We start from the raw sequence: 144,179 nt of genomic DNA, 5'->3' as shown, positions 1-144,179 counted from the left end.
CTTAAGTGAATCTCCAAAACTTTCATTTCATGGGAGTGGCAAACAAAATTTACCAGAAACTCTGCGGCTGTGCCAGAAGCTGCAGGGTGCCTGGGAGTCAGGTTAAAATGTAACAAGAAGCCCTGAAACAGCAGCAGAAGACAGTGGGGCTCAGCAGCGGCAGCTGGGCTTCTGCAAGCAGCTACCATATACAGCTGGAAGACATGCTCTCCAGGAAGAGGGAGGGGTTTGGGGTTCCAGGTTTTCCCCTGAGGCACCCAAGTAGATGGTGAGGGTCCTTTCTGGTGTCATCGGGTTTTAAGGTCCCAGTTCAACAGCCACTCTTACAAGCAAAGGGTCACCCACAGTAAGAAAGAAACAATGAAGGGCTGGACTCCACGATGGCAGCAAATTCTCCCCACGGAAGCAGGAACTCCACTGTTCCCCTCCAATCCAAGAGCGAGAGAGTGAGTGAGAAGCAGAGCCCAGCTCCTCACTCCCCAGCCAAAAATCTCGAAGTATCTCTGCACTTCCCAAGAGAAAAACCCCACAACTAAGAGAGTAGCCAGCTGTACCCTTCTCCTCCTCCTTAGATGCTTCTTTTGTCTCCTAAGTGAAATAAACAGGCCAGGAGATTTTTTCTTTTTTTAATGCCTTTATTAAAAGTGATCAGCTCAAGGTTGGGAAGCTCGATGGATCTGCAGTCTCCGATGGATCTGCAGTCTCCATCGTCTCTCCCAGGGTGACTCGGAGGAGGAGCAATGTGCAGCTTTGTCCACTAGGGGCAGAGCTGGGGGTCTCGTCCTCACAAAGGCTGTGGGTGTAACCCCGTCTTTTGCAACCTTGAGTGGCTTCTGGCTCAGGGTCTTGGTTCCAGATGAGTTCTTTGCTCAGGGTGAGGGGCAACAAAGGTTCTCAGCATCTCTGCAGGCTCAGTATGCTGTTCCTCACATCCAGACATCACTCTAATCTCTTAATTCTGTATTGGTTCATTGTTTTTGGGGTCTTTTTGGTAAGTTTGATGATGTTCCTTCCCTTGACATGCTGGTCTCGAAGCTGTTTTGCATCTTCTCTTCTTCTCTGATGCCCCCCCCCCCCCCCCCATTACCCTTCCACCCACTGTCTGGGGAGAAGAGCCATTAACTTAGCCCCAGGCAAGGCCTTAGCGATACAGAAGGAACAATTAGCTAAAACGACCTGTGATTGCAATAACAAACAGGTAGAACTCCACCTTGGCAACAGCTAGTCCAACTTGTTTTGCAATTCTTTTTCTTCCCAAAAAAATTTGGCAGATTTTTTATTTATAACACTAAGTACTGGTCATTATCATCTCTTAGGCAACAAATTGGACAAATATCCCTGAGAGAAAGAAAAAAAAAAGGAAAAATCCTAACCTCCAACACTGTGAGTCTTTGTTTCTTTGGATATTCTCGGCAAATAAATACCTATATGTTCCCAACTGCTGGCCAGAGCTGTTATTAGGAATGTTCACCCCACAGACTATAGTTGTGGAGTCTTAAACCCCTTGTTTCAGCCCTTTGTTTCACCTCTACAACAAGTTGCAGAAACTGCTGAAGGAGAAAGTGAATCAGTTTGCAGAAGTGAAAGCCATCCAGCTGTCTTAAGCCCTTGCTGAACGACAGAAATGGCCTATACTTTGTACTGATTCATGGATGGTGGCAAATGCCCTTTGAGGGTGGTTGCAGCAATGGAAGCAGAATAACTGGCAGTATAGGGATGTTATAAATGAGTAATGAGATGGTTTGCTCTCACAATTAAGGGGTGATCATTATAAGCATGTTAAAAGAAGTTTTGTAGGTGTATAGTTATGTTACTGTAATGTGTCCTCCCCCCCCTTGCATTGTTATCACTGGATGGCCTTGGTAGTACAGGCATTTGGGGAGGGTTGGCTTGTTACTGTAGCAATACCTGATCTCCAATCAAGATATAAAAAAGTGATCTCCACCACTAGACGGCAAGGAAGGAGTCAACTGACAAGACTTTAGGAGAGGCTAGAGGTATAAAAGGCAGAGCATCCACTTTAAAGACCAGCAGGTGGCTGATAGTCGTGGGGGCTCCCAGTGCTGTAATTTTTCCTTATTTAGTCCTTTTGTTGTATTTTTTGTTAAGGTTTAATAAGCCTTTAAAATTTTAAAAAGTGAACAGTCATTTCTCACAGGGGTAAACCCATCTGGCCTGTTGAATTGTGGCAAGATATTACTTCCCAGGTGGAGAACCTGGTTGTGCAGACACTTCACTGTTGTGCTTTGAGACTGGCCAAACGCCAGGCACCCACAAAAGCTGCTTATTCATCCTCCCCTGCTACAGATGGGTAGAGGAGAGAAAAAATTTAACTAAAGGTTCATGAGGTGAGATAAGGACCAGGAGAAAACACTCTGTGGTGGGTTCAGTGCTGGCCAAACAGCAGTGCACTCCCTAGAATGTGCTTACTCATTTCCTGCTGTGAGATAGGATTAGGAGGAAGGCAAAGCAGGCTCAAAACTTTAAAAGGGTATTAACAAAAGTTCATTAACAGTAACTAAAAGAAAAAGTAATAAAAATCAGAACTAAACCTTCAGGACACTTCTCCCCCTACAACCTTTTCTTTCCCACTGACAATGTAAAGAAGCAAAACCTAAAATTTTCAGTCAGTTTGCCACCTCTAGAATAGACTGTCTTCAGTTCACTTAGGGAGAGAAGTCCCTCTTGTTAATGTTATGGAGATTTCTCCACGAGGAAACAGTTCTCTTGTGGCTTTAAATTCTCATGAATAGCAGCCACCAGGGGAAATCTGCAATCATTAAATCCCTCCTATTTCCACAACTTTTCCCACAACTGTGTTCATGGGCCATGTCGACTTATGGGGTACTGTTTTAAAGATGAGCTGTTCAAAAGCAAAGGTTCTCTTTATCTATCTCTAAAATCATCTTCATCTCTGGGAACAGAGGTCATCTTCTCTCCCTGAGGGCACAGGGTCTTCATCACTCTTGTCTCTTTGTCTGTTCAAACTTCTCATAAGATCAGCTAATTCAACATCTGCTTACTTTAGCATAGAGACCTTTGTTCAATATCTACAATTTGAACACTTTCATCTCCCCATACCTTCATGCATTATAAAAACAAACAAAAAAAAAAGTCTGATGTATCAATTACATCCTTCTCCATAGCTTTACAAGAGGATTTCAGCCTAAAACTAAAGGCATCTCCTCATCCCTCCCATCTGGGACTTGACTTCTTCACTGACTTCAGTGTTTTCATGTTGTTTCTTTATGCATGGTTCCAAATCTCATAAGCAGAGTCTTCCCAATACTGCTGCCGAGTCCCTCTCACGGGCACACAGTCCTCCTAAAACTGCTGTGGCATGGGTCACTCTTCCATGGGATGCAGTCTTCCAAGGACAAGCTTGTCCAGCCTGGAAGCAGGGGATTCCTCTTTCCACTGGGTCTCCCACTGGATCACAGCCTCTTCCAGGCATCCACCCACTCTGGCATGATCTCCTCCCCCACTGGCTGTGGGTGGATCTCTGCATTCCCCGTGAATCCCCATGGGCTCCAGAAGGACAGCCTGCTTCACCATGGTCCCCACCATGGCCTGCAGAGGAATCTTGGCTCTGATGCTGTCCTGGGGTGATGTTATGATGCTTGTATATCCCCATTCATCTGTTCTGTGCCTTTAAGACCGGCTCTGAAGAGTGGAAGTTTTGTTTGGGTTTCTCTTATTAGGGACACAGAGAAAAGCAGTACATAAGGCTGTTTTTTCACTTCCAGCTTCAGCTTGCTGCTTTTGCTTGCTCTCTTCTTCTGCTCTTGCTTCTGCTCTGCTTTCTGCCTCTGCTTATTAGCTAGTTCTAGCTAAACAGTCCACATTGCTTCCTGGACTGTTTCTCCTCTCCTGTTTCTGTGACCATCTCGAACCTGCTCTGGACTGGGACCCGGGAACACCGAAGGTTCGGCTGCAGCAGCTGGCCCAGCGCCGGAGGGACTGAGAACAGAGCAATCACCCCCCCGAAAGAGACTTTCTGATTTTGCCATCTTTCTCAGAGCGGTGTCATCGGGTATTGTTCATTTTGTGTGCTGGGGGGTGCGGGGCCAGTCAAATAAACAGGTTCTTTCCACCTCTCTCCGAGGAATTTTTTCCCTAACCGGTTGGGGGGAGGGGCCGTGTGGGTTTCGCTTTCTGGAGGGGCCCTCCTTTGCAGATTCTTTAACAAATTTGCCCTAAACCAGGACAGATGCCTGGATCACCTCCTCCCCCTCCTTCTCCACTGACCTTGGTGTCTCCATGTTGTTTTCTCTCACATGTTCTCACCTCTTCCTCTTTTCTGGTTAGAAAAAACTGTGTCCACTTTGTTTTTATTTTCTTCCTAAATATGTTATCACAGAGGCGTTACCAATCTCTCCAATTGGCCCAGACTTGGCCAGTGGTTTGTCCATCTTCAGAGCCAGCAGGGATTGGCTCTGCTGGACATAGTGGAAGATTCTAGCAGCTTGTCACAGAAGACACCTTTGTGCCCCCCCTCTCCCCCCGCTACCAAAAACCAGGCCATGGAAAACCAACACAGTCACACAGATGTTCATGTACCCAATAATTGGGCCACGGAAGAACATCAGAACAGGGGGATCAGGATGCTAGAACTGAAGTAGCTCAGGGGGATTTAGATTGGCAACATAAGGGTGAATTATTTCTAGTTCATTGGGCCCATGCCACCTCGGGGCATCAAGGAAGAGATGCAACATATAGGTAGGCTTGTGGTAGAGGGGTGGGCTTAACCATACACACTAAAACCCAGATTATCCATGGATGTGAAACATGTGCTGCAATTAAGCAAGCCAAGGGGTTAAAGCCTCTGTGGTATGGATGATGATGGCTGAAATATAAATATGGGGAGTGATGTCTCAGGTTTTAGCTTTTATATTTTTCAGATTCTATTCTGCTTTACTGTGTAAGTCTAGGCTTCATATTAGGGGATAGTAAGCTCTTTCCACAGAATAGTTAGAGCAAGCAATTCCTTCTCTAGCTGGGGACCCAAGGACAGCAGATCTAGATCTCAGGCCCAAGAGCATAAACAATGGTGGACCAAAGAGAGAAAACAAGAAGGATGGGACTTCATGGGCTAAAGCTGTAATTGGACAATTAGTTCCAATATGCTAATGAACCAAAACTTATAAAAATGTGAGACCTCGTGACCTGTTGTCCATTTTTTTGGCCATTTTGGGTTGTGCTGCCCAAGGTGGATCTATTTGAGACCTCTTAATAAATACCTACTTTACTCTTTAGCCCCATCTAGTCTCTGTTCTAGGTCAGCCTTCACAAGGCATCAGGAGGCTTGGAAGATTGACTATATCACTCCCACAAATCTGCCAAGGCAAGCGCCAACAGTGGTTGAAGCAACCACTTAATGCTAGAAACATATTCCATGCTCCAAGCCACTGCTCAGAATACTATCCTGGACCTTGAAAAGAACGTCTTACGTAGCCTTGCACCCCAGAAATAATTGAATCAGACAATAGGACTCATTTCTGAAACAACCTCATAGACTCTTAGGCAAAAGAGTATGGCATTGAGTAGGTATATCACATTCTTATCATGTACCAGCCTCCAGAAAAATTGAATGATTCAATGCCTTGTTAAGGTCTACAATGAGAGCAATGGGTGGTAGGACCTTAACACATTGGGATACACATTTAGCAAAACCCACCTGGTTAGTTAACACCAGGGAATCTGCTAATCGGGCTGGCTCTGCCCAATCAAAATTTTTATATCATGTAGAAGAGTGTTAAATGCGGTCGTAGGAGGGAAACAGAAATCACAACTCAAATCCTCTTGATCATGAGACAAACAGCCTATTTTATTGTTCAGACCTTTTTTTTTACAGGGGGTTTGGATCTCCCATGCCCAGACAGCTGATTGGATGGGTTCTCTCTCTGCCCAGGTCTCTGGACAGTGGTGTACCTGCATCTAAGTTTGAACAGGCTTGGCTGAGATCTTTGCTTGCGTTTGAATCCAACATATATTCACGCTATCTGGGGACTTGTTTTCTTCTAGGTTGGTTGAATTTAGGGGCCAGCTTCAGATCAGCTGCAATGTGACAATTCACCCTTTTGGTTATATTAAAAAATGCAAAAGTGTTCTTTGTTATCTTCTGCAGGCACCTTGCAGATAAGACAACAAAGGCAGCATGATGACACAATTGATGAGACTAGTTGAATAAGGCTTTTTCACCCAACTCAACATGTCTAGTCTCTCACAGCTAGTGATGTACCTCACAGAATCACAGAATCACAAGGTTGGAAGAGATCTTCAAGATCATCAAGTCCAACCCATGCCCTAAACACCTTAACTGAACCTTGGCACCAAGTGACATATCCAGTCTTTTTTTGAATACATCCAGGGATGGTTGACTCCACCACCTCCCCAGGCAGGCCATTCCAATATTTTATTACTCTTTCTGTGAAAAACTTTTTCCTAATATCCAATCCATATTTCCTCTGACACAGCTGGAGACTGTGTCCTCTCGTTCTGACAGTTGTTGACTGGAGAAAGAGACCAACGCCCACCTGACTACAACCACTTTTCAGGAAGTTGTAGAGAGTGATAGGGTCACCTCTGGGTCTCCTTTTCTCCAGCCTAAACAACCCCAGCTCCCTCAGTCGTTCTTCATAGGACTTGTGTTCCAAGCCCCTCACCAGCCTTGTCGCTCGCTCCTCTCTGGACGCGCTCAAGCATCTCAGTGTCCTTCCTAAACTGAGAGGCCCAGAACTGGACGCAATACTCAAGGTGCGGTCTCACCAGTGCTGAGTACGGGGGAAGAATGACCTCCCTGTTCCTGCTGGCCACACTATTCCTGATACAGGCCAGGATGCCGTTGGCCTTCTTGGCCACCAGGGCACACGGCTGGCTCATGCTCAGTCTGTTGTCGACCAGTACCCTCAGGTCCTTTTCTGCTTGGGCACTGTCCAGCCACACCGTCCCCAGCCTACAACGTTGCAGGGGGTTATTGTGGCCAAAATGCAGGACTTGGCACTTGGACTTATTGAACTTCATCCCACTGGGCTCTGCCCATCCATCCAACCATTCTAGGTCTTTCTGCAGAGCCCTTCTCCCTTTCAACAGATCAACACATGCCCCCAACTTGGTGTCATCTGCAAACTTACTAATGAAGGACTCAATACTCTCATCCACGTTGTCAGTAAAAATATTAAACAAAACTGGCCCCAGCACAGACCCCTGAGGGACACCACTGGTGACTGGTTGCCGGCTGGATGCAGCACCATTCATCACCACTCTGTGCCCAGCCATCCAGGCAGTTCTTAACCCAGCAAAGACCGCTCCTGTCCAAGCCATGGGCTGCCAGCTTATCTAGGAGTATGCTGTGGGAGACAGTGTCAAAGGCCTTGCTGAAGTCCAAATAGGCAACATCAACAGTCTTTCCTTCATCCACCAGGCAGGTCACTTGGTCATAAAAGGAGACCAGGTTCGTCAAACATGACCTACCCCTCCTAAACCCATGCTGGCTGGGTCTGATACCCCGACCATCCTGTACGTGCTGCATGATGGCACTTAATAGAAATTGCTCCATTGTCTTACCTGGTACTGAGGTCAGGCTGACTGGTCTATAATTACTAGGATCCTGCTTTCTACCCTTTTTGTGAATGGTTGTCACACTGGCCAGCTTCCAGTCATCTGGAACCTCACCAATGAGCCAGGACTGTTGGTAAATAATGGAGAACAGTTTCACAAGCTCATCTGCCAGCTCCCTCATCACCCTGGGATGGATCCCATCTGGTCCCATAGATTTATGAACATTCAAGTGGCTCAGCAGTTCTCTGCGTCCCCCTGAATAACAGGGGGACCATTCTGCTCCCTGATACCATCAACCAACCCAAGAGGGCAGTTTTCCTGAAGGCAAGTCATCTTCCCACTAAAAACTGAGGCAAAAAAGGCATTAAGCACCTCTACCTTCTCCTCATCTGCAGGTACCAAGTTCCCTCCTGTATCTAATAAAGAGCAAAGACTGATCTTACCCTTCCTTTTATCGTTCATATATTTACAAAATCAGTTTTTATTATCCTTTACCGAAGTTGCCATTCTAAGTTCAAACTGAGCTTTGGCTTCCCTAATTTTCCTTCTACATGCTCTAGTAGTCCCCTTAAATATTTCCCGAGAGATCTGACCCTCCTTCCAAAGATGGTACATCCTCTTTTTATTCTTAAGTTTCTCCAAAACCTCCTTGCCCAGCCAGGCTGGATGTTTGCCTCATTGCCTCGTCTTTCAGCACGCAGAGACAGTCTGTTCCTGTACCCTCAAGATCTCTGTTTTGAATCACATCCACTTTTCCTGAACTCCTTTGCTTTTAAGGACTGCTTCCCAAAAAACTTTGAATGAGCCTCCTAAATAGGCCAAAGTCTGCCCTCCGAAAGTCCAGTGTAAAAGTCTTATTAATGTTCCTCCTGACTTCACCAAATATTGACAATTTTATAATCTCATGAATACTCTGCCTCAAGAGACCTCCAACCACCACATCTCCCACCAGTTCATCTCTATTTACAAACAACAGATCTAACATAGTCCCTCCCCTGGTGGGCTTACTCACCATCTGCAACAAAAAATTGTCCTCCACACACTCTAAAAATTTCCTGGACTGCCTTTTTTCTGCTGTATTAAGTAAGTTCCCAGCATATGTCCATCAGGTTGAAGTCGCCTACAAGAACACGAGCTGATGATCCTGAAACATTCTCTAACAGCTTGTAGAATAAGTTGTCCACCTCTTCTTCCTGGTTGGGTGGACAATAACAGACTCCCAGGAGGATATCAGCCTTGTTGGCCTTCCCCTTAAGTCTTACCCATAGACTTTCAATTTCATCATCATTAGTTTCAACATCCATAGCATCAAACCCCTCCCTAATATAAAGAGCCACACCACCACCTCTTCTCCCTTTCCTATCTCTTCTGAAGAGCTTGTAGCCATCTAATGCAGCGCATCAGCTATGTGAGTTGTTCCACCATGTTTCTGTGATGGCGACTACATCATAGCTCTGCTGTTGCACTATGGCTTCCAGCTCTTCCTGTATCATTGGAGCCATGACGCTCACATCCAGAAGGTGTCAGTCATAACCACCAACATTACAATCTTTTTAGGTTAGTATGTCACAGGCTTAATCTTTATAAGTTATAAAATTACAACTTAACATTACAAACAATAAACAATTCAACTCAAACCCATTTCAATTAAAACTACACATTTTTGTACACATTTTTTATGGTCAGAGATGTAGAAAGGCTTGGAGAGGCTGTGACAGGGTCCAGGACCGGGACTGGGGTTCGGCACTGTTGTGCTAGGATTTCCTGGTTGTGGTCTATTTCCGGGTGTGACGTAGGCTTGACATCTGGCCACCTGTAGTGACATCTCATTGGGGCCTGCCCCCATGCGGCAACAGCAAGCAGGCGTGGCCATCAGAGGCTGGATCCAGAGCAGAACCATGCTCTCTGGAGGTGCGGCCATGCTCTATGGAGGCATAACTTTGGAGCTGGCCCACTCGGTCTCAGAGGGGGCATTCCTGGCATTTCCATGGTGATGAGAGGTGTGGGCTGCTCCAGCATGCCGCATGCCTGTTCCCAGTGCTTCTTGCTTGGTGGGCCCCTCGCAGGGGCTTTTCCCATGCTCTGATCTTTGGTTTTGGCATAGAGGCAGGGTGCCCAGGAGCCTCCCCCCCCCCCCCCCCTCGCCCCCCTCAGGGTGGCGATTTTCAGTGCAGTTGGGGTTTGTTCAGAAGACTGTATGGGGCTCTAAAGCTTTTGGGTCACTGTTGGGGGTGCCGGCACCGGGGCTGCTGGCATCCCACTGGACTCACTGAGTGGGTGGCCTGCCCTTTGCTGCTGTGAGACAACTGTGCCATGCAGTCGGTGCCATCTTTTTGGGACAACTTGATTGTTCCTGCCACCACAGTACCATGCCCCCACCTGCCTCTCTCTGCCATTTCCATGTAGGGTTTTTCCCATGTTTTGATTTTTTGTCTTGGCATAGGAGTGGGAGCCTGGTGCCCCCCTCCCCCCAGGGTGGTGGCTTTTTGGACGGCTGGGGCTGGCTCAATGCCCCAAGTGATTGCAGGTGTCTCCTCAATACGAGGGTCTTGCCACTGCAGCACTGTGTCTCCGCTGATCCCCAGACCCTGCTCCCCCTTCCCCCCAGCTATTTCTGTCACTGCTGCTCCACTTTAGTAGAGGATGGGCCAAGAGGGGACACACCACCAGGAAGGGCTCCACCCGCCCCAGCCACTTGCTGCGGCTTGGCTCCAGCTTAGGCTGCATAGTGCCGGGTGGCACGAATTATTTTGTGATACTGAGTCCCCTCTAGGGCCAAACGGATTGGGGCACTAGGGGTTATTTTTTTGTTTTCTTCCCCCACTCCCAGCTGACTTACACTTGTTGGCTAGAGGCATGGAAAGGCTCGGAGGGGCTGTTGTCGTGCCACAAACATCTTTCTTTGTCTGGTCTGAGGGTGCCGCGTGGCACCTCTGATTCAACTGCAAATGCAATGAGTCACGGTGTTCCACAGCTGCAGGCTCTGGTGGTGGCTCAGGGGCTTACGGCACGGGCGAAGCTGTGCGCGATGCAGGGGAAGCTGACATTGAGGGTGTCAGCTCGGCAGCCACCGCGCAGAGGTATTTGGTGCTTGCTGCTGCCACTAGGCAGTGCAGCTGTTGGTGGCCACAAGTGGTCCCATCTTACCCCGCTGGAGTCTGAGACTGCTGGCAGCCACCATGATGTGATGTCCCACGGTCCTGTGCACTGCCTGTGCCAGCTGGATTTCTCAGTTTCTCCGGCATGGATCGCTGCCATAGCTGCCTCAGTGCCTCCCAGGTTTCTTGAGTCCTGACTGCAGATGTGGCTACATGCAGCAGTCCACAGTCTCGGGCGCCGGACCTGCCAACTTCTCCGCAATCTTGGGTGTTTTCTGTGCCATGTGCTCATCGCCATTTTGAGCGACTGGCACTGGCGTTTTAGTAGCTGCTTTTGCATTTTTCTTGGCTTCTAACTACTCCAGTCAGTCCGAAGGGAGTATCCATGATTTTTTAATGTTCATAGAGGCTTTTAAAGCTTGTTCTATAAGCTTCCGCAGTTTTATAACATAAAAACGTCCATACTTGGAGGAAAGCCCACACTCCCATGTTCCCAGCGGCATTTCCAATCCACAAAAGGAGGGTTTGAAACTACCCGGCATACTCTGCTGTCTTCCGCAGCACTCTTCGCTGCTCCACGGGGATCCTGCAGCAATTCCGCTGCCCACGGCAATATCTGCTGTCCTCCACAGCTTAAATGGAGGCCCACAGCAAATTTTTCACTGCTCGCAGCAAAATTCCACCTCACTCTGTAGTCACATGGGCTGTCCACAGCAAATATTCCACTGCTCACAGTTGTATTTTGCCGCTGTTCTGCCGTTCCACCAGCTATCAGGCTGTCTGAGTTTCTAGCCTTTACTGGCTTTTTTCTGGCTATCATGTCATTCAGTCTTCCCTGCTTTGTGCGCAGAAAATGGCTGTGTCGAATCACATCGAGGTCACCACGTGTAATGTGGAGGGGGTTGGGTCTGAGACAGAGACAACACGCACTCAATGGTCCTTGTGACAGCCTTGAGATTATATTATATTATATTATAGTCTTTTAGGCTTCTTGAGCCCTGGCTTTGTTATGATACGACATTCCGCACTTCTCGGTTTTGGTGTTCACAGTTGTGCACTGGTGCTTCCTGGATCTGGTGGGCTCACTAAAGGAAGTATCAGGTGCCAATACTAGGGCAATTTTGGCTGCTGCCTCCATGTATTTGACACAGCATCTCTTCCCCCACTGACTGCCGTCTGCACTCTGCCATCTTGAGCGGGTAGCTCCTGCACCATGTGGCGACCGCCATCTTGGGTGACTGTTACCGGGCTTGCAAGGGTTCCTCAGGAGTGAAGAGATAGACGAGAATCTTGACTCCATGATCAGAAGGCTAGATTTATTAATTTAAGATATATAATACATTAAGACTATACTAAAAGGAATAGAGAGAAAGGTTCAGAAGCTTGCTATGCTAAGAATAGAAAAAGGAATGAATCAACAAAGGAGCTCTCCCTGATTCTCTCAGAGAGAGCTTAGTCTTTGATTGGCCCTTAATTGTAAACATGCAACATGGGCCAATCACAGGTGCACCTGTTGCATTCCACAGCAGCAGATAACCATTGTTTACATTCTTTCTCTGGGGCCTCAGCTTCCCAGAAGAGGGAAAAATCCTAAAGAAAGGATTTTTCACAAAAGATGCCTGTGACAGGTGACCTGTGTCCAAAGTGCATGGTGTCCACTAGTGAAATCTACTTGGATACTCTGAAAGGGTCATAAGGCTAATTCTTGCCCTCCTCAGCAGGCTCCCCTCATGACCTTTTTGTTCACTTTTTGGCATATTGCACACTTTTCAATTATTTGCTTAGCTCTTTCAGAAATTCCTATACAACCCTAATTTCTCAGAAACAGATCACTCAGTGCTTGGGTACCCTTGTGAGGTTTACCATGCATGCTTTTTAATATTTTCCTGGCCAGTGGTTTATTTAGTAACTGTCTCCCATCACCCACTTCCCTTCATCATCTTTTTTTGCTCCTATTTGAAGGAGGTTCTTTTCCTCTGTTTTACTGAATACTGGTAGATCCTGATTTTCTCCTGTACAGGAGCCACTTCTCAGCTTTCTGGTTCAAAATATTTTTAACTGCATGTGGGGTGTGCACTTTTAATTTCCCCCCAAAAGTTAGTTTTCTTCTTTCTTCTACTAATAAGGCAGTGGAGACTACAGCCTCGATACAGGTTGGCCACCCCCTACTAACACGGTTTAACAATTTTGACAGATAAGTCACTGGTTTCTTGGATCCCTCCCATTCTTGGGCTAGGATTCTATGGGCTACCCCATTTTCCACATCTACAAATAGGTACAAAAGGTTTATCTAAAGCAGGAAGACTTAGAACAGGGGCACTAAATTTTTGTTTTAAACATCTTTTCCCCATATAATCTCTTCTTATACTAATTTTTCATACAGGAATTAAACAGATTTGGTGTACTCTTCTATCCATATTCTACAATAGTCCAACAAACCCAAAAGTTCTCTGATTTCCTTTTTAGATTTATGGCTGGGACAATGAGGTTGTTCCTGCAATCTTTACAGGATTTAATTGCTGGCTTCCTTGGCTTATTAGATGGTCTGAGTATTTTATTTCATTCTCTACAAATTGGAGCTTTTCTTTCGATACCCAAAGACTCTGGTTTCCCAAAACCTTTTGTAATGATTTGGTGGATTCTCAGACTTTTTCCTCATCTATTGGAATATGAAACCCAATATAACCAGTTAGATGGTGCCTGGGCCAGTTCTGACTCTCGCTGCTGGGCCAAAGGCAGCACTGTGGTGTTTTACTCCAGAGATACCTTGGCTGCTGGAGAGTGCAGCGGGGCACAGACGCAAGTCCAGGCTTGTCAGGACTCCGTTTACTTCAGGAGAGAGAGCTTCTGGCGATGGTGAAGAGAAAATAGGAGTGGATTCTGCTGGAGGGTTGCCAGATGTTTATTCCATGGTTACAGAGATGTCTGCACCGGGGCAACTGCTGCTAACAGAATGGAGGCCGCATGGTCTGATTAGCCTTTTAAGCTCCGGGCAGGGGAAGGGGAGGGGACAGGTGAGCCACCAACTAGGTGAAGGGGCAGGGTCTCAAGGGACTAGGGACACCTATACGGACCAATGTCCCCCAGGCCTGAGGGACCAATCACACGACGCCTTGCTGTTATGTTAGCCTGATTGACAGGGCACACTCAGCGAGGGGTGAGAGGGAAGGGAAAAGGTATAGGCACACCTGGGAAGGGACCCGGAAGTTTAAAACAGGACATTGCAACACACCGCAACACTCCCCCTAGTTTTGTTTAAAAAGAAGAGGACTGTGTTTATGGTGCAGAATGATTGCCAAACCATGGTTGGTAAATCGGTTCTTGTTGTGGTGTGTTGCAATATCCTGTTTTACCTTCTCCCTTCCCCCTCGCCCCTCGCTGAGTGTGCCCTGTCAATCAGGCTAACATACCAGCAAGGCGTCGTGTGATAGGTGTCCCTTGTCCCTTGAGACCCTGCCCCTTCACCTGGTTGGTGGCTCACCTGTCCCCTCCCCTTCCCCTGTCTTGAGCTTAAAATGTTAATGAGACCATGCGGCCACCATTCTGTTAGCAGCAGTGGCCCGGTGCAGACATCTCTGTGACCATAGAATAAACATCTGGCAACCTTCTAGCAGAATCCACTCCCTTTCTCTCCACCATCGCCAGAAGCTCTCTCTCCTGAGGTAAACGGAGTCCTGACAGCCTGGATTTGCCCCGCTGCACTCTCCAGCAGCCAAGGTATCTCTGGGGTAAAACACCGCAGTGCTGCCTTTGGCCCAGCAGCGAAGGTCAGAACTGGCTCAGGCACCATCTAACTGGTTATATTGGGATTCATATTCCAATAGGTTCTTCTTCTACAGGAGGGTCAGTGTTTTCTATTGAGGCTTCCAGGTCATCCACTGGAGCACTGAGGGCTTCCAAATGGTAGACCTCAGGAGGGGGAGATGAGCTTGAGATTAACTTGAGAACCATGTGTTTGATTAGTCCAAAAACCAATGCTAACAACTACAATAACTATAACTAAAATAAACAGCACGAAAAACACAGTTTTCAGAATAGATCCCAACCAGCCCGCGAGTCCCCAACCTTTGAACAGTCCATTCAGCCAGTTGTCAGTTTCTCTGATGATGTCCGAGAGCCTTTGTGAAGGTAGTCCATATGTGGTTTGGGCTGCGGTACTATGTAGGAGATCGCAGGCGGGATGATCACGAGTAGGACGAGAAGCAGGCTCGGTCTCATGGCGTCTCGAGGCTATACACGAACAGTGGGATCTAAACTGGTACAAGGAACTTGAGACAGACATATATTACAAACTATTCGAGATAGGAGGCTTAAATGGAATTTCCTCCAGAGAACGCGCGCGGCGTTTTCTTCTCCAGGCAGCGTGAGCAACCTGGGGTGCTTCTGTAGATTTCTCTGAGACTTTGGGAACATAGGGCTTTACCCATTTGGAAGGAACCCACCTTAAACCAGAGGGGGTGGACACACAGGCGTATCCACGTCCCTAAGTAACCAATTTGTAAGGTCCCACCATTTTCCAAGTCTCAGGGTCCTTTACTAAAACCGGAGGTTTTTCTTTTATCAACCTGTGACTGCTCCCCCCAAAGTGGCGTAGGATGGGTGGGTTCAGGCTGTCAAAAGAACAATTCAGAAAATTGATTGTGAATAGTGCTCTGGATAACCGGATGTGGGGAGGTTCTACCTTCAGAACCTGTTGTTGCTGGTCCAGGACCCTTTTAATATCACGGTGAGTTCTTTCTACAATGGCTTGACCTGTAGGGGAGTAGGGGATGCCAGTTTTGTGCTCTACTCCCCATTGCTGCAGGAAGCTCCCGAATTCCTTGGATTTATAAACAGGCCCATTATCAGTTTTCAGCTCCTTGGGGATGCCCATGAAAGAAAAAGCCTGTAAGAGGTGCTTAATAGCATCAATAGATGATTCTCCTGTGTGGGCAGAAGCATAGACTGCTCCAGAAAAGGTATCTACACTAACATGAACATATTTCTGCCGTCCAAAAGACTGTATGTGTGTTACATTTGTTTGCCACAGTTCACAACTGTTCAGTCCCCTTGGGTTTGCTCCCGTACTCACTGTAGGGAGTGCATGTTGTTGGCAATTTGGGCATGTGGCCACAATAGCTTTGGCCTGTTCTCGAGTGATGTTAAACTGACGAACCAGGCCAGGTGCATTTTGGTGGAAAAGCTGGTGGCTGATTTTTGCCTGTTCAAAAACATTTGGGAGAGTGGCCATCACTGCCGGTGCAGCAAGAGCATCTGCCCTTCTGTTGCCTTCAGCGATAAACCCTGGCAAGTCAGTGTGTGACCTGACATGCATCACATAAAAGGGTTGCTCTCGGTGAGTGACTAACTTTACCAGTTTGGAAAGCAATTCAAAAAGTGCAATGTTAGATACATCTTGCAGTATTGCTTGATCTGCCCTGGATACTACTCCTGCCACGTATGCAGAGTCTGTAATCAGATTAAATGGTTCTGAGAACCTTTCAAAAGCCCTAACAACCGCAGCCAATTCAGCAACCTGAGGTGAACCTTCTACCTCAGCAATGTCCGTCTCCCACTGCTGGGTTTGAGGATCCTTCCAAGTCATAACGGACTTGTGGGACCTCCCGGATGCATCTGTAAAGACAGTTAGAGCCCTTTTTAAAGGTCTCGTACTTAGAGCAGTTCTTAATTTTAAAGTAAATTGAACATCTTGTTCAAACAATTTGCAAGCGGGCCGTGCTACCGAAAATTGTCCTGAGTAGGAATCCAGAGCAAACTGCAACACTTCATTTTCTTGAAACAATTGTTCCAGTATTTTCATAGTATTTTGACCTGATTTTAACTCAACTGGAATGTGAATGCACTTAAAATCACATCCTGCTAACTCCCTGATCTGGGTCCTTGCTTTCCGGATCAGTTCTGCTACCAGCTCCTGAGGCTTTTTCAGTCTCTTGGACCTTTTGTGACTGAGGAAAACCCATTCTATGATCAAGAGAGAGTCCCTCTGGTCCCGGTCCTTTTTTGGTGTGTCCTTTGCCTTAGGTGTTTGTTTTTCCTCCCACTGGAAAATAATTCCATGGAGGTGTGGCAACTTACCTAGGATGATAAATTTGAATGGCAGGTCAGGCCGGCATCGGTGGGCCTGTCTTGTGGACATTGCAATCTGAACCTTTTCTAGAGCTTTCCGTGCCTCTGGGGTAATAGACCTAGGAGCACCTGGGTCCTCTCCCCCTTTCAATAAATTGAAAAGAGGGGCAAGGTCTTCATTAGTCAGACCAAGCCATGGTCTTACCCAATTCAAAGACTCACACAACTTGTGGACATCCGCAAGGGTCTTGATCCTTGGATTGATTTCTAGTTTTTGAGGAACAATGGTCCTATTTCTAATTTCTAAGCTCAAATACTTCTAAGGTGGCATCTTTTGAATTTTCTTTTCCTGGAGCTCGAACCCTGCAACAATCAATGCATCGATCGTTAGGTCAAGCGCATGTGTTAGTAAATCATCATTGGGGGCACACACAAGGATATCATCCATATAATGATAGATGATGGCCTTCTCTGCGGCTGCACGCACTGGGGAAAGCAGGGAAGAGACATACCACTGGCAGATAGCTGGAGATACCTTTAATCCCTGAGGAAGAACGGTCCAATGGTACCTTTTCGTAGGAGCTTCTAAATTGATAGAAGGAACTGAGAATGCCAAACGCGGTGCATCGTCAGGGTGCAATGGGATTTGGAAACAACAATCTTTAATATCAATAACAGCTAATTTCCAATCTTGGGGAAGCATTGTTGGGGATGGCATACCAGGTTGGGGAGAACTCATATCTTCAATTACATTATTAATTTGTCGGAGGACACAGAGGAGTCGCCACCTCTTTTTGTCAGCTTTTTGGATGACAAACACTGGAGAGTTCCATGGGGACATGGTCTCCACAATGTGGCTCTTTCTTAGTTGCTCTTGTACTAGTTCCTCAAGCACTTTTATTTTTTTATACTAAGTGGCCACTGTTTCACATCAACTTGTTCGTCTGTTTTCCACTTCAGTTTTTGGGTGGGGCGCTGTTGTTCAATGACTGCTGCACAAAAATGCTGTGGAGAGTCTGGAATATCAATTGTGACACCCCACTGGGCCATTAAATCTCTCCCTAACAAAGGTTCCGAATAATCTAACACAAATGGACGGATATTTGCCAATTGTCCGTTTGGACCCTCAAATTGAATAATGCTTTTGGATTGCCTTGCCAATTGCAGACCTCTTACACCTCGAAGGTGACCAGCAACATTTTGTAAAGGCCAGTGTGCTGGCCAGTCTTGTACTGGAATCACTGTGCAGTCTGCACCTGTGTCTACAAGCATCTCAATGCGTTTAGACTCCCCACCCCCACTGACATTGCACCACAATTTGGGTTTATCTGTCCCAATAACTTGGACCCGGGCGACTGTGGGCCCTTGTTTTTCGATATTTTCAGGTAAAGATGGCACAGGGATAGCTTGAGCAACAATTTGTCCCTTGGGAAGAAACAGGGGTGGGTGGAAACAGTGCAGGCTGAGAACAAATTGCTTGGGATCTGATGTTGTCATTCCCGGAGCAATTTCGATCTCTTGTGGTGTGTTTTTGTCCCCAGTGATGATGTACTTACAACGAATTTGGTTCCAAGTACCCTTCTGTTCAGGATTTACAGAGACAAAATGCCAGTCAGTGTCCTTCAGGTGGAGTGACTCTGTCAGCTGCAACCTGTAAGGCTCATTGACAGAAGATGCGGTTAATACAGAATCACTTAAATCATAACAAAGGTTTTTTTGTTTCACTTTCAACAGTGGACTAGCAGACTTGGTCTTTGAAGCACCTGCTTCACTTACACAAATGTTAATATTATCGCGCGCTTGATTTGTTTTGCTACCCTTATTCCCTTGGCCTGCTCTTTTTGTGTCTGCACGCCTGGCAGGCTGGCGCTTTATTTTTGGTTTTTTTGTTGTTGACCCCCAGGGAGGGCTTGTAGTTCTCCTCCCCTGCCATTTCTAAATTCATCAAATTCCTTTTTCAGGGGGCACTGGTTACTCCAGTGTCCTAGGTTATTACAAAGCAGGCATGGTTTAGTGGGCTCAACCATTGCTGGTCTCCGCTGCTGCCCAGGGTACTGCTGTGCTGAGGGAAAAGGCGCGGGGCTGGCAACAGTGACACGCTGAAGTGGTCTTGGCAGCAGCCTTGGTCTGGTGTCTTCAGCCACAGTCATCAGAGGCACTTTCCTGTTACAGACTAGAAGCATATCTTTTAATGTAGGGGAAGGTTCCATAGGAAGGCTCAGGATTGCCGCTCGACACTGTTCATTTGCATTTGTAAACGCTATTTCTTCTAAAATTGCTTCCCTAGCATTTTCTTTTTTAACCTGTATTTCAATGGCTCTAGTTAGCCTTTCTACAAATTTCAAAAAAGGCTCTGATGGTAGTTGTTTGATTTTACTATAGGGCTCAAAAGGCCCCTCAGGTTGGAGGGAAAAGAATGCTTTTTCAGCTGCTTCTTTTACTTTCTCAAGTGTTTCTGCAGGAATTGCAGCAGCTTGGACTGAGGGAGAAGACTACTGGCCTTCACCACAGAGGTGCTCCAAAGTGATAGGGTTACCACTGTTGTCTTTCGCTGTGTTCGGATCAGCCTGTAAGCCTGGGTGTCATGGTTTGAGCCTGGCACAGAGCCAGTGCCCCCATGAAAATGCCTCACCCTGGTGTCTGCTGTGAGATGTGACCAGGAATAAGCAAAACAGGCTCCAACTTAAACATAAAGAACACTTTATTACCTAAAACTACAGGAAAAAAAAATAGGGAAAGACTATAAGGAAAAGGAAAAAAAAAAAAAATTGAAAACCTTACAAAAACCACTTTTCCTCCTCCCCACTCCCTGACTTTCCCAATCCAATACATTCTCTCAGAAACACCAACTGTCCAGCCCAGCACGACACTTTAGTATACTCAAACTGCAGTTCATGAAGAGGAAAGGAGTCCTTCTCGTTCCATAGGCTTCTCGTGGAGACACACTGAGAACCTTGTGTGCTTCCCTGTCACTTCGGCACCGCCCGGGGAAAAAAAGTCCTTTTGCCGCTTGTGACATGTTCCTTCCATGCTCAGTGCTCTCACCACCGAGACATGGCCAGAGCTGCTTTTAGGGTGGTCTTTCAAGGATGCCTTGTCTCACTCCAAAAAGGCACAGTCTCTGCTTTTGGGACAACTGTCCCCCCCATATTTTTCCAACCCCCTGGGGCCGGGGGGTCCTCACAAATGAACCCTCCTGGTTTTGAGGCACTGCCTCCCCCTAAATGCAGTCTGTGTCACAGGAACAACTGAGTCCATGGCTACAAGAAAAAGTCCAGCCAAAAGGCCACTCCAAATCATCTCTCCCCATCCAATCATCTCCACAATCTCCGGGCCAAGTCATCTCATCTCTCATCTCCCTTCTTATTCAGCTTCGAGGAGGATTAGCATTTTTGTAAGGCCCCAATCATGCAAGAAAGGGTTAAAAGTTTTCAGTCTCTGCTGTCGGTCCCGGAGCGACTCCCACGCACGCTGCCCACACGCTGCCGCTCCGGCCGGGCAGTCTTCCTCCTTCTCCTCCTGGCTGGCTGCTCTCCTGGGGGGGGGAGGGGGGGCTGGCTGCCCGAGGGCTGACTCTCTGGGACCTTCCACCCTTCCATCCTCGAAGCCCCCCCGAAGCCCCCTCAACCCCATTTCTGTCCAGGCCCCAGGCCTATCACATGGCTGGCCCCTCCCCCGCCCAGCAGCAGCGGGCCGGACGGGGGAGAGATCTGACCTCTTCGCCCGACGATGTCCAAAAGAGGAAGTGCCAGGGCAGTGCCTTGCTTTTAACCCCTGTGTATTCTCGGAGGTGTGTCCAAACCCCACTGGCTACACCAGGTGTCAGTATGAAACCCAAAACCTTCATTGGTTTGACCACAGCTTCCCAGAATTCCCACTCCTTCCTGGTCAAACCATGACACTGGGAGAGCATCTTTTAGCAGTTGTTTCAATGCTGATTCCCATATTTTGAATTCCGTGGATGTCATGAGACATGAAAAAAGCTGTTTTAAATCATGTGGAATTACAACAGTCCTACTTAATTCAGAATTTAAAAGGCCACGGAAATATGGACTGTGTGGACCATATTCCTTATGAGATTTACAGATCTCTTTAATCAATTGTCGTCCAAAGGAGCTCCAATTAGCAGTTGGAGCTGCTCCGGCTTGAACTGCAGGCTGAAACATAACAGGAGCTAGCGACAACATGGGACTATGCATTGGGTCTGCCGTCCCCTGCTCTGTATCCCTTGAATCAGAAGCATTGGGATCACAGCTACCGGTTTGGGGACAGGCAGTGGGTGTGTCCCCACCGTGGGAACTCGGGGAGGGGGCGGGGACAGGGAGCCGGCAAGGGGCGGGGAAACCGTGGGAACAAGGGGCGGGGTCAAGGAGCTGGCAGGGGGCGGGGCAACCGTGGGAACAAGGGGCGGGGTCAAGGGGCTGGCAGGGGGCGGGAACGCCTGGTGACATAACGTCAGCAGCCGCCCCCTGGGAGGAGTAGAGGGGCGGAGCCGAGGGTACTGCAGGAAAGGCAGGGGGAGGGGGGAAGGTGTCACGAGGAACAGGAGGAGAGGGGGATGGGGATGGAATTTTGGAATGCTTAAGAGGATTTTGGGAAGAAGAAGACCAGGTTTGGGAAGATGCCACGTGGCATCCACCATTTTGCGGACCCCCTAGGGACTGGGGGCCATTTTGGACATCACTGCTCTCTGGAAAGCTGAAACTTGCTCTGGGTTTTAGAGGAGGGGATACAGGGGGTTGGGAAAGCCACGCAGCCTTGCCAGGGCTTTGTGAACAAGATGACTCAGGTATTCTTGCACACTCTGGGAGCCGACTTCCCAATGAGTGTGCTCTCTTTAAAATACCAAGTTTTGGGGAAAGAGGTTTAGGGATTTTAGAGCTGGGAGAAACAGGGAGAGCAGAGGGACATGGCTTTACATTTGGCTTTTTCTCCATTTCCTTTTGTTTGAGCAATGCTGTTCGAATTTGTAAACTCCAGAACACAAATTTAGCTGAGGGTGATTTGCCAGATTGTCCTAAGGTTATCAATTAATTCCCAACTTTATCCCGGAATTGAATATTGTGGATTTCTTCAGGGAAAATGTTTGGGAACTGCAGAAAAAGCCATCTTATAAACTGTTTCAATTTTCCTTTAGAGAATTTCACATTACCATTGACTAAAATGCTAACAATATTATAATACACTCCCCTTTGTACAATGCTAAGTTTAGAACCCATGTTAGATGTAAAAAGCAAAGTACTTAATCTCGCTTGACCAAAAACAAAGCTAAAATCAGCTACCAATTTCTAAAAAAACCCACAGATAGAAAGCGATAACGAGCAGACAAAAGCTTCACAATGCAGCTGTATATACTGCTTTTAAAATTCCCAGGAAGCAGCCGCAGGGCACGCCCTGCCGAGCCGAGGCAGACACAAAGCCTACCCCGCCGTGGAATGCAGCCCCCCCGTGGAGCAGAGAGAGCAGCCACTCCACGTGGCAAGGCAAAACTGGGACGCCCCCCCCCCCCACTGCGTGTGTAGAGAACACTCCCGACTCCGCAGATCCCCCGACCACGTGGAAAGAGAGCTCCCCCCCTCCCCCGGCTACGTGTAAAGAGAGCTCCCCCCCTCCCCCGCTCAGAGAAAGAAAGAGAGTCTCGTAACACGTGTAGGGAACTGAGCATGCTGCAGAGCCAGGGGGGAAAGAGCAGAGAGCGATCTCGCTCCGGCGCGAATTCTAAAAGACAATGAAACACGCGGCAGAAAACTAAAGCTAGAACCCTATGAATTCCCGTCTGTGGGGCTGCGCAGCCAAAAATGCAAAGGCAAAAAGGAACAGAACTCGCGGCAGAGTCTGTTTTTGAGCTTCTGCTCTACCGAAAGCAGAGATACTCACGTGAAATGGAAGCTGTAGGCCGGGTCTAGGCAGGCAGGTCTTCACCGGAAAGGACTTCTCTCTGGGTGCAAAAGAGGCTACCCTTTTCTTCTTCTGGAAAATCTGGTCACCAAACAGAAGCTGGGCTTTCCAGAGGCGCCGAACCGTCTACGAAACTTTTTCTGGGAATATTCCCAAAGTCTCTAGTTGGGAGTCTTGAAGTTAGGCTCCTTTCAGCTGGGTGCATGGCTGGCAGAAACTTCTCTGAGGTACTGCGAGTCCGTTCTCGGGCTGCAGAGTCACTTTGCCCACCCAGGGACGCCAATATATTGGAATATGAATCCCAATATAACCAGTTAGATGGTGCCTGGGCCAGTTCTGACCCTCGCTGCTGGGCCAAAGGCAGCACTGTGGTGTTTTACTCCAGAGATACCTTGGCTGCTGGAGAGTGCAGCGGGGCACAGACGCAAGTCCAGACTTGTCAGGACTCCGGTTACTTCAGGAGAGAGAGCTTCTGGCGATGGTGAAGAGAAAATAGGAGTGGATTCTGCTGGAGGGTTGCCAGATGTTTATTCCATGGTTACAGAGATGTCTGCACCGGGGCAACTGCTGCTAACAGAATGGAGGCCGCATGGTCTGATTAGCCTTTTAAGCTCCGGGCAGGGGAAGGGGAGGGGACAGGTGAGCCACCAACTAGGTGAAGGGGCAGGGTCTCAAGGGACTAGGGACACCTATACGGGCCAATGTCCCCCAGGCCTGAGGGACCAATCACACGACGCCTTGCTGGTATGTTAGCCTGATTGACAGGGCACACTCAGCGAGGGGTGAGAGGGAAGGGAAAAGGTATAGGCACACCTGGGAAGGGACCCGGAAGTTTAAAACAGGACATTGCAACACACCGCAACACTCATCCTCCCCTGAGGGAAGTAAGTCATCAATATATTGAATAAGGTTTACCGCTGGTACTATGTTGGAGCCCTGGATGCTGAGAATTTTGGACTTTCTGTGTGGAGGCATGTGGACCCTCAGGAGAACACTGCATTTGACCTGGGGCAGTGGAGAGGGCTTCTAAGGTTGAATAGTAGCACTGGGATTGTGGGTATGCAGTTTGAAGAGAAGTGTGTGATTTCACATGGTGCAGAGTGTTGCCTTCTGATACAAGGCAGGCGACCTGGTTTCAAGAGACAGCACAGTGACCCATTCTCCAGGGCCGCTCGGGCCTAAGAAACACGCAGACACCAACGTGGTGGACGGTCAAAGGCCATTATTATCTCTTCTCATGGAGTTTTATAGTCTAAGGGGCTTCTACGTCAGGCGAGGGTCTGTCTTTACCATCTATGGTTAGTAGGGAATGGAAACTTACAGGGAAAATGGAAAAGTACTGGCATGTGGTTTAGGGGGCTGCATTCCTATGTTAATTTTCTTATCTAAGGGAACAGGGGCCCTGTCTTCCCGTAACATCGCGAGATCTTCTGAACGCCTGGCCCTATCTGCTACATCTCCCCCCCTTTTTCACAAATGAATGAGGTAGTCATATACTGAAATGAGGTATAAGGTTGTAGTTTGATAAGGAAAAGGGGGTTTGGTAAATCTGAGTAAGTTTTTGCCAGTCAAGTTTAGGACTTGTGGCTGGCAGTGTTCCCTGGTTGGATTCGCCGGCCGATGAACAGGATGTTGGCCCATTCCAGGCGGGTCTGAACGAATGAGACCAGCTTGTTCAGCAGGCATGGTCCGAAGGTAACCGCTAGAAGCAGCAATGCCAATGAAACTATTAGGGTAGAAATCAGAGTGGTTAGCCATGGTGATTGATTGAACCAGGACTCGAACCAGCCCTGTTGGGCTTCCCTGTCCTTCTGCCTCTGAGCCAGTCTGTTTCGGAGTTCTGCCATGGAGTCTCTTACGACTCCTGTTGTCTGCATAGAAGCGGCACTCCTCTCTCAAGGAGGCACACAGGCCCCCTTGCTGCATGAACAGGAGGTCCAGACATCGCCTGTTCTGCAGGACCACCTCCGAGAGAGAGGAGACTGACTTCTCTAGGAAGGAAATGGATTTCTCGATCCTTTGCAAGTCCTCATCGATTGTCATCTGCAGCTGGGACAGTCTTTTGTGCTGTGTCGCTAGGGCTGAGACACCCGTTGCCGTTCCTGCTGCTCCTAAACCGAGCAACATCGCAATGGTTACACCTGTTATTATTTCTCTTTTGTGGAGCCGGCTGGGTTCCTCAAAAAGGTGGTACACTTCTTCGTCTGAGTGGTACAGGACCCTAGGAACAATCAGAACTTGGACACAAATGTCGTTCGAGTCATCGAATTTGGCAAGGAACACACAGGGACTCACTCCAGATCGCTGGCAAACCCACATCCCAGGTGCGGATGGGACTACCCACTTATTGTTTTTCCTGTTAGGCTTGACAACTTTGGTGCAGACGTTGCCTCTCCGCCTAGCTAGGGTTGCATTGCCAAAGCATCTGCCCTGGCCTGTGACTTGACTCAGGGTGATTCCTTTGCGAGGGGTTTCCTATCTGCACTGGTGAGGGGCATCGGCTGGGGAGTAGCTGAAGGGAGTGTTTAAAGCGACTCCTTCATAAAAGGGGGGCTTGACATCATAACAAAGCCAGCAGGATTCGGTTAGGTTAGGGTTGGATTCATTCAGGGATATAAAGGTAGCTTCTAACATACGAAGGATTGGGTCTGAGTCCGACCCGGCTGAGCGGTCTGTCTGAAAGGCTTCCGCATGGCGGGTTGGGACTTTGCTGACACCAGTTGGTAAGGTTTTAGGGTAGTTTGTGTTTCTCCCTTTCGGCACGCTTTGAATCACTTTGTTTGGTCCGACCGCTCGGGGCGCCCATGGTTGGAGCCTGATTATTCGCACATTTACTCTTTCTTTTGACCCTTGAAGGACTACAGTCCACGTTTGGCCTATGGCCCAACTGGGGTGATGTGGCTGTGAGACTGTCATGTTATAGCTAGTGCATTTCCGAATTTTTGGGATTTTATGGTGATTGCGATAAAAGCTTCCCTGGCGGAAGACGGGTGTTTTGCAGCCGCTGGGTGCCCAGGCGAACTGTAAGAATTTGTCAGGCTCTTGTGGATCCCACCCAGGCCCCGACGGTCTGGCATCGGTAACAATGGTTTTGCAGCCCCAGTGCCCACAATATCCCCACCCTGGGTGATTGCAGTAGCTTTTTCCTGGGTTTGAGGCTGGGCACCAGTAGGATAGGTACATGTGTGTGGCGTGTGGGGAATTGGGGTCTACCTTTGGTTGTCCTGGAAACAGGTCGGTAACGTGGAGCACGAAGGATGGGGTGTTGGTGTGGTGATTTCTCTGAGCACCTTGTCGCTACTAAGGTGTCCCATGAACCACCTGAATGGCTGATGGGGGTAGTGGTCTGGGCTGGCTTGCCCTCTGGCAACAAGCCCCAACAGCAAAATCACAGAGACACTCTTGATGCTTGGGTCTCACCCGTGCGGATCTCTCGGGTGCTGTCTGGCGGCTTGTTGGTCTGTCACTTTCCTCTGGGATGGGCATGGACACGTCACGAGGACGTCCTATGAGCATGTCCTGTAAACAGAAACTCACAATTCTCGTCAGTCTAAGTGGACACCACCTGACTTTGCCGTCCTTTTTGACAGCTGCATACCCTTTCCCCGTGAGCCTCAGCCTCCAGCCCCGTTCCCATTTGCCCAGCTCGTTTCTAATTACCACCTGTGGGCCCTCCTCTAGCGTTCGGTTGGCCCAGTGCTTTTGAATGGGACTGTTTGTTTCGTCTCCCCTAGGGAACTGATTACGTGCTAGCAAAATGGTTGCCAGCATACGCGCTTGATCTCTTGGGTGAATGGCATTGGCAAAGCCCTCTGCCTTTGCCAATACTTCTAGCTTGGTTTTTAGGGTCTGGTTTGCTCTCTCTACTATGGCCTGCCCGGTACTGTTATACGGGATACCTTGCACTAATGAGATGTCCCATTTTGAGGTGAATTCCTGTACTGGTTTGGAGGTGAAATTGGACCCGTTGTCCGTTTTGATCTGCTTGGGGATACCAAGCCAAGCCATGGCTGTCAGCCAGTGCTGAATTGTGGCCTTGGCGTTTGTTTTGGGGTGCTGTGTGGCTATGATCATTCCGCTATAAGTGTCCACTGTCACTGCAAGCCACGCTCAGGGCTTCAGTAGTTCACACCAGGTGAAGTCCGATTGCCAGATCTCTGAAGGTTTGAGACCACTCGGGTCGACCCCACAGGTCCATAGGGGTGACTTCTGGCAATGAGGACAAGTGGCTACCACGTGTTTTGTGTCTGCCGTCAGGATCCCGCATCTCTTTGCCAGTGCTTTGGCTCCGATGTGGAGAGACTCATGCAGCTGACGAGCTTCCCGCAATGTCCATATGCCTTTTGCTGTGGCGTCCGCTTTGTCGTTGCCGGTCTGGAAGCAACCTTTGACTGGGTCATGGCTGTTGATGTGGGTGATTGACATGGTGCCCTGTCGTGAGGAGAGTGCTTCTTCCAGCATTAGGGCTGCTGCTGATGTAGACACTCCTGGTCCTGCCATGGCTAGGCAAAGCCTTGCCACAAATATAGAGTCCGTTACTATGTTAAGGTGTTCCTCTTGAAAGAGTCCACACGCCAAGACGACTGCCGTCGCCTCCAGCTGTTGCACTGACAGTGTGGGGTCACACGCTTTGACGCAATGCCATTGTTCTCCTGCCTGCCACACTGCTGCTGCGGTTGAAGTCATGGAGGAAGCGTCTGTGAAGACCGTTGGTCCTGGCCGCGGTCGGTCCTTGACCTTTGGAGGCATGTCCATGTCGACTACGGTCAGCAGCTGAGTCCAGGGTGGTTTGGAGCAGTAGGAGATTTCTCCTCCAAAGTTGGTGATGGCGAGGGCTAGGTACTCCGATATTGTGGCTGACTCCGTAGTCGGGTGCTTGCAAAACGGAAGGTGGATGCTTGTCAGCTCGGTTCCTAGGTGTTTCAAAGTGAGTTTCCTGCCTTTCATGATGAGGTTAGAGATGCATTCAATTCCCGGGGAGAAAGCATGGGCAGGTCTTCCGAGAACCACCCATTGAATCGGTTGGGCCTTTTCAGAAGGTCCTTGAGCCAGTGCTCCCACTCCCCCCCTCGGTGTAAAGTGAACATATAAGTCCAGTGGCATGGCTGGGTTCCACCTGGCGAGTGTGCCCGTGGACATCTGGCTTTCGATGAAGTCGAGGGAGCTCGTTGCTTGCGGTGTCAGCTCCTTGGGTTCCCAGCGGTGCTTTCCTTTCAGGAGGTCATATAGGGGGTCCATGACCTCAGGAGGAATCAAGACGATGTTGCGAAGCCACTGCAGCGATCCCACCAGGCGTTGCACGTCGTGTAGTGTTTTGACGTCTCGACTGACCTTCGCCTCGGGGGGTGTCACGTAGGAGCTTGTGATCCCCACTCCCAGGAAGGTCACACGGGGTCCTTTCTTGATCTTTGCGCTCGCGATCTTGAAACCGTTGGCCTGAAGTGTTTCCGTGATTGTGGACACCAGGTGATCTACTTGGCTTGCCGATGGTGCTGCGACTAGGGTGTGGGGAAAAATCCTGCAGTCTGGTCCCGTGTCCGCCCAGAACTGAAACCCTACTGTGTGTGGATCCTGACTGCCGTAAAGGCGGCATGTCCCTCACACTTTTAGGGGTTCCTTCCCTATTCTCATGGCCAAGGCTACCCAGCGGTCCCGCTCTGGGGCGTCTCCTGCTGGTCTTGTGGCAACAGCGCGGCTTGTGGCGGTGGGGGGTGCGAGGGTGTTACTGGCGGTGCTGCCCCGCTCTGCCACTGCACTGTAGGCAGGGATGCAAAATTGACTGCTCCCTGTGAGGGCAAAGGGCATGAGGGTCTCCTGCCCCCCTGGGGGTTGCTGTGGCTGGGCCGCTGCATCGGGGTGTCTTCCCGCAGCTCCTACAGATCCCTCTCGGGCATGCTCGGAGTGAGGGTGCTGCCAGGGAACGCTGTGCCGGCTGGGGACAGCTCGCTGAGTTGCTGCCCTTCCCCAGAAGCCTGGGCTGACGCGGTCGTCCTGCCACCCCTGCTTAAATACAATCGGCCCTGCCCCATCAAAAAGCATGCGGCTTATTTGCGTAATATCAAAAGTGAGCAGATCGTTATTGCTAGAAAGGTCGTCCACAAGCGTGGGTACTACAGCTGAATTGACCCCTTTTTCTGAAATTGCTTTGACTTCTTTTGGGTTAACTGGGGTATATGCCCTTTGTTGGTTTCCCTGCGCTCCAGCAACCCCCACCAGGAAAGCGTGCATGGAGGCTGCCGGTGCTCGGTCCCTACAAGCTGTCTTTGTTTTTCCCCAATCGGTGAGTTTGTTTTGCAGTTGTTTCCCGATATTGTTTAAAGCTTTCTTCGGTTTCACTCGAAACCATATTAATTCTGCTCTCTCGGTTTCCGAGTCCGAGCCGGGCTCGGTCAGCTCTCCCGAGCTGTCTGAGCAGCTGTTACTTGACTCTGAGGCGGAAGCTAAATGCCGGCGCATTTCCAGCGCTCCATGCCGTTTTGTGCGGCTCCGACCCCGCTCCTCCCTTCGGGGGTGGTGCCGTTCCCTCCCCCTGGGCTCCCCCTGCCTCCTGCTGGGGGAGGTCCTTGCCCTATAAGGACCTAATTTGAATGATTGGTCCCACGCTCCACCGCGGGGGCCGCCCCCCTCCCCGCTCGCCCGCGCACGCGCTGTTAAGCAGGCTGACTGCATTTCCGCCCCCCGCCTTCAGCCTTCCGCCCTTGCCATGCGGTTGGGAGCCATTTTCAAACGCACACGGCGGGGTCGAGTTTCCACCGATCCCGGCGGGGTCTGACAATCTGGCCGCGCCCCGGGCCCCCTCTGCCTGTCCCCCCCAGAAGGACCGCTCGCGCCGCTCTGCCTCCCGCGCTGGGCTGGCGACCGGTGGGGAAGGGACGGATAGAGAAACCACTGATTTTTCAGACGGTTCCACGGGGGGGCTGGGACCCGGCGGGCTCCACGAGAGGGTTGGGGGGTCCCCTGGGGGCTCCGGGGGGGTCTCCTGGGGGCTCCAGGGGGTCTGGACTCGGGCTCGGGAAGGGGTGGAACGTGCCCAGCCCCCGCATATTCCCGCAATCAATCCGATCGCTCTCAGACGCTGTGTGCGTCGCGGCCCCCACCCCCCGCTTTACTGCAACAAATAAACGTATACACTCGGCTTTCCACGTCTCCTGTTCTTCTAATGCCTTGCGTAGGGCCTCTTCTACTTTCCCCTACGCTTTGAGGCTTTTACCACTGCCTGAGGACGTAGTATCCCATGCTAGGGCGGCAGTGCGCTTCTCCCACACTTCCGAATATAACATATTTACCGGACGTTCGATCGTCCCCAGCTCTAGGAGCCTTGCGATAGCAAGATTAGAATTCCTGAGCTCACATTTAATTCCCCATTGCTCATGAGCCTGACTTACGACCCTCGCTGCGGATCCCATGGTCCGTGCTGGTCCAGAGGTAACCTCCTGCTGCACAAGGCCAGCTGTGCAGCTGCCGCTCTGTGTCCAGGCGAATTCCCGTTCCCCGGGCGCTTCCCCGAGTTTCGGCACCATAAAGTTGCCTTCTGATACAAGGCAAGCGACCTGGTTTCAAGAGACAGCACGGCGACCCATTCTCCAGGGCCGCTCGGGCCTAAGAAACACGCAGACACCAATGTGGTGGATGGTCAAAGGCCATTATTATCTCTTCTCGTGGGGTTTTATAGTCTAAGGGGCTTCTATGTCAGGCGAGGGTCTGTCTTTACCATCTATGGTTAGTAGGGAATGGAAACTTACAGGGAAAATGGAAAATTACTGGCATCTGGTTTAGGGGGCTGCATTCCTATGTTAATTTTCTTATCTAAGGGAACAGGGGCCCTGTCTTCCCGTAACATCGCGAGATCTTCCGAACGCCTGGCCCTATCTGCCACAGGAGAGCTTGGAGTTAGAGGTTTTGGAATGGGGTAATATATATAAAGCTAAGATGGAGGTTTTAGGGCGGTGGCTAGTCCTTCTTCTTCATGGGTTTGGGTGGTATTGTGTAATTGGACAGAAAAGTCTGCATTGCGGAACACGGGTGATTAGTTATTGGGTTAAAAGTAAAAATAATTCTGGTGTCATTTCTTAACTGGATAGTCTTTCCCTAAAAGACCTTTTAGAGATAGATACAGGGCCAATTTTGCAGCTTGTTAGTGAAATATTGTAGGACTCACGACTTGTAAGACTGTAATACAGATAAGAATTAATAAACATCTGAGTCCAAACACGAAATACCGTCTCAAGCGCTTTCAATCCCGACCCTGACCAAGGAAGAAAAAGATAAAATGCAACAGTACTATGGTAAAACGTTGCAGTATCTCTTCTAAGGCTTGTCCAAATAAGTTAGGGGATTCGGTAAATCCTTGGGATAATTTCGTATGGGAGATAAGACAGAGAGGACAATTGAACTGATAAAGCAGCCTGATATCTTAGGCCTGATCAAGCAGAAATCATGGGAGAGACACACAGATAACAGCTCCCTGGTGTAGAAGTGACCAAGAAACATGTTGTGAAACTTTGTAATGATTACCAAGTAACTGATGTCATGAAGAATGTATAACCAATGAGAAATTGTTACCAAAAAGAGAATCTTATATTGAAGTGTCATACAAGTATACCCTATATAAACCCTTTGTATTCTCAATAAAAATTGGCTTCTGATCCAGCTCAGTCATTCCCATCTCTCCATCGCTGATAATTTGGTCCATCTGAATTGTTGCTTTCTCCCTGTATCAGTATCTTCTCATTCAAAAGCAAATATATCTGTTTTCTTCTGTTAGGGGACAGGCCCAAAAGGCATCTTTGAGGTCTATCACACTAAACCACCAATGCAATAGGGGATTTTACTTAATAGTGTGTAGAGATCAGGTACCACTGGATATCAATCTATAGTTAGTTTATTTACTTTTCTCAGATCTTGGGAAAACCTGTATGTCCCATTTGATTTCCCCACTGGTAATATGAGGGTATTGTGGGGAGACATGTTCGGTTCTAAAGTTCCATCTTTAATCAATTCTTGAATTACTGTTTGTAACCCTCTTCTCCCTTCTAAAGAGAGTTGGTATTGCCATACTCGAATCAGGCAATCTGCATTAGTTATTTTGATTACTTGATTGTTATTGATTATTATGTTCAATTTACCCCTATTTCCAGGTTTGGCCCAGACTACTTCTTCAATTTGCTTTTTATCTTCCTCTTTTAACTGGAGGAGTTTGACTACCATTTTATCCCCTTCTGGAAGCACCCTGATGCCTAACTGTAATTGTAAATCACTCCCCAGAAAATTACATCTTGCCCCTGGTACAAATAAAACATCCTCCATTCCTATTTTGTTTTTTCTTTTAAATACTACATGTTTTATGAGTGGTGCTCTAGATCCTTCCCCTTTTGCCCCTACTAATTGAATGGTATTTTGGCTTTTCTCACATCCTGTTGGAATTTTACAAACATGTCTTCTCCACCCCTGTATCTACCAAAATTTCAAATTCCTCCTCCTGGGGATCTACTTTTAAAGTTATCAAGGGCTCCTGCTGATATTTTGCCCCCAGGTGATAGAGCCCCTGACACCACTATTTGTCTGTTTCTCGAACCTCCCTAAAAACGTTCAGATCTTTTGGTCTCTGTCGGCAGCTTTGCCTTAAGTGTCCAATTTTGTTGCAATAGTGACAGATTGAGCCTCAGTTGTTAAATGCTCCTTTTTCTTCTTTAGAGCCTCTTTCCCAGGGAGTTCTATTTCCCTTAACCCCCTCCTGCTGCCCCTTGTTTTGGCCTAACTGGGGCCTCACTTCCTTGTAGGAGTGGGTCTTTGCACGGTGGTTTCCTTTGGCAATAGCAGCTGCCATTACTTTAGCTTCTGCCTTTGCTTTCTCCTCACCTCTAAATACATATACTTTTTGGGCTTCTTTTAACAGGTCATTCAACCCTCTGTCTTGCCAATCTTCTGGTATTTCTAGCTTGTTTTTTATATCTGGCCAAGCATGAGTGATGAAGGTTGTTTTTAATAAAACTTGTCCTGGTACTGTTTCAGGATCAATACCAGAGTATTTTCTCATATTTTCTCTTATCCTCTCTGTGAAAAATGCATATTATATGATTGGCTCTTCACAAATATTATACTATATGTGTTATGTTGGAAAGTTATGTTGTATTAATTTGTAGTACTGTATTAATCCTTTTAATGTAGTGTGGTAAATATAGTTTTAGGCTATAACATAAGATTAAAATAGAAAACATGCAATGTAAGATATGTTTTCTAAATAGCTCAAGGAAGATAATCAAGAAATTCTTTGCACAGAGATAACAGCAACACGACACCAAAATCCCAAGAGAATTATTGCCTCCTCATTGGGAAGAACCAGACTTTGAGGAGCCAAACCACTGATTTACAAGATGGGGGGGGGGGAAGTTGACAATAACCAGAAAACACCCTTTGTTTGAAAAGAATATTTGCATCATGTATGAGATATATGAATATATATGTGGGTCCATATTGCAAATTTTAAACTAATTTAAAGCATGTGTGTGTGCTTAAAGGGCTTCAGCCTTTGGCACTAAGCTCATATGAGAGTTTTGGGATTGGCCTTTTCAGCATGACTGGCTCAATGGTGTCTATCTTTTTCCAACTGGCTTTTTGGACCACCACAGTCCCCAGTTTTAGGCTATGGCACCGACTCCTGCTCCCTCTCTCAGAGACAGGGAATAACCTGGAGTCCCCCAGACTCCAGGCAGGTTTGCAGCCTCAGATTCTCACTCTATGATCTGAGCTTTACCGCTGCTTTCACCTTCCAACCAGTTTAACCCAGAAGATCCCCAGTTTTAGGTTGTTAAAAGAAAAACAAAAAGAAAAAAAAGAAATTTGGTTTCAGCTACTACCTATACTCAGGGAGCATTCACCACAAAAACCATCAAAATACTTTCCCAGACACCATTTTAGGTTATCAGTCACCCTCAGAACCTACTGAGGACAGCATAAACCCAACAGCAATTTTGATTCAGCAGTCTAATACTATCTCAGCACTCGCTATTAAAGAAACAATCGTGTGAAAAACGCCAATCACCTGTTTTTAAAATTTTTAAAAGTTTAATAGTAATAAAATGGTTAAAAAAATAGTAACACAATTAGAGTAATAAAAATTTGGACAAATTGAATTAAGACAATATGAGACAATAAAAACAAAGAGTTATGGACCTCTGGGTGCCTTTTACTGGGCATCACGAGCCCGAAAAAGGATCCCCATTAACAAAGGATTAATGCTTAAGAACAACAGCCCGTTGCATATTCATACACTTCATACATGATGCATAAATTCCATTCAAACACAGGATTCCGTCCGGTCTTCATCAACTTCTTCCCTCTAATCCTAATAGCGCCTTCAAGGCGGGAAGAAGTTAGTTTATTCTGATAAGAAGGCAATAAACTCTTTTTCTCTGAAAGATTTAGGTGTCCTGTGGCTGCTGTCTCGCTGCAAGTCCTTTCTTTTAAACAAAGCATCTTACATAGCATAGTTTCTATTTTAACAATTTTTATAACCTAAAACTATATTTAACACAGTACTTAAGAAAATTGATACAGCATTACTTTCTGACACAACACATATAATATTCATTTTAATATTTGTGAAAAGCCAATCATAAAATACATGCATTTTTCACAAATTGGAAACTGCTTCTCGTTGGATCTACCCTTTTGACCTGACAGGCCCCTGCTTTCTAAAACTGAAAACAGGACAATCTTCGGTATGAACTCACATTTAAACTAGAAAAGCATAATTGTAAAAACTACTTCATGGGGACAGGAGGGAAATGGAGAGAAGACAGGTATTGGATAAGAATGATAAAAAGGTTAGAGGGTTTTAGGATAAAAGTTCTAGCTGACGAGCTCTTTTCAACTAGAACGAATGGATAGGGATTGGGAATTGGGGAGGTTACGGGGAGCCAGGGTACACTGCCCCTTCGAGATGCTTGCTCTCAGTGAATGTTATAAATGATCAATTGAAAAGCTAAATTATCAAAATGCGAAAGATTTTATTTTTCTGAGACCAAAATACAGTCCTCAAAAACCCACAGCCAAAGAGACAGCATCGAGCCCAGGATCGGCGCTGGGTGAACCTAGATCTGACCTCTATTGCATCAGATCTCCCTCTGTTCACAAATGCCCTTTCCAGCGAGGCTATTTTATACAGTTTTTTATGCCTGAGGCAGAGGTGCCCCTATTTCTTTTGTAACCCTGCATATGCATAAAAGTTTCTTTCACTGTGCAGGGCTAGACAACCGCTGTTTCCTGAGTAGTGGCAGGTGCTGGCACTGGCCACATCTATTCATGGGTAAATGGGGGTATTGTTCTCCTGCTGCCTTCAGGAATTTCGACATTCTGAAGTAGACATCTCCCTCTGGGCTGCTTGTGGTCAGACTCGTTTGGATTTTACAATCTTATAAAATACATTCTCTCTTTAAGCATGAATTATTTCGTAACATATATTACAGTGAACTACCCAAAATAAGGAAAAAAGGGGTATGGATTACAGAGAAGGATATTATCCTGCTCTTGGAATAACAGGGGAAGGAGATCATAAAGTAGAATTTTCAATTCAACTAAATATACAAGGCTGTTAAAACTGGTATTAGAAAATTACTTTAGCTTTGGGTTTTAGTTTCTTAGCTTCTTCAATTCCAGCTCCCACCTTGTGGGATTTGGAAGGTGGAAGGTGGAAGCTAGGCGTTGGAGGGGGGGTTGGTTTATGAGACAGAGAAGGGGTGGAGCATGGGGGAGAAAAAGCGGGAGGAAAAATATTTTGGGGAGGAGAAGTAGAAGATGGTGCCATGCCATGTGGCTGGAGCAATTTTGGCGGACACGTGGTCCCGGCTATGTTGGATCTCTAGGCCATGCGGGCACAGCACACATTGCGGTAGCCATGTTGAACCCTAGCCGTGTGGCTGCTGTGCCAGGCTTAGCAGGACAGAGTGGACTCTCGGGGGTTTGTTTAGGGGAAGGCGGGTTAGGGATGGAGTTAGGGAGAAGGAGCAGCGAGGGGGGGAGAAAGTAAGACTGAAGAAGGAGGTCACAGAACTGACGAAAGCAGTTTTGGGGGGTGCGGGGCTCGGGCAAAGCTGAAAACCGCTTCTTGCTCGTCTGGTGGCTCTCCCGCGCAAACTGGTGGGCTTTGGTTCCTTCTTTCGCCACTGCTGTGGTCCAGGGCATCGGCTGCTCAGGCTCGGCGATCCGCACGGCCCGCCTGCTCTGTGGGACGCCCCTTCACTGCCGCCGGGCAGGGGACGGCGGGCTCGGCCCCGCCGCCACGGCGACGGCACTGTGAGTGGCGGGCCGGGTGCACTGTGCGCGGCTTCTCTGGGTGCTGGGGTGTGTGCGCGCGGCGGGCCGGGGCCGAGGTGCGCGGGCTGGTGGTGGTGGGATGGCGGCGCGGTGTCTGGAGGGGCCTCTGCGCGGTGGTGGCGGGGCCGCAGCTGCGGCTCGGCGAGGCTGCCCTGCCGTGCCGAAGGCGATGCTGAAGCGGTATTCCATGAGCAAGCCTGGTCTCCTTCGCACAGTTTAGCAAGGAGATTCAAGGTGGGTGTGGAATAAGACTTGGGCCAATGAGATTACAGATACATGATACTTCAGGGGAGGACCACCGGCTTGGAATAAACCGTGCATTTTCGAGGGGTGAGACAGAGCATACCATTTAACTAAAATGTAACACCACACGTTTGCATGTTCCTTTTCCCATATTTGTATCCCTGCTGCTCGGATCATCTGTCTTTCTTCGAGTGTAAACAAAAGGTTTAGTATGGACAGCATTTCGTCCAAGTATAAACATTAGGTCCCAAAAATTGCTCCACTTGTTCGCTTAGTCCAATTGGATCGTCTAGGAGACCTTTTAAGTCCTTTTTAAATGCTCTTATTTTGGAGGAATGAAGTGGCGCACTCACAAACCCGATTCCCCCGTTTGCCCTTCCCAATGGCACTTCCTGGAGGGGATATAATGATACTGCTTGGTCCTCATTTTTCAATTCCTCTAGTTGGACCGTTCTTCCCCTGGTGTTCTGGCTAGGTCCATCAGGGTGTGGAGAGGGGGCATTAGGTGCTGGCAGATATGGAGGGGGCAGATAATCAAAGGGGTCCCAGTTTTTTTCTTCTAATTTAAACACATTCACTTCCCCCAGAGAGGCTCCCCTACCCCAGCAAGCAGCATAATCTTTCTTTTCTTTGCTGGCTGCTTCTTTGGCATTCACATAAGTATTCAAAGCTTGGCACATCCCCTTCTCAAAGGAACCATGTATAGGCCAGAATAAATGGCCTGATCTTATCTCCTCTTTGGTCCATTCTATCATACAATAATGTATCATTTTGATCTTATTTTTATTCTTCATGCCAGGGTTATGTTCCTACTGTGCCAATTTTATTCCCAGGGGGCTGTTGGGAGGTATATTCATTGATACTTTCTTGCTTCCCTTTCTCCTTTCTCCTTGCTTACTTTCTGTCCCACTTTTACCAGTTTATCCCAACACCTCCCACACAACCCCTTTTGTCTCTTTTTCTTAGCTTCCATGTGAATCTAACTCTGCACTCTTCACAGGTATTTTCCCAATTCTCCTCAGATACAGTCCAAATTCTGGAAACCATATACCATCTTCCACACACAAATTATTTCTGCCTGTTGTGACTCAGCTTCTGCTTGCCTCCAGGCTTTTCCTATCCTCGGGCTGTCTACTGCCTTGTGTCCTACAGAAATTCAGTGCCCGATATCTGGTTCTTACTTCTGCTCATCCACACTCCCAGCATTATGCACTCCTGTGAGTAGCAGAGCAATACTACCTCTTATGACAGTTTTTGCACTCACACAAGACCCAAGGCTCACACTCGGGTCCACAACTCAAACACAAAATTACATTGACACAAGCAGCACAAAATCTTTATTGTAAAATGACAAGTGCATCGCCTTTCTCTGGCCGTTCCAGTCACCTGAACACAGAGCTGCAGATCCAAACCCCCCACTCACCTCTTACTAATAGTATATCTCATTCACTCAGCAGCTACACTTGTCAGTCACACAAGAGAGGAGAGACGCACACATACATCTCACACACATTTACACAATAATGACGTACCCTTTTTGTTGAGTTAGGTATTAATATTCCTTTACAGGTGCTTATTAGTTACACAGTGACCTACCTCCCAAAAATAGTCCTAAACTGAGGAAGAGGTTTTACAGCAATTTCTGTGAGCCAGAGAGAAGTTTGATAAGAGGATCCATGTTTACCTCTGAAAGAATTTTCTACCAAGGTCATTGACATAGAAACCAAAAAAGAAAGAAGGATAAATAAGAGAAACCTGCAACTGCCTATTCCAATAAGCTTGTCTCTCGTGACCAATAAGTGCAAACTTATGAATTTTGTAAGAATGTTTAAAAAGCATGCATGCTATAATAAAAATTAGAGTTTAAAGCCTTCTGAAAATGGAGTGTGTTGCTTTCTATTGTCTCTGTGTAAACTATGACACTAAACCCCTCTAAGATTTCCCAAACTTAAAATCTTTCTTTCGTCACCCAAATACTTCTAAAACCCCAGCTGTATAACAACACATAAACAAACTTCAAAGGCCCTAGTACAAGTTTTTTATTTTTTGCCCTGTTATCAAGCAGACCTAATCAGTTTCCTCAGATCTCTCAGGCAGCGTTTTCAGCTCAGCAGCTTAACACTCCTATCAGACTATCCATTCATGCCTCAAGGGTATTTTGGGGTTTCAGATTCTCCTCATCTCGCCTTTTGCAGACTCTGCACCAATTTTTAACTGTCCCAACCCTCAATAATGAGACAGAGTAAAAATCCATTTTGAATGCGTCCAGTGCTGTAATAAACATACCAAACTTTGCAACTTTTACAAAGTTGTGGGGTTTCTTTTTCTCTCCGCAAAACATTATGGCAAGCCAGGCAGGGAGTTCTCTGTCCCTGCAGGGGCAGGGGGGATAGACGGACCTCCAATGTGCGCCCTAGGAATTTTTTTTCCTGGTGGGGCTCCGCTTGTCTCGACTTGCCTCCTGCGAGGACAGACAAGGACCTGCTGGCTGCGGAGGAAGATATGGTATGTACTGAGGGGCCCCCATGGGGGGAAAAAGAGAGCTAGGGAGTAAATCACCCAGAGACATCTGGGTGTAGCTGGTGGAGCAGCTGGAGTAGAGACGGGGGTTCATTGCTCTTATAGGGCAGACCGCTAGCGACCCTGGGAGTGGGTCGAATGAATCTCTATATGCGTGTGTGTGTCAAACACTGTGTCGCTGTATGGTTAATGCATTGTGTGGTCAGTGCACTGAGTTTCTAATTGTACAATTGTATAAGTGTATGGTGTATAAAACAGAGTAGATCTACAGTGCTATACAGTGCGGGGGGGGGGGGGGGGGGGGTGAGTACTACCCGTGTTTGAAGCAGCCGAGTGAGGCCTGAGGTGACAGCTGCAGCAGACCGTGGGGGCAGGGAGAGAAGTGCCCCGCGGACAAGCGAGTGGAGGAACGTCAGTGATGGTATTTATTGTGTTTAAATGTAGTGATTTGCGTAGATTTGGTACATTTTAACGGTATGTATGAGCTCAGAGAGTTCCTTTGCCCTGGATGTTTGGATTTGATCTCTAAACTGTGTGCTGTTATTTTGATTGTGTCCAGGAAAAACTGATGTAAGTAAATGCTGAATTATGGTATGCTGTGTTGTGTTGTGTTGAGAAGAGTGGGTACTTTGAGAGATATGCCCTTTCCCAGTGATTTTGTGTGGTGATTTTCTTCCAATGCATTGTGATAATTTGATTATCCGATTGTATAGTGGTGTTTGGGGAGATTTTAAGATTTTGTTTGCAACAAGAGTAGCATTTTACACAGAAGAACTATAGTATGGTGATTTATGCTTAACTACGATAAAGCGAATTAAAGGAATTCCAAGAATTCTGCCCCCCACAGCAATTCAAGCCTTGGCTCTAGTGAATTTGAGATAAGGAGGGGGGGGGGTGCGTGTGTGTCCGTTGGAGAATTTTGCTCAGACATGGCTTGAAGGAAAAAAAAGGCCATGAAAATATACAGCTGATGGAAAAGTAAAAGGCAGCTGTAAGCAGCAAATTCTCAAGCCTGATCCTGTAAACAACAAAATTCTCAGGCACGTTTCTGTAAACAGCAGCGTTCTCAGGCTTGGTTTTTAATAACAAGTAAATACCTTGTCCTTGGATAGTTATGGGAAAGCAAAGTGACAAACATGGAGGCCTTGAGAACCGTTCATAACAGGATGAGAAAAACAAGTCTTGGTCTCAATAACAAACCACAGGTATTGAAAACAAAAGGAGGGGTTGGTGTGTATTCTGTAGCCAACGATGAGCTCGGGTTTTGCAATATGTATGAACTTAATTAACACGGTTATAAAGTGTGCATGTTGGATCAATAAATCGGAGTTTGATGCTGATCAAAGGATGGGTCTTCTCCCTTCGTTTCTACATGTGTCTGTGGGCATATCAGAGTTTCGGCTGGGACAAGCACAGCCTTTTTGCAAGGCAGTAAAACAAGTGTAAGTAGACACAGTGCTTAATTAGATTGTGCAAGAAGAGAACTAGAAAAGACTGATATTTTGTAAAACAGAGTTTAGATAGAAGAGATGAATGAGTTTATGAGACTTCAGCTGGTACGATAGTAGGTCTGGACTGGGAACGGCCTGCTGTAGGGATTTAGAGTTCTCTGTAATAAACGGAATAGCCTGCCTTTGCGGGCAATTCCTCAGAGCCTTTGGTGCATCAAGAGGTTGGCACGCTGCATTAAGTATTATTGCAGTGCAGAGTTTGTGAGAAACGCTGGTATTGCTCTTCTAATAAGCGTCAGGGCACATGCCCCGAGTGTAAATCAAAGGTTTCTGATCAAGCTGATTCAGAACCTAAGATCTTAAGGCTCGTGTGTGGGAATCACATCTGATACCTGCTACCTGGAGCTGTGTGTGTGTAGGAGGAAGACTGAGAAACTACTCTGAAGCTTTATAAAGAGAAGTTTGGGTGGAAGCGAGATAGGGCAAGGAGAAAGAGATAATGAGAACTGACCAGAGCAAAGAGGTTCCTAAATTAGCCCCTTTTAGGAGGGGCTCACTGGGAGAAGGTTGCCATTAAGAGCAGCTCAGAAAATAAAAAGATTTATAATACTTCATTGCAGTTAGTACTGTTTTAAAATAGGAAGATAAATGGGATGGGGTTTTTGTATGCTGATATGTCTTTTTGTTTTAAGAAACCACCCAGAATGGCAAAGAGATTGTGAGATCAGACCGCCCTCTGGTCTTGGCCCTTGAAAAAGAAAACAAGGCAAAGAGAAACCAAATCAAAATGTGTTGTTCAGCATGCAGCATAAGATAGCAACGTATGAAGTCAAGCAAAGATTATGAAGCTGAAACGCAAAGCGATTACAGTTCGCAAAATGAGTACATATGATTTGTTAAAGGCTCCTCCTAAGGTAAGGGAGGAAGGATAAAGATGACCTCCCCAAAAGGGAAGAATTTTTGTCGGCACAAGGGCCATATATTCAGGTTTAAATAAAGCTTTAGTACCTGTGGAGAATGTTTATGTTGTAGTGTGGGGAACAACTGAACAACTGGCCAGTCTGAGAAGGCATACTTTTGCAAACCTTTAAAGTAACGTGTACTATGTGTACTTCGAAGCTTTTGTACAATTCACTCAATTCGCTAAACATTCTCAAATGAGAAAGGTTACTCTGGAGGCAAATGAAGATTTTAGGCTTAATATTAACATACACTGAAATTAAGAAAGACATTAGTAAGGAGATATTAGAATAAGTAAATAAGTGTTTTCAAGGATATGGGCCTCTGCTGTACCAGGGAGAGTGAAAAATGCCCCCCCATGGTAATCAAGCTTAATGAAAGAACACAACCAGTGAGAACTGAGTAGTACCCTCAAAAGGAAGATAGGGAAGGAATCAGCCCAATAATTGATAGTACTGGTTTGAGGGCTGTCAATAAGATAACACAGAATTTATACCGTGTGGTAGCAAAACTATATACTTTACTAACTTGTTTAACACCTGAGCTAACCTGGTTCACTGTTTTAGGCCTAAGAGATGCCTTCTTTTGCCTCCCTATCCACAAAGCCAGCCAGAAAATTTTTGCATTCAAACTCAAGCTCACATAGTCCATGTGTCTGAAGGCTTCAAAATTCCCCACTTCGACTGGAGAACAGCTTGCAAAGATCCAGAGTCCCGGGAAGCTCCACAAGAGGAAAGGAGGCTGTTGCAGTATGTGGATGATCTTCTAGTAGCTACTCAGACAAGGGAAGCCGGGATGGTAAGCCTTTGAATTTCCTAGGACTCCAAGGATGCAGAGTCTCAAAGAAAAAGGCACAGGTAGTGAAACAGAAGGTAATCTACCTGGGGTAAGAAGTGAATGCTGAGCAGCAGACTTTAGGGCAGGGAAGTCATATGCCAAACCCCAAAACCCCAGACAAAAGAACTCCGAACCTTCTTAGGCATGGCAAGGTAGTGCCAGCTGTGGGTTTATAATTATGGACTGCTCGTCAGACCCCTCTATGCTCTTATTGCCAATGGGAACTGAGATCACCAGTGGACAAACGACGCCACACAGGCCTTTCACCTACTAGAGAGTGCCCTCATGTCAGCTCCAACTTCGAGACTTCCAGATGTAAGTAAACCATTCTTTCTATTTTTCCATGCAAGGAATTGCCCTGGGAATATTGGCTCAAGACTTAGGTCCATACCGGAGGGCAGTTGCTTACTTCTCTAAGCAACTAGATGCAACAGCCGAAAGATGGCCAGGTTGCCTCAGAGGTGTAGCAGCAGTTGTGCTGAATATTCAAGAGGCACACAAGTTTACCCTGGGACAAAAATGACTGTGCTAGTGTCCCACACAGTGTCCGCAGTACTGGAAGTAAAGGGTGGCCACTGGCTTTTCACCAGAGAGGTTTCTGAAATACCAGGCCATCATGGTAGAGCAAGATGATGTAGAGATAGTGGTGACTAATATTGTCAACCCAGCTTCTTTTCTCAGTGGAATCAAGGAGAAGCAGTACACCATGATTGCCTGGACACCATTGAAGCTACCTACTCCAGCTGCCCAGACTTAAAGGACACTCCTTTAGATGATGCAAAGACCTGGTTCACTGACGGGAGCAGCTACATTGCCAGTGGAAAGCGACATTGCAAAGTTCACAGTGACTACCTGCAGAGAGGTAATAGAGTCTGGACCCTTACCAACAGGTACCTCTGCACATAAAGCTGAGATAAATGCATTGATCCATGCCTTAGAAACAGCAAAAGGCATTCAGAATCGTGCATGCACATGGAGCCATCTGGAAGGAGAGGGGACTGCTGACCTCACAAGGGAAGAAGAGACAATCCGGCTGCTGGAAGCAGTTCAGCTACCTGAAAAAGCATATTAAGGCACACCAGAGAGTGAGCTTAAAATTCGAGGAAAGAAATGAGCTGGCGGATGGAGAGGCAAAGAAAGCAGCAAAGGGTGAGGTACACATTTTCCTCGAAGGTAAGCCATAATACAGTAATACTAATCTAAAGAGACGTACAACTGCAAGGGGTGGGCTACCATTGAAAGAGAGCTAGTAATCCCTTCCCATTTTCGTGGTTACTAGTGAAAGAAGAGCACTAGAAAACACACTAGGGCCTAACTACTTAAAAGCTTTTTATAGAGTGTGGCTCCTTTCTCAAAATGACCAAGGCTGCGAGTGATACAAAGTGCATTGAAAGGAAGTGTTGACTTTGAAGTAGTAATTTCCACAGGCTTTCTAGAACATACATCTGATTGAAAGAATCGTTGTCAGGAATTTACATGCCACTATCACTCAGGTAAGTTGACAATGTGATCCTTGCCTCCAGACTAACCCCAAAAATACCCCCCAGCCGAAACTCTGTCAGACTGGGAGAGGCCATGGGCCTGTACAGCAGTGGCAAATTAACTTTTCAGAACTCCCAAGGAAAGGGGGGTATCAGTATTTACTGGTATTAATAGATATGTTTTCAGGGTGGCCAGAAACATTCCCCACCAGAACTGTCAAAGCTCAAGAGGTGACCAGAGTATTATTACAAGAAATAATACCACGCTTCAGAGTTCCAGCCACAATATCCTTAGATAGAGAATCATATTTCATTTCCAGAGCAGTGCAACAGATCAGTAGCCACCTGGGCATAGATTAGGAACTTCACACTCCATACCTCCCCAATCAAACAGCCAGGTAGAGAAAATGAATCATTTGATTAAGCAGCAGTTTGCAAGATTGGGGCAATAAGTTAATCTACCCTAGCCCCAAGCTCTTCCGCTAGCACTATTGCGAATTCAAACTAAACCTTGAGCCAACGGAATGCTGAACCCTTTTGGAATGCCTTATAGAAGACCATATGGAATACAAAGGGAATGTCCACTCACATTAGGGTGATAACAGTGGCCACCTACATGGTGGCTTTAAGCAAACAGCTCAGAGAAATTGAGAAACGTGGCTGGAACTCGGAGCAAGGAGTTAGATAACCTGGGGATGATGTATATGTTAAGTCTTTTACGGAGAAGACTTCAGAACCACAGTGGGAGAGACCACTGCAAGTACTTCTCACCACCTTCACTGCAATCAAAATCAAGGAGCAGAATGCCTGGATCCATCACTCTCGAGTGAACAAAGCCCTAGAAGTCCCTTGGAGAGTGACACCAGAAGACAATGAACTGAGACTAAAACTTACTCGGGCAAAATGATTATATTGCCATCGGGGGTGGTTCATACTTTAGTTTACAGAATTGTTTTGCATGTAATAATAACTGAAGTTTTACAACTAAAGAGTACCTCTATCCAAAGCAATGCTGAATGGCCTTGGTCCCAGGCTTTTAATCAGTATACTGGATCCATGGGAGAACCTTCTGAGATAAAAGATTTAAACGTATCTACTGTAGTAATCCATGAGAATCAGGTATATGAGGAGCAGGAATGGCAGGAACGGGAACTGTGGACACTTCAAGGAATCAGAGGAGAAGAAATCAAAGTAGAGTGCCAGGTCATCAATAGGACGGCTTATGAGAGACCAGATGTAATTAGTGTCTCAACCTCCCCTGGTGCATATGAACACCAAGAAGTTTGTGATAGCCTAAATGAATCAGACTGTTGGTGTAATTTCACCTTGATACAGCCTGTAGAAGTGACCTGCCTTTGAGCTCGAGTTGCTATCAGACTTTCATTTAAATTCAAAGTAGACACTGCACTTTTTACAACAGCAGGGCCTTATACCACTCATACTAGTTGAGACTCTACCCAAACTTGAACCTAAAGTATATGAAATAGGCCCCTACGTAGTAAAGAATGTGGGCGAACAACAACTATTATTCAATCCAGAATGGTCTCTCTAACGCGTGGAGTTGATAATGCAAATTAACATCTCAAAAATCCAACCAGCCTGCTCCTCCTTCCTAAAAACATCCTTTGAGGGCTGGAAAACTGTTGCAGAAATGATCCATTTGTCGGGGATGAGCCATTTGTTGGGTGCAGGGAAAACTCGGGGCTCAGTATGAGACATCAGCAAGTTCCGTTTATTGAAGAGAGCATCAGACACTTATACAGCAAGTAATAAGCTCATGAATATTCTGTAATTTACACCGTCCATTGGCCAAACCACAACATCAGCTCTTCCCCATTCCTTAGGGGTTACATCTCTCTTTTCTCATGTCTCTTTCACTATTTGTTATCATACTACAGCTAGGCCCAAGGACACGTTATCTTGCAGGTGCAGGACTTGGAATTAGACACGGCCTTGTACTTTTCCAATCTCTAGTCAGCTAAAATCCCAACAGACAACGTGGTTACAAAGAAAGGCATATCTCAGGAGCAGAATAAGAAAGGATCTAACTGGCATATTAGAGACAGGATTAGGAGTTTTAAATGGAATTGATTCAGAAATACTGATGAATAAACTGGCCACTGCAGCAGGTAGCCTAACAAAATTGAAGCAGCCTTTACAGTCATCTCTATTGGCATTAGGAACTAGCCAGTGGCAGATTTCAAAAGTACTGCCAAAGTAAAGAAGCATGAAAAGGCCGGGGACCAAAACCACAAATTGATAGTAAAAGCACTTAGTACAGTTCAAGATAATGTGTCTTTAGCTTTCAGTTGTATACAAGCACAATTATGGATGCAAGCAACAGCAGCTCTGATCATATAGAAAAGGGGTGAAAGTAATTTTCCAGCTGAAATTTGGAAAATTGTTTGGGATAATGCCATTGATTTTGAAAGGAAGTTTCAATCCTGGTGGACTATGGTGAATTTCACCTATGATCCTGTTTCTAATGTGGCCACTGCCTTTGTGCTTACCATACGTAATGCCACTGTTTATGTTATCCATCCCATCATTGCCCTAGGATTAAACCATGAAAAAACAATACTCTACCCTTCAGAACACAGAGTGTGGGCACGAAAGGTGAATGAAAAGTGGCAGACAGTAAACTTAGAATCCTGCATTAGTAGAGAACAGATGGGATTCATTTGTGAAAGCAATACTATTAATGCCCAGGATGTGTGTTTAGACACTGAACAGAGTATTTGCCACTTTGAAATTCATCCAGTCACTGACCAGAAAACTGTGCTCGTATATACTGGAAAAGGGTGTGTATGCCTGAGAACTGCCTGTGCTGCTGTAAAAATTGATAGCGATGATGTTATTCCGACTAGCAGAAATCATTTGAATTTCTGTATTTGTAATTTTGTTAAGATTATTGGGTGTGATTTTTCGCACTCGGCACCAGTGACATCCCACCAGCTGATTAAAACCAATTACACAATATATTACAGACTATCACCTACCCCTGTTGGGATGAACCTTACATTAGTAAAACAATTAATTAAGCACCAAGACCTACTAAAGATCTTGAAGAAAAACTCAAGGAAGCAGAGAGAACTGTCCAACATGATACAAAAAGAAATAACTAGAATTCTGAAAAGAACAGAACAAAATGCAGATCATCACTGGTGAGATGTGATCTTTGGGTGGTCACCAACTGCAAATGGAATCTTTACTAAGTTGTGTCATCCCATTGTAGTTTTGTTAATATTAGTTGGGATAAGCTTAGGATTATCTATTAGATTGCTAATTTGGAATTGGAAAATACTACAACGAATAGCTGTATTAACCTCTTTATCAAACGTACATGGTAAAGCACTAAGAGACACTTATTGTCGTAAGGGTTTGCATTAAGTAAAAGAATTTACTTATTTCCTAGGAAAGGGGGGAATGAGACAGAGTAAAAATCCATTTTGAATTAAGTGAAGTGTCTAGGAGAGGTAAAAAGTCTGTAAGGCCAAAGCTGAAGGGAAAAACTGCAGGGCAGAGATAGTGAGGAGACAGAAAAAAAAAACCAGAAAGGGCCACAAGGCCGATCTGCCCTGATCTAGGAATTCTTTTCATAAAGAGGAACTGGCGATAAATGTCACGTAGAATGAATATGTATGAACCTATTGTGAAACTGTATGCATATGTATTTGGAAGGGGAGATAAAAGGAGATGTGAAGTCCTCAGAGGTGCGCATGCCTTTTTTGAGTAGAGCAATCTCCGCATGCATCCAGCGCTGTAATAAACATACCAAGCTTTACAACTTTTACAAAGTTGTGGGGTTTCTTCTTTTCTCCACAAAACAATATAGCCAAGATTCCTACAGGCAGTCAGACATGGGTCAAAAGCAGTATTACCTCGGAATCAGGATTTCTGTAGTCGAAATTACAGGCAATTCCTTTCCTCTTAATTTTCTTAATTCCTTGTTTCACATTCCCTGATAACAAGTAGATAATAAATCCTCTCTAGGGCTCTGGTTTCTCTCACCATTATCTTATCTCTTGCAGAGGCCGGTCTGTGGATGTGAGAAACAGCATAATTGTTTTACACCATTCTTTGAGTTTGTTATATAAAAACATTTTTAACATTACATAGTCTCGATTTTAACATTTTGCTAAAGTCTAAAATATAGTATTATCACACTACTATTTATATAAACGATATGGTGCATACATAAACTAACAGATTATACTATACACAAAAGCAGTTAAAATGTAAGTATAAATTGTACCATATCAAAAATACTTGTGATTAATAAACACCATGCAAAAGCTAGTACATGAATGCGAAAGCCAATATTGTCATTTTTCACATAACGGCTGCCCTCCCCCTTGGTTTCTCACCTGTCTTCTTTGCCTGTGCGCCTGAAATGGCATCTGCTCCCCCGGTGGCTCTTCCCCACTTTCCCCACTTTCTGTGCTTGCTGGGTGTTCCAGCAGGTCGGTGCTCATGGCATCTTTACTGTCGTCCCTGCATCCTGCTCGGCTTTCAACCATGCCTGTTTGAGACTAGATTCCAGGGCTCTATAATGTTCATAGCATCCATGGCGGCATCTAAAGCCTGTTTTACAAGCCTCTGGGGTTTTATAATGTCCATAGCCGCTTCTAGAGTCTGTTGCTTATACTTTATCTCCTGTTGAAGTAAAAAGGTTCATACCTTAACTACTGGGTTTTTCTCGGCTGAAATCCATCTTGCCATGCTTCCAGTGTGGTTTTTCTTCTATTTACAAGGGGTATTTACAAAGGAACCCAGATTTGGGCAGCTTTCCACTGCAAACAGCTCTCCATGCTGCACTGTTGCAGCTTTTTGCTGCTGGTTTGGCGGCTCTCCACGCTCGCTTTGATTTTTTTCACTGCTTTGCTGGTTTGCCGCTCTTTACGCACACTTTGTCTTTCTTCCCCCGTTCTACTCACAGAATGGCTGCTGTCTTCACGTCGGGAATCACCAGATATTACACTGGGGGGTTGTTGGTTGGAGACAGAGACGACACGGACTCACTGAGGGTCCTCAACAAACAGCCCAGAGGTTATTATGTCTGTCTTTCTTATAGGGGGTTTGAATTTCCCAGGTTCAGATAGCTGATTGGTTGAGATTTCTCACTGCCCAGATCTCTGGCCAGTGGTGTATCTGCATCTAGGCTTGAACAGGGTTGGCTGAGGTCTCTGTTTGAATCCAGCCTATCCCCGCCTTATCCGGGGACCTGGTTTTGTTTCTAGTTTGGTCGAGTTTAAGGGGGCAACTTCAGACTAGCTGCACTGGGACAGCACACAATCCTGGTGGAGCAAGCAGGAACTTCATTACTGTGCTATGCTACTGGTTTAAAAATTAGCTACCTTCTGCAGAGGCAGGCATTTTACAGAATAGCCCTCTAGTGGTGGCTTTTTAGGAAAAGGGGAACCAAAAATCACCTAATAGGAATAGATATAACTTAACTACATCACAGAGGTACATAGTATTTACAAAACAAAATCAAAAATATAGAATTTGTAAGAAAATATGACCTGGGGTGGGGTGGGAATTTATGTGCTTGATGGATTTGTTTTTGTTAGTTTGCCTTTTTTATAAAAAAAACCCAAAACTTTTTGTAAGTGAACCATTAATTCACATATAACAATGTGCTACATATTGACTTACACATGTCATGCATTAGCTAGTAAAGCTTCCATCCTTAACTAATAATTTTCAAAGGCATGTTTCTTTGCTAACTGTACACAATCCTTTGCATATTCTGTAACTGCTATATAATAGAGCTATGCCATTTCAGGATAACAAAACTCAGGAAATCCGACTAATCTCAGCTGAAATGTGATACACTGCAAGAATTCTAATTTCTCCCAAAGAAGAAACTTAGCTTTTCAAAGATATTATTTTAATTTGTATGCCCATTTCAAATCAAAGAAGCTACCTGAATGTAGTGGCCAAGTGTGAGGACGACGGGTGGTTTCTGTGACAGGTTGCCAGAAGCTTCCTCCATGTCCAACAGAGGCAATCCTTGGTAGCTCCGAAGACAGATGTGACGCTGGCCGAGGCTGGGCCAATTAGAAATGGCAGTAACGCTTCCGTGATAACATATTTAAAAAGAAGAAAAAAACCAAAACATTGTGGTGCAGTTGTAATTGTGGCTAGAGAAGAGTAGGGTGAGAATATGTGAAAGGAAAAACTGCAGACACCAAGGTCAGTGAACAAGGACAGGGAGGAGGTGCTCCAGGCACCAAAGCTGAGACTCTGCAGCCTGTGGTGAAGACCATGGTGAAGCAGGCTGTTCCCCTGCAGCCCATGGAGATCCATGGGGATGCCTAGATCTACCTGCAGCCTGTGGAGGATACCCACACTGGAACAGGTGGATGCCTGGGAAGAGGCTGTGACCTTGCAGGAGGCCTGTGGAGAGAGGACCCCATGCCTGAGCAGCCTGTTCTTGAAGGACTGCACCTCGTGGGAAAGTGACCGACATTGCAGCAGTATGGGGAGGATCGCTGCCCATGGAATGGACTCACATTGCAGCGGTTCACAGAGATCTGTTGCTTGTGAGATGGACTTAGGTTGGAGAAATTAATGAACTGTCTCCCATTGGAAGGACTCCACGCTGGAGCAGGGGAAGGACTCTTCTCCCTGATCAGTGGGAGAAACAATGTGTGATGGACTGACCATAACCCCCATTCCCTATCTCTCTGCACCATTGTGGTAGGAGGTAGAACTGGAAGGAGAGAGAGGTGGAGGGAAGGTCTTTTTAAGGTTTTCTTTTACTTCTCATTATCCTTCTCTGATTTTGTAAGCAATAGATTCAACATCTCTAATTTGAGGCTGTTTTGCCCATGATGGTTTTGATGAGTGATCTCTCCTAGTCCTTATGTCAACCCATGAACCCTTCATTATATTTTCTCTCCCCTGTCCAGCTGTGGAGGGGAAGCATCCAGCCAGCATCAGATCAACTGAAAGCATGTAAAAGCAAACTTCCCTCTAAAATATTTAATTTTATTAGTGAAATGGTAGCAAGGACAAGTATGCAAAGAATTTCTTTTCTCTATGCTACTTACACGTCATAAATAAGACAGTTGTTGTAAGACACAGTCCTTCACAGTCTTTCTATAAGCATACAAATTTGTCATTCTTTGATCAAAATAAGCTGCTTACCAATCAACAGCATGTGGCTTAAACATCACAAAAATGAGTATCTATACTTTACATGGTAAAGCATTTTCTATAGTCTTAAATGTACACAGTCTCAAGAACATAAAGTCCTATTAAAAAAGTGATTACCATCTTACAATCAAACTGGGTTATTTTACATTCCCTGTAATATGCTTTTCTTTTTCATTTTTGTGATAAGAATTACTTATGCAAAGGAAAATGAGAACAAACTGAAAGCAAATAGTCAATATGGTATTATTTTGTTTTAATTGAAGGAAATAACTTCCCATGAAGTAAGGCAAGTAATTTGATTGTATAAAGTTGTAAAAATAATCTACTTGATTTTAGGTATAAATTTTAAAGGTATGACTCTTAAGAAATCTCACAATGATGAAACTGATTAAATTAATTCAGAGGGTACAAGCCATGTTACAGAATCATAGAATGCACTAGGTTGGAAAAGACCTTTGAGATCATCAAGTCCAACCTATGACCTAACCCCACAGCTCCTCATCAACAAAACCATGGCAGTGAGTGCCATGTCCTGTCTTTTTTTTAAACATGTCCAGGGATAGTGACTCCACCACCTCCCTGGGCAGATGACTCCAGTGTGCAATCACTCTTTCAGTGAAGAATTTTTTTCTAATGTCTAACTTAAACTTCCCTTGGCACAGCTTAAGACTGTGTCCTCTTGTTCTGTCAGTGGTTGCCTGGGAGAAGAGACTGACTTCCACCTGACTACAGCCACCTTTCAGGTACTTGTAGAGTGTGATAAGGTCTCCCCTGAGCCTCCTTTTTTGACAGGCTAAACAACCCCAGCTCCCTTAGCCGTTCTTCATAGGGCTTGTGTTCCAAGCCCTTCACCAGCCTCATTGCCCTCCTCTGGACGTGTTCAAGAGTCTCAGCATCCTTCCTAAACTGAGGGGCCCAGAACTGGACACAATACTCAAAGTACTCAAGTACTTAGTTGACAAAAATATTTGGTTTGTCATTCTCTTCTTACATGCTTTTTCTTTCAAGAATTAAAAAAGAATCTCTACTGTATAACTCCTGTGTAAATTAGAACATTTTCCAAAATTATTTATCCCCTCAGCTTTGCATATGATTTCTTGTTGATCACCCAACAGGTATCAGAGATGACGATGGAGAGGTAACAATTAAGGCAATCCAAATATACATTAAATGTCTAAAGGACTGTCTTTGATGCAGGTGATCAGAAAAGGCTTTGTATTCAGCTACTGCTTTTGTACAGCGGTGGTACCCAAAATGCATCTTTGCTTTCACCTATAAATCTCTTCTAGTAATTAAAAAAAAAAAATAAATTGAGTTTTAGTACTTTAACAAGTGAATCAAAAAATCCTTCTGAGAAATTGCTTGCTTTCTTGTCTACAGTATTGTGGTGGCAAATAGCAATAGAAATAATGTAAGATTTAGATGAAAATGAGTAATAGCACAAACATTTCTTGAAAATACCACATTATTTTTTAAGAAGGCACTAAAGCTTCTGCGTGTGGTCCCATAGTTTTTTAAACAAGTAAGAAAAAAATATTTCATAATGGCACCAGTACTATTTGCAGCTGAACAGACACACTGCCGTACAACTCAAAACAAAGCTGTAAGTTATCATAATATCATATAAATGTGCTTACATCTGGAAGGACAAAAATAAACAAAAAACCAAAACAACCCCAAAATAACCCAGTAAGCTAACTTATTGTCTATAACATAGCCATGTTCCTTTTTGGAACAGAAATTATCATGCATTGTTCAAGTACTTTAAAAGAAATAATTATTTTAAGCATAACAGTAAGAAATTGTTTTAAATAAAATCCAAGAATTGCAAGAAGTAAGCAAATGAAAAACAATCTAGTCAGTGGGCATTTAACATAAGAACCATAAAACTGTGTTTATGTTTAAAAATAATTTTCATTTATAACAGAAGAAAATGTGTACATTTATGCACCATTTAGAAGCACATCAAACAGTACACATTGAAGGTTTTGTAGATTTTTAACCTGAAAAGCAAGTCAATACAAAATTCATGAACAATCAGAACTTTAAACAATCTTCGATGCATACATTCAGCTTTTTTTGATAGTACAGGTTTACATCTTTCAGTTTCTACTTATTTGTAACAGAAAATGGCAAAACTTAACATACATCATTTTACAAGTAAGTACAGCCATCATGGAGACCCATGGATTTTCAGACATGAATAGTTCTGATGTCATCTGCCTTTTCAGGGTATAACTACTGGTCTGTGCTCTCTTGCTTTACAGCAAGAAATAGACAAAACTGTCACTAGAATTGGAAGAGCTACTAGTACTATCACCATGTTCAGATTGATTAGGTTGATATTTTCTTCCTTGTTCTGGGAAATAAAAAGTTTCAGATTTCATCCCTTAGTTCAGTCAGTGGTCCATTTTTTGCTTTAAACCTCTTCCATTTTAATTGAATGGTTTTCGTCATTTGGTTGATAGTTCCCATTCTGTTGTAGCTGGACTTCACCAATCCTTTCTGTATCTCTATTGCCTACTTCCTTGTCAGTTTCTGAATTCTGATCCTCTTCAGTGTGATCTTTATCCTACCAAAGATAAAATTATTAAAAAACCCAAATTGTCTTAGCATTACAAGATATGACTTCCAACCAATTACTGATATTTTGAATGCCTCAATTTTTACACACCGTGTTTCAGCAATTTTCAGAATAGAGGTATCAGGGGTGTTAAAAATTTTTAAATTAAAACATTCTTTTAAAGTCTTTTTTTGTTTGTGTAATTGTATGAAGTTAGGCATTCGTAATAACCTGTCACCCAATAAATCATTGCCATAAAGTGATCTGTCATTATGATCAATATTCGGGTAATACAGAACAAGCAGTATCATGGCACCTATGAGAAAAAGGTCCCGAAATCAAGACTTTAACATATGTTAAAAGTAAAACAGAATTGCAATTTTTCTTTTATATTTTTTGTCAGGTTAATTTTAAGAGAGTCCTTGGGTAAGGCAATTACTTAAGCATGTGGACAGAGTCACCTAAATCAGCTCTTTTATAACAGTTGAATAATTCCGAGTACCACAAATTACTCTTTAGAAGCATGCTGGGTTTTAAATTATAAATTAAACATTTGAAGATATTTCTTTTCTTAATCACATCACCTTCTATTTTGTAAGGGGAAAATCCCATACTACTCTTTTCTTAAATCTTCAGTTTTATTCCTGCAGAGTCAAATATGCAGTCCAGGACCAAAGCAACCAGGGAGAGGCTGAACTGCAGAATTGAAGTTTATTAAAAATCTTTTCAGATCAAAAGCCTGTGCTGGTTTTGGCTGTAATAGAGCTCATTTTCTTCATAGGAATTAAAAGATGGGGGAAGGAGGGGGGGGGCATTCTGAGCAATGGTGTTTGTCTTCCTAAGTAACTGCTACACGTAATGGGGCCCTGATCTCCTGGAGATGGCTGAATACCTACCTGCCCATGGGAATGAGTGAATGAATTCCTTGTTTTGCTTTGCTTGTGTGAACAGCATTTGCTTTCCCTATTAAACTGCCTTAATCTCAACCCACAAGTTGTCTCCCTTTTAGTCTTCTGATTTTCTCCCCGATCCCATCAAGGAGGAGTGGGTGAGAGCAACTGTGTGGTGCTTAGTTGTTGGTCAGGGTTAAACCACAACAGGAAAACTAACCCTGAACCCTGCTGCTTAGTTATACAATCTCCTTTATGCCTGCCCATACAGATAGGCAGCCAGTCAACTCCTAACATATGGCACAGAACAGAAAGAGAAAGAAACCAAAACAAAGTGTTTCAGTAACCTATTCACACAAGCTCCATCAAGTGGCAATACTTTGATAAAGAAAATGGGGGAAAAGAAGGGTGGGGAAAAGAAGGGTGAGAGAAAGAAAGATGAAGAAGGGAGGAAATTCCAAGAATTGTTCCACTTGTAGCACTCCACTGTTTATCACCTGGTCACACAGCTTACCTTCAAAGTAGTGGTGCTTTTGTCAGATTTCTCTTTTCCCTCTTTTACTTTATTAATTTTTTTCTTGAAGTGTTCCCTTTCTTTTCTTTCATTATTTCTATCTCTTTCTCTTTTTTTCTCCTTCTTGTTTCTGTTTAGGAAAATTTTTACTCAAATCAGAATTTGATCCCACAGCAACAAATGTACTACCAATGCATACTCTGTACTGTGCAGTAAATTGTACAATAACTATTAATGTTGGTATTCTGGTTTGCTTTCTTTCAGAAAGGTTCAGTCACTTTCAAACATAACACAAATGCCTTCACAAAGACAAGGAAAAAGAGCTAAAGGATGCACATGTTCAGTATACATATTTGCAAAGAGCTAACAGATAAAAAACTCTCCAGTTGAAAGCATACCAAAGATCAAATCCATATAGGGCTTTTTGGCCTGTTTTAACTTAGAACTGAATCATACTGACCAATTGAAATTATCTGAGATAACTAATGAAAAGGCAGTAAATCAATGAAAATACTTCACAAATTGTTTTCAATATATTTATCTGCATCCACTTTTGAGTGTTCTGCTTGTTGAAAAATAGACCTTTTCCTTAGAAATGAAAATTACAAAAGAGCTTTTTCCAAACTAAAAAACCAAAAGCCAGAAGAAACACAAATTGAGTTAGCTTATTTCATAACAGTGATCTCTATATTGCATTTCAGTTTTAAAAAAATACTACAACTTTTTCCTCCTTTACTGCTCATTAACTTTTATGTTTATAGCAAACTAACCTTCTCGGAGAAGGAGTTTGTGAAGACTTCTTTTTGGTCGTTTTAGGAGACTTGGAGAGACTTCTACTCTTCCTTTTACGTCTTTCTCTGGAGGACCAAGAAATTCAAGATCACCAAAGAAGAAAAATAATAAACTCAGCAATTGAATAAAACCAGAAAGCTCTTAAAATGATCTGACAGAACTAAATAAATATTCCTGAATATAACATTATCTATGACCAATAGTATATGAACCATATAAACAACAACAACCAAAAAAAAAATCATGTTTCAGTTTGATGGGAAAGGACAGAAAGGAAGTGAGAAGTAGGAAAAAAAAGTTGTGTCCTTCCTTTCAGATTTTAGTTTTATGCTTATCCTTACATGCTTGTACTTATATGTGATAACAATGGAAACACACTGTATTCACTAATCCTGTACTAAGTTTCTTCAGTCACGAAAATAATACAATTGAATGAAAAGACAAATTAGGACAAAAGGCATAAACTTGAGCAATATAGACTTCAAAAATTAACATTGCAAGATTAAGGTCACTAGAATTCCAGTTCAGTATGACTGATATTTAGTTCTTGAATACATAAGCTAGCATTCATATTGGTTTAGTAGCAAGCAGTGCAAAATGAATCTCAAGCTGTTGTCAAAATCAAAATGAAAATGTTAATATAAATTGTTTTCCTAGCAGTCCATGCTCAGCAAACCTATGCATTATTCTATAACACACTGAAGAGCTCTTAGTATTTTACAAAACAGCTGTTTTATACAGATGTATGAAATTTGATGAAGTTGCTGTTATGGAGTCTGATCTCAAATAGAGCAGAACATTAAATAACTGGTTGCAAACATACTGAGGCACATGTTAAAATAAAGTAAAAATTGATCAAGTAAAAGCTTCATTTAACATAAACATACTACCTATCTGTCAAAGATGACTCTTTCCTATCACCTCTTCATAGGGCAGGAAAAGCAGACAGGAAGAACCAACAAAGACAACAGGGAAGTTAAAAACTAATTGTCAGAGCATTTGAAGACACAAGACAAAAGTTACACTTATGCATACCAGCTTTTGCAATTCCCACTTGTGAGAGTCTGTCCGAATTTTCCCTCATCTGCCTCACGATCATCATTTGGGGACAACTGAAGAGAAGACCCCCCCCCTGTGTTCTCTGTAGGAGAAAGTTACACACGCCACAGGCCCGAGACCTGAGAGCACAGTGCTAAGCTATTGTTCACAGGTGTTGTTTGCTGTATGCTACACTGAGCCCAAAGAAGGGGGCACCATGCCCTTTTTGCAACAATAGCCTTGGAAGCTGTCCTGCCTCTCGGCCTGACTGGACTTCTCTTGAGTTCTGGGTGGTCCCCTGCAGAAGACCCCTCTCACTCGTTTGCAACCACCCTGACAGACAAACTTGAGATGTAAGAAGCTTCTCCATCAAGGACTGAGACATGAAACCCCTATGTGAAAAGGCCTCTCTCCTCCTTCCAAGGACTGGGACTGAAACCCCTGACCCGGGGAAGGTGTGTGGGGGGAGGCAAGCTGACCAAAGCGAGATGTTTGCCTGCAGGTTGTGACCACTGGAGCAAGAAAACAATGGCTCTCCTTTACTGCTGAGAACATGGACTATCTGTTACATCTATTCCTTATTGTATCTGTTCCCCCTCTCCTCACAATTTCCAACAGAGATATCATAATAAAAACCTTTGAGTTAGCTAGAGATTTCGAGATCTCCCTGACCTAACAGGTGGATCCTCGACTGGACTGGACCACAGGACTTCGTCTCTATGTTTGGTAGCTATATCTCCCTCTTTCTCTTTCTCTTTCTCTTTCTCTTTCTCTTTCTCTTTCTCTTTCTCTTTCTCTTTCTCTTTCTCTTTCTCTCTCTCTCTCTCTCTCTTTCTCTATCTTTTTCTCTCCCTTAATCTCTCTATCGCATTTTGCTGTGATCATTCAATAAAGGTGCATTTGTTTTGATTATCACTGCAAATCCCCTTGTACCGTGTCGGTTCTTTTTGCACCCTGAGATCAATCCACAAACCATCACGAACCCCGTTCATACAGACGGATTGTGACACCACTGATTTTCTTTAATATTTAGGAAGGCCAAGAAAACAACAGCTATTAGATAAATTACAAAAGCATAAATTAAGATATACCTAGTATCACTATTTGGATTCATACTCTGACAGTATCATCTAGCTTGATCTCCTGATGCTGCACAGGACAAAAGTTCATAACTGTTTTTTTCAGCAAGTTCTTAAGTTTGATTAAATTTTTGGTAAACAAAGATATAAAGTGGCCTCAAAATCATGGAAAGAACCTCCACAATCATTGATCAGCTGTTCACTGGTTAACATGCACCTCATTTTGAACATCCTTACATTTATGACCACCTTTTTTCAAATGGGGGCATTGGAAATTAATATATTGTTCTGACAGTGTTCCCACTTGGTCTATATTGAGTACATACCCTTTATTTTGTTTTCCTGCATACATATCTGTGAGCAACCAAGTAAGCACCCTACTAATTATGTTTCAACTAGAAACTGTTTATTCATTGAATCTAATTTTCAGTTTCTGCTTTTCATATTTCAAGTTGAAGAACTACAGCTGTGTATGACACCATTCCTACCTCTATGCTACATTTGTCTGTAAAAAGATTTTTGTGTACCTGTTTTTATTCACACTCTTAAGGAACACTAATACAGCAAAATTTAAGGAAAAATAGTTTGAAAAATTTGATACTGATTTTGTGACTCTAAATCATACACAGAACTAACATTCTTGTCTCAAAGGAAAAATTCCACAGGGTAATGGCAGGAGCCAACTTCCTGTTGATTTAAATAAAGTTCACTAGAAATCACTCCAAGATTTGCCTTAGACCAACATTAGGTCTAGCGGTGCTAGAATTTTTTGAATTCTGAGACAGACAGAAGCTGAGACAGAGACATTTCACAACACCTGTCTCCAACTAGTAGTACTTGGAAGAATGATGGTAGTGTGGAATAAGACCCCCTCTACTCCACTCTCATGAGTGTTGAGTAATACATTCTGTGCAGGTAGCTCAGTGTGTAGATGCAGTGCGAGCTGCAGATTAAACTCTGGGTGGTGGGAAATAGCATGAGCCCCAAGAAGAGGCTGTGAACTGGCACTGACCTTTTGCACAACAAAGGGCACAGGGACCTGTAGCACCAGCCATGTGATCGGACACTCAGAGACACAGCAGGAGCTGAGGACTCAGGAGGAAGACCCCAGAATATTGTGCAGATAGACTGGAAGGATATAAAAGCCCAGGGATTCAGTTGTTCAGAGTTCCTTCTTGAAGGCACCAGCTTGAGCTGTTTGTGTGTTACTGCACCATGAATAAATTAAGGAATCAGATGTCTGAGACTGCTATGGGAAACCTGGGGTTGAGCCGGTAACAAAGTCATATGAGAGTGGGGTGTGTAAAAAACACAAAAAAATTGCTTATCAGCAACCTGGACAAAGGGATAGAATGTACCCTCAGTAAGTTTGCTGATAATACTAAACTGAGGGGAGTGGCTGATACACCTGAAGGCTGTGTTGCCATTCATCAGGACCTTGACAGGCTGGAGAGTTGGGCAGACAGAAACCTAATGAGGTTCAACAAGAGTAAGTGTAGGGTCCTGCACCTGGGGAGGAATAACCCCAAGGACCAGTATAGGCTGGGGCTGACCTACTAGAGAGCAGCTCTGTGGAGAAGGACCTGGAAGTCTTGGTGCATGACAAGTTGACCATGAGCCAGCAGTGTACCCTTGAGGCCAGGAGGGCCAATGATATGCTGGGGTGCATTGGGAAGAGTGTGATCAGCAGGTTGAGGGAGGTGATCCTCCCCCTCTATTTGGCCCTACTGAGGCCACATCTGGAGTTGTGTGTCCAGTTCTGGGCTCCTCAGTACAAGAAAGACAAAGAGTTACTGGAGAGGGTTCAGTGGAGGGACACTAAGATGATGGGGGGGTCTGGAGCATCTCTCTTATGTGGAAACACTGTGGGAGATGGGCCTCTTTAGTCTAGAGAAGGCTCAGAGAGGATATCATCACTACATATAAATATCTCAAAGGTAGGTGCCAAGAGAATGGTGCCAGAGTCTTTTCAGTGGTGCCCAGTGACAGAACCAGGAGCAATGGCCATAAACTAAAACACAAATAGTTCCATCTCAACATGAGGAAGAACTTCTTTATGTTGTGGGTGGCAGAGTACTGGAACAGGTTGCCCAGGGAGGTTGTGGATTCTCCCTCTCAGGAGACATTCAAAACTCACCTGGACACATTTCTGTGTAACCTGCTCTAGGTGACACTGTGTTCCAGTGCAGTCTATATCAATTCACAGCAGATTGTGGGGCTGTGTTTCCACCCCTGGGGCAGTTGGTTCCAGGTGTATTGGATTCCCCTCCAAGTGAAAGCAAACTGTGGCCTGCACTCTGCTGCCAAAGGGATTGAGAAAAATGCATTAGTGATATCAGTTGTGGCACCATCTGGCTGCTTTTGATTCCAGATCATATTGAAGTTCAAACATGTCTGGAACGGCAGCACTCAGAGGTGGTGTGACTTCACTGAGGCCACAATACTCCACTATCAGCCTCCATTCCACATTAAACTTTCACACTGGCCAGATGGGGCTGTTAATGGGTGAGTGGGTCCTGCTGATCACTCCTTGGCTCTGGGTGAGAGTTTAAGAGTCTCGGTTGGTGCAATATTGTCGTCGATGCACTGTCCTGGTAGCAATTGGTATTTGCTCATCTTCAACCTGCAGCAATCCCATGATGAAGGGATCTTCAGAGAGGTCAGGCAGGGTGGATAACTGTTTGATTTTTCTGTATTCACAGCTATACCAAAAGCCCATTTATACTCTTTGGATCCTTGAAGTACCTTCTCCTGAGGTAATCAATGTCAACGATACAAGGAGCCTCTGGGCCAGTCACAATGGTATGCTTTTCCCATTTGTCCCATTAAACTCACCTCAGCCTCTAATGCAGACAACTCCTGGCCTCTCCCCGTCACTCCAGAGATGCAGATGGATTCTACACTGTTCTGCCTTGATGGCATCAGTGTGCACTGTGCACCGGTATCTACTAAAGCTTTATACTTCTGGGGATCTGATGTGCCAGGCCATTAAATACACACAGTACAGTATACCCGGTCATCCCTTTCTTCCTCCTGGCTGAAGGCAGGGACCCTCTGTTCCTGGTCAGAGTATTCACTGTTTGACCTTTGGGATACCAGATCAGAAGTGTCCTCACCAGGGTTAATGGAAGTGATTTCAGTTCTTTTATGTCTGGGAGATTGCTGATTGCTTTCTTGTGTCTCTGCAGTAACGACATGGAGTCAATTTGGATGACCCTTTCTTAACAGCTCTCTTCCCTCTCTGTTCACAGACATGGCCTTCCAGCTCAAAGGTGGGCTCACCATCCCACTTCCTCATGCTCTCTCTCTGGTCACACAGAAAGAACCAGAGTTCGCCACATTGCTTGAGCTTGGGACTTCCCTCTGACCAGAGCAGGAGAGGACCAATCTCTTGAGCTGCCCCTACAAGCTGGGGTGATGGCTTGTAGGGATGAGGAAGTATCCAGTGTTTCTTCTACATTTCAGAGCCAGGAAGATGCCATCTCTACAGCTGGTGTATCCATTTGTGGATAATACAATGATACCAAGCTGCTGGAATATGATGCAGGGGTGCTTTGAACCACCTTCCTCCACATGGACATTGTGCAAGGGACATCCTCTGGATCTTTAGGGACTCTGTCACTTTTTAGATCACTAGAGATGATTTCCAGCACTGCTACTTCTCTTAAGTACTGGATACCTTTGTCTGTAGTGGTCCACTTGTCTGGGGAGCTCACAAGATCTTCCTTAAATGGATATCTTGCCCTCATGCTTGAGACAAGCCATTTCCAGAGTCTGCAAATTGCTCCTTCCTTTCCAGTTCCTCTTTCAGTTTCCTGATCCTTAGGAAGGCATCTCAGCTATTGGGCTTCATGACCTTCTAACTACTGACTGTTGGCCCCATTATCTCAGCACAAAAGCAGCCAGGCAGAAATCCGCTCACCTTGCTGGCAACTGTAATCTTTTTGCAAGTCTCAAAGTTCTGATGAGGCCAGGGACCAAGTTGTGGAGACCCTGGGGGGCATCCCCTGGGTTGGAGGGACACAAGACGCTTCCCTCAAAGCTGTTCAGCCCCACTGGCTCCTTTCCCTGTTCCTATGTCCCTGAGTCACTCTCTCCCTATTCCCTGATTGGCCCGCATCTTTGTACTGCCCCGAGACCAGGTTCAACCCCTACCCCCTGGGGATTGAGTAACCTAGACCATATACACGTGTGGGCTTTGAGAACTCTGAACATCTCACTGCGCGGCTGAATTAAACATCTGTGAATATTATGCAATGGCCTTTTTACTTCTTTACCCTGGACTTAACTAGCAGCAATTCAGGCTGCAATACCGAGGAACTTCAGTTTCCCATTTGATTTGCCTCACTCCTTTCAATTTATTTGTTGAAGGGCCTGCCTCTTGATCTAATCCCTCCTTTCCTACTGTTACTTCCTCTTCTTCTTCCTCCCTTACTAATTGGTAGTATGGGCCTGCAACTTGCCTTGTCCATTTTTTTGTTTTCACTACAGGGCCAATTACTGTAGTTGCTGTAGTTTGAGTCCCTGTCTCAGCCATAGTGTCCTCAAATGCAGTTTGGATTCCTGTGTCAACTATAGTCCTGTGAGAGTATTGAGCAGTGGATCAGTTGGCACAGGCCAGGCTCTAGTACAGGGCAAGAAGCTGCTGGTTTTCATGGGGGTAAACGAGGCACCCTTCTATCAGTTGACAGGTCAGTTTACTAGGGTTGTTTACCTGTTTGGGTGTAAAGTCCCAGGCAATGGGAGGTGATAACTACCCTAGGAACCTGACCAAATTTTCCACAGGGCAGATTTTCAATAGCTCTTCACATAAAGGTTGTTTTCTCTTATACCGGGATGATGACAGATTGTATGAATTCCATAGTGAACCAACAGTATTAGCTAATATTATTAATAATATTAAACAGCTTACATAAGGATGAGCAAAGACCATGAAAGTCTGCAGTACAAAATCATTCACATCCACCCTGGGCAGGGAGAAGGAGCTGTATTCACTCATCATTGTTTGTCTTAACATGTTCCCAAACTCAGCAAAACAGAGTGATAAGCAGCACAGCTGACAAACACTGTGTCCCGCATAGGAGCTTACTACTTGAAAACTGCTATTTACCATTTACTATAGCATGCAATATATATATGTATAACTGCCTTTATCTTATCCCACATTTGGGCGCTGAAAGGACTGTAGTGGTTTGACCTTGGCCGGGTGTCAGGTGTCCAGTAAGCTGCTCTATCACTCCCCAGTGGAACAGGGGAGAGAATAAGATGGAAAACAACTAGTAAGTTAAGATAAGGCAGTTTACTAAAGCAAAGGAAAAAAACAAGCAAAAGTTTGTGCATGCATAGGCAAAGGGGAAAGTTAATCTCTACTTCTCATCAGCGAGTGATGTTCAGACACTTCCTGGGAAGCAGGGCTTCAGCATGTGTAGTGGTTGCTCTGGAAGGCAAACAGAGAATAACAAATCCCCCCTGTTCCTCCTCTCTCCCTTAGCTTTTATATCTGAGCTGACATCATATGGTATGTAATATCCCTTTGGTTAATTTGGGTCAGCTGGCCTGGTTGTGTCCCCTCCCAGGATCTTGGCCGCTCCCAGCCCCTTGATGGGGGGAAGGAATGTTAGAGGGACAGTGCTTCTCAGCAGTAGCCAAAACACTGGTGTGTTATCAATACACTTCCAGCTACCAATGCTAAGCACATCACTGTGAGGGCTGTTAAGGAAAAAGGAACTCTATCTCAGTCAGATCCAATACAACCTGCTTTGGCAGAAGGGTTGGACTACATAATCTCCAGAGATCCCTTCTAACCCTAACAAGTCTGTGATTTTGTGTAGGGAGTCAAGCGGGGCATCCACAAGCATTTGTTATATTAGATATGGAGCCACTGGTCACAATGTTGCTTGGTCTGTTCATGTGGTTGTGGTACCTCAGCTGTGGAAAGACTGTCCAAGATAGCAGACAAATTTGAAAGACTCGAGACAGCTAGAGAGGAAATGTCCCATGCCCCACCAGTATGGACCAGAGTCTGCTATTGGGAGCAAGCACCTCCCTGCTTGAGAGAGAGAGTACACACCACAAGGTAACCTGTGGTTTTATCTGTGTGCCCATGGAGAGGACATGAGGAAATGGGATGGAAAACTCACCTCTGTCCTAGCAACACATGTACGTGAGTTGAGAGGAAGGACAACCACTGCAGGAAATTCTTTAAGGATAAATGTCGCTCTAGTTTCCAGTGAGCAAGTCCTCAGACAGAATAGAAGGGATGATGTTACTTCTGATACTCTTGAAGGGACCTCCAAGTCATCTTTGCCATAAGTGAGCAATGAGTACTATGACCAGAACTAGAGGGGCCTTGCCTCCAGCCAGGTGGAGGAAAGGGACAATCGGATCTATTAGACTGTGAACATCCGATGGCCTGGCACATCAGACCCACAGGAGTATAAGGCATTAGTTGACATTGGTGCACAGTGTACCCTGATGCCATCAAAATATTTAAGGGCAGAATCCATCTCTATTTCTAGGGTGACAGGGGGATCCCAATAGCTGACTGTACTGGAAGCTAAAGTGAGCTTGACACAGAGCAAATGGCAAAAATACCCCATTGTGACTGGTGCAGAGGCCCCATGCATCCCTCACACAGATTACCTGAGGAGAGAGTATTTCAAGGACCCAAAAGGGCATCACTATGATTTTGGGATAGATGCTGTGGAGACAATGGAAATTAAACAGCTGAATACCTTGCCTAGTCTCTCATAGAACCCTTCTGCTATGGAACTGATGAGGGTTGAAGAACAGCTGGTACTGATCCCTACCACAACAGTGCACTGTCAGCAATACCGCACTAACTGGGACTCCATGGCCCCTGTCTGTGAGATGATTTGTGAACTGGAGACCCAGGGAGTTGTCAGCAAGACTCACCCTTTAATAGTCCTCTATGGCCAGTGCATAAATCCAGTGGAGAGTGAAGACTGACACACTATTGTGGCCTGAATGAAGTCACACCACCGGTGAGTGATGCTGTGCCAGGCATACTGGAACTTCAGTCTAAACTGGAGTCCAAGGCAGCAAAGTGGTGCCACCATCAACATTACTAATGTGCTTCTCTCCATTATTCTGGCAGCAGAGTGCAGGCCACAATTTGCATTTACCTGGAAGGGTGTCCAGTACACCTGAAATCAATTGCCCCAGGGGTGGAAACACAGCCCTTCCATTTGCCATGGACTGATCCAGACTGCACTGGAAAAGGATGAGGCTCCAGAACACTTGTAACACATTGATATCATCATGTGGGGCAACACAGCAGAAGAAGTTTTTGAGAAAGGGGAGAAGATATTCCAGATTCTGCTGAAGTCCAGTTTTGCCATAAAGCAGAGTAAGGCCAAGGGACCTGCTCAGGAAATTCAGTTTTAAGGAATAAATTGGTAAGATGGACATCATCAGACTACAATGGATGTGGTCAACAAAATAGCAGCTATGTTCCCACCAACCAGCAAGAAGGAAACACAAGCTTTCCTAGTCACTGTGGGTTTTTGGAGGATGCATATTTCAGAATATGGTCAGACTGTAAGTCCTCTCTACCTTCTGATAAGTTGGGTGCTGAACAACAAGAAGCTTTTGAACAAATTAAACAGAAGATTGTTCATGCAGTAGCCCTTGGGCCAGTCAGGACAGGATAAGATGTGAAAAATGTGCTCTACACTGCATCTGGGGAGATTGGTCTTTCCTGAAGCCTCTATCAAAAAGTACCCAAGAAGATTTAAGGATGACTCCTAGGGTTCTGGAGTCAAGGACACAAAGGATCCAAGGCCTGTTACACCTCAACTGAAAAAGTGATACTGGCAGCTTATAAAGGGATTGGAGCTGCTTCAGAAGTTATTGACACTGAAGCATAGCTCCTCCTGGCACCCTGACTGCCAGTGTTAGGCTGGATGCTCAAAGGGAAAGTCCCTGCAACACATCATGCCACTGATACTACCTGGAGTAAGTGGATTCCTTTGATCACACAATGAGCTCGAATAGGAAACCCCAATCACCCAGGGACCTTGGAAGTCATCATGAACTGGCCCAAAAGTTAAAATTTCAGACTATCATCAGAAAAGGAGGAGAAGGTAAAATGTGCAGAGGTGGCACCACCATATAATCAGCTGCCAGAAAATGAAAAGCAATACACTCTCTTTAATGATGGTTCCTGCCATATTGCAGGGATACATTGAAAATGGAAAGCTGCCATATGGAGTCCTATGCATCGAGTCGTGGAAGCTATTGAGGGACAAGGTGGATCAAGTCAGGTTGCAGACGAGAAAGATGTCCAGCTGGCTTTAGATATCACTGAATAAGAGAAATGGCCAGCATTCTACCTCTGCACCGACTTGTGGATGGTAGGAAATGTTCTGTGGGGGTGGCTGGATCAATGGAAAAAGACCAATTGTCAGCAGAGAGGCAAACCCATCTGGGCTGCAGAATTGTAGTAAGACACTGATGCCTGGATAGAGCAGTAAATGTACATCATATAGATGCACACGTACCCAAGAGTAAGGCTACAGAAGAACATTGCTACAATGGACAGGTGGATCAGGCTGCCAAGATTAAAGCATCTCAGGTGGATCTGGACTGGCAGCATGAGGGTGAATTATTTCTGCCTGGATGGGTCCATGACACCTCAGGTCATCAGGGAAGAGATGCAACATACAGATGAGCTTGTGACGGAGGGGTGGACTTAACCATGGACACTATCTCCCAGGTTATCCATAACTGTGAAACATGAGCTATGATCAAGCAGGCCAAGCAGGTAAAGCCCCTGGTGGACAATGGTCAAAATATAAATATGGGGAGGCCTGGCAGATTGATTACATCACACTCCCACAGACCCATCAAGGCAAGCACTACGTACTTACTATGGTGGAAACAGCCATTAGATGGCTGGAGATGTACTCTGTGCCTTATGCTATTGGAATATGAATCCCAATATTACCAGTTAGATGGTGCCTGGGCCAGTTCTGACCCTCGCTGCTGGGCCAAAGGCAGCACTGTAGTGTAATTCACCCCAGAGATACCTTGGCTGCTGGAGGTTGCAGCGGGACACTGAACGAGTCCAGGCTTGTCAGGAACTCCGTTTACCTCAGGAGAGAGAGCTTCTGGCGATGGTGAAGAGAAAAAAGGAGTGGATTCTGCTGGAGGGTTGTCCAGATGTTTATTCCATGGTTACAGAGGTCTGAACCGGGGCAACTGCTCCAACCAGAATGGAGGCCGCATGGTCTCATTAACCTTTTAAGCTCCGGGACAGGGGAAGGGGAGGGGACAGGTGAGCTACCAACCAGGTGAAAGGGGCAGGGTCTCAAGGGACTAGGGACACCTATCCAATGTCCCCCAGGCCTGAGGGACCAACCACACAACGCCTTGCTGGTATGTTAGCCTGATTGACAGGGCACACTCAGCAAGGGGCGAGGGGGAAGGGAGAAGGTATAGGCACACCTGGGAAGGGACCCGGAAGTTTAAAACAGGACATTGCAACACACCGCAACATCATGCCACTGCCCGGAACACTATCTTGGACCTTGAAAAGCAAGTCCTGTGGTGACATAGCACCTCAGATAGAATTGACTCAGATGATGGGACTCATTTGAAAAATAGCCTCATAGACACCTTGGCCAGAGAGTATGGTATTGAGTGGGTGTATCAAATTCCCTATCGTGCACCAACTCCTGGGAAAATTGAATGGTACAATGGACTGTTAAAAATCACATTGAAAGCAATGGGTGGTGGGACCTTCAAACATTGGGATCTACATCTAGTGAAGGCCACCTGGTTAGTTAACACCCAAGGCTCTACCAATCAAGTTGGCCCTGCCCAATCAAAACCTCCACATACTGTAAAAGGGGTTAAAGTTCCTGTGGTGCGTATGAGGAATGTGTTAGAGAAGACAGTTTGGATTAGTCTTTCCTCAAGCAAAGATAAACCCATCCATGGGATTGTTTTTGCTCAAGGATCTGTGTGTACCTTGTGAATAATGCAGATGGATGGAGAAACACGATGTGTGCCTCAAGGGGATTTGATTTTTGGATGAGAACAGTCGGTAATATTGAATTGTATAATACTGGTTGCTGAATGACACTTCAACTGTATGCTATAACTACCATGGACAATGAGGATGGACTGCTCCAGATACACCAGTCGTGAGTTCCTGATACAACTCGCAATCAGCCAACAGCACACCAGCCTTCCTGCCCTAGAAGACATCTAGGATGGACAGAACTCACAGTCATGGACTAAATTAACTTAACAGACATCTTGGAGGGATGGCCATTGCCTATGGAAATTATATTTGTGCTTGTGTATATTTTATATATATATATATATATTTTTTAATATATGTGTATGTATGTATATAGTTAGAAGGTGTAGGATTTGGGCATGAGTATATGGTATAGATTAAGGGGTGCATAATATCCTGATTCCAGCCAGGATAGGGTTAATTTCTACAGTAGTCAGGGGGGCTGGTTAGTTTATACCACCTCATTGCCAGGGGTGGGGGAAGGAGGTCTCTTTGGGGGGTATCATGGTGGAGGTTCCCCTATTACTGGGTTCCATGGTGAGTAATGGGTGTGATTCAGTGAATGGTGTCCTCCTTCTTGTACATTGTTATTACTACTGTTGCTGTTACTGTTAGTTTTCTTATCTCACTGATGTTTACAGTAAACTGCTCTTATCTTGATGCATGATCTTTGCCTTTTGTGCCTTCAGTTCTCCTCTCAGCTTGCTGCAGGAGGGAGGGGGAGGGGGGAGTGAGGAAGTGGCATGTGGTTTGGAGCCTTTCAGTGGAAACACTAAATTGGGAAATACCATTCCTAAACCATGACAGAGGGGACACAACTAGGACAGCAGACCTGAACTGACCAAAGGGATATTCCATAACATATGATATCAGCTCAGATATAAAAGCTAAGAAAATGGGGAAGAAGGGGGAACATTTCTTATTTACAATGTTTGCCTTTGGGGAAAGATGGCTGGGGATAAAATTAGAGGAAACTGAGAAGTTATATTCACATCCTGAAAGAAGTTATAAACAGTATGGAAATTATAGGCTAAAATACAGTTGCCACTCCTTGGATAGAATGCGGTTGGCATGCTCAAGACCTATTCGATGATAATTCCCCACACCCACAATCCGCAACCATAGCACCTGCTAAAGGGGATGGAATGGAGGGTGGAACCGAGTGGACACACTGCAGCTAGGCTCTGTTGAAATCCTTAAAGGGAGTACTCAATGGTACTTTGCAGCTGATAAACCAAGTAGCACCTGTCAACCAGGGGAGATAGGAAAAGATGTCCTGCTGCTGAGCCATCAACTGTGTTGAAATTACTCTCCTCAGATGAACTTGCTTCATTATAGCCTAATTGTAATATTAATGCATACCACCATCCCACAGTTACCCACCTCCAAGGTGTCACCACACCTCACTGGGCATGTGCTCTATATTTTTTTTACTGTATCTTTAAAAGCAAAGCAACAGAATTTTATACCAAGCAGTAACAAAGGTATGTATGACTAGAGTCACTCAAGCTCCACCTAAACATGAAGAAATAATATAAAAGCGGAGAATGGGAGAAAAGTTAGGGAAGACTCCATTGTAACTGTTGGGATCAGTCAACAGGTTGAACCTTTTTCCGGATAGGGATGCCTATTGGGTAAGAATCATACTCTGCATGCTGAATACTTTTAATGGGGATGACAGCTTGTCTGTGTATTGCTTTGAATACATTTTTGCAGTCAGATACCATAGCTGACAATCCTTGAACCTTAACCTGTCACAATTTTATATTAATAGTGTTATTCCATAAACTGTTAGTGTTAGTCCTTCACGGGCACTGACAGTGGGTAACATAAATAAAGGGGAAGACTTGCTGAGGGGTCTCCCTTATGCTGTTGGTGTGTTTTCCTAAGTCAGTTGAGTCACCCTCCAATCCAGTTGGACTGTTCAGTGAAGGGTCTCCCTAACAAAATGCTGACAGACTGGTTGAGCACTGGGGTCTCAGCTTTCCTGGGGTGCTTACAGACAAATTAAATACTAAGCATCCCCACACCAAGGGTTGAGGAAATCTCCCTTTTTAACGTGCCAGCCTTCCAGAGCAACTGCTACACATGCCTTGCTTCCCAGGAAGTGGCTGAATGGGAAGCACAGAATTAATTTTTTTTTCTCTTTGCTTGTGCACACACCAACTTTCACTTTTGCTTTAGTAAACTGCCTTGTCTCAACCTATAACTTGTTCTCCATCTTATTCTCTCTCCCTGTCCAGCTGAGAAAGAGGAGTGACAGAGCACCTTGGTGGGCACATGGAATCCAGCCAAGGTCAACCTACCACACCCATAATGGTAATTGGTGAGTGATCTCTCCCCTTTCTTATGTCAACTCTTGGTATTTTCTCCCCCATCCAGTTGAGGAGAAGGAGCAATAGAGTTACTTAGTGAGCACCTGGCATTCAACCTAGGTCAGTCCAGCACAATTAATTATCTAATTCAAGACTCCTGATACATACATGCAGAAATTGTTTTCAAAGCTAACAGAACTACCTCTACTCTGTGCAAGTAGTCAACTGTCCTGGGGTGAAGTTATGATGCTTGTATCCCCATTCATATGTTCTGTGCCTTTAAGACCGGCTCTGAAGAGTGGAAGTTTTGTTTGGGTTTCTTTTATCAGGGACACAGAGACAGGCAGTACATAGGGCTGGTTTTCACTTCTTGCTTTCAGCTTGCTGCTTTGCTTGCTCCCTTTTCTGCTCTCGCATCTACTCTGCTTTGGCCTCTGCTTATTAGCTAGTTCTAGCTAAACAGTCCACATCCCTTCCTTGACTGTTTCTCCTCTCCTGTTTCTGTGACCATCTCGAACCTGCTCCTGTCTGGGACCCGGGAACACCAAAGGTTTTGCTGCAGCAGCTGGCCCAGCGCCGGAGGGACTGAGAACAGAGCAACCACTCCCGAAAGAGACTTTCTGATTTTGTCATCTTTCTCAGAGTGGTGTCATCTGGTATTGTTCATTTTGTGTGCTGGGGGGTGCTGTGCCAGTCAAATAAACAGGTTCTTTTCACTTCTCTCTGAGGAATTCTTCCCGAACCAGTTGGGGGGAGGGGCCGTGTGAGTTTGCTCTCTGGAGGGGCCCTCCTTTGCAGATTCTTTAACAAATTTGCCCTAAACCAGGACATCAACCTGTGAAATAATGTTAATGTGTTAAAATAGGAAGCTGTATATGTTTAAAGAAGCCACAATATTTTGCCCATAAACCTCCAGAGCAGCATGGACATTTCATATAACCCAAACAATGTTCAGAAACCATTACAGCATTTTCTGCATTATATGAACCATAAACTCCTGAATTTTGAGGGGCATGAAAATTTTGCTTTTGTCTAGGGAAGTGATTATTATATGTAGAACTTCTCCCAATTCATCCAGCATTTCATTCTCTCAAGGTAACATAAAATTTTTTATCTAAATTTGTCACAGGATGTTATTGAACTCCATAATTGCTGAAGTATTTGGAAAGCTTCTGAACTTAAATTAGCTGCTATGCTTTTGAAAATGTAGTGTATGGTCGAGTTAATTCATGCTGTTTATGTATAAAATATTGTAAAATCCAAGCCATGTATTTTGGCCACCTTGGCTGGGAGCAGAGTCTTATTTTTATTCAATTAGCTTCGGGAAAACTTTAAGATAATATCAAGCCTGTTAACGTATGAATGGAACCTTCCTGGGCCATGATCACTGACTTTCCTGGAATGTCTGGGCCATTCAAGAGTGATCTGCTCATGGAAGATTGCATCTACAACCGGCACCACCCTTTACATGTGAATACCGACTCCTGGAGAGTGCTCTGACATCATTTAGACACCTGGAACCGAACTTTTGTCTACCTCTGCACATGTATAGCCCCAGCTCTGTGTGTGAAGGGACACAAAGGAACATTTGGTCATTTCTGCCCCAGGCAGAATAGACAGTATATAAGCTCACTTTGAGAAGCAGTCGGTGTGAACCAAGGGGGAGATTCTGACACTTTGGAGGTCAGATCCAGGTTCACGCAGAGCCGATCCCAGGCTCGACACTGCCCTTGGCTGTGGTGGGGTTTTTTTCCCTGATCGAAACTGTTTTGCTGAAAATCTAATAAATCATTGCTGAAGTTTCTTATAAATTTGGCTCTCGATTTGATCATTTATAACAAATATGCTTGAGTTAGTCCAGTTACAGAGTTTAAAATCAATCTCACAGTCTCCTTTTGCTAGATTGAATTTATCCAGACTTCCATCCAGTTTACCCTCCCTCACAGGCAAAAACAACAGATAGATTAACCTTGACTGCTTTCCTGTTTACTATCAGCATGGTTAAGAAGTGTTAATTTGTACTTGTATCTGGACATTTAATCAACTAAACAAAGCATACTTATTTTTCAACTGAGATACATACATTCACTTTCTGAATGGCTAGTCAGCCAAATAACATGCTTGCTTCCTGCTCTTCAGCCATCCAGCCAAGAGAATTCATTGCATGCCATCCTTTAGGTGGCCAAGTGGCAAATACTACCATCCAACTGTTCATAAGCCCAACAAATTCCGTTACAGACCAACACCGTACAGTATGTAAGTAAGGAAGAAACTATGTACCAGTGACTCCAACTTTCATTAGGACAAAGATGGTGTTTCATGTCCCTCTATCATAAGTTTTGGATGGCTCCAGCACAGTGAAATGGCATAAGAACCATCTACTTACTGTCCTCAAGGACTACACTATACAGTAATGTGAAAGGCAAGTATCAGTTGCCCAAAAATAAACTATTTTCCAACAAGCATCATATACAGCTCTTTGGAATGGATTTTATTTTATAGGGAAATCTAAGAAACAGAAAGAATACAAATTGAATTGGTAAGTGGCATGGTGATACTGATAAATAAAAATTAGGATGTGCATTTTACATCGTGCATCACTGTACTGACAAGTCCAAAAAAGCATTTAAAAATTCTAAACAAACCTGCTGGAGCTACGAGATCTTCTTGAAGAGCTATAGCTTCTTGGGGGTGATCTGGATCTCTTCTCTTTCTTTTTTTTATCATCTCTCTCTTTTTCTCTTTCTTGCTCCTTCTTCTCTTTCTTCTCATCTTTCTCCTTTTCTTTGTCCCCTTTTTCCCTTCTGTCCTTCTCGCCCTCCTTGTCCTTAATCTTCTCTCTATCCTTTTCCCCCTCTTTCATAACATCATATTTTTCCTTGTTCTGGTCTACCTCTTCTCTGTCTTTTCCCTTCTCCTTCTCCTTGTTCTTTTCCTTGTCCTTGTCCCTGTCTCTATCCCTTTCCTTGACTCTAACTCTCTCTCGATCTTTATGCCGTTCTTTCTCCTGGTCCTTCTCCCTGTCCTTATCCCTGTGTCTCTCTTTATCTCGCTCTCTTTCCTTTTCTTTGTCCCAGGTTCTCTCCTTCTCTTTGTCTTGGTCTCTCTCCTTTTCTTTGGCCTTTTCTTTTTCCTTGACCTTTTCATTGTCTCTTTTTTTGTCCCTGTGAAAAGCCAAACACAAATCCATTAATTAATATTTGAACTTTCAAATAAAATTTCAACTAACTCTTTAGCATACATTAATTGTTCAAGACAAAATATATGTTTCTGTTAAAAAATAGTAATTATTCAAAATTTTCATTTGTCATCCCTGTTCACCATGTGGGAGAGGCTATATAGATAGGAAAAATTTGGAAACCAAATTGGGGAAGAGGGGGCAAAAATCAAATCAAACTATGATTGTCAAAGTGACATCATTACACTTTGAAAGAATGTCTTCTCACCTCACAGCTATGTTACCATACATACATAAATTTTCTACATTTTATCAGGAGTGAGACAAACTCTAAAAATTGTAAACCCATTCTTTACTAAATAGGTGTACATGTAAAATGGACTGCAGATTAACCACACCCATGTGAATAATGACAACTGACTGGACTGAAGTCTTTATTCTGCAGTGTTCTCTCACATAAATATCTTTTAACTGCTTGGAAATCCAACATCAGTCAATACACAGAAACAAAAAACTGTGATAAAATTTCACCACATTCCCTCAAAAGGTAAATGTAAGGTAAAAACTCAACCAAGACGATTCAACTATCTGTAATGCCATTATGAATTAGAAAATTATTGAAAAATCAGTAAGACCATAAACACAGAAGCAAGGTAACAGAACAAGTCAGCTTCTTTGTGATAGGGAGAATGACACATGTTCATAAAAACAGTGAGAAAAAAATCCACTGGATGTTCTAGTACACAAGCCAAATAAAAATTAATCATAAAATTATAGATTATGCCGAGTTGGAAGAGATCTTCAAGGATTATCAAAATCCAGCTCCTGGCCCTGCACACCACCATCCCCAAGAACCACACCATGTGCCTGAGAGCATTGTCCAAATGCTTCTCTAACTCTGACAGGCTTAGTGCTGTGACCACTTCCCTGGGGACTCTGTTCCAGTGCCCAACCACCCTCTGGATGAAGAACCTTTTCCTAATATCTAACCTAAACCTTCCCCGACAGCTTCATGATGTTCACTTGGGTGCTGTCACTGGCCACCAGAGAAAAAAAGATCAGTGCCTGCCCCTCCGCTTTGTGATCAAACTGTAGATCATGATGAAGTCTTCCCTCAGTCTCCTCTTCTCCCGGCTAAACAAGCCAAGTGACCTCAGCTGCTCCTTGTATGGCTTCCCCTCTAGACCCTTCATCATCTTCATAGCCCTCCTTTGGATGTTCTCCAATAGGTTTATATCTTTTTTACATTATGGAGCCCAAAAGTGCACACAGTTCGATCACAGCTTTGGCTGGATGTCTCGGGGATGGTTCTTTTGGTTTTGTTTTTTGTTTTGCATCCCGGGGTGGTCACTGCTGCCCCCCCCCCCCCCAACTCTGGGAGTACCTCGATGAGTGAGAGCCAGCACCAGATTTCCTGTGAAAGTTGAGGGGTGAGGGGTGGTTGCTTCCTCTTCTCGTGGGGCGATTTGGTCTCCACTGCCACTGCCACGTGGTGGGACCTCTCTGAGACATACAGTTGCTGTTTGGCTTTTGCCCGTTTTTTTTTTTTTTCTTTCCCCTTTCCCTTTGGCACTGTGACTTGAGCTTCCTGGCTTGCTTCTCTGCTTCTTTGCTGTTTGGGAGCCCAGAGCCAGTGTGTGCCACACTGGGACCCAGGACCACCCTGTTCCCCTCTGGGGGCTGCCCCCCCCCCCCCCCCCCCCAATCTCTGCACAGCCTGAACCAGGGGACCCAGGGGCCAGCCATGGCCAGTGAGCTACCACGGGGAGTGATCCCCCGCCCAGCCCTGCTGCTCTCTGCCGCTGCTTCGGGACTTCTTGCTACACTGTAACCTGACACCTGAACACCCCACAGTTTTGGGCACAGCCCTGGAGTCTCTGCTACATTTTGCTTGCTACCCGCAAGTGAGGCAGGCCCTGCCATCCCAGCCACTGCTCCGAGGCTCCTGCTACAGTCCATTTCACCATCTGCACGCCTGCCATCACCACATGAGAGATGAGTCTGAACTTGTGCCACAGCGCCCCCTGCAGCTGCGAAGGAATCCTCACACCTGCCCTACCCATCTGGGAGCCAGCAGCATCCCTGCTGCCCTGCTGGCTGTGACCATAACTACACTAAAGGGGAAAGTGCTTGACAGCTGAGAGAAGGCTGTTACTGGGTTTCTGGTTTTGTTTGTTGTTGCTGCCATACTTATTGTTGTTCGTTTGCCTTGTTATACATATTAATACTAGTAAAGAACTGTTATTCCTTTTCCCATATCTTTGCCTGAAAGCCTCTTAATTTTAAAGTTACAATAATTTGGAGGGAAGGGGGTCAACTTTTCCATTGCAAGGGAGGTTCCCACCTTCCTTGGCAGACACCTGTCTTTCAAACCAAGACACTGAAAGACTACATTTTGGTAAAGGATTATTTGGAAGCACGGGACCCCAAGCCATCTTTCTAACAAAGGAGACACATGACTCCTAGACCTGTCTCTAGGATATTTATACACACAGCCCTCACCTTTTTTCATTGGAACAAGTGTTTGGCTACTAAGAAATAGTAGGCTTCTTTCATGGTCTGTGACCTGAAGACTTTGGTTCCCATTAGGTTTTGGCAAATACCTCTTTGGATGTCTCACATACGAAATGTAAGATCATTAAGATGAAACAGCACACAGTCCCAGCAATAGCAAAGGGTTTCACAATGACCCAAGAAGCACCTTCTAGTAATTTATCACAGAGATTCCATTGGATTAGGCCCTTTCAGTGAGCAGCTATCTCAAGAAGCTCCAAACTGCAACAGAGTCAAAAGGATCCATCAATGAAGCCCAGCTATGTAGCCTACCTCCTAACTCTTCCCACTGAGGTCCACAGGTCTGCAGTTTTATTTCCCACAAAACTTTTTTCCTCAGAAAACAATTGGAAAATTTAAGTATGAAGCTCCATTTAAATGAGTCAGAGGAATTAAAGAGATGAAACAGAAAGAAAAGTACCAAGGCTTCTATTCAATAAGCTACTTTTACAGTCACTTTTGCTTTGTGAATATTCACTATTTTACCCCTCAGAAAGTTACATTATCATCCAAGGAGATAAAGGAATTATTTTGTTGGATTTTCACAGTTCAATAATTAGATAATCAGACTTTAAAATTAATGGGCTAGGCAAAATACAGGTGTATTGGATGCTGAAATGTAAATATGTTACATAATAGACATATACATTTATGCTTACAGTGATGTATGGCCAATATGAAATAGCCAAAGGCAAAAAAAAATATTCTCACATTGGAATGGGTCTGGTTGGGATGGACAGCAGAATGGCCACATCGGCTTACTCAGAAAGCATTAAATTTAGGCCATAGGAAACATCTTGTTAAGGCGAGCAGCATGGAATGAGCATGAAATGATGGGAATACGTATACAAAGTAAGCCATTCCATATAAGGCCATGTCCTGAACCCTACCCTCTGATTGGTTTGCTACAGTTTCCTTATTTAGTGAAGTTTTGTTCTCTACCCTGGTGTCCTGGTTTAGGGCAAATTTGTTAAAGAATCTGCAAAGGAGGGCCCCTCCAGAAAGCGAAACCCACACGGCCCCTCCCCCCAACCGGTTCGGGAAAAAATTCCTTGGAGAGAGGTGGAAAGAACCTGTTAATTTGACTGGCCCAGCACCCCCCAGCACACAAAATGAACAATACCCGATGACACCACTCTGAGAAAGATGACAAAATCAGAAAGTCTCTTGCGGGGGTGGTTGCTCTGTTCTCAGTCCCTCCGGCGCTGGGCCAGCTGCTGCAGCCGAACGGTGTTCCCGGGTCCCAGTCCGGAGCAGGTTCGAGATGGTCACAGAAACAGGAAGGGAGAAACAGTCCAGGAAGGGATGTGGACTGTTTAGCTAGAACTAGCTAATAAGCAGAGGCCAAAGCAGAGCAGAAGCAAGAGCAGAAAAGGGAGCAAGCAAAGCAGCAAGCTGAAGCAAGAAGTGAAAAACAGCCCTATGTACCGCTCGTCTCTGTGTCCCTGATAAGAGAAACCCAAACAAAACTTCCACTCTTCAGAGCCGGTCTTAAAGGCACAGAACAGATGAATGGGGATACAAGCATCATAACGTCACCCCAGGACATTCCACCCCTTATCCCCATATCATTCTTACCCCACAATCAGATCTCCCTGAGGTACACATCATGTTGTTCCATCTCTTTGCATTATCCACCATGTGCAACCTGGTCCCTGAGCAAAGACCACCCCACAAATGGGTTTGTCTGTACTCGAGGCAGAATTGATCCACACAGTCTTCCCTAACAAACCTCTGATATGTACCACTGGGACTTTGTCTCCTTCTATTACAATCAGGGACTCAGACTGGGCAGGACCTGCTCGGTTGGTGGAACCTTGGGTGTTGACTAACCAGGTGGCTTTTGCCAGATGCTGCTCCCAATTCTTGAAAGATCCCCCACCCAAAGCTTTCAACTGGGTTTTTAGTAGTCCATTGTACCTCTCCACTTTGCCTGCAGCTGGTGCATGGTAGGGGATATGGTACACCCACTCAATGCCATGTTCCCTAGCCCAAGTGTTGATAAGGCTGTTCTTGAAATGAGTCCCGTTTTCTGACTCGATCCTCTCAGGGGTGCCATGTCTCCACAGAACTTGCTTTTCCAGGCCCAGGATGGTGTTCCGGGCTGTAGCATGAGACACAGGGTAGGTTTCCAACCATCCAGTGGTGGCCTCCACCATGGTCAGCACGTAGCGCTTGCCCTGGCGTGTCTGGGGCAGCGTGATGTAGTCAATCTGCCAGGCCTCCCCATACTTGTACTTGGACCACTGCCCACCGTACCAGAGGGGCTTCAGTCGCTTGGCCTGCTTGATGGCAGCACACGTCTCACAGTCATGGATAACCTGAGAAATACTGTCCATGGTTAGATCCACCCCTCGGTCTCGTGCCCATTTATAGGTGGCATCTCTGCCCTGGTGGCCTGAGGCATCATGGGCCCATCGAGCTAGGAATAACTCTCCCTTATGCTCCCAATCTAGGTCTATTTTGGACACCCCTATCTTTGCAGCTTGGTCTACCTGCTCATTGTTTTGGTGCTCCTCATTAGCTCTACTCTTGGGTACATGGGCATCTACATGGCGGACTTTCACAGGTAGCCTCCCTACCCTGGTAGCAATGTCTTTCCACTCATCAGCAGCCCAAATTGATTTCCCTCTACGTTGCCAGTTAGCCTTTTTCCACCTCTCCTGCCATCCCCACAGAGCATTGGCTACCATCCATGAATCAGTGTAGAGGTAGAGCTTTGGCCACTTCTCTCAGCAATGTCTAGGGCCAGTTGAACAGCTTTCAGTTCAGCAAGTTGGCTTGATCCACCTTCTCCTTCGGTAGCTTTGCAACCTGTCCTGTGGGGCTCCATACAGCTGCTTTCCACTTCCGGTTCATCCCTACTATGCGACAGGAATCGTCAGTGAAAAGAGCATAGCGTGTTTCCTCTGGGGGCAGTTGGTTATAGGGAGGAGCCTCTTCAGCATGTGTCACTGGTTCTTGATCCTCTTTATCTGTGACACCAAAATTATCACCTTCGGGCCAATTTGTAATGACCTCCAAAATCCCAGGGCGATTCAGTTTACCTATATGGGCGCGCTGAGTGATGAGAGCAATCCACTTGCTCCATGTAGCACTGGTGGCATGGTGAGTGGAAGGAACATTGCCTTTGAACATCCACCCCAGCACTGGTAGTCGGGGTGCCAGGAGGAGTTGTGCTTCAGTGCCTATTACCTCCGAGGCAGCCTGGACTCCTTCATAGGCAGCCAGGATTTCTTTCTCTGTTGGAGTATCGTTGGCTTCAGACCCTCTGTAGCTTCGACTCCAAAATCCCAGTGGTCAACCCCGAGTCTCCTCAGGCACCTTCTGCCAAAGGCTCCAGGACAAGCCATGGTTCCCGGCTGCAGAGCAGAGCATGTTCTTTACCTCTGGTCCTGTCCTGACTGGGCCAAGGGCTACTGCATGAGCAATCTCCTACTTGATCTGGACAACGGCCTGTTGCTGCTCAGGGCCCCACTGGAAATTGTTCTTCTTGCGGGTGACCAGGTAGAAAGGGCTCACAATCTGACTGTACTCAGGAATATGCATCCTCCAAAACCCTATTGCACCCAAGAAAGCTTGTGTCTCTTTCTTATTGGTGGCTGGAGACATTGCTGTGATCTTGTTGATGACATCTGTAGGAATCTGACATTGTCCATCTTGCCACTTCACTCCCAGGAATTGAATCTCACGAGCTGGTCCCTTTACTTTGCTCTTTTTAATGGCGAAACCAGCTCCCAGGAGGATATGGATAATTTCCTTCCCTTTCTCGAACACTTCCGCAGCTGTGTTCCCCCACACAATGATGTCATCAATATACTGCAGATGTTCTGGAGCCTCACCCTTTTCCAGTGCAGTCTGGATCAGTCCATGGCAGATGGTGGGGCTGTGCTTCCACCCCTGGGGCAGTCGGTTCCAGCTATACTGCACTCCCCTCCATGTGAAGGCAAACTGAGGCCTGCATTCTGCTGCCAGAGGAATGGAGAAAAATGCATTGGCAATGTCTATAGTGGCGTACCACCTTGCTGCCTTGTACTCAAGCTCATACTGGAGCTCTAATATGTCTGGCACAGCAGCACTCAGTGGTGGAGTCACTTCATTCAGTGCACGATAGTCCACAGTCAATCTCCATTCTCCTTCAGATTTTCGCACAGGCCAAATGGGGCTGTTGAAGGGTGAGTGGGTCTTGCTGACCACCCCTTGGCTCTCCAGCTCTTGGATCATCTTATGGATGGGGATCACAGCATCTCGAGTGGTCCTATACTGTCGTCGATGCACTATGGAAGTGGCAATTGGCACTTGTTGCTCTTCTCCCGTCAGGCATCCTACTGCAGATGGATTCTCAGACAGCCCAGGCAAGCTGTTCAATTGCTGGATGCCTTGTCTCTACAGCAGCTATTCCAAATGCCCACCTGAGTCCTTTTGGGTCTTTGAAGTACCCACTTCGAAGGTAGTCTATGCCCAAAATACATGGGGCCTCTGGGCCAGTCACAATAGGATGCTTCTTCCACTCATTTCCCGTTAGGCTCACATCAGCTTCCACCAAAGTGAAATCCTGGGATCCCCCTGTCACACCAGCAATAGAAACAGACTCTGTCCCCACATGTCTTGATGGGATTAATGTGCATTGCGCACCAGTATCGACCAAAGCTTTGTACTCTTGTGGTTCCGATGTGCCAGGCCAACTAATCCACACAGACCAGAAGACACAATTTTCCCTGGCCTCTACTTGCCTAGAGGCAGGGCCCCTCTAAGCCTGGTTATCATTCTTTCCCTGGGTGTATGTTTTGGATGTTCCTTCGAGGGGATCAGACATGTCATCATCATCATACCTGGCCGTTCGGCTACGGGCAACTGGAGCTGCTTTCCTCCTGGTGGCTTCCTTCAGTTCACGCACCCGTCGTGCCAGAACAGCGGTAGGTTTCCTATCCCACCTTCTCATGTTTTCCCCACAATCATGCAGGTAAAACCACAGCTCAGCTCGTGGGGTGTATCTTCCCTCACCATCTGGGAAACGTCTGCCTTGGATACCGGAACCTAGGATCTGTACTGCTGAAATTTGGAAAAGGTCTTCTTTAATCTCCTCTCTAAGCTTCTTATGGTTCTCCTCTATCTTATCCTCTAAGTTCTGCAGACGTGTTTCTACCGCTGCGATTCTGGCATGTGTCGGGCCATGTACAGCATCTGCATATGCTCGGAGCTTCCTTGCCATGTCAAGCACAGTCTCACCCCTCTCATCCCTCTTCATGATGGCTAAGGCAGAAGCATATTCATGTGGCCCGAGTCGTACGAGTTTTCGCCACATCACAGACGTACATGGTACTAAGTCTGGGTTCCTAGTTGTTACATCATCTGACAAGATAATGTCTGCCACTGCCATTTCTCTCAGGCTTTGGATCCCTTGCTCTATTGTCTTCCACTGAGTTTGCTGCATATAGAGATCGTCTGCACACAGGTATCTTTCTGCTACACTTCTTAAGACCCGTTCCCAGAGGCTGTGAGAGTTAGCCCCCCTCATCATTCCTTGATCTATGACAGGATCCTGTGACAGGGATCCCAAATGCCTGGCTTCAGTGCCATCCAGAATTGTAGCCTTGCCTGCAGTGTCCCAGAGACGGACCAGCCAACTAATTATGGATTCATCAGACTTTTGAGTGTAATCCTTCTGTTGGCCACCAAGGTCCTTCAGGGAGAAGGACTCAATATTGGCATCTGATCTTGCACCTGCTGCTTTGACTCCTGATTTTACGTCAGGAGGCACTGAGGTTCTTTCTCCTTCATCATCATCATCATCATCATCATCATCATCATCATCCACTGGTCAATTGGTCTTGTCTGTGCATTTCCCACTTCTAGTGCTGGTAGCAACAGCCATAGGTTTAGCTGCTGGCTTCGAGCCTGGAGTGTTAGCTGCAGCGAGTCACCGGGACAGTTGCTGATTTATCTCCCTGCCCCCCTGCCTCTGTCTGCTGCCCGACAGTATCTAGCAGTGTGCGATAAGCATATGCCAGGGCCCAGCTCACTGCAATGACCTGCCTCTCCTTAGGCTCATCCTGGTACTTCTCTTTCAGATATTTCCCCACCTCAGCTGGGTTCTGAATTTGTTCATGGGGAAAATCCCAGACTATAGGGTCAGAAAATTCCTTCAGGATTTGGCCCATATCCTCCCATTTCCCACACCACTTAGGATTTTCCACACCGGGGTTTATTCCTGAGTCAGGGGTCTCATCAGCCCGTCTAGAAATCTCAGCCCTCATTCTAGAGAAGCAGCAGGCTGTATAGAGGAAGGTTACGAGATTGAAGACCAGGAAGATGGTTTCTTTAACATTGAGGGGAAACTGAACATCCTTCACTAGTGATGCAACTGATTCATAGGAGAAGGAGGAAAGCAGAGGCTGAAAAACCTCATTCCCTCCTGCTCCTCCTGCAACAAACTGGATGCATAACCATAGCCATGAACCATTCATACCTGGAGCAGACCCTAGCATGTTTATAAACTTCTTGCACATTATTGCCACCAAGCCCAGCAGGATAGCTACTCTGGTCACTGCCCCTCTGATGTAAAAACTACGTATTAGGGGCAATACTAAATCTATTTCTGGATAAGAAAAAAACCTAGGGACCAGAGAGGTATTAAAATCTCAAAAAACCCTAGGGACCAGAAATGCATGCAAATCTTCACCCCAATAGACATTATGAATCCAAAAAGCATGGCTATTAGCTAATTTAAACGAACACAGAGTAATAGCAACCAAAATGCAGTCAAAACAGGGTTTTCCCACTCTCTCTCTCGCCCCATGTTTGGGCGCCAAAGATTTTGTCCTGGTTTAGGGCAAATTTGTTAAAGAATCTGCAAAGGAGGGCCCCTCCAGAAAGCGAAACCCACACGGCCCCTCCCCCCAACCGGTTCGGGAAAAAATTCCTTGGAGAGAGGTGGAAAGAACCTGTTAATTTGACTGGCCCAGCACCCCCCAGCACACAAAATGAACAATACCCGATGACACCACTCTGAGAAAGATGACAAAATCAGAAAGTCTCTTGCGGGGGTGGTTGCTCTGTTCTCAGTCCCTCCGGCGCTGGGCCAGCTGCTGCAGCCGAACGGTGTTCCCGGGTCCCAGTCCGGAGCAGGTTCGAGATGGTCACAGAAACAGGAAGGGAGAAACAGTCCAGGAAGGGATGTGGACTGTTTAGCTAGAACTAGCTAATAAGCAGAGGCCAAAGCAGAGCAGAAGCAAGAGCAGAAAAGGGAGCAAGCAAAGCAGCAAGCTGAAGCAAGAAGTGAAAAACAGCCCTATGTACCGCTCGTCTCTGTGTCCCTGATAAGAGAAACCCAAACAAAACTTCCACTCTTCAGAGCCGGTCTTAAAGGCACAGAACAGATGAATGGGGATACAAGCATCATAACGTCACCCCAGGACACCTGGTTAGATCCTGTCCCCTCAGCCTTGCCCCTCAGATAAAGTTCTGTTTGCCCCATTGTTAGGTCTTTGGATCTTGCCCCTTTTACTGTGCACAGCTTCTCCACATTTCTTATTTACGCACATTATTAAAGGTTCTTATTTTCCAGGCAAATCCATTGCACTCGTCCGTTTATTTATTACCACACTCCCGGCTGACCTGGTCCCGGGGTCACACGTGCCAGCATGACAATCTTGTGCACAAAAGCTTTATACATGTTCTCAGAATGCAGGATCAAGTTTAGCTTGAATCCAGAGTATAACTGCTGACAAGGTTGAAGAAGCATCATCCCCATTTTTGTAGCACAGGCTACACAGAACATACCTAATTCATTGGTTCAAGTCTGACAATTAAGTTACCTACTTTCAATCAGCTTGATGTTGGTATAAATGCAGACTAGACTGGTATCAAAGTTTAGATACCTCAGGGTTGTTGTTCAACCCCTGAGGGCACCATATGAACTACTATGAAAAAAATTAACTATATCACAGACAAAACCTGTACACTGAGCACAAAACAACCTTACTTTCTATTATTTTGTTCCACAAACAAAGCCTTGGGACAGGCTAAAGCATTTAGATTCCTTCCTTTGCCATCACCTAAAAGGTTTGTTAGATTTTTTTCAAAAACTTTGTACTATGTACTAAGATGAACAGTATAATTTCTGAGGAATGGAACTCACCAAGAATGAGAGCGACTTCTTGATTTCCACCTTTCCCTAGATCTAGACCGTGTTTTCAGGGGACTTCTGGATCTTCGTCTGTCCTTTTGTCTTGAGAGTGATCTGTTGCCAGATCTACTATATGAATAATGCCAGAAGAAAAATGATATTGAAACTTCATAAAAATTAGGTCAACCAAGAAGGGAAAAAACCCCACATAAATCTTGCCTCACTACATAAAATTATAGTTATACCTCAGTAGTATACTGCCAATCAACATTTTTGGTTTTTACTTTAAGCTTCACCAGGTGCATATGCTCTCCTTTGAAACAATGCACCATTTAAGTAATACTCATGTACTCCTGGTAACATTGGATGACAGCAGAGACAACACCTATGTGCTGTGTGACCAGGTGGGTGATCTGCTCTGCCTGGTGGCAGAGCTTAAAGAGGAAGTGGAGGGGCTGAAGAGTATCAGGGAGTGTGAGAGAGAAATAGATTGGTGGAGTTACACCCTTCCATCCCTGAAAAAAATGCAGTGGATGGAAGCTCAGCAAGAGTTGGAGAAGCCCTGACCCTCTCACCATCAGGCAGAAGGAGACCTAAAAAATGGAGGGGAATGGAAACAGGTCTCTCCTCAGGAGGTGGGAGAATCCCCTTCCAGCCTCCCTTGCATTCCCAGGTGCCCTTACAGAATAGGTATGAAGCTCTTGAACTCGAGAATCAGGCAGATGATAGTGAAGATCTATCTAAGGGGTTGACCAGAACAAGTCAGTCAACCAGACGGATCCCAACTACGGCTGTTAAGAAAGAAAGAAGGGTAATTGTCAAGGTGACTCCCTTCTGAAGGGAACTGAGGACCTGGTATGCCAACTGGACCCATCCCACAGGGAAGTCTGCTGCCTCTCTGGGGCCTGGGTAAAGGATATTACCAGAAGACTCCTTGGACTGATTCAGCCCTCTGATTATTCCCCACTGCTGGCTGCCCAGGTTGGTAGCGATGAGGTTGCTGAGAAAAGTCCTAGGGCAATCAAAAAGGACTTCAAAGCATTGGGGCAACTGCTTGAAGGGACAGGAGCACAGGTGCTGTTTTCCTCAATTCCTTCAGTAGCAGGGAAGAATGCCAAAAAGAACAGGAAAACCCACCTGGTCAACATGTGTCTCAAAGATCAGTGCCATCGGTGGAATTTCGTCTTTTTTGATCAAGAGGTGGTTTATACAACACCAGGCCTGCTGGAAACAGATGGAGTTCACCTGTCTAGCAAAGGCAAAAGGATTCTAGCCTGTGAGTTGTCAGGGCTGATTAAGAGGGCTTTAAACTAGGTTTGCAGGAGAGAGGGGAAAAGACCAGGGTCAGTAGAGATGAATTAAGGGGCGGCATGACAGTATTGGGGGTGAAATCAATAGCCCAGCTGTAGTGCATCTAGACCTCGCTGGCTCTGAAGTATGCTGGCCACACTGGAACACACTTGCAGTCTTACAGGGATGAGCCATGGACTCCTAAGCTAATAAAAGCCAACAGGGAAATAGCAGAAAATTATCTTGAATTAAGAGGTCTTCTTCTAGAAGGCAATACACCTAAAAGCCCAGCTAAGGTGCCTCTACAGCAATGTTCACAGCATGGGCAACAAACAGGAGGCATTAGAAGCCACCGTGCTGCTACAAAGTTATGACCTTGTTGCCATTCCTGAAACTTGGTATGATGAATCCCATGACTGGAGTGTGGCTATCTATGGCTAAAGGCTGTTCAGAAGAGATGGGGGAGGAAGGAGAGGCAGATGAGTTGCCTTCTACATCAAGAAGCAGATTGAGTGTGAAGAGTTGTCTCTGAAGAACAGCCATGAGCAGGTAAAACATCTTGAACAATGCCCTATTTTTCAAAGCTATCAATGGTGAACTAAGAGGGGGAATATCATGCTGCTTTTGGTGTTGAATTATGCTACAGTCAGTTTGACTCATCAATCCCAAAGTTAAGCATCCTAATATGGAGGTGAAAATGCAGCAGATATGGTAAAGTATCCTTAGCTAAAAATGTTAAGCTGGCACAGTTGTCCTGGAGACATATAACTGACAGTCAATCACTTTATACTATAAAAGTTCAGTCCCACTTTCAAATGGCAGGTTCTTCTAACACACCCTGTCTTGGAATGTGTATGAAGATTCCTCCCTTGGGTGAGGGCACCCCTCAAGGTTACTCCTTGAGGCTGAAAGAGACCAGAGTTGTTAGTATGGGTGAGTAACATCAATCTCTACTTAAAAATTTGGTGGGTTTGGTAGCTTTAATATAATTGCTTCAATATAGTACACTATACTATACTAGTAGTTTTGGCTTCTATACTCTGTAGTAAATAATTCTGATTAAGATCTTTTTGTCTAATAATTTATCATAATAAATAATCTATATCTATATCTATATCTATATCTATATATCTGGTTTGCCATCCTTAATCCCACAGGACAAAGTTGTACATAGGTTCAATTACACCTTTATAATTCTTTAGACTTAAACCGTTGGCAAAGTCTGGGGCTAAGATTGGATCTAGCCACACTCAGGCTCCTCTCTGAGAAGGAGTTTAGAAAGCAAGGCGGTCCTTTCTGCACCTTGTGACTCAATGGGAAGACTTCTCTAATAAACTTTGTCTGTAGCTCCCACTCTACCTGTGACACTAACATCTGCTGGGAAAGTAGCACAGCAAGCTGTAGTCAATCCAAGAGACTCCTACAATGCATGGAGGATAACTTCTTGAGCCAGGTAATAGCCCTACCAGAGGGGATGCAATACTGGATCCGTTGGTCATCAACGTAACTGAGCTAATTGAGGACATCAACATTAGAGGTAGCCAGGGCTGCAGTGATCATGCACTGGTGGAGTTCATAGTCCTGAGGGATATGGGTCAGGTAAGGAGCAGTTAAGCCCCTGAACTTTAGGAAGGCAAACTTACAGCTCTTCAGGGAAAGAGTCAGTGGGATCTCCTGGGAGACTGTCCTCAGGCACAAGGGAGTGGAACATACCTGGCAGACATTTTAAGAAGCCATCCGTAGAGTGCAAGAGCTAGTGATCCCCAGGAAAAAGAAATCAGGCAAGGAAGGCAAGAGACCAGCATGGCTGAGTGGGGAACTGCTGGTCAAACTAAATGGAAAGAAGCAAATGCATAGACAGTTGAAGCTAGGACAGGTGACCTGGGAAGAATATAGAGACAAAGTACAGTTGTGTAGGGATAGGATGAGAAAGACCAAGGTGAAGCTGGAACTGAACCTGGCAAAGGACACAAAGAACAACAGAAAGGGCTTCTACAGTTATGTCAACCAGAAAGGGAAGGTCAAAGAATGTGTAACCCCCCCAATAAACAACACTGGTAAACTGGTAGCAATGGATGAAGAGAAGGCTGAGGTACTTGATGACTTCTTTGCCTCAGTCTTCAATGGCAACCTCTCTTCCCACACCTCTTGAGTGGATGGACAGCAGAATGGGGACTGGGGGAGCAAAGTCCTTCCCACTGTAAGAGAAGATCAGGTTCATGACCACCTGAGGAACCTGAATGTACATAAGTCTTCCTCCCTACCACAGAAGAGCTTATCTGTTCTATCCATCAGCTGGTGCAATAGCTCCAGGCATTCTCCCCCTCATATGAATTGGTGAGATAAAGCAGGCTTGTCCAGTAAGGAGATACCTCTGACACCAGATGGGATACAATAAACATCTTGCCTTGAGAGCAGGATGTAGGGAGATAAGCTGGAATTTCTGACTGACAGACACTTCACTTTACAAACTATAAAAGCTACACAAACTTTCACAAAGTCAGAAGTCTCCTACACACACCCTGGAAACATGTAGGACTTCTCTCGGAAGTCTGGATGCAAACTTTGTGGTTACTTTCCCAGGAACTGAGTGAAAGGATTCTATGTGTACTCCATCATCAATTCAGTGGTAAGCTACATTGACTCCTAACCTGTACTATTTCTTCACTAGCTGTAATATAGATACCTTTTATCATGCACTGTATTTTATCTACTAGTAGTTCTTTTTGTTTTATCCTGTGTAGTAAGTAGTCTGTTTAAAGTCTTATGTCTTTTAATATTGTGTCTATTCAATAAATAATTCATTTTAAAATAGACTTAATTGGCCATTCTTAAGAACTTGGGAGCGAGAACCATTTGGGGTGCAGGCCACCTCAAAAAGAGCTGCTACCAGAAATCTGAGTCAAAGGCAGGACTTGTCCAAACTCTCATCTCCATTGGTAACAGGGACCTGGCATGACACAAATAGTGTGGAATAAGGAGTGGATACAGTTCTGGTTTCAGGTGAGACAGATTTCATTTGCTTCTCAGTAGCTGGTACAGTGCTGTGGTTTGGATTCAGTATGAGAATAATGTTGATAACACACTGATGTTTTGGTTGTCGCTAAGTAGTGCTTACCCTAAGACAAGGGCTTCTTCAGTGTCTCATGCTCTGCCAGTGAGGAGGTGCACAATAAACCATGAGGGAGCATAGCCAGGACAGCTGACCTGAACTGGCCAAAGGGATTTTCCATACCATGGAACATCATGTTCAGTATACAAACTGGGGGGAGTTGGCCATTAGCCACCAATCAGTGCTTGGGGACAGGTTGGGCATAGGTCAGCAGAAGGTGAACAATTGTATTGTGCATCACTTGTTTCACTTGGGTTTTATTCCTCTGTCTCCCTCTTATTGTAATTACATTTAAAAATTATTGTTGGTTTTGTTAGTATTATTTTTATGTTTTACTTTCTTTTCTCTTAATCAACTGTTTTTATCTCAGCCATGGGTTTTACCTTTTACCAATTCTCCTCCCCATCCCATCAGGGAAGTAGGGGTGGAAGTGAACAAGTGGTTGCATGGTACTTCATTCCTGCCTGGAGTGAAACCACAACACAGCATGTTCTCAAAACTGACAATAGCAGTGGTAAAATCACTTAAATATATATATATTATATATATATATATATATATATATATATATATATAAAAATATATAAGCAATTGTTTAAAGCACAGATGTTCTGCAAGAAAAATAAAAAATAAATCCAAATTTATCTCCTAAAAATCAGTTAGGTTTGCATCAGTACAAAATAGCACTGATTACTGCAGTTGCACAAAACAAAGACTGTTTTTCAGTTATCTCCTGAGTTAGAGAAGATAAGCAATAAAAAACTGAACAAATTATTGTTCTTGCATTAAAAAGGTACCCAATGTTTTGATGTCATTATATAACACGTACTATGTAACATTATTACAAAACACAGGCACTGGAAAATAAGATGATTGCTGACAACCGAGTACATTGTGCTTGACAAATTTAGTGGCCTTCTACAATGGGGATACAGCAGTGGTGGATGAAGGAAGAGTGACTGATGTCATCTACTTGGACTTGTACAATGGTCCCTTGGGAAAATGTTTTTGTAGGTGATGAGGTCCATCAGTGCTGGTCACTTATTAAACATCACCTCCTAAGGTCACCAGGAGCAGGCAATTCCTAAATGTAAGCAGTGAAGCAGGCCAGGCAGAAGGCCGACTTGGCTGAACAGGAATCTTCTCTTGAAAATAAGGAAAAACTGGAAGGTGCATGCCAGGTGGAAGCAAGGTCGGGTGACATGGGAAGAATACAAAGATGTTGCTCAGCACTGTAGGGAGAAAATCTGTATGGTAAAGCTCAACTGGAGTTGAAGCTGCCAGAACTGTGGGGGATGATAAAAGTTTTTTCAAATATAACAATAGCAATAGGCAGTGTAAAAATAACATTGGCCTATTACAGGATGAGGATGGTCACCTCACAAACAGGGACATGGACAAGGCAAAGGTCTTTAACGCATTCTCTGCCTATGTCATCAACACGGATGATGGATCAAGGGGGTCTCTGTGTCCTGAGCTGGAGGACCATGACAGTGAGAATGATCTACTTCTAGTCAGCCCTGAAATTGTGTGGGATCTGCTGCTCCAGCTGGATCCCTACAAATCTATGGGGCCTGATGGGATTCATCCAAGAATCCTCAAGGAACTGGCTGATGTCATCACAAAACCTCTATCGATGATTTTTGAGTGGTCTTGGGAATCTGGAGAGGTCCTAGCTGACTGAAAGCTGCCGAACATTGTCCCGATTATCAAGGGCAGGAAGGACCACAGAAACTACAGGCCTGTTAGTCTCATTTCAGTGCCTGGTAAAGTGATTAAGATTATTCTGGGAGGTATTGAAAAACATCCAAAAGACAATGCAGTCATCAGTCACAGCCAGCATGGCTTCATGACAGGAAAGTCCTGCTTATCAAACTTGATTTCCTTTTTTGACAAAGTAACCCACCTCATTGATCAAGGGAAGTCAGTTGATGTAATTTTTTTTTATTTCAGTAGAGCTTTTGATACTGTGTCTCACAGAATCCTTCTGGACAAAATGTCAAGCACACATCTGGATAAACACGTAATGTGATGGGTGAGCAACTGGCTCACAGGTCGGGCACAAAGAGTTATAATGAATAGAGTGACATCAGACTGGAAACCTGTCACTAGTGGGATTCCTCAGGGCTCCATCTTAGCCCTCCCTGTGCTCTTCAACACCTCCATAAATTACTTGAAAGCAGGACTCAAAGGGATACTAAGCAAGTTTGCAGATAATACAAAACTGGGAGGAGCCATTGACTCCCTCAAAGGTGGGGAGGGTTTGCAGAGAGACCATGACAAATTAGAGGACTGGGCAATCACCAAATGCATGAAGTTTAACAAGGGAAAGTGACAGATTCTGCACCTGGGATGGGGCAACCCTGGATTTATGTACAGACTGGAGAATGAGATGCTGAAAAGCAGTGCAAAGGACAAGGACCTGGGGGTCCTGGTCAACAGAAAGTTGAATATGAGTCAGCAGTGTGCCCTGGCAGCCAGGAGGGCCAACCATGTCCTGGGGTGCATCAGGCAAAGCATCACCAGCCAGTCAAGGGAGGTGATTGTCCCGCTCTGCTTAGTACTGGTGTGACCTCATCTTGAATATTGTATGCAGCTTTGGGCACCACAATACAAGAAAGATATTAAGCTATTAGAGAGCATCCAAAGGAGGGCAAAAAAAACCGGTGAAGGGCCTTGAGGGGAAGCTCTGTGAGGAGTGGCTGAGATCCCTTGGTCTGTTCAGCCTGGAGGAGACTGAAGGGAGATCTCATCACAGTCTACAACTTCCCTGTGAGGGGAAGAGGAGGGGCAGACACTGATCTCTTCTCTGTGGTGACCAGTGACAGGACCCGAGGAAATAGCCTGAAGTTTTGTCAGGGGAGGTTTAGGTTGGATATTAGAGAAAAGGTTCTTCACCCAAAGGGTGGTGGGACACCAGAACAGGCTCCTCACAGCCTGTGCTCACAGCCCCAAGCCTGCCAGAGTTTGGACAAGAAGCTTTTGGACAATACTCTCAGGCACATGGTGTGGTTCTTGGGGATGGTGCTGTTCAGGGCCTGGAGTTGGACTCAGTGATCTTTGTGGGTCATTTCCAACTCAGCATATTCTGTGATTCTTTGATTCTCTGATTCTGTGATGTGACAATGGACCACTCGATGGATAAGGAATTGGCTAGATGATCACATTCAAAGAGTTGCAGTCAACAGCTCAATGTCCAAGTGGAGAGCAGTGACCAATGGTGATCCTCAGGAGTCAGTATTGGGACTGGCACTGTTTAACATCTTTGTTGGTGACATGGACAGTGAGATCGAGTGCACCCTTAGCAAGTTTGCTGATGACAGCAAACTGTGTAGTGCAGTCAACACACTGGATGCAAGGGATGCCAACCACAGGGGCCCTGACAGGCTTGAGAGGTGGGCCTGTAAAAACCTCATGAAGTTCAACAAGGCCAAGTGCAAGGTCCTGCACCTGGGTTGGGGCAATTCCAAGCACAGGTAAAGGCTGAGTGAAGAGTGGATTGAGAGCAGCTCCGGGAAGAAGGACTTGAGGGTGTTGGTGGACAAGAAGCTTGATATGTATGTATTGGTTTCGCACAGCCTGGTTTTTGGCAGCAGGGGGGCCACAAAGATGGCTCCTGTGAGAAGCTGCTAGAAGCTTCCCACCATGTCCAACAGAGCCAATGGCTGATGGCTCTGAAGATGGACATGCTGCTGGCCAAAACTCAGCCAATGAGAGAGGTTGGTAACACCTCTGTGATTACATATTTAGGAAGAAAATCAAAACAAAAGTCACAAGTTTTTGCTTGTAGTTAGAGAAGAGGAGGAGGTGAGAATATGTGAGGGAAAATAACATGGTGACACCAAGGTCAGCAGAAAAGGATGGGGAGGAGGTGCTCCAGGCGCTGGAGCCGAGATTCCTCTGCAGGCTGTGGTGAAGACCATAGTGAAGCAGCTGTCCCCCTGCAGCCCAGGGGTCTACAGGGGATGCAGAGATCCACCTGCAGCCCGTGGAGGAGGTGCCCATGCCAGAACGGGTGGATGCCTGGAGGAGGCTGTGATCCAGTGGGAGACTCGGTGGAGAGAGGGGGCCCCTGCTTTCAGGCTGGAGCAGCCTGTCCTTGGAGGACTGCACCCCTTGGAAAGAGAGCCACGTCACAGCAGTTTTGGGAGGACTGTGTTCCCGTGGGGGGAGTTCACGTTGCAGCAGGTGGGGTATGGCTGCTGCTCGTGAGAGTGGACCCACGCCGGAGAGAAGTTCACGGAGAACTGTCTCCCGTGGGAGGGACCCCATAGTCTCACAGGGGAAGGACTCCTCTCCTAGAGCAGCAGAAGAAAATCTCAGTGATGAACTTACCAAAATCCCCATGCCCTGTCTCCCTGCTCTGTCAGTGGGAAGGAGGGAGGAACTGAGGGGCAAAAAGGTGGTTTAAGGGCTTATTTTACTTCTCATTATCCTCCTCTGATTCTGTTAGTAATAAAATTCACTTTGCAACCTTAAGTTGAGCCTGTTTTGCCCTTGAAATATTTCTCCCGGTCCTTATTTCCCTCATGAAGTGTTAGATAATTTTTTTCCCCTCTGCCCAGCTGTGGCAGGGGAGGGTGATAGAGCGACTCTCATGGATGCCTGGCATTGGGCCAGTATCAAACCACGACAATGTCTCAGCAATGCGTGCTTGCAGCACAGACAGCCAACCATATAAAAATATTCTGCTTCAAAGGCTGCATCAAAAGGAGCATAGCCAGCGGGTCGAGGGAGGTAATTCTTCCCCTCTACTCTGCTCTTGTGAGACCTCACCTGGAGTACTGCATCCAGCTCTGGGGTCCCCAGCACAGGAAGGTCATAGGCCTGTTGGAGAGAGTCCAGAGGAGGACCATGAAGGTGATCAGAGAGCTGGAACACCTACCCTATGGAGACAGGCTGAGAGAGTTGAGGCTGGGATGTTCCGCCTGGAAAAGAGAAGTCTCCAGGGTGACCTTATAGCAGCCTTCTGGTACCTAAAGGGGGCCTACAAGAAAGCTGGGGAGGAATTTTTTACAAGCACATGTGGTGATAGAACAAGGGGGAATGGCTTTAAAATGAAAGAAGGTAGGTTTAGATTAGATATTAGGAAGAAATTCTTTACTGTGTGGGTGGTGAGGCACTGAAACAGGCTGCCCAGAGAAGCTGTGGATGCCCCATCCCTGGAAGTGTTCAAGGCCAGGTTGGATGGGGCTTTGAGGAACCTGGTCTAATGTAAGGTGTCCCTGCCCATGGCAGGAGGGTTTGAACTAGATGATCTCTAAGGTCCCTTCCAACCCAAACTATTCTATGATTTTATGAAATCTGAAGCATTCACACTAAAATCTTGTTTGGTAGTATAACTGATGTGATATTTCCCTCTGGCCAGCTTTTCTGTATATGAAAGGACTCTAGCTGCCCTGTTGAAAAAACAGTGGATGAAAGAATGGGATAGTGCTGTTGCTGCAACACTGAAAACACTCACCATTTTAAAGTGCAAGCTATCAAATACACTGAGGTTTTGTTGGGTTTTTTTATACTTAATGGAGTCAAATATCTTTAGATTGATTATGTAAATGATCAAAAGACATTTCTGACATTGTACCATTTCAGGAAGTGTTTACAAGTCTTACATAGAAAGACTGTCTCATTCTTGGAAAAAAAAATGGGTAAACTTTACAGACGATCTAGTAATTTTATTTGTCCTATATTTCAAAGCCAGTTTTACAACTTAAGAAATTAGCAAAGCAAAAAAAAAAAAATCTGAAGAATTAAAAACTACCCTTAAAGCCTTTTTTCTTCTGACTTTTAAAAAATACAGCTTTACATTTACAGTACAATTAATAAAAATACAGCATTTGTTAACTAGATATTTAGAAGTTCAGGACAGCAGCAACTTTCTACTAGCAAAACCAGCCAGCCTGTATGTTTAAGGCATTAACAGTAAACTAAATGTTTCATCCCCAAAACAGAGATAACTATTTATTTTTAAAAGACAAAGGTTACAAAATGAAATTATGCTACATGGCACAAAATGTACCATGAAACCATAAAAATAGTTATGCTACATGGCACAAAAAGTACCTTCTAGTGAGATTTACCTGAAAGTAATACAGGAAACAGGCAGCATTTAGAGGGAAAGAGTATTTTGTCAGAGACAAACTTCCTAGTTACTCTATCTAGGTCAGTTAAAGTTACTAATTTTCTCTACAGGGAAACTTGTCTCACACCTCAGTAAGAAATTTCAGTAACCATCAGCACTCAAAAAAACTCCAGTATGGATTCTTAGTCCAAAATAATAAATATACTTACCTGTGTTTTGAGTGAGATCTTTTCCTTCTAGATTGGGATTTTGAGCTAGACCTGGATTCTGAACGAGAATGGGAACGAGATTGACCACCTTTTCTTTCACTGCTCTTTCCAGACTCTGAGAGGAAGAAAACACTGCAATGTAAGCTCAGAATATTAAAAGATCCCAGTTAACAATCTGGCACAAGTTTAATGTATCACACATATAGTGCAAGGGGCCCATGCTTTGCACATCTTCCTTCTTTGTTAATATCCTTGAGAAAAATCCAATAAAGTCATTGCATATACTTGTTGAGTGCAGCCACCCTGCAACGGTACACATAAACCGGATAATTACAAACAGCTAGCTCTGTTAGAAATGAGATTTATGTTGCTGCCACAATGCACAAGATTACAACAGGTTCTCCTCTGGTATATTATTTAATTAAATTAATTTTTAAAATAACCTCAGAAGAATAAATTTAGAGGGCAGAGTTTTGAAAGCAAGCATAAAATGCGAATAATATTTAGTACTTTTTATACTTTTAAATATTCCAACCACTGTAAAAATATTGAAGTTCTATTCCTCAAATGCTGTTTTGGAGGAGGAAGGGATGGAGAGAAGGGAGTAAAAAGTTTGATCCAAAGGCCAGGAAGTCAGCAGAAAACTTACCAGTGACCTCTGCAGACTTTGGTTCAGACTCTAAAAGATTATCATTCTGCTGCTGAAAACTGAGAAAATGTTAGAACTATTTTTCTCACAACTCTCAAAAAGACAGAAAGTACTCCATCTCCCCCCCCCAAAAAGAAAAAAAGACCTCAAGACACTCCACCATCTAACCTACATAAGCTAATGTCTGAATGTCTGTGTCTTTTTGTAAGAACAAAGACAAAATCTTGCTGATGAAAAAATGTCTCAGTTTGGAAAGACAGCTGTCTGCTAAGGAAGGCAAAAGCCTCCCCTGAAATGGAAAATGTAAATCCCCTCCCTCCAAATTGCTTTAAATTTGAAATTATGGGGGACTCTCAGGCAAAGATATGGGAGCAGGAATAACAGTTCTTTATAAGGGAAGAATATAAAAATAAAATAAACAATGCAGTAAATCAAAACAACACTGACAGAGTCAGACTATAACCTGACACCCTGTGGGTCAGGGTGTTGGTAGCAGTCCAATTGGAAATGCGGCTGCAGTCCTCCTGGAGTAGCAGGTGGGGTTCTGTTAGAGCAGTGATCCTGTAGAAGGGTGTAGTCTTCCTCTGGGAATCCAGTGGAAAGGCTGTTCTGCTGTCCCAGTATCTCACATTATAGCCAGTTAGGAATGCTTGGCTCCTCCCTCTGGGCAGAGCATCTCACAATGGGATGCTGTAATTCTATTAGTCATGCAGTGACAGTCAGTGGCCCATTAACAGATGATATCTCCCTTGGAGGGAGAATGGGTTGTGGAAGAGATAAGGAAAACTGCCTAATTAACATAACTGCCACACCTCTAACAGATGGCAAATAGAATACACATTTGTGAGAGTCTGTCCGAATTTTCCCTCATCTGCCTCACGATCTTCCTTGGGAGACCACTGAAGAGAAGACCCGCCCCCCCCCGCCTCGCCCCGTCTAGAATATCTGACTCTGAAGGAGAAAAGTCACACGCCATGGGCCCTGAGACCTGAAAGCTCAGTGTTAAGTTATTGTTTTCATAGGAGTGTTTGCTGTATGCCAAGAAAGGGGCACCGTGCCCCATTTGCAACAATAGCAGCTTTGGAAGCTGTCCCACCTCTCGGCCTGGCTGGACTTCTTCTGAGTTCCAGGTGGTCTCCCACCAAAGACCCTCACCTGTTTCACAACCACCGTGACAGACAGACTGAGATGTAAGAAGCTTCTCCACCAAGGACTGAGACATGAAACTCCTAAAAGGCCCCTCTGCTCCTTCCAAGGAGTGGGACTGAAACCCCCAGCCTGGGGGAGGTGTGTGGGGGAGGCAAGCTGACCAAAGCGAGATGTTTGCCTGCAGGTTGTGACCACTGCAGCAAGAAAACAATGGCTCTCATTTACTGCTGAGAACATAGACTACCTGTTACATATGTTCCCTATTGTATCTGTTCCCCCCCCCCCCCAATTTTCAGTAATAAAGACCTCTGAGTTAGCTAGAGCCTTTGAGATCTCCCCAACGTAGCAGGCGGACCCTCGACTGGACTGGACCAAAGGATTTCGTCTCTGCGTTGGTAGCTATATCCCCTCTCTTTCTCTTTCTCTCTCTTCTCTCTCTTTCTCTCTCTTTTTTTTCTTTCTCTTAATCCCTCTATCACATTTTTGCTGTGTTTATTTCAATAAAACTGCATTTGTTTTGATTATCACTGCAAACCCCCTTGTACCGTGTTGGTTTTTGCACACTGAGAGCATTCCTACGAACCATCAGGTCATCTGTCCACTAGGACGGATCCTGACAACATTGCTTGGCAGTCTAGGGCAAAAAAAAAGAGGATTTCGACTGCAAGTTTAACAAGTTGAGAATTTTTTACATAGAGGTGTTGTAATCACTTTAAGTCAGCATAAATCAGCACTGAAGTGTCTGCTTAACCACTTGAGCCTCCGACACCTTCCTCCTTGACTTGGCATTTCCCTGTTAACAGGGATCAGGAAACCAATCGGAATGAAAAAAGTCTGATACAATATGTTAAGATTTATCCCAGATTCATTCTCTGATCCCATTTGCTTTGAGGGTCCATGTAGTCTTGAGACAGTATGAAAAAGAACATAGCACGGTGTAGTATATGGTAGAGATAATTCATGCTATATATGTATATAAAATATTGTAGAATCTAAGGTATGTCTGTGATCACCCTGGCTGGGAGCAGAGTCTCATGGTTATTCAATTAGTTCCCGGACAACGTTAAGATCATATCAAGTCTGTTAATGAATGAAAGAAACCTTCCTGGCCCATGACTGATAGTTTCCGTGGAATGTCTAAATCACTCACGGGACTTGCACCTGGGAAGATTGCATCTACCATACTCAAGAACCAGCGTCACTACTACATACGAATGCAGACTCCGCTGAGGTACTCAGACATTCGTCTGGACCCCTGGACCTACCTTTGTCTATTCCTGCACATGTGTGGATCCAGTTCTACATGTGAAGAGACACAAAGAAACGTTCAGTCATCCCTGCCTCCGGCAGAATAAACTGTATATAAGCTAGCTGCTTGAAGCATTCGGGGTGAACCACTGGGAAACGCTGTCACTTTGTCAGTCGGATCCTGGTTCACCCAGCGCCTGCACCCAGTGCTGACGCTGTCTTGGCTGTGGTGGTTGGTGGTTTTTTGAAATTCTATTTTTGTTAACGATCTAATAAATCTTTGTTAAATTTTTATTATAAAATTGGCTGCCGATTTGATCATTTATAACAATTTGGTGACTGGTCCTGCGTGATCTGAGACTGAGGTTCGGGAACCCCTTTTCCACTCCGGGGGCGCCTCGCTGAGTTCAGCAGCCCGAGAGGAATAGGTTCCCGAAAACCAATCAGATCCACAAAAGAGCCGCAACTGGAGTCACGGACCCTAATAGGATCCATGTGTGGCAACCGGAACCACAGCCAAGGGAGACAGAGGGCCCAATTCTCGGCAAAGCTCGGAAAAGCTCTAAAGAGATTTCCGAGACCCAAGGTTTTTTTTCACCCGTAAAATTCAACGTGCACGAAGAGACCCACGCAAGAAAAAGAACTGTAAGTATTGTGCGGTTGGGTGGAACGTGATTGGACGCGTGTGTGAGAAGTGACTTTGTCACGGAGCGAGAGTGGACCCCACGACTGCAGTTCCACTTTCCCACGAGGGACGTGGTCAGTCAAGGGGGAAGTGCAAAGTTTTTGTTCGAAACACACAAGACCCAGGACTCGGGGGGGAGTCTAGGGGGAAAACCAGTCACGGTCAGAATCAGGAGGGGAGAGACGAGCCTGGAAACTTCCAGGAATTCGTCCACCTTCTGAGACCGGAGGAAACAGGTAAGAAAACAGCCCAAAAGTCGGCAGAGCAGTTCACTGCTCGACTTGGCCAAGCTGACGGCTTTTTGCGAGCTGGAAAACTTGACATCGGAGAGAGAGAGGGGACTCGCAACGGACGTCCCGGCGAAACGAGAAAAGGTAAGAAAAATCGCAACATTCCTTGAGAAAATGGGTTTGGGAAAGAGCAGACACCAGAAGAAAGCTCAGGAAAAACCCTCCCAACTCTCTGGAAAAATCTTACCAGAAATCCCCAGAGATAGTTCCCTGGGGTGGATGCTGGATTACTGGGACCAAAACCTGTGGAGGGTGGGGAAGTCCAAGGAGAAAATTATTCATTTTTGTATGGAAAAATGGGGAGGGAGGGAGATTGGAAGATACCTGGTCTGGCTGATATTCGGCACATTTGAAACATAGACTTGTGAGTCTTTGTTTGACCACATGGCTGGTCGCAGCCCACGGGATCCTGAGGAAATCGAATACGCTGACATGTGGAGGCATGCTTGCTCGGGTCTGTACCCAATACGAGCTCTCTGGTGCGTGGCAAAAGTGGGGACGGAATGGGAACTGCTGGAAAATCTTCCACCCCCTTACTTTGTGGCCCCACAGCAGCCAGGTCCAGTGCAGGCACAAGCGGCGCAAGGAATGGCTCCCGAGGCAGGGGCTTCACAGGCACAGGCGACAGCACCGCTGCCGCCACTGGAGCAGGAGGCGGCATCCGCTTTCCCACATGGCCATGTGGCGGCGGCGCAGCCGCGTCCGCAGGCATCTCTGAAAATCGAGGAGAAAAAGGTAGAAATCTCTAGGGATGTCTCTCCCCGGACACGTCGAACAAGGTGGAGAATGAGGCGGGCAACAGTGGGGGACAGTGGGGACGAGGAGGAAAAACCTGGCATCTATCCTTTACGGAAGGTGCTGACAGCTCCGGGGGTGATTGGATACGTGCACACCCCGATTGACACCAGTGATGTGAGGGTGTTCAAAAAGGAAATGGGAAAATTAATGGACGATCCTTTGGGGGTGGCAGAGAGGTTGGATGAGTTTTTGGGAACTAGCATATACAACTATGAGGATCTCCAAGCAATACTGACGTCGTTGTTTAACAATGAGGAGAGGGACATGATCCGGTTAACCGCGATCAAGGATTGGGAAAAGTGGAACCCGAATGGGGGAGCTGGGGAGGAGCATTGGCCAAATCAGAAGCCGTCTTGGGAAGCCCAGATGGAAGAAGGGAGGAAAAAGATGATAAATTTAAGGAATATGGTTATTTCAGGTATCAGGGAGGCGATACCAAAAGGGCAGAACATGAGCAAGGTGCTCTGGGAATGTCAGGGGAGGGATGAGACCCCCACGGAGTGATTAGAAAGACTCTGAAAGGGTCTGAGGATGTACTCAGGAATGGACCCTGACTCCCCGGTGGGGATGGTATTGCTAAAAATGCAATTCGTAGCAAAATCCTGGGAGGATATCCAGAAAAAACTAGAGATAATGGACGGGTGGCAGGAGTTGGGATTGCAAGAACTGTTGCTGGAAGCCCAGAAAGTATACATGCGCCAGGACGAGGAAAAGCAAAAGATTCAAGCCAAGGTTCTCGTGGCAGCGGTAAGGGAACCTCAAAAGCAGGAACAGGGGAAGGACACGGCGAAAAAGGCGCCGGCAAAGAAACCAAGTCAGTCTCGAGGAGGGGCTCAGGCTAACAGAAGTGGGATTTTTGAGTGTTTTTACTGCAAACAGAAGGGGCACATAAAACGGAATTGTCCCAACAGAGCCAAGGATCAGGCAATTTTCCAGGAAGATTAGGGATATCAGGGGCTTTTCAGCTTGGGGTCCGGAACATCTAGGGAGCCCTTGATAAAACTAAGAGTGGGACTCTATAAAGAAGAGATGTGGTTTATGGTGGACTCAGGGGCGGAATGGACAACGGTGTTGTAGTTACCAAAGTGGTGCACTCTGAGTGATGACTCCAGGATGGTAACTGGGGCAAAGGGAGATCCCTTTGAGGTTCCAATCATAAAAAATGTAGAAATAAATATGGGAAACAGAAAACACAGTGGTAATATATTATTGGCAAAAGGAGCAGACTTCAGCTTGCTGGGGCGAGACATGATGGTTGCTCTGGGAGTGGGGTTAGCTGTGGAAAAAGCACGACTCAAAGTGAGGCTTTATAGCCTCACTGCTCCAGACAAAGAAAAGAAAGACCCGAGGGTGTGGTATGTTCCAGGGGAAGCTGGGAGACTGGATATAGAACCAATTCGGGTTGAAATTGAAAGACCAGAAGACCCCATACAGGTCAAACAATATCCCTCTCCATGGAAGGGAGGAGGGATTTGAAACCAGTGATTGATGAATTAATAAAAAAGGCACAGCAGAGCCTTGTATGTCAAGGCACAACACCCCAATTCTGGTGATGAGGAAAACCGATGGCAGCTTTAGACTGGTGCAGGATTTATGGGCTGTGAATCAGAGGACTAAGACCCTGTTCCCCAGTTTCAAGCCCTTACACATTGTTGAATAGTCTCTCTCCTGAGGACACTTGGTACAGTGTAACTGACTTAAAGGACGCTTTCTGGGCCTGCCCTCTCGCCAAGGACAGTCGTGATTATTTTGTGTTTCAGTGGGAAGACCCGGAGACGAATAGAAAGCAGCAACTCAGGTGGACTTCATTGCCTCAGGGCTTCGTGGACTCCCCAAACTTATTTGGACAGGCACTTGAACAGGTTTTAAGTCATTTTGTACCAACCCAATGCACAAAGCTTCTTCAGTATGTAGATGATTTGTTGGTCGCAGGTCAGGGGGAGGGGGAGGTAAGGGCAAGCACAATTGAGCTTTTGAACTTTTTGGGGAAAAGGGGGTTGAAGGTTTCAAAGACAAAGTTGCAGTTTACAGAGCCTGAGGTCAGGTACTTGCGACATTGACTAACCAAGGGCAAAAAGAAACTGGACCCAGAAAGGGTGGCAGGGATTATTGCCTTGCCATCCCTGCAGACAAAAAGGGAGGTCCGGCAGCTTTTGGGGTTGTTGGGATACTGTTGGCAGTGGATTGAAAGTTACAGTGAAAAGGTGAAATTTCTCTATGAGAAACTCACCACAGAACGGATCAAATGGACACAAAAAGATACCCGGTCAGCAGGGGCTGGCCCACGTGCTTGCAAGCGATTGTGGCTGTGGCTTTGCTAGAAGGAAGCGAAAAAGGTGACCTTCGGGGCACCACTGGTAGTGTTTGCACCGCACAACGTGGGGGTATACTACAGCAAAAAGCGGACAAATGGCTCACTGATGCAAGGTTGCTAAAATACGAAGCCATTTTGATTCATTCACAGGACTTGGAGTTGCGGACAACGACTGCACAGAATCCGATGCAGTTCTTGTTTGGGGAAGCTGCAGAAAAGTTGGTTCACGACTGCGTGGAGGTGGTCAAACTGCAGACCAAGATCAGGGGGGATTTGGAGGAAGAAGAATTGGACGAGGGGGAGAAGTAGTTTGTGGATGGTTCAAGCAGGGTGATAGAAGGGAAAAGAAAATTGGGATAGGCAGCTGTGGATGGGAAAACGAGAAAGGTGATAGAAGCAGGACCCCTGAATGTGAGCTGGTCTGCACAGGCATGCGAACTTTATGCCGTTTTGAGGGCATTGAAGGGACTGAAAGGGAAAAAGGGAATGATTTTAACAGATTCAAGGTATGCCTTTGGGGTGGTTCACACGTTTGGGAAGATTTGGGAAGAAAGGGGGCTGATCAGCACGAGAGGAAAGGGACTGATGCACGGGGAATTAATCTGGCAAATCTTAGAAGCTCTAAGGGGGCCGGAGGAAATTGCAGTGGTTCATGTGAAGGGACATCAGACAGGGATTCCGTTCCGGACCAGGGGGAACAATTTGGCAGACCAGGAGGCCAAAACTGTGGCGTTGATGGTGGTAAGTACCCCAGAAATCAAAGGGGAAGAGACCCCGGACAACTCCCCTCAGCTGTCCCAAAAGGAGATGGAATGCTATGAAAAGATCAGAGCAAATTTGAAGGAAGTGAAAGTTACCTGATGGGAGGGAATTAGTTTCCAGAGGTTTTACCAGAAGGATTTTGCAGGGATTGCACCAGAAAACGCACTGGGGGGCACAAGCCCTGGCAGAGCAATTCCTAAAATTTTTCGGGTGCAAGGGATTTTATGAATTGGTGAGAAAAGAGGTACAAGGGTGTTTGATTTGTCAAAAAGTAAACAAATCAAGGGCCAGAAAGGCTGCCCTGGGGAGTCGCCCCATTGCGTACCGACCATTTGAAAGAATTCAGGTTGATTTCATGGAATTGCCAGTGGTGGGAAGGTTCAAATTTGTATTGGTAATTGTAGATAAATTGACCTATTGGGTAGAAGCCTTCCCCAGCTCACGGGCAACGGCCCAGACTGTGGCCAGAAAATTGTTAGAGGAAATTGTACCCCGATATGGGGTGGTGAATGGCATTGATTCAGATCAAGGAACACATTTCACATCAAAGGTTATTATGCAGATGGCTGGTGCACTGGGCATCTGATGGGAGTACCACACCCCGTGGGACCCCCAGAGTTCAGGACAAGTGAAAAGAATGAATCAGATTTTAAAGGCACAGTTATCTAAATTAATTTTGGAAACAAAAATGTCCTGGCTGAAGTGTCTGCCTTTGGCACTGCTTAACATCCAAACCATGCCTCACTCAGAGAGGGGGCTTTCACCATTCGAAATGCTATATGGAATGCCATATAAACAAGGAATGTCGGTGGGACACCCCAGGTTTGAGAATGGTCAGATTCAACCATACCTGGTTGCAATCAACAGGAATTTACAGGAACTCTGAAAGCAGGAAATAGTGACACAGACTGCTCCTCTGGGGATCGCTATTCACAAAATCCAACCAGGGAACAAGGTGTTTGTTAAAGTGTGGAAAGAGATGCTGCTCTCTCCTCACTGGGAAGGTCCTTTTCTTGTACTCCTGACAACAGACACGGCCATTCAGATGGCGGAGAAAGGCTGGACGCACATGTCTAGAGTGAAAAAGGTCGAACAGCAGGAGGAAGAACCCGAGTGGAAATTACTTCTTCCCCCGGCGACTTGAAGATCAGACTCCAGCGTCCTCGTAAATGACCAAAAGCGAGCGGATAAATTGTATACTGTCAGATGGTGTATGCTATCTGTTTGTACACTTTAAGTGTGAATATTGTCAAGCGGTTTTTGACATTCATTGTAGAAGGGGACAGAGCCCGAAAGGACTGTGTACTCAGTGTTTAGAGGAGGAGCTTGAATTGACTGACCGTATCCTGACCTTAGCCACCAATTTGGGGATCATTGAATTAGACTCTGAGGAGTGGTTTCGCATTTTTCAAAACTGGGTGCGTGGGAAGCTTAGATCTCAGGCAGAAATCTTGGATGTGGAGTGCTGGAAATACATCAGGGTCCCGTGCAGTTCCGATGCAATCAGAGTGTCGCGGTGGGGCGCCTTTAGGAGGAGGTATGCGGCTAGGTCCGAGGGCGTCTTCCCCGAAGAGTTCTGCTGTCGCGAAGATGGTCTTCCTTGCCGCTGGTGGCACCCCAGGGGGCAGAGGCAAAGGCAGAGGATCACGCCTAGTGGGAATCCTGATTGGCCTGAGTCTAGTCGTGTGCGGGACGCAGAGTCTGGGCACTGAGGTCCCGAGGAAAAGCGGAAGTTGCAGCTCTGCGGACAAGTGCGAAACGTGCACCAGGTGGTCCCGATCGCAAGGGACGGGGGACACTCAGCATACCAAGCCCCAAATGAATGTCTCAGGAGAACTGGCAGGTACTGTTGGAAAAATGGCACTTGGGTTAAATTATGTGAATTGGAAATTGGGACTTGGTGTATCAATCCCAAGGCAGGGCTAGGGCACAGGCAGTCAAGTGATCACAAGCATCAAATGAGAAAACAAAGTGTGGAACCAATGTCAATCCCCATTTGTAATCAATGTAACCGAACCATGTGGGGCAGAGGGAAGACAGAATCTATCTTTATTGCATACTACCAGGTGAATCCGTTGTGATATGACAACATAAGGCTGGGAATATGCACGATGAATGGGAAAATGTACTGGATGGCGAGGAATACGAAATTTGACAGTAAATTTACCCTGAACAAGGACCCACTCATATTGGACCTGGCACCGGCTAATGATGACAGGGTGTGCCTTCAATATGATAGGGTTGTTTGCTTTGCGAAAAATAAAAACAATGAGGATCCTGAGGGAAGAATGAAGGAGATAACTCAGGAACTGAAATGGAGGGAGTCAGAATTGAGGAAACAAAGAGTTGAACAAGAATGATTGAAAACATTGGGTGAGCAGTATGAAATGCTGGAGAGACAATACTCTGAGAATTACCTTCCCCAGATAGAAACTTGTTCATTGATTTGATGCAAGAAATCGCAACGGAATTGGGTTTGTGGAATTGCTGAATTTGTGGGGGGCTGAAATCTGCAGAGAAATGGCCTTAGAAAGGGGAAGGTTTGGCTCCGGAACAGCTCTTAAAGTGGGACAATCCGAGGGTCTCAAAATTGGCACAGAGACCTGAGGGGTGGATTTTGGATCAAAGGGTAATTGGCACAATCTGTGTCAGTCGGGAAGGAAGAGAGTACACCGAGATGGTGGGTTCACTCCATGTACATCTACCCTGACGGTGAACTCAGACACGAAGAGCAGGGTCTGGCACCCAGCCCCTCCCTTGGGGTACTGGAGCCGGAAGAACGAAACAAATTGTGAATGGGACAAAAGAATAGGATTGTGCTGGGTCAAAAATCCAGGAGCCAACCCTTTCCAATGCTTGGAAGGTATGAGGGAATACTGGGGAGACCCAGGGAGAATAAACTTCAAATGGAAAGCCCCTGATGGAATTTACTGGATATGTGGGAAAAAGGCATACAGTGAGTTACCCTCCAGGGGGAAGGGATCATGCACTTTACGCATGATCCGACCAGTTTTCTTTACTCTCCCGAGGACAAAAAGTAATCTGCTGGGGGCTCAGTTATACGAGACCCTGAGGAGGGAGAGGAGTCTGAAAAAGATAATACCAGTGATAAGCGATAAACAAGCCTGGGGGGAGGAAGAGTGGCCAGCGGCATAAATAATTGATTATTATGGGCTGGCCATGTGGGCCCAGGATGGAAGCTATGGGTATAGGACTCCGATTTATCTACTGAACAGATTGATTAGGCTGCAAGCGGTTATGGAAATTGTTTCAAATCACACCTCTGAAGCCCTGGATTTACTGAGCCGGCAGCACACTCAGGTATGGGCCTTTGTGTACCAGAATCGAATAGCTCTAGACTATTTGCTGGCCAAGGAAGGGGGAGTGTGTGGAAAATTCAATGAGTCAGAATGTTGTATCGAGATCGATCGAAGATTATGGGGAAACCATAAGAGGTTTGGCAGCCAAAATCGAAAAGGTGGCCCATGTCCCTGTCCAAAAATGGAATTCAATTTTACAGTCTTCCTGGTGGGACAAATTATTTGATGGGGGATGGTGGAACAAAGTAATGTTTCTTGTGCTCTGTTCAGTAGCTGGAATCCTATTCCTCCCTTGTTTGATCCCATGTTTTATCAGACTGATCCACTCTGTGGTCCAGGGAATGCAAATTGCTATAGTTCCCGTGGACTTGGAAGGAGCTTCCGGAGGCAACGCATCTAAGATCATGCGGTTGGGAGAAAGAAAGTATGCCAGCAATGCTGCAGAGGCATTGGCAAAATTCGAAACTCAGACAACTGTGAAAATGAATAATGTGGTGTATCAGGGCATCCCACCAGGGGAGTACCGAATAGTGTAAAGGAGTACTCTGTGGGGAATCCTTACCGGTGATGGGTAGATATAGGTAATTAAAAATTTAATAATTGTGAGCATTAATTAATTTCGTGAAATAAATGGGGAGGGATTGTAGTATATGGTGGAGATAATTCATGCTATATATAAAATATTGTAGAATCTAAGGTATGTCTGTGATCACCCTGGCTGGGAGCAGAGTCTCATGGTTATTCAATTAGTTCCCGGACAACGTTAAGATAATATCAAGTCTGTTAATGAATGAAAGAAACCTTCCTGGCCCATGACTGATAATTTCCATGGAATGTCTAAATCACTCACGGGACTTGCACCTGGGAAGATTACATCTACCGTACTCAAGAACCGGCGTCACTCTACTACATATGAATGCAGACTCCGCTGAGGTACTCAGACATTCGTCTGGACCCCTGGACCTACCTTTGTCTATTCCTGCACATGTGTGGATCCAGTTCTACATGTGAAGAGACACAAAGAAACGTTCGGTCATCCCTGCCTCCAGCAGAATAAACTGTATATAAGCTAGCTGCTTGAAGCATTCGGGGTAAACCACTGGGAAACACTGTCACTTTGTCAGTCCGATCCTGGTTCACCCAGCGCCTGCACCCAGGGCTGACACTGTCTTGGCTGTGGTGGTTGGTGGTTTTTTGAAATTCTATTTTTGTTAACGATCTAATAAATCTTTGTTAAATTTTTATTATAAAATTGGCTGCTGATTTGATCATTTATAACAACCGTGATAAAATTAACCCATCAAAGAAAAGCATAATATTACTGCTTTCAGCAGCACACTAGCTCACTCTGATCATGAAACTATGGTATTAATGGGTGCTAAAAGAGAAAACAAAATATAAAGCATTTTTAAAGTTTGTAAGTACTTTGAACTTTAAAAGCATCAACATTAATTAATAATTTAGCAACATTAAATATGAATTTAGTATTGACTTTGCATTTTTGAAAACATTCAGTGAGCATGTATCTGAAAATAAGACATGATGAAATAAAGTCATCTTCATTCCACTGCTTTGTTGCATGAAAACAATTTTGATTGTTTTTTTTTGTTTTCCAACATACATCTTGCTCACCTTTTGTTGCGGTGTGTTGCAATTTCCTGTTTTAAACTTCCCAGTCCCTTCCCAGGTGTGGCAATACCTCTCTTCCCCTTCCCCCTCGCCCCCTTGCTGAGTGACTTCTGTCAATGAGGCTTAACATTCCAGCAAGGCCTCGTGTGGTAGGTCAAGTTCAAAGGATGCTCTTCAGGCCTGGGGGTCATTGGCCTGTCTGGGTGTCATCGTCCCCTGAGACCCTGCTCCTCCCACCTGGTTGGTGGCTCACCTGTCCCTTCCCTCCCCCCGGAGCTTAAGAAGTCACTCAGGCCATGCGGTCGGGATTCTGTTGGAGCTGTTACCTAAGATTCACACGTCTGTGACCATGGAATAAACTCTGGATATTAACCCTCCAGCAGAATCCATCTCCTTTTCCTCTTCACCTTAGCCTGAAGCCTTCCCACCTGAGGTAAACTGAGTTTCTACAAGCCTGGACTTGTTTCAGTGCCCAGCTGCGACATCCAGCCAGCCAAAAGTGTCTCTGAGGTGAAATACCACAGTTGCCGCCTTTGGCCAAGCAGCAAGGGTCAGACCAGCCCAGGCACAACCTACCTGGTAATATTGGGATCATATTCCAATAACCTTTGAGTACCCTTTTCCTGTGTTTGAAAAGCTCTTAAAAGCATGTGTCAAGGTATACACAGAACACGTCTTTTAGGTAATGAACATAATATACCTACCCGGCTCAATAGCAGCAGATATGAACGATTGGGCTTCCCTTACTCTCTTCATCACTTCTTTCAGTTCCTTGGCAGCAGCTTGAGGTGTCATTTCAGGAGGCTTCACTATTGCATTATTGGAGTGATTTATTCTAAATTAAAAAGACAAAAATAAAACCTTTAACTTCCAAACTTTTGAAAAGGAAAAATGAAAAAAAATGAAAGCACCTCAACTTCCATGTATGACTAAAAACCACAAAGTTCAGCAAAACTACAATTTTATCCTCTAACACTCATCTTTTCTAAGTATATGAAATGCCTGGTTTTTATTGCTTTCAAATCTTATGACTTTTAAATAATTTTGGCACAATATTTCTGTGTTAAATTTTTTTCTAGTACAAGTCTATAAATCTATTTCAGATCAAATTCCTACATTAATACCTACTAATTACATACACATCATATATAAAGCTCAATTAGTACAAAGGACTTTACAGATTCTCTCACTGTTATGGCTTTCACCAATTCAAGATTGGATGTAGAAATATCTTATTCAATGACAACCATATTCTTCTTGGAAAAAAAGTTATGTCCAACCTTGAAATTTGAGTTTATAAAGCACTCCAGTTTACTAACAATAGGTCTTTACATTGATACTATACTAATATTATAAATAATATAATAATAATAAATAAATATTAATCACAGCAGTTTCCTGCATGAGTCATAAATGTATAAGGATACTAAGACATCTCTCATTCAATATTCATATAGATAATTAGTTTCTTACTTCAGTGGCCTGTCTCCAAACATAACTCCATTAAAGGCAAGAGCTCGAGGTACAGAATTTTGGTCTGCAAATTCCACAAAAGCAAATCGTGTTGGTTGTGTCTCATCACCTGCCATTCGCACAAATTTGACTTCTCCAACTTGCTTAAAAAATTCAAGCAGCTGATCTGCTGTTGTAGTCTAGAAAAAGTCAAAGATCTCAGCTGAAGTAAAATATATAATGAAAACCACTTATTCAACATATCAGATAATCTAACAGCTACAGATTTTGGAAAGACATATCATCATTACACAGGTGACATGAATTTGGTGATGTTACACTTGAAGAGAGAAAGGTTTTGTTTTTCTTCCATTAATTTAAAAAATATATTACAATTTAAAATAGTGCAACCATGAGCCCTGAAGTCCTACATCTAGGTTAAAAAAGCACTTGTACAGGATTTTGTAGTTTTCAGACAACTTATTTGAAATAACTGATGATACACCTATGTCCAAGATATTGATGGTGAATTTTGATCAACTAAAAAAAAAATCCAAGCAGTATTACAAGACTTCACTTTTATCTGTTTTTCTACTAGTTCCAAGCTTGTTTTATTTTATTGCAATCAATAGTAGTTTTATACTTTAGTAGCTACTTTGGCAGTCAAAAAACAAAAAATCAAATACTTATATTTCCATCAGTCAAAATCAAATTGTTTTTCAATCAGTTGCTGAAAAACAAATTTCTGACAGACTCAACTTTCCTGTCAGAGTAACTCAAATATATTTATGCTAATTTTTCAACTTCTACTGGGACAAATAATTTCTTCTTACTGTACTTAAGCAACTGCAGAGTGTTGTGGGGGACAGCTACCATTCTCTCACAAATTCTGAGGCATTGCTCCGCTAATATAGTCAAGCTGGACATTTGATTAACACCCACAATCATAAATGTTTCTTGAATTCAGTTAGAGTGTGATTTCTTTGTTTTCCTGCTAGAATGAATTCCAACAGTCTGGTCTAATCTGATTGGCAAAAGAGAATTCAAGAATTTGAAATATCTCTAGTAAACTTCTATTGGCATCAACTAATGAAAACTCTTAAAATGTAAGATTGTAATTCATAAATTAACAATTCTGTATCTTCCATTATTATTACCAACAAAACCAAAAAAAGCTACCTGTGAATTCAAGTTTCCAACATAGACTGTTCTTCTAATTTCTTCAATCTTTGATGGGTCCACATTCCCTATAATTGGTGGCTGTGGTATTTCTCCCAGTGTTGTAATGTTAGGGTCCAATGCTGCTGCTGGTATAGTCCCCAAAGTGCCAAGTGAAACACCAAGCTGGAAAATATAAAAATAGGATATGCTTTGCAACCAAGCACAGGAAGGAGACACTTCACCTTTTATTACCTTCCTTCCTTGTGCATTTCTGTAAAAATAAACCTAATTAATATAGGTATAACTTTAAACCGTAAGGTCCCAGAATTGAGAATTGAAATTTCTCTTGGGGAATGTTATAAAAAAGTCACTTTATTACTAAATTGGTCTGCTGAGTTCCTGGTTTGAATTTTTTCTCCATCCAAAAATCAACTTCCTTTCCAGCAAAGTTTCTAACCACCAGTAGTTTTTTATGTAACAAAACTTCTCTCTTTATTTGAAATAATCCTTTTATTATTAAACAGAGGGTTATTGTACTGGGTGTGGCTAAACTGGAGTTCATGTTCCTATAGCAGTCCTCCGAGTGTTGTGCTTTGCATTGGTAGCTAGAAAGGTGTTGATAACATACCAGTGTTTTGGCTACTGCTGAGCAGCACTGGCAGAGCATCAACGCTGTCTCTCAACATTCCCCCCATTAAGGGGCTAGGAGTGGGCAAGATCTTGTGAGAGGACACAACCAGGCTAGTTGACCCAAATTAACCAAAAGGATATTCCATACCATATGATGTCAGGTCAGATATAAAGCTAAGAAAAGGAGGAAGGGGATGCATTCAATATTTACATTGTTTGCCTTCCAGAGCAACCACTACACATGCTGGAGCCCTGCTTTCTGGGAAGCAGCTGAACATCGCTCACTGATGGGAAGTAGAGAATAAACATTTTTTTTCTCTTTGCTTATGCACATGCAAACTTTCACTTTTGCTTTAATAAACTGCCTTATCTCAACCTATGAGTTCTTATTTTTTCTCCCCTGTCCAGCTGGGAAGGGTAGAGCAGCTTGGTGGGCACCTGGTGCCCAGCCAAGGTCAACCCATTTAAGTTATACAGCTTGACTTCCTCTTTGATATTCTAAAATTCACAGATAATTTATTAAATATGTATATTAAAAACAAAGTGAATTTACCTTAGATGGTGTCATGGTTTTGCAAAACCACTACAGATGGTTAGTTTAGAAACAAATGTCTCTAAACACCATTATTACACCAGTCCTGTTTAGCATATCAATCTTCATCAATGCTCTGGATGAGGGGATCAAGTGCATCCTTAGCAAATTTGACGACACCAAGATGGGTGAGAGTGTTGATCTGCTGGAGGGTACGAATGTACTACAGAGGGATATGGATACGCTGGATTGATGGCCGAAGGCCAACTGTATGAGATTCATCAAGGCGAAGTGCTGAGTACTGCACTTGGGTCACAACAACCGCATGAAACACTACTGCCTTGAGGAAGGGTGGCTGGAAAGCTGCCTGGCAAAAAAGGACCTGGGGATGTTGGTCAACAGCTGGCTGAACATGAGCCAGTCCATGCCCAGGTGGCCAAGAAAGCCACTGGCATCCTGGCTTGTATCAGCAATAGTGTGACCAGCAGGACTAGGAAGTGCTTCTTCCCCTGTACTCGGCACTGGTGAGGCCACATCTCTAATACTGCGTTCAGGTTCGGGACCCTCATGACAAGATGCTGGAGTACATCCAAAGAAGAGCAACAGACTTGGTGAAGGGGCTGGAGCACAAGTCTTTATGAGGAGCTGCTGAGGGAACTGGGTTTATTAAGCCTGGAGAAAGGAGACTCAGGGGAGCCCTCATCACTGTCTACAACTACTTGAAGGGAGGTTGTAGTGAAGTGGGTGTCAGTCACTTCTCTCAAGTAACAAGTGATAGGATGAGAGGAAATAGCCTCAAGTTGTACCAGGGGAGGTTTAGATTGGATATTACAAAACATTTCTTCACCAAATGCTTGTCAAGCAATGGAACAGGCTGCCCAGGGAAGCAGTTGAGTCACCATCTGTGGAGATATTTAAAAGATGTGTAAACATGGCACTTGGGAACATGGTTTAGTGGTGGACTTGGCAGTGTTAAGATTACAGTTGAACTTGATGATCTTAGAGGTCTTTTCTAACCTAAATTATTCCATGATTATTTAGGGATCATTGCCAACAATTATGCAGTGGAAACTTGAGTAGGCACAGTTTTAAATGAAATACCTAAAATATTTCTTCACATATTTTGAGACAAAAAAGCACCAGCATTCTTGTGAACTAAAAATTCTTTTCAAAGTCATCCAATGTCTCTCATACAATGACAGTTATGAACCATAAACAGAAGTAGCCTAAACCTCTAACTGGCAACATTGGATACACTGTTTCATTATATAAGTTGCACACTTGAAAACAGCTCTTGGACCAGGAAGGAAGGAAGGAAGGAAGGAAGGAAGGAAGGGAGGAAGGGAGGAAGGGAGGAAGGGAGGGAGGGATTTCTTTTAGGATGCTGATCAGTATCAGCTAAGAATATGAGAGTGAGAATAATGTTTCTGGTCATGGAGACAGATGAGGAATCATTTAAGTACAATGTCTTGATTTAGGACAATCTAAAAGGCGGACACTTCAAAATGAGTTACCTCCTCTTAAGTATTTTAGCCAATCCCTTTCCACCAATAAGAAAAGAATATGTGTAGATACAAGTGAAAAAATAACATTTACTAAAAAAAAAACAAAATAGCAACAGGCAGAAAATAACAGTAATAGTCACTAGTTACAAACTTGCTGAAATCTCACAGATTGCCCAGGAACAAAGAGAAACTCAAAATGGAGGAGTAACACCACCCCCATCCCCCTCCCAAGATGATGCCCTCTGCAAATGACCGCATGTGGAGAGACAAAGATGGCAGTAGCTCATCCCCTCTATGTCTCCACCAGTAGTGGCAGCTGCATTGGCAAAAAGCAGATTGCACACTCCCGTGACTGGAGTTCGGTCAATATCTAGAACTTGTGGAGGGACTTTGCTGCTTTCTTGGCAGAAGATGGTAAGCAGTCGGCTGGGGTAACTCAGACTCCGTGCCTTCGCATTTTGACCGGGCGCTGTTGGTGTGCTGGGGCGACCATATGAAGCAGGACTGTTATGTTCTTTTCGGTGTGATGCTGCAGCTGTAGTCAGGCACTCGCAGAATTTACCTTGGGGCAGTCCAGGACTGAAAAACACAGCCTTTTGAAAAAAAAAACACCCAAAGCACCCCCCTCAAAGAAAAAAGACCAAAAGAAACCCAAAGGGGAGCCTCCACCCATGCTGCCTCAGCTCTATGGCAAAAGCCAAGAGGCAAGAGAGGCAAGAGACAAGAGAGAGCTCTGCCTGAGTGCTCTGACTTCTAAAAATCCTGGGGCATCCCCTAGCTCCTGCCCTACCATTCAATTTTTCAGCTGCCAGGTCTTAAAGAGACAGTAACAATTTTGGGCACAGATAGCTGTGTCATACAATAACATTTTAGGTTACCCAGGACATTATCCAACCCTTATTCCATATCATCTACTCCTGCCCAAATGAATACCTTTCACCTGTACACATATATACATATAAATATTTACAAATACAATTATTATTTCAGTAGCCACTGGCTATCCTCCAGGATATGGATTGAATTCATTTGGTCCATGACTGATATAACCGGAGCAGTCCATTCTCATTGTCCATGGTAGTTACAACATGCAGTGACAATGACATTCAGCAACCAGTGTTACATATGCAATTCAACATTACAGGCTGTTCTCACCCAAAGTCAAAACCCCCTGAGGTATACAATGTGTTTCCCCATCCCTCTGCATTGCCCGCCAAGTGTAACCAGGTCATTGAGCAAAAATAATCCCATGGATGGGTTTGCTTTTCCTCAAGGCAGGATTATTCCAAACTGTCTTTCCTCGCATACCTCTCATATGCACCACAAGGACTTTATCTCCATCTGCTGTATGCAGGGATCCTGATTGTGCAGGGCCGTCTCAGTAAGTGGAACATCTTGTGTTGACTAGCCATGTAGCCTTTGCTAAGTGCAGATCCCACTGCTTGAGGGTCCAACAACCCAGTGCCTTCAATGTGGTTTTTATCAGTCCATTATACCAGTTGACATTCCCAGTGGCTGGTGCATGACAGGGTATATAATACACCCACTCAATATTGTGTTGTCTAGCCCAGATGTTTATAAGGCTATTTGTGAAATGAGTCACATTGTCATCCTCAATTCTTTCAGGGGTGCCATGTCACCACAGGACTTGCTTTTCAAAGCCCAAAAAAATGTTCTGGGCAGTGGCATGAGACATGGGGTTGTCTCCAGCCATCCAGTGGTTGCTTCTACCACTGTAAGCATGTAACTCTTGCCTTGGCATCTCAGAATCTCTGCTGGTCAGAGTGACTCTGAGATATGTACAAGCTTCTTTTTTCCAGTCTGGCCCTCGAAGAAGGAGTCAGGCTTTTTCTGTTCTCGTTCTCAAGGTTGTTTATTATTTCTTATCCATAACATTCTTTCTCTGACCCGCCTCAGGTCTGTCTGGCAGGTCGGGTTGAGGCACACTGCCCACCTCAGAGGTGGTGTTGTCTTTTTATACTAAAAACAATGTGTACATTATTTACAATTACTTCCCAATACCTATCATCTATGTCAGACAGTGAGCTTCTGCTCTAAACCAATCTAAAAGTGCCAGCATCACCCAGAACATGGAGGCCAAGAAGAAGGAGAAAGACTGGACACACCCAGATTCCTCCATCTTGCCTCCTGAACCCCCATTCTAAAAAACCCAAAAATCTATTTTTCACCCTGTGACCAACTAACTATTATTCGACTTAAACTCTCTTGGACTTGTAATTCTTCATATAAAGGTTGGCAATTGTTTTTTCCAAGGGCTAAATCAAAGGCAATGGGGTGTTGGGCTCTGTGCCAAGGTCTCTGAGCCCGCCAGGCAGGGGCTCAAGCCCTCCAGGGCAGCCAGAGGAATTTATTGGGTTCCGACATTGGCAGGTTTGCAGCAGTATGATGTAGCTGATCTGCCAGGCCTAACCCATACTTATATTTAGACCACCACTCCAAATACCACAGGAGCTTTACCGGCTTGGCCTGCTTGATCACAGCACATGTTTCACAGTCATGGATAACCTGGGATATAGTGCCTGTGTTTAAGTCTACCCCTCAGTCACAAGCCCACCTGTATGTTGCATCTCTTCTCTGATGACATTAGGCATCATGGACCCACTGAGCTAGAAATAACTCACCCTTATGTTGCTGGTCCAGATCTACCTGTGACACCTTGATTTTGGCAGCCTGATCCACTTGTTCATTGTTGCAGTGCTCCTCATGAGCCTGACTCTTAGGTACATGTGCATCCACATGACAGACTTTCATGGTCACCTGGGTAGCAATGTCTTGCCACACTTTGGCAGACAAAGGGGTTTCCCTCTTGTGGTGGTTTGACCAGGAAGAAGTGGGAATTCTGGGATACTGTGGTCAAACCAATGGATGCTCGGAGTTTGATATTGGCACCTGGTGTGGCCAGTGGGGTCTGGACACACCTCCGAGAATACACAGGGGTTAAAAAGCAGAGCTTCGGCCCTGAGAGACCCTCTTGGGACTTCGAGGCGAAGAGGTCAGATCTCCCTCCCCTGTCCAGCCGCTGCTGCTGAGCGGGGGAGGGGCAGCCATGCGGTAGGCCCAGGGCCTGGACAGAGATGGGGGGTGAGAAGGCCCTTGAGGATGGAAGGGTGGAGGAGCCCCAAGAGACAGCCATCAGGCAGCCATTTTCCCCCCAGGAGGGAGAGAGAGGAGAGCCGGCATCTGAATTTGATAGCAGCCGGCCCAGGAGGAGAAGGGGGGGGAGAGTGCAGCCCAGGCCGGAGCAGCAGCGCGTGTGGGAGTGCCGGAGTGCTCCTGGACAGACAGAGACTGAACTTTTAACCCTTTTGCTTCATGACTGGGACCTTGCAAAAAAAATGCTGATCCTCCTCGGAGCTGAATAAGAAGGGAGATAAGAGATGAGATGAGACAAGGACCTGGCCTGAAGGACGTGGAGAAGTTTAACTGAGTGTGGAGAGATGATTGGAGTGGCCTTTTGGCTGGACTTTTATTGTGTAGCCATAGACTCAGTTTGTTCCTGTGACACAGAGACTGCACTTGGGGGGAAGCAGTGCCTCGGAACCAGGAGGGTTCATTGTGGGGACCCCTCGGCCCCAGGGGGTTGGAAAAATATGGGGGGGACAGATGTCCCAAAGCAGAGACTGTGCCTTTTTGGAGTGAGACAAGGCATCCTTAAAAGACAACCCTAAAAGCAGCTCTGGTCATGGAAGGAAGATGTCACAAGTGGCAAAAGGACTTTTCCGGGCGGTGCCGAAGTGACATGGAAGCACACGACGTTTCAGTGTGTTTCCAGACGAAGCCTATGGTGCGAGAAGGACTCCTCTCCTCTTCATGAACTGAAGTTTGAGCATCCTAAAGGGTGGCGCCAGGCTGGGCAGTTGGTGATTTGGGAGAATGTATCGGATTGGGAAATTTTGGTGGTGGGGAGGAGGAAAGTGTTTTTTGTAAGGTTTTCAATTTTTTTTTCCTTATAGTTTTTTCCTATTTTCCTGTAGTTTAGGTAATAAAGTTTTCTTTATGTTTAAGCTGGAGCCTGTTTTGCTTATTCCTGGTCACATCTCACAGCAGACACCAGGGAGAGGGTGTTTTCATGGGGGCACTGGCTCTGTGCCAGGCCCAAACCATGACACTGTGCTGTCAGTTGGCCTTTTTCCATCTTTCCAGCCACTCCCATAAAGTATTTGCTACCATCAACAAGTCAATGCAGAGGTAGAGTGTTGGACACTTCTCTCATTCAGCAATGTCCAAAGCCAACTGGACAGCTTTCAGCTCTGCAATATGACTCCATCTACCTCGGTAGCTTCCGCAACTCACCGTGTAGGGCTCCATACAGCTGCTTTCCATTTCCTACTGGTCCCTATGGCAAGATATGGCAAGATCCATCAGTGAAAAGAGAGTATCTCCTCTCACTCTCCAGTAGCTGGTTATATGGTGGGGCCTCCTCTGCACATGTCACCTGCTTTTCTTCCTCTTCAGATGATAATCCAAAATTCTCACATGTAGGACAGTTCATTATGACTTCCAAGATCCCAAAGTGATTCTGATTTCCTATACGAGCTTGCTGTGGGATGAGAGCAATCCACTTACTCCACGTCATATAAGTGGCATGATGTTTTGCAGGGATTTTCCCTGTAAACATCCTAGCACTGGTAGCTGGGGTGCCAGAAGAAGCTGTGCTTTGGTGCCAATCACTTCTGAGGCAGCTTGAACTCCTTCATAGGCTACAAGAACCTCTTTTTCAATTGGGGTGTAGCTGGGCTCAGATCCTTTGAATCCCCAACTCCAGAACCTGACAGATCGTCCTCAAGTCTCTCCAGGTACAATCTGCCAGAGTCTTCAGGAAGGACCATTCTCCCTGACTGCAGTGTAGAGCTCATTTTTCACATTCTGTCCTGTCCTGATTGGCCCAAAGACCACTGCATGAGGAATCTCCTATTCAATTTGTTCAAAGGTTTACTGTTGTTCAGGGTCCCACTTGAAATATTTTTTCTTTCATGTCACAAGGTAGAGAGAGCTTAAAATCTTGTTGAACTCTGGGACGTGCATCCTCAAAAAACTCATGATGCCTAGGAAAGCCTGTGTTTGCTTCTTGCTGGTCAGTGGAGACATCACAGCTATCTTATTGATCACCTCTGTTGGAATCTGTCTGCGCCTGTCTTCCCATTTTACCCCCAGGAACTTAATTTCCTGGGCAGGTCCCTTGACCTTACTGTGCTTTATGGCAAAACTGGACTTCAGGAAGATTTGGATTATTTTCTCCCCTTTCTCAAAAAATTCCTCTGCTATGTTGCCCCAATGCTCAGGAGTCTTACCACAGAAGGGTCCTCTGAGAGACCAGACAAGGTGTTCAATTGTCTAATGTCGTCTGTCTCTACAGCAATCCCAAAAGCTCACCTGAGGGACAGCTGAACGGCTTTAAGTCCAGCAAGTTGGCTCAATCCACCTTCTCCTTCAGTAACTTTTGCAACCTGTTGTGTGGGGCTCCATACGGCTGCTTTCCACCTTTGTTTCATCCCTACAACATGACAGGAACTGTCAGTGAAAAGAGCACAGCATCTTTCTTCTCCTGGCAGTTGGTTGTATAGTGGAGCTTCCTCAGCATGTGTCACTTGTTTTTTCTCCTCTTCGTCAGAGAGACCAAAGTTTTCACCTTCAGGCCAATTTGTAATTATTTTCAAGATTCCAGGGCGCTTCAGTTTTCCAGTATGGGTGCACTGTGTGATGAGAGCAATCCACTTGCTCCATGTGGCATTGGTGGAGTGGTGGGTAGAGGGAACCTTTGCTTTGAACATCCACCCCACCACCAGTAGTCGGGGTGCCAGGAGGAGGTTGTGCTTCTGTGCCAATCACCTCTGAGGCAGCTTGGAGTCTTTCATAGGCGGCCAACATTTCCTTCTCTGTTGGAATGTAGTTGGCTTTGGCCTCTCTGTAGCTTCGACTCCAAAATCCCAGTGGTCAACTCCAAGTCTCACTCACTAGGCACCTTCTGCCAAAGGCTCCAGGACAAACCATGGTTCCTGGCTGTGGAGTAGAGCACGTTCTTCACTTCTGGTCCTGCTCTGACCGGGCCAAGGGCTACCGCATGAGCGATTTCTTACTTGATCTGGGTGAAGGCTTGTTGCCGTTCAGGGCCCCAGTGGATATTGTTCTTTTTGCAGGTGACTAGGTAGAGAGGGCTCGCAGTCTGGCTGTACTCAGAAATATACATTTTCCAAAAGCCAATGGCACCTAAAAAGCTTGTATTTCCTTCTTGTTGGGCAGTGGAGACATTGCTGTGATCTAATTGATGACATTGGTGGGAATCTGATGCCATCCATCTTGCCACTTTACTCCCAGGAACTGGATCTCTCAAGCAGGTCCCATGACTTTGCTCTTTTTGATGGCTAAACTGGCTTTCAGGAGAATCTGGATGATCTTCCCTTTCTCAAACACCTCTGCTGCCATGTTCCCCCACACAATGATGTCATCAATGTACTGCAGATGTTCTGGAGCCTCACCCTTTTCTAGAGTAGTCTGGGATCAGTCCATGGCAGATGGCGGGGCTGTGCTTCCACTCCTAGGACAGTTGGTTCCAGGTGTATTGCATGCCCCCTCCAGGTGAAGGGAAACTGAGGCCTGCACTCTGTTGCCAGAGGAATGGAGAAAAACACACTGGCAATGTCAATAGTGGCATACCACTTCACTGCCTTGGACTCCAGCTCATACTGGAGCTCCAACATGTCCGGCACAGCAGTGCTCAATGGTGGAGTCACTTCATTCAAGGCATGATAGTCCACAGTAAATCTCCATTCTCCAAATTTGTGTACAGACCAAATGGGACTGTTCAAGGGTGAGTAGGCCTTGCTGACCACCCCTTGGCTCTCCAGATCACAGATCATCTTGTGGATGGGAATCACAGCATCTTGAGTTGTCCAGTACTGCTGGCGATGCACTGTCGACGTGGCAATTGGTATTTGTCGCTCTTCCCCCTTCAGAAGATCTACTGCAGATGGGTTCTCTGATAGTCCAGGCAAGGTGTTCAATGGTTTAACGCCCTCTGTCTCCACAGCAGCTATCCCAAATGCCCACCTGAGTCCCTCTGGGTCTTTGAAATACCCACTTAGAAGGAAGTCTATGCCCAAAATGCACAGGGCCTCTGGGCCAGTCACAATGGAATGTTTCTTCCACTCATTTTCAGTCAGACTCACCTCAGCTTCCACCAGGGTCAAAGTATCCTGTTGCAAAAACATCCTATTGCAGCATTTTAATATTATGAAGAACTCTTTCAATTTAACTATGATCTTTTAGTAATTTATTAAGAGGTGGATAGCATTGCTACTGCATCAAATTAATGGGTCTAGTGAAGGAACAACAACTAAAATGAACACAACCAAATCCAGTATTTAGCCACTATTTTGCAATCCGAGAACCTGAAAGAAACACCCAAGAAAGGTAGTGCATGGACATCTTGTGATCTACCCTCTCCGCACCACAGCTAAATCCTCACTGATTTAGCATATGAGAAGACAACATCCACAGATCAGATAGTTCTTGTTCTCTGAACAGAGAGAGGCTACTGAGTATAAAGGAAAACCAGAAATCAGAGACTGAATTTTACTTACTGTAGTTAAAGGGGTTGGTGTAGGTATAGGAAGCAACCCTGCACCGGGCATCAGACTTGTCATAGTAGGAGCAGGTGCCAATAGAGAAAGGGCTTTGGCTTCATCTGGGATTTTACCTGAAGAAGCAAAGAAAAGCGTTACACAGAGTTGGAACACTACACAGATGTTACTCTTTCTATGATTTTACAATTACCCTTGCATTTAAAAAAGTCATAAATAAGAATGAATCTATTTACCAGATCCTTACAAAGAGATATGGACTTAAGTATTTCCTTTTACCCTGCGTCTACTAGGAAAAACAAAAGTGAGCAGAACTTTAAAGACTAGCAATGTCATTAATGGATTATTATTTTAAAAACTGAATAATGTACACAATTATTTAACACTTGGAGCTATGGGTCACCTGTACTGGAAACTTAATGTTCATGAACCAAACGATATCAAGCATGGACGCTTTCCCGGGGCGGTGTTTTCACGGTGATCGAAAGCTGTTTTACACATGACAACCGTTCGTGTTGGCTGCATCACTAATAGCACACAGAACATCAGATACAGAAAAGAAGAACATTTTTTTAACATTTAATCCCCAGAAATGGCAAATAACCAAATCAGTTAGAAAAAGAAAGAAACAAAGTATGTGTTAACTGAAATTCATGAGCTTTTTCACCCTCTGGAGTTACCTACTTTTGATGTACAAATAAATATAAATAAAAAAACCCCTACTGTGACTCCACACAAGACATACTACAAATGAAGTTGGGAGTGGAGGGAGGGCTGAAAAATTCATATTTGTACTGTCTTACATTCTAGGTCATCTCAGTTTATCTAAATATTTGATAAATTAGCTTTAAATTTACTGAAATTAAAGATAATCATCAGCTAAGCAAGCTATATTTACCTATATTTCCTACTATTTCAACCATATTATATTTTCCCTGTCACGCAAAAAGTTTAAGCAATGTCTAATCTGAACTAAACACAGGTTTCATTGAAAGTTAGTTACAATTAGACTGCTAAAGAAATAATAAAAATCTTCAAAAATCAAAAGATGCAATAATTACAAATGCAATAAACACATGTTTTAAATTTGAAATGCAAAGGCATTTAAACTGGTACAAATATTAAACACTCAACTGAAAAAATAAAGAAAAGAAGTGCTAATTACATTAGTTATCTATGATTTATTCAAAATTACTGGAGTAACTGTATATATGCTACCCATTTGAGCCCTGTGATATTACTCCATGCACTTTAATAATGTAAATGTTTTTATTTAAAAATTGTTTTACAAGTCAAGGTATATACAAATACTGTGGCAGTGACTTTTACTGCTTTGGTTCAAACTTTATGTGTTTTAACTATAAAGCCCTTAACTTCAGAATTTTAAAATTATTATAAATATTGTTCTCAAAACCCAAATTATTATCTTATTTTCAAAACACTGTGCAATTTTAGCTATATTTGTGAAAATTAACCCCACAGGAATCATACTACTTAAAAAAAATAAAAAGACAAAAGTTGCAAACCTGTTCTACAGATCTGCAGCAAGGACTTGGTTAGAGTTGGAGATACAAAGGACAAAACAAATATAAATGAAAATTAATTTATATATAGCATGAGTGGATTAGAAAAGATAGAATAACAGTACTCTTCTTTTTTCTCACACCTTCTATTTAGCGTTATTTAAATTTTGAGGCATCTTGCTCCTTGACATGTAACAAACCACTTTATTTTGCTATCTAAAGGAGAAAATTAGGAAAATTATTAACAAATAAGAATTAACTGTGTTATTATGTCTTCCAGGGCTTTTATAAAAACATGCATAAATCTGAGTCATCATCACAATGCTGAGCACTCCTAACAGGTCTCATTTTGAACTCAGGCATGCAATGAGAGGTGTACTTGATTTGCCAGACTGCTCATGAGAATCAGGTACCTTGCCTCACATCCTGCCTACTATGTAGCTAACTAACAGGCTTCCAAATATACAGTTCCAACAACTGTGTGTGCAAATTAGGCATACAGTTATATACCAGTTCTTCTGAACAACAAAATACTTAAGCATTTTCAAATGATTGCTGAGCCAGCATCTTGCAATTAACTGGATACTCATAGAGGTTTCTACAGGATCAACAGACATGGCTCAAGTAAATTTAATGGCTCCTAAAGTGGTACATCTGAATTGTAATTTAGATCCTTGGTCAATAATATACATAAGCATATACCTAATTTTAAGTATGCACTTACATACAGCCAATTCAATACACACTTAACCAGATAAACTTAAGAGATGCTTAAGACATTTAGCCCTTTTAGATAGGAAATGAGTTATGCATATGCATATAACTAAACTGACAGGGAGTCAAGTTCAGAAATGTACTTAAATACAATTCTAAACTTTAAGTATATGGTTCACCTTACTGAAATAATTGCAATTATTCATTATTCATTTGCTCAAACATTGCTTAAGGAATCAATTGAACAATTTCAGTTAAATAAACTATTATAGTTTAAAAAAAATGAATTACATACACATATAAACTGTAAAGTTAGCAGCATTTTTTCCAGAATACTTTGGTCCCTCAACAGCATAATGTTTAATGTTAAATACAAAATCTAGTTGATGAGGTGCATGCCACAAAGATATATTTATTTTATTCAAGAATGAAGAAAGGTCTACCGCTACAGACAGAACCCTGAAAATTTGTTTGTATTTTCAGATACTGTCTTTTTGAAAAGATACCCCTTTCGAAGTTTTAAGTTTTTAAGATCAGGTTAAACTTTTAAACAATTCTATAGAAAATAAACTGTTGAGGGCAAAAAAAAAAACCCAAAACCAAAACCCTGAAATATCCTGGAAATTTATTTCCCTGGTTTTTAGACAGTTTTGAAAAACAAATTAATATGCAAGGCCAAATAACCTCAGAAGTTACAGCCTCCATTCATTTATTTTTAAAAGGGATACAAGCCCACAAAAATACAACAAAATATGTCAGTAATGACATAACAAATTAGGACACTTTCATTTAAGAATAACTGTTTTGGTTTTTAAACTCATGATATTTAAAAGCTGAATGGAAATGAGGCAAATATATTTATTTTTTAATAAGGGAAACAAGCAAAAGAAATTTGCCACATCTGTACCGCATCCTTAGAAATATTTATTTGAATGCATGAGTGTTTAGTAAATTAGATTCTATGATCATTTATTTATTTATTTATTTTTCACTTTGCAAAGGAATTTGAAAGCAAATGTAGAATTAGCTCTGTATTACCTAGAGATACCTTATGCTTCTTCAGAAATGTAGCTTTCCTAAGTGCTTAAAAGCCCTAGTCAATCTCGTCTGTACCAAAATCCATTTTGTTAAATGCTAAACAGAAATACCTGTGTTAAGCAGGTACTAACCACAGTATTTTTATCACTGTCCATGTGCTCAGAAATTAATTTCTTACTCTTTATACTGAAATTACATGGTTAATCCTCCCATCACCCCAAAACAGCTTTAAAAATAACTAAAGTACATTTCTTTTTTAAATACTTTATTTTTACATTTACTTGAAAGAATTTTAAAGTAATTGGGGTTTTTTTTACTATTTTAAATCAATGGAAAATGCACACTTATAAATAAAATAATTTCCGTGTGATTCACTTCATGATTCTTATTGGATTTAGCAGCAGAGATTAAAGACATTACAACTACTTGTAATTACCTCAACTGGCACAGCTAAATCCAACAGAGATCACAAAGCTCTTCCCAGCTACAGTTCTCAGCTTGGTGCATTATGAGAATCAAGCCAATTGGTCCCAATGCAGCTGGCTGGGAAGAGTAATGCTTGAGGACTAGACACATTACCTTGTCCAGCACTTCTGTTTTAGGGCTTCTGTTTCACAAGAACAAACATCATTTAGGGATAAGAACTTTCTCAATCACTCCAGCATGAACTGCCAGGGCTTCTGAGATTGTGAGATGATAATTTGATTTTAACCTCTTCTTGAAATAATGACCACTGGAGCATGCAAAAGTGCAATACACACATACTCACACAAAAAACTTTTCAATCTTCCCATGAATAAGAGTGTTAAAAGACAATGTGCCTCACAACACATTCCAAAAAAAAAATCTCAGGCTGCATTTGTACTTATGAGGGGTAAACAGTTTTTTCTAAAAATTACAAAAACAAAAGAATGAAATCTTACTGCCACTGACCTCACTGGAGCAAGGTTTCATCAGAAGCAAACAAATATTTCATGACATTCAATACTCATGAAAGCTCAATATCAGAAATAATTAAACTCTTCTTATTAGATATAAATAGAAACCCTTCTTTTAAACAGATCATGCAGCCTAAAAGTACTCTGCTGAGAAAAGGAAAAATAGCAGAGAAAAAGAATGATTTTACTTTGTAAAGTAATTTCTCCAGAAAGTTTTAATTTTTCTTTCAAAATAAGCTCACAAAGCATAACATATGAAAGAATGCATCTTAAAACTGATAGTTTTCACTATTCCAGTCTGACACAATGGGTTCATCTGTTGAATTGAGATGCTTAAATGTATTCCAAACAAAACTTATCCATAGCTCACAGCATAAAACTTAAACATATCCTAAATTCTCTGTATACCATCCACAAGTAGCTTCAAGTCAACTTCAAAATGAAACACTATGAACCCTTTACAAAGCATAATTTTTTTCAGAGCTGAATTACCAGTTGACAAGTACAAGGGTAAGGGATTTAACAGAACAAAACAAAAAGGAAAAAAAATTAAAAAGTGAAAATAAAAGAAACAAAGGAAGGAAAGCAAAATAAAATGAAAACAGAGACAGGGCGTCCATCTTCAGCAGGCCAGACTTCAATCTCATTTCCCCCATGAAGATTTCACTTGGCGGCAGGTTTAGTGGAATGGCAAACAATGCCTAACTCAGGCAAGTGCAACAGGTCTGCCTTGGCCAGTCTAGTCATCTAATAATGCACAAATATCACACAGAAAAAACATACAAAACCAAATTAATAGTCAAAATCCATCTACTAGACAATGTGGACATAAAATTTAGAATTATTAGGGTGGTATCTTTGTTTATCTTTCAAAATTTGTGTTCTCAAACTGTAATGTTTAAAGAAAAACCTAATGATACACACAAAAGAAAGTTATATTTTGAAAACTTGATAATGTTAATTAATTTACAATTATATTTTTGTTAAATTGCTTATTAAATGTCACAAAATGAACAGTTTCATTGTGTAGTGGTTCCTTCCTCATATTCTTAATTAACCACTGTCTAAATACACTACAAATTTCAGATCTTATTCTGTTTTCTAAAATCAAGTTTTCAGAGTTTCATTTTACTCCTTCTATATGTTTAATTCAGCACATAAAACATTTTATTGCTGGCACTGTTGGCTACTGATATAATTTAACCTTTTAGTAGAATATAGCCATTGTTATTTTTAAAGCCCATTGTACACTCCACTGATTCCGTTAACAATTATACATAGTGAATAAAAAATGTTGCACTATGGTCTCAGAAAGTTAAACCTATATAAATTCACATCTTTGCAAATTAAAATTAGTTATTCTATTAGAAAGTTACATGAAAACAGCATTCTGACTTGAAAATAGAAATTGACCTCACAACCCAATCACTTGTTCACCTAATTATATATAAATCTCTGTGGGGTCCAGAATGGTCTGAAACAGTGACAGTTTTTCTGTAACACATTTTCTGAGAAATACCTAATAAGTCAGCTACAAACAGGGTTGGAACAAGATTTCTCAGAACTTTGATTTTATTCTCCTTCCCCTCATTGTCTGCCATAAAGAGACACAGGAAAACATAGCTCTACCTGCCTGTTGTCATATCACATCATGCAGTGATCTCAAGAAAAATACCAGGAAGTGTTGTTCATCCATTAGGTAGCAATCTTTCCTCTCTGGCAGTACTGAACCAGTGTCAAGATTCTGAAGAATTTGCAGTCAATTACTTAAGGGCAATTTTTCAATAAGGATGCTGTTCTGATACATTTTGCCTACCCAAAGCCTTTACAAAGCTTTAAGTGGATACAGCAATATCCTCTTTGTGGTTTAAGAACGAGTTCCAAAAATAAAACCCAAAAGTCCCCCAAACAAACCATAAAAGCAACTAAAAATCTAGGCTTCACAAAGACTTGTCAATATGTCCATGTTAACAAGGCTACAAGAATAGACAGTGTACTGTAGGTCATCTAAGAGTCTATGAAATTTTTAAGACTTGTCAGAGTTTGCTAGGAAAACCCCAGACCATCACTGCAGCAGCACTAATCTCATACTATCTAGATCATGATGTGGCAAACATGCCAAAATATGGCACTCTGGGACCACAGTTAAACTCCAAAAAGTCAACAGTATTTTTTGAACCAAAACCTGACTACTGAAGTTATAAAAGTCCTGTTAATAGCAGATATTTCTGAACTTGCTGCAGTTTACGGATCAATCTTTCTAAATATTTTTGTTCGTGGCAAAACAGCTATCATGTGAAGTTATCTGTACTCCATCAACTGGAATACTCCACTCCAAAGAGGCAATCCAGATCCAAATGGGCAAATGCTCAATTCCCACAATTATCACAATGAAGGAAAGGAGGCTCTGCCTAACTCTGGTGATCTGCCTACAGTAAGTAGGACCATGCTTCATAGAACTGCATTTAAATCTGGGATAGTATACTAACAATCAGAACTACCTTGTATTCAACACATGTAAAAGCAGGACCTCAAAGCTAGTTAAAGAAACACTTGTAAATTTAGTATTCACTTTATTTTACTGAGTTAGAAAAATATTTTACACTAGAAGCATTCTGTACAGTTGATTGCATTTTTAAAGATATCTAAAAGAAGAGTACCAGTATGCATAAGAAAGCCTTTTTATTGCACACAAAGTGATATTTTTCCACAGGAACAAGAAAGAAAATTTGAAACTTTTTTTTTATTAAATTAGAAAGTAAATATTTATATTCAAACAGCAATTACCATCACAAATGCAAAATACATAAGATTAGATTAATCTAAAATAGTCAAAAGCATATATAACATCTACAAGACAAAATTGGAATTTGGTCTAAAAAACTGAAAAATAATTACTATTAAAAAAAACCCCAAAACCAAAACACCACACCAAGGGCAACACATTAAGATCCAAACTGCCATATTATCACAGTGCCAGGAAACTGCTTTATCTTTGCAGTGCTCCATTGACTTCAGAGAGAACTTTGTGTGGGAATAAGCTTGCCAATACAAACTATAATGAAGTGTATTAGTTTACCTTATTTTCCCACAAAATATGTAATAACTGTGGAAAATTGAACTATCCTAATTTAAATCAACTATTTTTTTTCTAATGCTGGATTTCAGTTTAATCTAGATAATTTGGTTTCTTCATTTGATTTTCAATTTTGTTTCAAGGCTTTTTTTTACAGAAAAAAAATCAAATAACAGAGCACTGCCTCTTTAGATAGAAAGCTTAAAACAGTTAGCAGACAGGACAAAGACCAACATTACAGAAGAATGTCTAAAATACCAACCTTCTGCACAGGGCACAACTATCAAAGCTCTGTCAATAAAAACCGTGTTAGTTAAATGCTGGGCCACACCAACACTTGATGCTTCACGAAACTTAATATAACACACTTTGGAGGAAAAAGTAAGAGGTGTGTTGCTGCAAGATAAAAGGAAAAAAAAACAACAATTAGCCATATTAAATAAATGTATGCATATATTTTCAGCTATTATTTCTTAATTTAAAAAAAGTTAGATTTCCTGGAAAAGTTACCCAAAAGACAAGTGTAGAAATTTACTAATTTGCCTACTTAAAAAATTACTAATATTTACAACATGTACAAATTTACTAATTTGCCTTGTCACTTAAAAACTCATAATATAGCCCCTCCTTCTTTTTAATGGAAAGTTACAGAAGCCAAAAGCCCAAATTAACAAGGCTGATTTTCTTTACAAATCTTGCTAAACAAAATTACACTGTTATTGTAAATAGCATATTTACAGGACACTTTTGTCGAGTAAATAATGTATAGTTTATCTTTTATCCTCCAGATAAAACTTGTTTAAAAACATCAGTGTCCAACGGAGGGCCAAGAGGATGGTGAAGGGCCTTGAGGGGAAGCCATCTAAGGAGCAGCTGAAATCACTTGGTCTGTTCAGCCTGAAGAAGACTGAGAGGGATCTCATCACAGTCCACAACTTCCTTGTGAGGAGGAGGAGCAGACATTGCTCTCTCCTCTGTGTGACCAGTGACAGGACCCAAGGGAACATCATGAAGCTGTGTCAGGGGAGGTTTAGGTTAGATATTAGGAAAAGGTTCTTCACCCAGAGGGTGGTTTAGCAATGGAACAGGGTCCCCAGGGAGTTGGTCACAGCCCCAAGCCTGACTGAGTTCAAGAAGCATTTGAACAATACTCCCAGGTACATGGTGTGATTCTTGGGATGGTGCTGTGCAGAGCTGGGGGTTGGACTTTGATGAATCTTGTGGGTCCCTTTCAACTCAGGGTATTCTATAATTCTAAGACAATAAGCTCAGTCATTTTTAGTGTATCGTTTGGATATTATCCCATATTAACTGATATTCTTTCTTAGGCCTTCACAAAAGAAATTTTGTTAAATCATATTAAGATAAAAACACATTCTTGAGAATTCTTAGAATTGTTACATCTTAGTTCACTAATGTAACAAATATCCTTTTTATCATCTTATCTTAGTTTGACCTGGTGTGGTACAGGATAACACTGGAGGGAGTAGGAAGAATTCACTATTAGACTAGAATAAAGAAGGAAATGAAAAATAGGTATGTTGGGTAACTTGCTTTTCCATTAAAAAGTACACCAACAGACTGACCAGAAAGCAAAATATGCAAATTTTGTAATCTTGATCAAAACCAAAGTTTGCTTTAAAAGATATATTCCCTGGTCAAGATTTACACTCTACACAATTAGTTTATTTCTTCATATGAAGTAAGTTCAGGTAAAACCTTCAAAGATAGAACACAAAAGGTTATTGCTGAAACATCAGCAAGTTCCATTTTAAAAAAAGCATCTATCTTCTACAAAAGTAGTAAATCATGGAAAATACACTACCTGAACTGTTTAATCTTGACCCTCTCAACTATAACACTTATCAGCTTTCAGAAGTACCAGGAGTTGAAGTTTAGTCCAATCCATCTTGTAGTCCCTCAAATTCCAAGCAGGTACTCCCAAAGTTTTTGGATGGAATTAATTAAGCTTTAGTATTTAAATAAAAGCTCACAAGTTTTGGGCACATTATTTCATCATATTAATTGCATAAATGAACCCAGAACTTAATCTGAGGCAGGCAGATTGGTATGTTTCTGGTTACCAGAAAGGTAACATCTAGATAAAATATCTAGAGAGCTGGTCAACTTCAGAATGGCAGTCAGAAACATTTATGATGGAAAATTCTGTGAAAACAGAAACATTGAGGGAGAAAAATAAGCAGAGAGGGGGAGAAACATAAATATGAAAGTCAACCTTATGCAATTTATAAAAACATTGCAAGATTACTACATTTCTTCTATCCATTTGTCTGTAGTGGACAATGTTTTCCCAGTTTCAAGTTTTCATAATCAGGAAAGAAATAAATGTATAAAAATGGCTTTTAAGCCATCTGTAAAGTTTCAATTCAGGACACTTTCCATCAGAGCTGACAAAGAGCTATGACTACCTCAGTACTCAGCAGAAATGTTTGCATGCAACTTGTAATGTTACATATTCTGAAGAGCCAGACTTTGCTCATTGCAAAGATTTGTTTTTTTAATGGCCACAGGATTCTTTGTTTGTTTTGGGTTGGGGGGGACAGAGGCCTGTGTGGGTAAGTTTGAGGAGGAGGGTCTTTTGGGTTTTTTCTTGTTGTTTGGGGTTTGTTTGTTAATTAATACATATGCCAGTGTTACAACCCAAATGATTGAAGCCTCCATTGAAGATTCTCTGGTTCAAACTTCTAACATCACTTAGCTTTTTTTCTTTATTGTTTTCATTGGTAACTCAAAAACATAATTCTATTCCAGGCAGTTACAGCCTACATAAATAAACCTTATAAATCCCAAAAACTACAGAGCCAGTTATGACAAGTGTAATTTCTATATTTCCCTCTCTGTATTTCCTGGATTTCAATCACAAAAGCTATCTGAGAAGTAGGTTAAAAATATTAACATAAGAATATTACTGCAAAAAGCCTCTAAAAAAAAGCCTTGCTACAAAGTGTTTTCTGAAAGTTAAGCTAATCATGAGATTCACTGGAGAAGTAATGAAAAGGAAAAATTCGCTGATAAGGAGACCACTTCTGCTGAAAACACATCAATGCTGCATCTACATCAAAGGATATGATTAAGATCCAAAAGTTCTGAAATTCTAAAAAGTTTCACAGTGACTGAGTGTCCTAGGGTGACATTATGATGCTTGTATCCCCATTCATGTGTTCTGTTTATGCTGGATATTATGTTCTGTGCCTTCAAGACTGGCTCTAAAGAGTGAAAGTTTTGTTTTGGTTTTGTTATCAGCCTGCTCCTCCATGGCTGGCGGCACACAGAGACAGGGCAGTACATAGTGCGGCTTTTGCTTTTTGCTTGACTTTTCACTTTGCTCTTGCTTTGCTCCTGCTTTGCTCTTGCTTTTTGCTTCTGCTCATTAGCTAGTTTAGCTAAGCAGTCCAAATTTCTTCCTGGACTGTTTCTCCTTTCCCTTTTTTTGGACCTACTCGAACCTGCTCCAGACTGGGACCTGAGAAACACTGAGAGTTTGCACCTTGTGGCTGCAGCAGCTACCCCAGTGCCGGAGGGACTGAGAACAGAGCGACCACCCCCAAGAGAGACTTTCTGAATTTGCCATCTTTTTTCAGAGCGGTGGAAGAGTGGTATCATCTGGTATTGTTCATTTTGTGTGCTGGGGGATGCTGTGCCTGTTAAACAAACAGGTTCTTTCCACTTCTCTCCAAGGAATCCTTCCTGAACCGGTTGGGGTGAGGGGCCGTGTGGTTTTGCTTTCTGGAGAGGCCCCCTTTTGGAGGTTTTCTCCCAAATTTGTCTTAAACCAGGGACACTGAGTCCTCTTTTTTTGCAAAGTGGGCCTCCTAAACTTCCCCAGTAGGCTTTGTAAGAAGTCTTTCTTAAAGCAGAAAAGTCCTATTCTGTTTTAATCCCTTTTTTTTTTTTTTTTGGCCAATCCTTTTTAAGGCTGAATTGAGGTAGTCTCATAGCCTTCTTCCTACAGTTACAAAGCATCGTTGCAAAAAAGCAAGTCCTACATTTCTGATTTAAGGTTACTATAATCCAGTTTCTTTAAAAATGCAAGAAAACTCAAAAAGGAAATAAAGATATAAATAGCATTCAGATGTTTCTACCATTTTTCTTTTCCTTTGTAGGGAGACAGCAACATCCATCCCCCAACAGAACAAAAACCAACCAAAAACTTAAGAATTACCTATTCAGAAATCTACAGTGAAAAATCAAATAAAAGGCTATAAAATATCTCTCTAAGCGTCCAAATTTTCTCAGGCTGATGATGGTGGAGAAGACAACAGAAACTTATAACCTGTCAAAATAAGATGTTCTGGAATAATGGTGCAGATCACATTTAAATAAAGCTCTGTGTATTTTATCTCAAAGGCCTTATCTATACTGCAGCCACTGCTGGATATAACAATAACTAAGAAACACTTGTGTGTATTAACTTCCAAGACAACTCCAGAACACCCATAAGCAAACAGTATTATAGCAAGGCTTTCAATACCTGATGCAGACATTTTGTGCCTCCCTGCTTTCGAACAATTCATTCTGCTAAAGTTCAATTTCCATAAAGCTTTTCAATACTTAACTAATCAAAAATCCTCTTACAGCCACATTTGAAGGTGTATCACTACAAATATAATTTTAAAGGCTTCTCTGAAACACAGATTTCAACTGGGTGACGAACCTAACGCAAAAGCATGGTTTTGCAAATGGCAAACTGAGGAGCACCTGTTAAACAATGACAGCAATTCTCCATTCTCAGCATGAGAATCTACCCAAATCAAGACCATACACAGATATTCAAAATGTCAGGAGTTTTTCCTCAGACTTTGATGACAAAATATCACTGAAGATGACAGAAGCCCCACTAAAGCCACCCTCTTCTACACACAAGTGGCAAATCCACACCAAGGCCCTGATGTAGTAACAACTTGTAGGAGATAAATTCTCTTACCAAGGCTGTGACTGTAATATTATCTTATGTTCTTGTTAACTGCTTATCTTCTTGTTAACTGCTTCTCCCTGTCTAACAACAATTTTCCAAATAATTTTCATATACATCTTTAACTTTTCTTTATGATATTAAAGTCTTTATCGTAAAAAAAAAACAGATCTCATTTGGTAAAATTAGAAACCTGCAATTCAGTCCTCCTATTTTCCTCAAGATGTAAGCAAAATGGAAAAATATTATATGTACAAGTAAATAAAAAAGTCAACAACATAAAAGTCCTATTTTCTGAAAGGATTTTACAAGCATCCCTTACTTTCAATTCTGAGCAGTTAGAAAAAGGAAAAAAAAAACTCAAATTCTCTGAACATACTTCTTCTCAAGGCTAAAGCTCTGTTTATGGGACAGGGATGAAGAGGTGATCAAAATGCTTTGCAATAGTAATGAAATGGAATAAAAGAGGTCTTTGAGCACTGAAAGATACTTACAACAGTCTATAAGAGAGGTCTTATGAGGAAATGGTTAAAAATCTCATGAAGTCAAAGTTTCTTGGGCAAGTTTGACACCAATTTTAAAGCAATACAGCAGACAATTGTAACAAGATAAAATATAAACTCAGCTAGTCTCTTTGAGATTTGATAATCAAATACAAATTACTTAAGAGTAAAATGAGTGGATTTAAAAAAAAAAGAACCTCTTCCCACCTCCACATAACTTGTTTACTGATGTTATTCATCAAATAGGTGCTTTCAATTTTAGATTAAAATTTCAATGGAAAGTCTTCCAGAGAGCAGAACAGTATATAGTTGTACAGTCAAGTCAAATTTAAACTTTCTTGTAAGAAAACAGGTAAATACAAACAGCCACCAGTAACAAGCATTATGACCTACTGAAATATGACACACGTTCATAGCTTTTCAATAAAAAGAAATATTGTTTTCAGTGTCCATGAAGTCTCACTGACAAGTTGCTAAAATCATAATGATGACCATATGGAAACCTCTTCAGTACCAAGGGTTTCCTATGCCCGCAATCCTGAATCTGAAAGCAGCTCATTCACAGTTCACACAGACCTCTTCAGAAAACAACAATAATAATAAAACAGCATTTACTGGCAACTGCCTAAAGTGCAAAAACCTCTCATACACAAGAGACACTTCCTCACAGAGAACTAGGCTTTCAGGAAAATGACAGATATTAAATCCATCCTTCTTAATGGGATGTCTGCTTAACAATGACTGAAGAAACTGAAGGGCTTTGATTAATGAAGATAAAACATGAAGTGACAAACTACCAAAGAGCATAGTGTGATTTAGTTCAACATTCATAAAAGTCATCCCAATCATTTCAGTATAAAAAAATATAGGACCTTGTCAGAAACTGTTACTTTAAAACCCCAGTCTTAAGATATTAATTGCCTGGAAAAATCACTGGGTTCAGGAAGCTCACTAGAAATACTGAAGAGTCATCTTAAAGAACCTGCCTTTTATTTAATGCATTAAAAAACTGAGGTTGGTTCTCTCTCTTCTTCTCCACATTGTGCATCCTTACAAGAACTTTAAGTGAACTAATCCAACATTAATACTTTCTCTTTAAAGTAATTATATTTAACAATTGAGACTTTCTGATAGTTTTTTAAAGAAATTCTCTGTTGCACCCTATAAAACCAAGGGGTATGTTAATGACAGTGATGTCTTTGATGGGTTGCTTGTCAATAGAATCGCTTTGTTTGGGTATGGAGGCCACAGACCTAGGGGGAGGTTATGATAATGGACAAGAAGAATGCAGAATTTACAGACCAAAAGGACATTTGCCCAAGATAAGTAGAAACTAACAAAGCCAACTAATCAACTGTGCTGAAAGCAGGTCCAACTGGGTAAAAGGTAATTCCATCAGGGGGAGATCATGACCACCAAACAACCCCCAATTCAAATGAAAGAGCCCTGAGAAGGCGCAGTAGCTAATAATGATTTACAAAATACTTTATGCAATTAGCCCTTTTATGAGTAACCAATAGTATAGTAAACATTGAATATGTAGTAGATAGGTGGAATAGATTAGATTAACATTGTATAAATGATGATCAAGTTCTCTGCTCTGTGTGCTAGCTTTTTGGATTTACCACTCAGCAACGACCTTTGTGCAAATATGAACTAACAACATACCTTGTCACTGTGTGTGAGATTGTCTTACTGCACACCAGGTGACGAATCCCACTTTTAGAGACAAATAACAGGAGACTGGGAAAATGTAGAAAATTGCTGAAAAGTAACTTCTCTCTCATGATGCTAGTTCATAGCACAGCCCTATACTTAGTTCTACAATCATTGAAGAGCCTATAGGTACATGATATGTCATCCTCATTCCCTAGTAAGTAATAAATCCTTTTTTTTTCATTCAAGTCAGCAGTAGGGTGCTGCACAACTAAACTACAGTGGAACAGTGTTATCAAAGGAGTTTCCTATAAAGTTGAAATGATCACCTGATCAAATTCACCACTTCTATAAATCTCTTGGATTGCTCTGACAGAGCAAAATATCAGAGAATCAGGAAGAAAAAGATAATCTAAATATGTAATACTGCATCTTTCAAGAATGGGGAAAAATATTTCAAAAATAAATTCAATTACCAAGATCAATACTTCAAAATGGTTCATGTCCTTGACCAAGTTAATTGACAAATACCAGAATGAGATCTATTTCCTTTCAAACAAAAAAAAAAAATTAATAACAACACTACTGAGTATTTAATATAAGATTTTATGTATTAGACTTCAACAGATTAAGGGAAAAAGTAGAAGGCTGACAAACATGACTGATTTTGAAGAGGTGAAGAAAAATTTATACTTTTATTTGGAAAGATCATAATGCTGAATTAGAAAAAGGAGAGTTTATATGATTTATCAAGTGTATATACACATGTACATATACATATAATGTCTACATATTCTGTTTAATGTTGAGCATCAACAGAACTACAAGTTCATATCTATTAGAAAGAAACATGCCCAGAAAAGGCAATGGGATTACAAATATTGCAGTAAATCTTTAAACTTGAATGTCCTCTTTTTAATAAGCAAAATTGTGCATACAGAAGAGAACACAACTTCATTGTACTCTGCAAACTCATGCCTGACAAAGGAAAAATATTTTGTGTGTATGCTGAATATTTGCAATATAGAATAAGAGAGAAAAGAGGCTACAATTGTACACAATGCAATGTACAACTTTGTTTCACCATATTGTTTACCTGACAATGTGTGCTTGCAGCCCAGAAAGCCAACTGTATCCTGGGCTGCATCAAAAGGAGCATGACCAGCAGGTCGAGGGAGGTGATTCTCCCCCTCTACTCTGCTCTTGTGAGATCCCACCTGGAGCACTGCATCCAGCTCTGGGGTCTCCAGCACAGGAAGGACATAGGCCTGTTGGAGAGTCCAGAGGAGGACCATGAAGGTGATCAGAGGGCTGGAACACCTCTCCTATGAAGACAGGCTGAGAGAGCTGGGGCTGTTAAGCCTGGAGAAAAGAAGACATTGTGGAGACCTTATAGCGACCTTTCAGTACCTAAAGAGGGCCTACAAGAAGGCTGGATGTTTTACAAGAGCATATAGTGAGAGAACAAGGGGGAATAGGTTCAAACTGAAAAAGTGTATGTTTAGATTAGATATTAGGGAAACATTCTTTACTGTGAGGATGGTGAGGCACTGAAACAGGTTGCCCAGATAAGTTGTGGATGACCCATCCCTGGAAGTGTTCAAGGCCAAATTCAATGTGACCCTGAGCAACCTGGTCTAGCACAACGTGTCCCTGCCCGTGGCAGGGGGGTTGGAACTAGATGATCTCTAAGGTCCTTTTCAATCCAAGCCATTCTATGATTCTATTCTCTGATAAGTGTATTAAGTGTATTGTGGAACAAGTCCAAAATAAAACCCTAGGAAACTGTGCAAAAATCACTATAAATCTATTAAAGTGTTTAAAACTTAGGTAAAGCTGTTTTATCTTGACATGAATGGATGTCTACTATATGTACTTTATATATGTTAAATCACATTTAGGTTTTCTGAATATTCCTCATCCAAATCTAGCTATGTATAATCTAGCAACACATTAAAATGGACAAATACCATCTTCTTTTGCTAGTATTTTTTATAATTAAACTTTATTCCTGTCTTCTTTGTATTAAAATTGAAGTCTGGATGTGAATGGCTCCCCCTGCCCCTTTCTGATATTCCTATTTAATTTTCTTATATATATATTGTTTGAAAGGGCCAGTCTGCCATTCACTTCCTAATATAACAGATGTGTTAAAAAAAATATTTATTTTCCTCTTCTGTTCCATCTGCTTTGAAGAAACATTGAGGTTTGCAAAATAACAATATTATCTCTCATTTGAGCAGATCCCTTGCATGCAGTTGATATGAGGACAGCTACAATTTAGAGAAACGTGTAAGGTCCGTTACTAATTTTCACTTACTGCAAACGTCCTATCGGAGATATTTCTAAGCACAGGCCAGATACCGTTCCTCTGTTAACAGCTATGCTGACTTCTGTTCGAGTGACCCCTTTCTCGCGGAAGAAAACGGCCGTTCGAACAAAAAGAGCTTGGTCTTGCCGGCCGCGCCACTCGGGCGATGCGTGCCGGCGAGACCAGGTAGCCAGGCCGAGGTCAGGCCTGGGGCGCTCCCGCCCGTCCTCCCCCTCTCCTCCTCCCCTTGGGATGAATCCGAGCGAAGAGAAAGGTGGGACACAAAAAACAGGTTTTCAGGAAAACGGGGGAAACGAGACCTGCACCTAGGAAGCGCTTTGGGGCAGCCTACGAGCACGCGTCTTGTCAGACTGACTCAGTGCCGACAGCTGCAACCAGGTGACCGCGGCTCCAACTGCCACCACGAGAACAAAACTCGCCGTGTTTCTACAGGCCGCTCCAGAGATACCGCGACTGCTCCCCTCCTCCGGACCGAGGTAACCATCTTAGGTCCAGGCATATAGCCCCTTTCCCCTAACGTTCCTGCCCCATACAAAGGGGTGGCAGACACACACCCACGTGCGGGAGACTGATGCCCACACTCGAGATGGCACATAGGACCTTCTGCCTCTTCCTTTCCCTCCGTCCTCTAGACCCCTCTAAGCCTCTTCCTCATCCTAAATCTCTACTGTTCTGAGAGCCGACGCAGACCCTGCTTACTCCGGTGGATAGAGGCGCAGCTCCTCGATATCTCCCAGGAAGCTGAAGAGAGTCCGCATCTGCTCACTGGTCACAGCCGAGGAGAGGTTCGTGATCTGGATGACAGACGTGGGGGCCAAGGGGAAGCCTAGCGGCACCCCGATCCCTCCACTGCTCATCATGGCGGAGCCTGCACGACTGCTCCGCTCGCGACAGTGCCACACACTCGGAGAGGCGGGCCGGACGACAGAGAAAGCGCGTGGCGCCTGCCAGAGCGTCCTAGCATGCGGGCGCTCTAGCGGCGGACTCGACTGCTCCCTGGAGGTGCTTCTGGGCGGACAGCCGTTCTTCCCGTGCTAGCTGGGGCTCACGGTAGAGCGGGCGCCCTCGCTCCGCGCCGACGGGACTCCGAGTTCCCCTGCAAGAAGGGAGGGGGAAAAAAGCCTCACTTCCCTCCGGTTTCCCAAAGGGCTACCCAGGCCGCCACTACCAGGACGTGACCCGTGTCTCCCTCCTCCCCCGGCCTTCTTTCACACGCACTACCCGCCCCAGGCTGCCACTGGATCATAGATCTTGCGATGAGGAGGTTGCATAGCGGAGGAAGCAAGCACAACGGCTCGGACGCCGCACGCAGAATGGTTAAATAGTTCCATCATAAGTGGGGAAGGCGCAGCTGCGAGCGCCTGACTAGTTCTTGCACGAACAGGGCCTGAGTACCTTGTTAATTGGTTTCCTTGTCCTTTAGCAAAGCAAAAGGCTTATTATTTTAAAACTGGAATACCAAAGAATCTAGGTACCAAACCTCACCTTTAATAGGTCATGTTTAGCTCTATTAATTGATTTGGCATGAAATTCACTGAATGGTCTGCCAGCAAATTAAAACATGCCCACAGGAAATGGAAGGAGAAATAGATTCCCCATTTAAATGCTCTTTTGGAAGCCAAGTTCAATAAGCAGTGTAATAAGTAACAATATATTTGTTCATTAATAGCTAGATGATGATTTAAATTAAAAAAACAATAGCTAAATAGCTTTTGTAGAATATCTATAGGGCTGTATGGGAAACTTTTAAGAAGTGCTTGAGTTACAAACCCCTCCCCCCACGGTAACCAGATACAGCCACATCTGGTAATAATTACTAACCTTGTAGAATTGCTTGCTCTGCAAAAATTCTTCCCCATAGATATAGGATACTTTCTGAAACACATATGGTAACAATTATTAACCTTGCAAGAATGCTGAGCTTGGAAAAAATTAGACTTATAGGTATGCCTTATAAGGAAAGCGGCCAAAGAGGAAGACTTGGGGCCTTCATCCCACGACCACCAGAAGGCAGAAAAAAGACCCCTAGCAACAGGAGGAGCACGCGCAGAAAACAGACCACGTCATCCAGGAATCCGGAGAAAAAGGACAATAAAAAGCGAACTTGAAAGGGGGGAGGCGCGCGCCTAAGAGAGCGAAGTCTCCTGGCCGCCCAGCGCTGAATCTTGCTTATTCTTGCTTGCATAATAATAAAGATTATTGTACAGTTCTCAGATTTGGTCGATTGGTTTATCACAAGCAGCAGTTTAATTACCCTAGGGAGTAAACCCTTGAAAACTTGCTCTGTGTTAGACAAGAAGAGTTCTAATGGAATAAGTTGTTAATGGTTTTGATGTCCAGGTGTTAGAGAAATAAATTACTTGACAGTAGAATTGCCTTCTTAAGGTTTGGAGCTTGACATGCTTCAGTGATCTCAGACCTAAGGGGAGGTTAACAAAGCTTGATAAAAAGGATGTACCACCGAGAGTGGACACAAAGAATGCAGCATTTATGGGCCGTTAGGACATTTGGCAGAACTCCCAAGATAAAGAAGAAATTAATAAACCCAACTCAGGAACTGTGCTGAAATCAGCACAGACTGGGTAAAAGGTAATTGTTGCAGGGGGAGATCGCAACCACCAACTCATGGACCACCGACCCAAAAGAAGAGAGACTGAGCATCAGCATGGGAAGGGAGAGACTCATTAACCAATATAAGATAGAATACTAATTAATAAGAGAACTATGTAACTTGTAGAAAATTAACACTAATTCCTTTGTTTGCTGAAATGTATAAATAGTTTAAAATTTTGATAGTCATTGTGCTGGCTTTGTGCATTTGCCACCCAGCTCCCCTTTCTGCACAGGACTGTAAATAAATCAAATACTTTGACTCAGTGTGTGGATTGGCCTCTTGCACACCAGATGAAAGGATCCATTTTGGGACAAATTTTGTTGTAACTTGACTGGGAATTTATAACAGATAAATTGATTTTACCTGGAGTAACAGCAAGTTCTCTTTAAAAGTTAAATTGACTGGAGAAAATGAGACTGAGCACTATGCATATGAGTGATCAGTATTAAGGATCTAACTGCAGTTTTGCTTAGGTGTTAAAGAACTTTGTCTTTTGGCACTGAAAGACTTAAGGTTACAGACATTCATATTTTAGCTTTTAAAACCTTGCATACCCTACACTTGAACTGACAAAATGGATTTTGAAGGTTGCTTGTGTTCAGCCTCACCTCCAAATCCCTCCAAAATCCCCTGAGACTGTGCTCCCAAACTTCATCTCTGTTTTTTTTTGTTTTGCTCTGATCCTTTAAAGTTCTTTCATGGATTATGTAAACTTGCAGTACACCAGAACAGAGTGAAGCCTGTCCTAACAGCCCATAACAGGAATCGGGGAGAGAAGTAAAATCAGGGCAGGCTTCCCCAGAAGACATTATCATGATTAAGCATCACTCATTGCTCTTCTCCTTGATAGAACCCACCCATGCTGTCTGGTCCCCTGAGGAAGCAGAATTATTTCCAGATCAAATTTTGACTCAGTAGCTCTTATATAAAGTAAAATAATTTTAAAAATATTTTTCCCTGTACTAAGTAAAATATTTTCCCTATTAGATTCCCTGTATCCTTCTTGCAAAATACTAGTGTGTGGTTGTCCTGGTTTAGGGCAAATTTGGTAGAGAATCTCCAAAGGAGGGCCTCTCCAGTAAGCAAACCCACATGCCCCCTCCCCCCCAACTGGTTTGGGAAGGATTCCTCAGAGAGGAGTGGAAAGAACCTGTTTATTTAACAGGCACAGCACCCTCCAGCACACAAAATGAACAATACTGGATGACACCAGTCTGAAAAAAGATGACAAATTCAGAAAGTCTCTCTCTTGGGGGTGGTCGCTCTGTTCTCAGTCCTTCCAGCACTGGGGCAGCTGCTGCAGGCCACAAGGTGCAAACTCTCAGTGTTCCCAGGTCCCAGTCTGGAGCAGGTTCAAGTTGGTCAAAAAAAAGGAAAGGAGAAATTGTCCAGGAAGAAATTTGGACTGCTTAGCTAAACTAGCTAATGAGCAGAAGCAAAAGAAAGCAGAAGCAAAGCAGAAGCAAGAGCGAGAGAGCAAAGCGAAAAGCAAAAGCAAAAAAAAAAGCAAAAGCAGCACTATGTACTGCCCCGTCTCTGTGTCCCACTAGGCTGATAAGAAAACTCAAAACATTCACTCTTCAGAGCCAGTCTCAAAGGCACAGAACATAATATCCAGCATAAACAGAACACATGAATGGGGATACAAGCATCATAATGTCACCCTAGGACTGTGATTCTCCACTGAAAAATCACAACCTAATAGGGGAGAAAAAGGTTGAAAATTGCAGATGATTGAAAAGAGAATTAAAATGGCAGAAAGCCAGAATTTTTTAAGATGCTGCTGTAACTACCATTATTATGGATAATTCTTTTTACGTCTCTGGAAAAGTAGATAATGTTAACAAAACTATTAAAATCTGTCTTGTTTTTAAAAGACAGGTGTCTACTAAGGAAGGCAGGTGCCGCCCCAAAATGGAAAATGTAAACCCCCTCCCTCTGAATTGTTATAATTTTGAAATTAAGGGGGCTCTCAGGCACAGATATGGGAGCAGGAATAGCAGTTCTTTATTAGGGAAGAAAATAAAAAAAAATAAACAACGCAGTAATACAAAACAACACTGACAGAGTCAGGATATGACCTGACACCCTGTTGGTCAGGGTGTTGGTAGCAGTCCAATTGAAATGGTGGCTGCAGTCCTCCTGGAGTGACAAATGTGGTTCTGTTGAAGCAGTGATCCTGTAGAAGGGTGTAGTCTTCCTCTGAAGGTCCAGTGGTGGTGTAGATGGGCTTGGTCTTCCTCTGGAAATCCAGTGGGAAAGGGCTGCTCCTTTGGGAATCCAGTGGGAAAGGGCTGCCCTGGTGTCCCAAAATATCATATTATATCCAGGAATGAATGTTTGGCTCAACCCCATGGCGGAGCATCTCACAATGGGATGATGTAATTTTTATCAGTCATGCAGTGAGACTCAATGGCCCATTAACAGAAGATATTCCCCAGAGGGAGGATTGGTTTGTGGAAGAGATAAAGAAAACTGCCCGGTTAACAGAAGATAACTGCCACACCTCTAACAGATGGCAAATAGAATATACATTTATCTTGCAATTCAGGACAGTATCACCACACACCACTATAAATATAATTCTTGTTGTCTCAGAGTAACTGTTTTCTAATGATGCACAGTGAGTTTTATTAATGTATAGATTAATTCTGCTGGTTTGTTGCTTTTATCTGTAAATTCAGTATCCTGGGAAAGAACTTACCTTAAGAAACATGCAACATGTTCCTATTTTTTTTCAGTGCTTGGTACCATGATAATGGTCTTGAAATCAGTATTCAACCCATCTGATTGCTATTTTTTAACCTGTCTTAGGTGAGGGTTTTGTAAGGACAGGGCACTAAAATCTCTGCTGACTTTTTTTTCTGTGGCAGCGCAATCTGCCATTGAGATTTCTAATAGCTTTATTATAGATCAGAGGCACTAATTCTCTCAGGTTGTGAATCTTCTTAATTACTAATTTTATTACGTGTCTCGTGGAACAATTGTTCTGGGAGCAGCATAACCGATGAAGTCTGCTTTCTTATACACTTGCATCCTACAAGCCTGTGCCTTGAGACCACAGTCACTTTCACTGGGGTCCTTTTCTGATCCCTTTTCCTACCCCAGGAGCCCCCAGCAGGTATAAATGCCATCAGCCTCACCACTTTTGATGCCCCTGAGTACCACTTACCAAGAGGCAGCTGAGAAAGGAGCATGTTTTTGGTACTAAGCCCATACATCAGGCTCAAGAGTCATAGAATCATAGAATGTTTGGAGTTGGGAGGAACATTAAAGATTATTCCATTCCCACCCCTTTGCCATGGCCAGGGAACCTTCCATTAGACCAGGTTGGTCAGAGCTCCATTTAACCTGGCCTTGAACACTTCCAGGGATGGGGCAGCCACAGCTTCTCTGGGTAACCTGTGCCAGTGTTTTACCACCCTTTGAGTAGTCATTAAATTCCTGTTGAAGTCTTTTGATCAGTGAGGACACTGCACCCAAGAACTGATTTTCATTAAACTCGTGATGACTTCCTTTATTTGAGATCCTTAATCTCTTGGCAAATTTGGCGAGAATTCACCAAAATGCAATAGCTGCCATAGAGGGTTTAAAAGACAGTCAGACAGGATGATCACTCAAAGTTAAAAATACAAAATGGCATAAACTTCCATGAAAGATGAATTCATACTGGGATTTTGATTTAGGGCTTAAAATTGTTTGGTTTAAAGACTTCTACAATTTTTTGTGTCTGGCCATCCCAGTAGTCAATGAAATCTTTTAATTCTGTGATCAGTTTCTCTTTAGGACTCTCTTGGTCACCCTAGGACAAGGACCAAGTAGTGTCAGTGCTTCAGTCTCCTGTAGTTTAGAAGCAGCTGTAATTTCACTTCTAAGAACCAATGGACCCAGGAGAGCAGATTACAAAAGAAACCCTTTGGTGTTTTGCATCTCTGGTGTCCATCAGTCTTTTAAATTCTGGACCTGCTGGATGGGCAGCACATTCCCTCACTGGGACAGTGACTCTTTCCGTGGTTGTATTATATTTTGTATAACAGAGGTGAGACCTCTACAGTGCTGTACTGTCTCCTCCCTAGGCTTGGTGTGAACTTAGGGTAGAGAAATGCTGGATATTGTGGATCTGGTGCTATAGACATAGTGAGTAGGATTCTTTGGGAGCAGGTGTTAGTCAGGACCAGGGGGCAATACCATTTTCCCCCAGTGTTTTAGGGAGATCGTTGTTTTGCTATATATTATAGTTTATGGAAATTGAATTGTTTTCTATGACTCTGAAGTACCAAGGCCTTAACAACAGGCCCTGAGCCAAATTTGACCTCTAGATGAACCTTCCAACCAAATGTTATATGTATCCACTCATTAACAAAGTACTATTAGCAATGTGATATATGTATCCTCTCATTGGCAAAACATGTATTTACCTTTCCATATTTAGAAAATGGACAAGGCCACATCTTGCCTTGTTTGGGGATATAGGATCAAAGACAATTACCTTGGTTCCTTCTTGAGCCCTGGCCAGGCTTTGGGAGAAACCCAATAGGAGAATGAAACCAGATGTTCCTGCTCTAGAAGTTATAGTAGCTTGTTTATTCAAGAGTACAAAAACAGTACCCTCTCACCGCAAAGTCAGAGAAGCCTCTTTGCCTGTAGGTGGATGCACCTGCTGGATTTCCCAGTTACTGGGAGTGGTTCTCCAGTCTTTCCCTGTGACAGCTTCCTCCAGTTGATGTGCAGCCCTGGATGATAG

The 144,179-nt window shown here is 44.0% G+C and overlaps 1 protein-coding gene across 7 annotated transcripts; it reads right to left on the bottom strand.

Annotated features, from left to right (window-relative positions):
• Positions 1-50,403: 50,403 nt before the first annotated feature.
• Positions 50,404-138,011, bottom strand: LOC135460384 (splicing regulatory glutamine/lysine-rich protein 1-like). Of its 7 annotated transcripts, XM_064737198.1 has the most exons (15): positions 121,775-122,320; positions 121,635-121,659; positions 120,512-120,635; positions 120,109-120,224; positions 109,859-110,023; positions 108,701-108,879; positions 107,932-108,062; positions 94,384-94,498; positions 92,869-92,919; positions 83,703-83,816; positions 72,477-72,995; positions 56,242-56,274; positions 55,330-55,416; positions 54,560-54,689; positions 50,404-53,164 (listed from the first exon to the last, which is right to left on the bottom strand). In XM_064737198.1, exons 4-15 carry the CDS (start codon positions 120,169-120,171, stop codon positions 53,012-53,014), a joined length of 1,740 nt encoding a protein of 579 aa, XP_064593268.1. In that variant the 5' UTR covers positions 120,172-120,224; positions 120,512-120,635; positions 121,635-121,659; positions 121,775-122,320; the 3' UTR covers positions 50,404-53,011. The 7 variants fall into 7 exon arrangements, with proteins under 7 accessions (XP_064593268.1, XP_064593263.1, XP_064593266.1 ...); XM_064737193.1 differs by lacking the exons at positions 120,512-120,635; positions 121,635-121,659; positions 121,775-122,320 and adding exons at positions 127,660-127,793; positions 137,521-138,010; XM_064737196.1 differs by lacking the exons at positions 92,869-92,919; positions 120,512-120,635; positions 121,635-121,659; positions 121,775-122,320 and adding exons at positions 127,660-127,793; positions 137,521-138,008.
• Positions 138,012-144,179: the final 6,168 nt, after the last annotated feature.

Source organism: Zonotrichia leucophrys, unplaced genomic scaffold, assembly GCF_028769735.1.
Source record: "Zonotrichia leucophrys gambelii isolate GWCS_2022_RI unplaced genomic scaffold, RI_Zleu_2.0 Scaffold_36_1286893, whole genome shotgun sequence".
NCBI classification, from domain to species: Eukaryota; Metazoa; Chordata; class Aves; order Passeriformes; family Passerellidae; genus Zonotrichia; species Zonotrichia leucophrys.
This window is presented reverse-complemented; position numbering and strand designations above follow the sequence as displayed.

Coding starts and splice junctions, on each gene's coding strand:
- LOC135460384 (XM_064737193.1), bottom strand. CDS start 137,681: ATGATGAGCAGTGGAGGGATCGGGGTGCCGCTAGGCTTCCCCTTGGCC. Junction 110,024..120,108: donor CACCAACCCCTTTAACTACA/GTAAGTAAAATT, acceptor TATATTTTCCAG/CTTGGTGTTTCACTTGGCAC. Junction 53,165..54,559: donor AAAGCACCACTACTTTGAAG/GTAAGCTGTGTG, acceptor TATCTTTGGTAG/GATAAAGATCACACTGAAGA.